At 31.2% G+C, this 144,179-nt stretch overlaps 11 protein-coding genes across 25 annotated transcripts; 9 read left to right on the forward strand and 2 right to left on the reverse strand.

The window, feature by feature from the left end:
• The first annotated feature begins 8,021 nt into the window (after positions 1–8,021).
• On the forward strand, positions 8,022–14,246 carry LOC118051864 (protein MALE DISCOVERER 2). Of its 3 annotated transcripts, XM_035062608.2 has the most exons (14): positions 8,022–8,390; positions 8,555–8,942; positions 9,054–9,186; positions 9,454–9,525; positions 9,983–10,126; positions 10,208–10,351; positions 10,968–11,069; positions 11,240–11,301; positions 11,395–11,862; positions 12,504–12,694; positions 12,815–12,947; positions 13,049–13,206; positions 13,306–13,488; positions 13,620–14,246. In XM_035062608.2, the coding sequence occupies exons 2-14, from the start codon at positions 8,843–8,845 to the stop codon at positions 13,878–13,880; spliced, it is 2,151 nt and encodes a 716-aa protein (XP_034918499.1). In that variant the 5' UTR covers positions 8,022–8,390; positions 8,555–8,842; the 3' UTR covers positions 13,881–14,246. The 3 variants fall into 3 exon arrangements, with proteins under 3 accessions (XP_034918499.1, XP_034918500.1, XP_034918498.1); XM_035062609.2 differs by lacking the exon at positions 10,968–11,069; XM_035062607.2 differs by lacking the exon at positions 8,022–8,390 and having other exon boundaries at positions 8,457–8,942.
• Positions 14,247–20,764: 6,518 nt separating this feature from the next.
• Positions 20,765–22,775, forward strand: LOC118051866 (CBL-interacting serine/threonine-protein kinase 20). The gene has a single exon (XM_035062614.2). It carries the CDS (start codon positions 21,332–21,334, stop codon positions 22,685–22,687), a length of 1,356 nt encoding a protein of 451 aa, XP_034918505.1. The 5' UTR covers positions 20,765–21,331; the 3' UTR covers positions 22,688–22,775.
• A 7,112-nt stretch (positions 22,776–29,887) lies between these two features.
• On the reverse strand, positions 29,888–31,977 carry LOC118051865 (CBL-interacting serine/threonine-protein kinase 12). Its single transcript, XM_035062613.2, has one exon. It carries the CDS (start codon positions 31,770–31,772, stop codon positions 30,123–30,125), a length of 1,650 nt encoding a protein of 549 aa, XP_034918504.1. The 5' UTR covers positions 31,773–31,977; the 3' UTR covers positions 29,888–30,122.
• An 8,118-nt stretch (positions 31,978–40,095) lies between these two features.
• LOC118051868 (anaphase-promoting complex subunit 13-like) lies at positions 40,096–41,514 on the forward strand. Its single transcript, XM_035062615.2, has 4 exons — positions 40,096–40,258; positions 40,536–40,638; positions 40,747–40,800; positions 41,292–41,514. Exons 2-4 carry the CDS (start codon positions 40,563–40,565, stop codon positions 41,351–41,353), a joined length of 192 nt encoding a protein of 63 aa, XP_034918506.1. The 5' UTR covers positions 40,096–40,258; positions 40,536–40,562; the 3' UTR covers positions 41,354–41,514.
• Positions 41,515–45,977: 4,463 nt separating this feature from the next.
• Positions 45,978–49,512, forward strand: LOC118051869 (calmodulin-binding receptor kinase CaMRLK). Its single transcript, XM_035062616.2, has 2 exons — positions 45,978–47,627; positions 48,618–49,512. The coding sequence occupies exons 1-2, from the start codon at positions 46,223–46,225 to the stop codon at positions 49,259–49,261; spliced, it is 2,049 nt and encodes a 682-aa protein (XP_034918507.1). The 5' UTR covers positions 45,978–46,222; the 3' UTR covers positions 49,262–49,512.
• Positions 49,513–57,206: 7,694 nt separating this feature from the next.
• Positions 57,207–61,541, forward strand: LOC118051870 (uncharacterized). 4 transcript variants are annotated; one of them, XM_035062617.2, is made up of 8 exons: positions 57,207–57,731; positions 57,838–57,874; positions 58,438–58,676; positions 59,188–59,389; positions 60,107–60,238; positions 60,358–60,449; positions 60,544–60,653; positions 61,273–61,541. In XM_035062617.2, the coding sequence occupies exons 1-8, from the start codon at positions 57,342–57,344 to the stop codon at positions 61,430–61,432; spliced, it is 1,362 nt and encodes a 453-aa protein (XP_034918508.1). In that variant the 5' UTR covers positions 57,207–57,341; the 3' UTR covers positions 61,433–61,541. The 4 variants fall into 4 exon arrangements, with proteins under 4 accessions (XP_034918508.1, XP_073268307.1, XP_073268306.1 ...); XM_073412206.1 differs by having other exon boundaries at positions 57,208–57,731; positions 61,250–61,381; XM_073412205.1 differs by having other exon boundaries at positions 57,208–57,731; positions 61,232–61,372.
• A 9,500-nt stretch (positions 61,542–71,041) lies between these two features.
• LOC118051871 (nucleobase-ascorbate transporter 2) lies at positions 71,042–74,930 on the forward strand. Its single transcript, XM_035062619.2, has 13 exons — positions 71,042–71,444; positions 71,547–71,644; positions 71,808–71,984; positions 72,349–72,449; positions 72,564–72,639; positions 72,804–72,863; positions 73,105–73,289; positions 73,375–73,471; positions 73,547–73,692; positions 73,773–73,864; positions 73,960–74,037; positions 74,130–74,290; positions 74,458–74,930. Exons 1-13 carry the CDS (start codon positions 71,351–71,353, stop codon positions 74,668–74,670), a joined length of 1,578 nt encoding a protein of 525 aa, XP_034918510.1. The 5' UTR covers positions 71,042–71,350; the 3' UTR covers positions 74,671–74,930.
• A 6,539-nt stretch (positions 74,931–81,469) lies between these two features.
• LOC118051872 (O-fucosyltransferase 8) lies at positions 81,470–87,066 on the reverse strand. 6 transcript variants are annotated; one of them, XM_035062620.2, is made up of 10 exons: positions 86,492–87,063; positions 85,810–85,899; positions 85,623–85,719; positions 85,406–85,476; positions 83,939–84,027; positions 83,503–83,623; positions 83,263–83,406; positions 82,544–82,878; positions 82,207–82,447; positions 81,470–82,091 (listed from the first exon to the last, which is right to left on the reverse strand). In XM_035062620.2, exons 1-10 carry the CDS (start codon positions 86,861–86,863, stop codon positions 81,783–81,785), a joined length of 1,869 nt encoding a protein of 622 aa, XP_034918511.1. In that variant the 5' UTR covers positions 86,864–87,063; the 3' UTR covers positions 81,470–81,782. The 6 variants fall into 6 exon arrangements, with proteins under 6 accessions (XP_034918511.1, XP_034918512.1, XP_034918515.1 ...); XM_035062621.2 differs by having other exon boundaries at positions 83,560–83,623; positions 86,492–87,054; XM_035062624.2 differs by having other exon boundaries at positions 86,237–86,623.
• Positions 87,067–99,056: 11,990 nt separating this feature from the next.
• On the forward strand, positions 99,057–103,468 carry LOC118051873 (uncharacterized). Its single transcript, XM_035062628.2, has 5 exons — positions 99,057–100,033; positions 100,304–100,375; positions 100,449–100,520; positions 100,702–102,702; positions 102,856–103,468. The coding sequence occupies exons 1-5, from the start codon at positions 99,127–99,129 to the stop codon at positions 103,221–103,223; spliced, it is 3,420 nt and encodes a 1,139-aa protein (XP_034918519.1). The 5' UTR covers positions 99,057–99,126; the 3' UTR covers positions 103,224–103,468.
• A 20,613-nt stretch (positions 103,469–124,081) lies between these two features.
• Positions 124,082–128,374, forward strand: LOC118051876 (shaggy-related protein kinase eta). The gene is made up of 12 exons (XM_035062634.2): positions 124,082–124,400; positions 124,952–125,044; positions 125,168–125,227; positions 125,305–125,577; positions 125,650–125,724; positions 125,799–125,855; positions 126,383–126,523; positions 126,621–126,671; positions 126,749–126,844; positions 127,030–127,113; positions 127,387–127,488; positions 127,704–128,374. Exons 1-12 carry the CDS (start codon positions 124,386–124,388, stop codon positions 127,797–127,799), a joined length of 1,143 nt encoding a protein of 380 aa, XP_034918525.1. The 5' UTR covers positions 124,082–124,385; the 3' UTR covers positions 127,800–128,374.
• A 6,940-nt stretch (positions 128,375–135,314) lies between these two features.
• Positions 135,315–142,052, forward strand: LOC118051874 (probable LRR receptor-like serine/threonine-protein kinase At5g45780). Of its 5 annotated transcripts, none has more exons than XM_073412309.1 (13): positions 135,315–135,840; positions 135,969–136,101; positions 136,189–136,260; positions 136,647–136,790; positions 136,897–136,968; positions 137,046–137,105; positions 137,398–137,448; positions 137,533–137,606; positions 137,693–137,839; positions 137,932–138,270; positions 139,112–139,503; positions 140,127–140,448; positions 140,800–142,052. In XM_073412309.1, exons 1-12 carry the CDS (start codon positions 135,741–135,743, stop codon positions 140,442–140,444), a joined length of 1,902 nt encoding a protein of 633 aa, XP_073268410.1. In that variant the 5' UTR covers positions 135,315–135,740; the 3' UTR covers positions 140,445–140,448; positions 140,800–142,052. The 5 variants fall into 5 exon arrangements, with proteins under 5 accessions (XP_073268410.1, XP_073268409.1, XP_073268408.1 ...); XM_073412308.1 differs by lacking the exon at positions 140,800–142,052 and adding an exon at positions 140,610–140,793; XM_073412307.1 differs by lacking the exon at positions 140,800–142,052 and having other exon boundaries at positions 135,318–135,840; positions 140,127–140,595.
• The last annotated feature ends 2,127 nt before the right edge of the window (positions 142,053–144,179 follow it).

Here is a 144,179-nt window from a genome sequence, read left to right on the forward strand (position 1 = left end):
AGGTTTACTAGAGGCATTTAAATTTGTTGTTAAATGAAGATATGAAGGGATAGATGAGGGGGTAAGAAGATTGATTCAATTTGGAATTTATTTTAGGGTTCCCTAAAGCCCCTGGATCATTTTTTTCCAACTAAATGAACCTGAAGCTTGTTATGGAAGTGGATATCATCCAACATCGGGTTGATTAAGAATTCAGATATATAATTTTTTTTATTTATTTTCTATGAGGTTATCACAATCTTATGACTTAAGTTGTAGGTTAGGCCAACTGCCTCGAGTTTTTTTCTTTCTTTTTTTAGTTGATTTTTTAAAAAATTTCATCATTCAATGTTATGTTGATTCAGAATTAGACTTCATAATTTATTTTGGTTTGCATTCTACAAGGTTATCTCAATCTCATGACCCGAGTCACGAGTTTGGTTGGTTGACTCAAATGGTTTTTTGTCTTTTTTTTAATGTCACCTTTCAATATTGGGTTAATTGAAAATTGAGTTTTCTAATTTGTTTTTATTTTCTTTCTATGGAATTATCACGGGTTTATAACTCATGTTTGATAGGTGAACCCTAGTTTAATCAACTTATTTTTTTAGTTGATTTTGTTTTTAATTTCATCATTCAACATTAGGTTGATTGAGAATTAATTTTAATAAAAAAATTATTATTTGTTTTCTATAGGGTTATCAATATCTCATGACTTGGGTAATAGATTTGTTAGGTTAACCCATGTTAATCTAAGTTTATCTAATATATTGTTATTTCAATATTTAAAAAAACAGATGTTGTTTATGATTTTTTTAAAAATCTAAATTATATTTTTATCGATCATTAAGGTTGTATTTGAATCTGTTAAATCGACCAAGTCACATCAGGTTAATTCCTATATAATGTTTTTTTTTGTTGTTGCTAAAAGTCACATTAACAACACCTGCATGTTTTTTCATGCTAAAAAAATTGATTTGACTTGCAACGTAGAGTGAGTAATAATCTAGTATATGACTACTACATCACCAATAAATATTATATGTGTTCTCTAAAAACTTTGTTTATTGAATACTTCAATAACTAAAATTGAAATGAGATTAGTTTTAAGAGAAATGATTTAATCTAATAGACAAGTTTTCAATATGTTTCTACGTTTTTTATTATGTTTATTATTTCCTTGTATAATATTCAATTCTTTATTATGTTGTTATTATTAAAGAATAATATAACTCATATCTTGGAATCTTACCTAAGAGTTTAAGTTATTGAGTTGAGATGGTTCTTTGACATAGTATCAAAGTCTTGATGACCAAGTGATCACGAGTTTGAATCTCATTATCCTCATTTATTTGAAAAAAATTAAGCACAAGGAAGTGTGACTCTATATAAGTTTCAAGCCCAAATAATTTTCATTTTAGGGGATGTGTTAGAGAATAATATAAATTATATATTTGGATCTCACCGAAAAGTTTAAACTATATATTGGGTTGAGATCTCAAAATGTGATTTATATTATTCTGTAAAAGTTATATCAAGTTTTTATATCCATATTGGAATAATTATATCTTTTATTCTAAAGTTTTCCTTAAAATATAAAAGAATATAATTTTAAATTTTAAATTAATGGTTGAGTAATTTCAAACCTTTTTTTTTAATATTTTGATCAATTTTGAGCTATTTTACTATTATATATATATATATATATATATATATATATATATATATATATAATGGTAGTTTTGGAATGAAGACTTGATTTTGTTAATTTGAATAGAAAACTTGACCGAAGAATATATTGGAATTGTGTATTCTACAAATTAAAAATATAGGGATATATTGAAGTCTTACTCATCAATTATATTAAAACAAATTGAGTTGCCTATGCTAACTTTCGCTTGGAAAAATAAAAATACGATTGTAAACATTCTAATATTTATTTTTTTAAAAAAATTGTTTTGATTATAGAAATTTAGTAAAATCTATAGTTGAGAACTCTCACAAAAGTTCAAGAGAGAAAAATTAATATATTATTGAATGTCACAAATTAATATTAATATTTTAATATTATGAAATCGCAATGTATATATTTTTCTACATAATTATTATTAAGTAATATTCTAAAATATATGGGGAAAACACCATATATTTCCTAACATGTTACTATTGATTGCTATAGTGCTTCCTTTTTTCTTTTTCTTTTTTTAGTTTTTTTGTTCCAATTTTTTTTTCACAAAATTATCTTTGTCAATTTTTTTTTAATATTGATTTATTTAAAAATTAACTTTGTAATTTTTTTAAATTTAAAACATTGTGAATTACTATAGTGTTTCTCCACTTAATTTTTTTAATTATGATTTCTTTCAAAATTGTTTGTCGATTTTGTTTTTGGTTTTTTTTATTTTTATTTTTTTTCCCCAATTTTTTTCTTTTTTTTCTTCATAAGATTGTCTATCGATTTTTTTTTAAAAAAATATTGAGCTGATTAGGAATTGTTTTGTAATTTTTTTTCTTTAAAACATTGTGAATTGCTACAGTTAGTTAAATAGTGTTTTCTCCAAAAACTTTTTTTTTAATTTTTTTTTCTTTAAAACAGTGTTTCTCCAAATAGTTTTTTTGTTATGATTTAAAAAAAATTATTTATCAATTTTGTTTTTTAATATTGAGTTAGTTAAAAATTACAGCTATAGCTTTTCTCACAAAACAATGTTGATTGCTACAGTGTTTCTCTACATGGTTTTTTTTTTTTATGATATTGTTTAAAATTTTATTTTTTTAATGTGGAGTTGGTCGCGAATTTAGCTTTGTAATTTTTTTTTAAAAACATTATGGATTACTACAGTGTTTCCAAACATAGTTTTTTTTTTTTTTTTTGCTGTTTTTGTTTTTTATGATTTTTTTCAAAATTATATTTGTCAATTTTATTTTTTAATATCAAGTTGATTGAAAATTATAATTACAATATATGGGGAAAGCACTGTAGCTGTCATCACAAATTATTGTGGATTGCTACAGTGTTTTCCCCACATGTTTTTTTTTTATGTTTTTTTTTCTAAAATTATCTTTGCCATTTTTTTTTTATATTGAGCTGGTTAAGAATTATAATTACAAGAAAGACTAAATTATGTGGGGTACGCAGTGTAGCTTTCCTCACAAAACACTATGGATTGCTATAATATTTCTCTACATGGTTTTTGTTTTTCCTTTTTTTGTGTTTTCTTTTTTGTTATGATTTTTTAAATTATATTTGTCAATTTTATTTTTTAATATTTATTCATAATTATAGCACCATCAAACAAATTTATTTCATAAGCCCGAGGCAACGCGCCAGCATGCCATTTAGTCATCATTATAACATATCAAAAATTCTTTTGTCTTAAGGAATCCTACATTCAAATATATAAAAACTATTTATTTATACTTGAGGTTCTATTAATTTTTAGTATATTAATAGAAGCATTGGCATTTTATTATTTTTAAGTCATTTTATTTTAAACAATTAATTGTATATGATGTGATAAATTAACAATACATACATTTTTATGACTTTTATGAATTCTTTTTCGTTTTTTTCTATATTAACAGAATATGTTCAGAAAACAGTACAAATGTCATGAATCATTTCATTCAAAAAAGAAAAGAAAAAAGAAGTAATTCTTGACAAATAAAAAATACCATATAGAAAAGGTTAGGATCCAATTTTAATGATATTAATTTTATTTTCTATATCAGTAGAGTTCGTTAAAAAAAAATATAGACGTTATTTCTATTCCTCCAACCCTTCTTCTTTCCTACCCAGCTTTCATTCCTTTCTCACAATAGGTATACGTGCAAGAAAGTAGAGAGGGTTTTGGCCAGATTGATATATTTAAAGAACTTAAGAAAAAGTAATGAAAAATTTGAAAAATACCTTTTAACACTTTGAAAATAGCGAAACTAACGAAAGGGTCAATTTATATTTAACAGGATGCTAAAAAGGAGATAATATGGAGAGTTTTAAAACATAAGAGACTAAGTTATAGCTATATAAGAACTTTTTGGGACTAAAAATAATTTACTAAAAACAAATGCAATACATAGTTGTCAAATTCGGATTAATTTTATATATATATATATATATATATATATAAAGATATGGTTAATGGTTTAGTATTTGTTTGGAAGTATGACACAAGTTGTGTTTTAAAGTATTTTTACTAAAAAAAAAAGTACATTAAAATAATATTTTATATAAAAATAATTAAAAAAAAATCAAAAAAATAATTTAAAACAAAAAACTATCAAAACTTTTAAAAACCACGGTTCCAGAATACTTTTTTACTATGATAACCTGATTAAATATTTTTATTAAAATATCATCATTTTAGTTTTATTTATTTTATGTTAACAAGTGGAGTTTAGTTTTGAGTTTCACTACATCAACCAAATTACTAATATATAATCAGATTAACCAAGTTTAGTTAGAGTTAATTAGATTTTAAATTCTAAGTTTGATGGATTAGTCTATTAAAAACCTATCTGTTTTTTTGTTTGAAAAAAATAATTTTTTTTTTGTACTTTAAATTAATTTTTTTATATATTTTTAGATTATTTTAATGTGTAAATATAAAAATATTTTTTTAAAAAAATATTAATTTAATATAATTTTAAATAAAAAATATTTTTTAAAAAACTATTGATTTTTATATTCCTAAAACCTGGTTTAGAAACTAATAGAAAAGGAGAGAAAAAAAGAAAGAGGGACGCACGCAGGGAGAGAAAGGGGCCCAGTCAATGAAACAAAAGCGCGTCCGAGTATACGGAAGTGAGGGCCCTCAAATCACCACTCTCTCTTTCCTAAACTAAATTAAACTCAACTAGTTGATATAATAATATTCCTCAAAACCTGACCGTTGGCAGTTACACTTCCTTCCTTCCCTCCACAAAAATTATAATAGTACTCACCTAATAAAATTATATAAAACTCTTTCTTTCAATAATTTTTCTAAACTTACTACCAACATTTATTAAAGAAAAACTAAAAACCAGGCTTGGGAATTGATAGAAAAGATTAAAAAAAAGAAAAAGAAAAAGAAAAGATAATTAAGGATACATTGAATTTATAAAGCCACTATTCATCATTATAAAAAGAAACCTTAACTATAATAATTTTAATGACACCAAGAAAAGCTATTGTAAGAGCTTTAAAGAAACCATAAGCGTTTTTTTAATGCAATGACCTTTATCGCATATTAATGCATGTGTCACAAACATTAAACATTTTTTACCCTTTTTGTTTAATTTAGTCTCTGATTTTTTAATAACTTTTCAATTTAGTCTCAAATTTCATCACATCCTAGTCCAATGAAGGTCCAATCAGGAAGAGAAAAAGAAAAAGAAAAGAAAGAGACAAATGAGCCAATTAGATTAACTCATTGTGGTCGTGTCCAGGATTTTGATTGTAAATTTAGCGAGTTAACCCTGGTTGATAACTCAATATGTCAATGTTTCAATATTTAATTAAAAAAAATGTCATTTTGAATATTTTTCAAGGTCAAACCAATTTGTTATTGATCGTTTTGGCTGTTTTTAAACCCACTAAGTCGACTAGGTCACATCAAGACAATACCCATATGTTTTATTTGAAGCTTGGTTTAAGAGATTTCAAGATTAACCCACTAGATCAGGTTTAATGACACACTGTTAAAGAGTTTCCCACAACCTAGAAATTCTTTTCTTGCATTTAGACTAACAAAGTCGTATACTTTTTTAAAAATGTTCGAACAACAATGTCTTAGATCTTTTTTAGTTAGAGTTTCAATCATATGTTATGAATTTACACCTTTTGCTTAAAACAATTATGCTCACAATAATGTCGCCAATATCTTGAATCCATACCCGCAGCATAATACAGGCAACAAGACTAATTCTATCTAAAAATGTTGATAATTAACTATTGATAAGTTCTATACATTACAACTTTAACGCATTATCTAAAAATATGACTACTCTTTGATCTTATAAACTATGTTTAAATTATAAATACATATTATAATTTGATATATTTGACAAAATCAACATTCATGTCTAATATATATAAAACCAACATCGTATATTTAACACACACACACACAAACCCTTTAAAATTAGAGAATGAATGTTATGCTTTGATTCGCAAGATAAAATCAACATATTAAAATTAAATTAAAACTAGAGAAATACTAAAACAAAACCTATTTTTATCATGGGTTCAATCTTGAAGCAATGTGGATGATTTTTTATTTATTTATAGTGCCTTCTCTTTTTCTTTTTCTTTTTCCTTTTCTTTTGTTCCTTGAAATCGATTTCTTTATTATTTCATCCTCACACTTGATGTTTACATTGATTTACATATTATTTTTCACTTTTATTTGCGTTCTATCATATGTGTGAGGTTTGTAGGGTGTTCCATCAATGAATCAAACATCAATTTTATATAAAAAAGAATTTTAATTTATTTCAAGGAAGAATTGAATGGACAATGCCCAAAGTTAAGAAAAAAATAGGCATTTTATTTTTATTGTTCAAGAGGCCAAGAAAACTATAGTTTGATCTCTAAAGTTTAAATTTTTAATATTTGATTCCTATTATTTGAGAAATTTATGTTTAGGCCATAAACTTGATTTTGTTTGTATTTTGATCCTTGTGTGTTAAGAAATAGAGAAAGTAGCTAGAAAAATGAGAGAAAAGAGAAAATCGACTATTTATATTTTAGTAATTAAAAAAAGTTAATCATGATGTTAAAGAGTTTGTCTAAAAGAGTGACTTCTATGAATATGGTTTGAGAATTTTATATTATAAAAAAAGGTAGATCCAAGCTTATAAAAAAGGTATTTTGAATCTGTGTAATTTTCTTATTGGATCAATTATAATATAGTGTTTTGAAGTAAAAAAATAAATTTACTTGGTTTTTAGATGTTTTAAGGTGAACCAAGTTGAAAATTAATTTGTTTTGAGTCCAAAAATCTAAACCTCCACCTTTGCTGGCTGAGATTTAAACAAGATGACGACAAATTATCTGTTTAAGTGGATGCTATGTTATTATTATTTTTTAACTTAACTATGTAATGACTTTTAATCCATCCATTACAAAAGAAAATAAAGGGCTAGGTGCAAAGACGAATGCTTGAACTTTTTTTTTTTTTTTTATATTACTCTTTAGTTTTTTTTTAACTGTGAATCAAATCCACTATGAATAAAAAAAAAAATGATATTTAAAATATTATATATGAATCTACTTATATAAAAAAATATGCTTATGAATATTAACTGAGAATAAAATATCTATTTTATTATTTTAAATGATTTTTCCATATTAATTATTTTTTTATTTTTTTATTCCTTTAATATTCTCGAGTCTTGCTTCTTCTTTTTATTTAACCTGAAAATAAACAATGATGCTCATAAAAAAAAAATATTTTTGTTAAAAAATAAATAAATGCACAATAACAGTGAAAGATTTCTATAAATATTTATTTAATGACCTTTAGTTTTATAATATAAAAAATGCTGCTAATAAAAAAGAAATATTTTTATAAAAAAAATTCATTTAATAAAACATATTATTTTTTTATAAACTAAATAATTATTTTCTCATAAATATATAAATTCATTAAATAAAAATTAATCTTAAAAACACCTTACAACATAAAACTACTTATACTCTATACAAATATGTGATTGACCACTAAACTATTAATTTATATGTATTTAGAAATATAGTAGTAATTGTTTTTTAAAGTGTTTTTTATTTTAAAATATATTAAAATAATATTTTTTTAAAAATAATTTTAATATTAATACAGTAAAAAAAAATCTAAAAAAAATATAATTTATATATAAAAAAAACTTAAATAGTTTTAAATATACTTTTAAAATATATAAGTTAGAGCAGGACCCATAATGGAGAAAAGGCAAAATATGTACTCATTAACGGGACCCTTTGGAAAATAAACCAAAAAAGGAAAGAAAAATAATGGCAATCAGAAACAGATAGGTCGCTGGGGTGGCTGGTGGAGGGGGCTAGCTAGAGAGAGAGAGAGAGAAAGAAAAAGAAAATAAGAGAGAGAAAAAACTGGGAAAACAGAAAAAACAGAAAGTTGTAAAAAACAAACAATGGTGGAGGAGATCCTCTAATATCATCTAGCAAAGGGCAGTCATTGAAAAGAAATATATCATTCTTTTGTTACTCTAGCAAATAATATTAATAAAAAGTCTCATTATCATTTTTTTGCTGCCTTTTCTTTTTTCTGTTCGAGTCTCTCCATCCATCCACCCAACCTCCTACCAGCCCTCATTGCATTTCATTCTCTTGAAGGATCTTTGGTATCAAAATTGCAATATTGCCCTTAACAACAGCAGCACTAAGGCATCCTTTCTTACCCTCTTGAATGGTAAATTCAATAACCCTTAAACTTTTTTCTTTTGGATTGCTTGTTCTTGAGGGTATTCCTTGATTCTTCATTGTCTGTTAAAAGCTTTCTCTCTCTCTCTCTTTTATTGTGCCATTCTGGTAACTTTTGTCTTATTTTCCTTCCTGCTGTTGTCTCATTTGCAGCTACATTTTATTGGTGTGGAGATTTAGAGGAAGATTATAGCCTGCTAAGCCAGGTTATGTGGTCTTTCATGAAAAGGGTGTAGAGAGTTTTTTAAAACACAAAGATGAGGGACACTGACATGATCAAATGTGAAGGCTTTTCACTTTTTCGTAGCATAGTTGTTAATAGTTTCTTGTAAATTAACGATTTTGCATCAGTTGTTGTTGTTAGTTGAAAGGGGTGGTTTTGTATAGGAAACCTGGCGATTATTGTTGCTACCTCCACTGCCAACTTTGGTTCATCAAGCAATGAGGGGCAGATGGAACTCAATTGGGTTCCGAATTTTGTTCTTTTTGGTTTTGACTCTTAGTCTTGAAAATCAATGCTCGTGGTCGCTTACTGATGAGGGTAATTCCTGTTTTATGCATCCTTGATTTCTGTGTACACGTATATTGGTAAAATGCACTTGCTGAATCCTGGTTATGGTAATTGAATGTAATGTGGGGGTACGAATTGCAGGATCGGTTTTGTTGAAATTCCGGGCAAGAGTGGATTTTGATCCTTTTGGTGCCCTTGCAAATTGGAATCCCAACGATATTGATCCTTGCTCATGGACTGGTGTTCATTGCGTCGCGGGAAAAGTGCAAATACTGTAAGTGGCTGATGCTTCCTTTAAAAGAGCTAATAAATACCATTCATCTTATGAAATAGAAAAAGTGAAATTTGCCACTTTATATAGTTGTTTTGTTTCCAATCTTAACTATGGTGGATTTTGCAGACCATTTCAATTAATTTTTTGTTGTTGGAATTGTGTGATATTGAGAAGTGTTTGCAGTTGCATTTCAGAGGTTTTGTTACAGAAAATTTTATGTGGATGCTGAATGATTGGACATATTAATGTTGTTCAGTGCACTTGTAGGGATCTGAGCGGACTTTCTTTGGAAGGGACATTGGCGCCAGAGCTTGGCAAACTTGTTAACTTAAGATCTCTGTAAGACTTCATAATTTTGCTGTATTTTCTCTGATGAAACTTGGGGTTTAGTAATTAAGCATTTCATTCTAGTATATGATTAAGCTGTTCAAGCCTCCAAGAATAGAAACGAGCACTGCATTTAGCCAATTTCTACTGATTGAATATGAATTTGGCCAAGACATATGGGGACTGTTTGGTTTTTATTGTTGATAGGCTATCATACATATTCTAACACATGTTAGTATGTAGTGAAGATATTAGATTCAATATCTCTTCCTAATCTCGATGTTTTAGGATTTATGGAAATAAATGATTTTGATATTCAGACTTGTTAACTATTGTTTTATGTTTATAGGGATCTACAGCTACAATGGAAATTGTATCTCTGATTCTGATGTATAGCTTTGTACTTGTAACCTCTGCTCGGTTCTGAAACTAATTGAACTTTCTGATCCTTCCATTACTTTCATGACAGTGTACTCTACCAAAACCATTTCACTGGTACCATTCCTAAAGAGATTGGAGAGCTCAAAAAGCTAGAGCTACTGGACCTAAGGAACAATAACTTCAGTGGAGCAATTCCAGAAGAAATAGGAAGATTACTATCATTAAAATACTTGTGTGTGAGCTATCCTTCTTTTTAATTGTTTTAATGGTTTATGCTGCGTGGTTATCTAGACTGAGACAATTTCTTCCTTAGGCTGCTTAGAGACAATAAATTTGAGGGAACCATTCCTCCAGAGATCAGGAGGCTTGACCTGCTTTATGAATTGCAATTTGATGGAAATCTCGCATCTGGTTCTACTACTGGAGTTACCTGTGTCAATAGAAAACTTGGACATGGGTAAGTGACATTTTCCATCTTTCCTCATCAACGCTCATCTGCAAGTACAAGAGATTCTGCGCATGATGAATTGATTGCCAAACATGTCTAAGTTGAGTTATGGTTTTGGTGTTTATTGTGAGAAGTAATCACGAAAGTGAAGCACCTTTAACTCACTACCAAATATGGAGAGAGAAAAAGCTATTAGTCACACCTGACCAGTACCACTCCAAGTGGTCATTGATTTTTCTGTCAATTTAGCAGACAAAAGTCTCTTGTTTTTTTCTGTTGTTTGCAGTTTGCACCCTGTCTAGCACAGGAAATACACATGAAAGCTATCTGACACAACAAATGTAGCATGAGGTGATTATAGACTTCATAGAACGTGTAGTTTAAGCACTCGTACATTCCAACTGTTGCTAGCTTAAATGGTTCGTTCTCTCCTATGTGTTGCATTAAGCATTATAAACTTATGCAGTAAACCACTAACATTTGGAAGAGCATTGTGCATCCCTTTTTTATTTGATGGTTCAAACCAATCACTAAGTATCACTTTGTGAACTGAAGTTATTGAAGTTGAAGAGGGTGGTTCAGTTTAGTAATCTGTTTTTCAGATCTAAGATGTTGTCTTGTGCAGCACGTGGTGGAGCAGCTTGAACCAATTGAATGGAGCGAATTCATTCATATTCCCAATAAAAGGAGCCTTTATGCATTACTTGAATTCCTTCATGCTGCAACCGTAAGGAAATTAAAATGCTTACACATGCGCATGCTCACACACACACACACATACAATTTTGATGTATATGGATGCAGATAGTGATGGGGATATCCCACTTTTGACATGTTCGCGTTGTAGTAGTGGTTGTTTGTGTGTTCTTTTTACTGACTTTTTACCTCCATTACAAGGTTCAAGCTTGGGAAGGATGCTCTGCATGGTTTTGGAGAAAATTGCTTCAATGAACCAGATAGTGAGTACAAAACATTCAGCAACCTTGATTTGTTTGATATTAATATTTATACTTGTGATGTGAGATAAATGTGATGCCTTTTGCACTGAGCAGGATCATCAGAGCAAGGCACAGTTCAAAATGTAGAGATTGTTGTCAATTTTGAACGTCGCAGACTACTTGAACAGTCCAGTAACCTCCAAGCTGCACCTGCTATTGGTGGGTCTTCCTCTCAACCAATTATTGCTCTTCCAACCACGCGAAGTAGTGGGTCTTTCCCTGCAATACCGAATGCAAAGAAGCATCAAGCTCAATCTCCTGTGTCATTGGATTCACCTGTCAATCCTCCGCCCAGAGGGACTGAGCATTCAAGTCATTCTTCTGAAAAACCATCTATAGAACAACCACCAACGAATGGAACTTCTGGAAATACATGGATGTATTTCCTAATAATTCCAATCGCAGGGATCGTGGGCATTGTTGCAGTAGGCTTGCTGTTAATGTGCAGGAAACAAGTAGTGACGACCATAGGTCCATGGAAGACTGGTCTAAGTGGACAGTTGCAGAAAGCATTTGTTACAGGTGAACTCTAGTATGTACAATTAAAAAAACGAAAAAAAAAGAAAAAAACCTGATGACTTTGTTATTGATCAGCAGGCTTATTTGATTAGGCTCTTTACTTGACAACATTAATAATAACTTAAGTTGTGTGATTTGGCCAACCTGATTGATTGAAGTGGTGGATCAACTGTGAATTTTTTTCTCACCCATAAGAATGTTATCTTAGGATGGTGGCACGTGTTTGGATGCCTGAGGGATAAGAGGTCTAGTATATTTAAGTTCTGCATCATGAAGGAGCCTTTAGTATCGGAGGCATTCCTAAAAAATGACCTAGGAATGTCGACTCATTTTATGAACATGTGAAATTATTTAATCAAATTGTTTATTTTGGTTGACATCTCATTCAACTTTATTATTTGATTGCTACATTTAGAGTGGACTGTATGAATTAAGTTCTCATTTTAATTGCTAGTTTAGCAAAATGAATTTCTGTCTTCATATGCATTTGATTGGTCCTGCCATTACGTTTTACCGAGCTCGATAAACATTATAAGTTGCCTCTGATTGTGTCTGGTCCGGTCTTAAAGCATTATTGTTTATTCCATGGCCTTATAGTTGTCCAATTTATTACAAACTTAACCAGCTAGTTATGTGAAATACAGGGGTTCCCAAGTTAAATCGATCAGAGCTGGAAACTGCCTGTGAGGATTTCAGCAATATCATTGATACGTTTAATGGTTTCACTGCGTACAAGGGAACACTGTCTAGTGGAGTTGAGATTTCTGTTGCATCAACTGCAGTGACTTCTTCCAAAGACTGGTCAAAGAGTGCAGAGATGGCATACCGAAAAAAGGTTTGCCCATTTCTGATTACTAGTTTGAAATTTAACAAATAACATTCAATGATTTTATCATGCATATCTCACTATGTTTTACCAAAATTTCATGACTACAAATCTTTTGGTCTGTTGTAGATTGAAACACTATCACGGATTAATCATAAGAACTTTGTAAACCTCATTGGCTACTGCGAGGAGGATGAACCGTTCAATAGGATGATGGTTTTTGAATATGCTCCAAATGGATCTCTCTTTGAGCATCTGCATGGTAAGGTTCTTAATGAACTTTTGATGGTGTGGATTTGGTCCATGTTGCTGGTGCAATGCTGGGAAAGCTAAGAGTCTCAAACATTTCTTCTGTGTTTTCAGTTGAAGAAATGGAACATCTTGACTGGAATACAAGGTTGAGGATTATTATGGGAGTTGCTTATTGCCTGCAATATATGCACCATGATCTGAATCCACCTATAGTACATTCTAAACTTTGTTCACGTGCTATCTTCTTAACAGATGACTATGCCGCTAAGGTACATCCTTTCTTCTGTTATGGATTAGCTTCCACTTGTCTCCTTTTCATTTTTCCTTTTTTAAAATTTAACCTCTCTATCTATATTATGCTTTCTCAGATTGCAGAGATCTGTTTCTTGCCTCAAGCTACGTCAAACTCAAAAATTTCTGGCGAAATGGAGGATTCACTGCCCCCCCATGTTGATTTAGAAACAAACGTCTACTGTTTTGGGGTTTTGTTGCTTGAAGTCATTTCCGGGAAGCTCTCATACTCGGAAGAACAAGGGCACCTTGAAAATTGGGTAAGTTTTGTATGATATCTCATAAACCGATCACAGTTTTTGCCTTTATCTCGAGGCTAAATATTTGTTTTTATCCACGTGCTGGATGGTTAATTCCTGCCTCCGATAACCATAAAATTTTAAACATGCAGGCTGCTGAATATTTGAATGACAAGCGGAGCATCGGCTACATGATTGATCCAAGCCTCAAGTCTTTCAAAAACAACGAGCTTGATGTCATCTGTGAGGTTATTCAACAATGTATCCAATCAGATCCAAGGTACAGACCAACAATGAAGGAGATCACCTCCAAATTGAAGGAAGTGATTTCTATCTCGCCTGATCAAGCAACCCCAAGACTTTCTCCCCTTTGGTGGGCTGAGCTTGAGATATTATCCGTGGAGGCAACTTAAGGCTCTCTGACTCTTGTCGAGCAGGAATCAAGTCTCTCTCATACTTTTATGTGAAAATACAAAAGTTAGCTTTTCGGTCGGTGCCACGCCAAAATCATCAAATACCACCTATCTTTGGCTTTCCCATCCCTTTGGTTTCTAGTCCCGTTATTGTATTCTTGTAATATGACTCATTGATTCGTTATATTTTCACCATTTCTCCCTGGTATTGCTCATTACTACAAGAGTGTGATGTACTGTTTCATTCGTGGGGTATTGAGCCCCAATTATATGTATTTCATGATTGGCTTTTGTGTTGTAAAACACTAACATAGCACTGGGATTTTAGTCCTTGTGAATATATTAAAAGTGAGTTTGTTTTATTAATAGCTAGGCTGTTTATACTCAGAACTTCTGGTGGCCCTTTGAACAATTACTTGCCATGGAATTTATGAATTCCAACCACTCCTGATGCAATGTTTTCAGCTAGAACCGTACAATTGTAGCAGATAGCTTCTCGTTGGAAAAAAGGACCTGTAATCTTCAGATTATGAAGCTATTCTGATTCTCAGGGTATATTTGAAGCATTGTTACTAGATGGTCAGCTAGCAGATGAAGAATTATTCACTGCACCAGTTGCATCGCATCACATGCATTTGGGGTTCGCCTTCCTCTTTGAATGCGAGCAGGAGTACTGCACTGGATGTATCTGATAATCTGTGCAACAGATATGTCTCGTTTTCACTTAGATCATAAGTTTCCCCTTCTCAAAAACAAAATTAAATTAGATCGTTTTGATTTTTAGCCAAGGAAAACTGAGGTTTTGCTCAGGAACAAAACCAGGAGGAAATTTCTCCCTTTGATTCTGTGGGGGGGAGGAGAAGCCACGAGCCAGAGTTTCTACCAAAGAATGACAGCAAGCAGCTCATCATGCCGCTATGCAAGGATAATCCATAAAATCCTAAATATAATTTTCTCAGGCAAAATGTATTCATTGTTCTTCGCTTGAAAGACTATAAATAAAAGATAAATTGCATGCAACAAACAAACAAAATCAGTTTCCTATCCCTGGCTTACTTGAATTTTCACACGCAAAAGAATGGCTAGCTTAGAGCCAGTGGGGCTATGTTCTAATTTTGGGTTCAGTGAATCCGGTTACGAATGATTACCCAAAAAAAAAAATTAAGGAATACAAAAATATTTTTGTATAAATTCTTTGCATATGATGAGAGAAAAACATAATAAAAAAAATTAAAATCAAAACCATCTGCCATTAGTTGATTATCGAAGAATGAATTTGCTTGAATGTCTATAGAGTAAGAGGATCCAAATAATTGAATTACTTGTGGAGGAATTAAACTAATCAAACATCAGTAATAGAGGGAAGTTGAATACAATTAACCTTTTTATTATGTTATTGAGATTGCATAATTATTCACTTTTTTCTCCCTCAAAACCATCACAAAACACCTTCTTCTTCTTTACCCATCAAAACTTTCAAAACCTCTACTTTTTCGGTCATCAAAACCATCATAAAACCCTTAACTTTTCCGGCCATCAACACCAAAAATACCATGCTGCCATTGTCCAACCCCTAACAATGCCTAAAATAGTGGCAATCACCAACCAAAACAACCCCAAATGATAGCAAAACAGTTGCAAAAAAATATATAGAAAACAATAGCATAAAAAAATAAAAGAAAGAAATTAAGATTAAAAAAGTTCAATCGCTTTCATTAGGTGGGGGCGGGCAACACCACCTTTATCAACGGGTAGAGAAGATCGAACTGGTGCCTATTTGAGGTTAGCCACATTCCAGCAATACCAGCTTGTGGCCCTATACACTAACAATAGCAATGACGCATAAGCTCACGCGCCAATTGTATTGTAGCTTATTCTATTGTTTCTTAGGGTCATCTTGATTTTCTATGTTAATTCATGATGTTGTTCAATACTGTTTTCTTGTTCACATTATTTGTAGGCACTTTTAGGGGTACAATGTTGCCGAGAGAGATTTAAGGTGAAATAAGGCTGGTTTTCAATATCCCATGATAGGGTTGGAAGGACAAGTTTGGGAATTGATGTGAAGGATTAATGGTTTGGTTTTGATGTATTTTTGTGATAAATATTCTATAACATTTTTATACTTGTTTTGAATGATGCGATGTCATATAGGCTCTTGTTTTTGCATAAAAATCATCTTTCACAAAATTATTGAAAATGTTATTATGGTTTTTTTTAGCAAAGATTATTCAAAAGATAATTTTTGTGACATTGTACAAAACTTGGAATGAAAGTTATTCTAAAATTTTGTTTTACTTTTTTTTTTTTGTGTTATTTCATAAAATAAGTCATTATAATTGCTTGTGAATCTGAAATTGTTTTCATGCTAAATGTTGTTTTCATTTCTTTTTATGTAAAGAGCAAGCTTTTGAGGTTGTGTGATTAAATATTTGTTAAACTCTTGCATGCATAAAACTTTTTAGAAATATGAATTTTGAATCTTATTTATTCTAATTAATTTTGTTTTTAATAAAAACTATCCCAAATTTTATTTTCTTTCACTTGTCATAATTTGCTTGATCATGTTTTGTTTTGGCTTCACTTGTTATTTTATTTAGAAGTGTTTTTTTATATATGTTTTTTCTTGTTTAATTTGCATATACATGGAGTATTATCAAATAAGTCCTCGTGGGTGGTGATGGATGATTATATTTTGGATGAGTTTTCGTCATGTTTTTCAATCCCATGTTTAATTTTTATGTTTGTATCATTGAGAACATGATTTATCTTTATATGTTTTTTTTTCCATAATAATAAACACACATGACTATTTAGGCAATATTAGCATATAAGCACAACTTATAACATGTATTTTTTTTAGAATAAACACTATGTAATTTATTTTAAATAGGATGTCTTAGAATGATTTTTATCTTTACTTTGACATAACTAATTGCTTTTTTTAGAATCTTTGTATGATTAATTTTAGAGCTTTCTAGTTATCTTTAAAATTGGGTGGAAATACATTGTTTATTTTTTTCAATTTTTCTTTTATAACACTACAAATACACCAAAGCAACATTGAGAGCATGTAGTCAACTTGGAATTAATTTATTCCTTTCGTAAATATGTTGCTTGACTTTAGATTTGATGTTTAATTATGCATTACTAACTTTTCAAAGCAACATTGAGAGCATGCAGTCAATTGCTCCATGTTCCTTGAAAATCCTAGTAACTAAAACCATTTCATTTTGTTTTAAGCAATGCCATCCATTGGTTGGATTTTTAATGGTCTTTTTTTATTTACTAATACAACAAAATCTTCTCATGTTCTTTCGAAATGTTTTATCTGTTAAAAAAAAAAACAATTAGCAAAAAAATTGTTTAAATCAAATGCATGACTTCATTATTAATTGAGTCTATAACCCTTATTATCATCAATTTTTTTAAAATGTAATATATATTCGACAACTTCATCTCTTCATTGTTAACTATATATATATATATATATATATATATATATATATATATATAGTTAAAAATTTTCTATCTAATTTGCACATGATTTTTATGTACTCATTAATTTATACAAAAATGGTCCAAATAAATGCTAGAAAACGTTAATATACAATCTTATCATCAAATTAACATGAATCTTTCCTCCATTTGAGAGTGTTTATTGAGTTAAAATTGTACGTTAGGTCTTATTGGAACTTTGTATGGGGACCTCTTTGGGATGAATTAATGAGAATGCAAAATACATTCAAACAACTTAAATTTAAATTACTAAATTCAAAATGAATAAAAATAATTTTAGTATATAGAAAAAATAGAGACAACCTAACTAATTAATATTTTCTTTCACCTAATATACATCACAGGATTCAAAATTTATAGTTGTATTTGGATTTTATTCCTATATATTAATATTGTATCAAGTTCACGAAACCTAAACTATAAATTAAGATTTTATTCCTATATGATTTTAATCATTCTCAAATTGATAATTACTTATAACAAAACTAAAAGGTAGCTGTTTGTATATTATTACATTATAAAATAACTAAAACTCCTTGTGACATTAATATGCACCTACTCACAAATTATTATTCATTGTAATAGTATAATGATGTATTTGCATTTCAATAATAAAACCTTTGAGCCACACATTAAGGGTAATTCGATCTTTTTAATAGGATGCAATTGTCATTTCCAAATTATACTAGGATGAATTAGTTTTTTTTTTTTTTTTTTTTCACAATAAAATAACTTTATTAACCTTAAAATAAAAATAAAAACTTGCATTGAGGAGCTTATTAGTCTTCACACTTTTTTTAGCGCTATAAAATAATTTAATTAATCTTAAAAGAAAAATCAGTTAAACTATCTTCAAGGGGCCTTTTTTGTCATTATATCCTAGATTTTGATTATTATCAAGTTGGCATAGAGACATTTTTTTTTATTTTAATAAATATTAAAAATTATTATAAAAAAAATTGCATGCGTTATGAAGTGGGCAAGCTCCATGCCTTTCGGAAGATGTATACAATGTTGTCAGTAACCGAACATCGCCTTCCACAAAGATATTTGAATTATCTTGATAGCCTTTTCATGATGCGGTGATTCATATGACCAAGAAACCTCTTGTTTAGCATCAATGACCTTTTATTTTTTTTTCTCTTTCCTCTTTTATTTTCACGTCTGAATTTTCAAAATTTCAAAGAAACCCTTTAGTTTATTTTCTCTTCTTTTCTATCTCCTCTAGTTTGTCCCTATTCTTTTTATTATTATTTATTTTATTTGGAATAATTTATAAAATAAGATGTTTTTCAATTTCACCCGCTTTAATTTATAAACTTGTTATTTTCCCCTTTTTTTCTCTCTCTCTCCTCTAATATGTCCTTATTCTTTTCATTCAATTAAATTTTATTTGTTTTATTTAAGTAATTTTTAAAATTAATTTGTTTTATAATTTCATCCTCTTGAAGTTTTTTCTCTTCTTAGATTTGATCCTCATTCTTTTGAATTCTATTTTTCTTACTTTGAGAAATTTTTTAAATTGGTATTTGTTTTATGTTTTTATTCTCTAACATTAAATTGGTTAGGAATTGAGCTTTTAAATTGATCATAGGTCTAGGATTTTACGAGTTCCTAGTTTTAGAAATTAACTCAAGTTTTTAAAGTTCGCTCATGTTTGTTTTTCCCTTTTTTAAAACTTATGTTTTTTAGTTTTATTCTTCTGTATTAATTCAATTGGAGATTGAGCTCCATTATTTTTATTTATTCCTGCATATTGTTTACTATTTTAAAACCCAACCTGACCTGATTTGACAAGTTGACCAATGACTCGGGGCATAGGTCGGATTGAGTTTTAACAAAAATAAAGAGAGTATTAACATAGTATGACCCGGTCAAAAATCCAGGTTGACCCTTGACCTAGTCAATTGTGATATAATGCAAACAAAAAACTTTGACTCTTTTCCTCTCTCTTTTTTTTTAAGTTTTTTTTCTCAATTTTTTTTAAAAAATTTTATCTCAAAATTATGTTGTTTTTACTATTTTATAAACCTTTGACCTGGGTTAACCCAGGTCAAGTTGCCTGACCTATGACCTAAGATTTGTCCCAGGTCAACCTTTATATACAGTTTAAAAGCTATGAAATTTTATACTAATTTTAAAAATGACTCGGGTTATCTCAAGTCTTTTTATTTTTTGTTATATGTTAAAAAAAATTTGGCTAATTTTCAAAATTGATGTTTTTTTTTTTTTGGATTTCTTTAACATTTAATTATTTTAGAAATTGAGCTTCTTAATTTTGCTCAGGTTTAGGATTTTATGGATTGCAAGTTTGTGAGATTAGCCTAGGTTTAGAAGATTCGTCCGAGTTTGATTTTTTTTTTTTTTTTAGGATTTCAATATTTTCTTTCATACATGAGTGTAACTATTTTGCTTTATTAATATTGTTTTAACATCATAATGAGCTTGTATTTAAAAACAAATGCTTATGATAAAAAAAAGTATTTTTCATCAAAACAAAAGGGAAATACATTACCAATGAAAGCAATTTTTTTTTATTAAAAAAGATACCTTTTTTTTTTATCTTTGATTCAAGTCATTATTTTTTTTATAAATATTTTTTTTATTGTCATCAGCTTTATTCAATTAACCATGTTATTATTAATGTTATTATCAAAAGTAAAAAAAAAAAAAAAAAACACACATGAATAAGAAAATACAATTTTAATTACAAGAAATATATTTTTTCTTGAAACTTTAATCATTGTCTTTCTTACATATATTTATTTTAATTATCATCTACTAAAATAAAAAAAATATTTTAAAAAAGTCTCATGGCAGCACATGATAGTTAGTAATTTTCTAAAATTAAAGAACATCCAAGGCTTGCGTCGATTCCTCCTTTGTTTTATGTGGAACACACTTCGTTTTGATTTGATTAGCACCTAATTGATCCCAACATATTGCGAGAAGAAAAGGGCTATAAATAATAATATAGCCTGATTTATTGATGGGAAAGAGGACCTGGATTGCTTGTCCTATGATGTGAAATGTCGAATCACGCACAACAACAACAATAATATAGCCCACTTAACTTGATCGAATCTGGTGGAATTCAAGAAGTGTAGAAAATATTAATTTATGTGGCCCAGCCATCACCAAAATTCGTTGAAGGTGTAGATTTTGGCCAAGACAGGCGATGAACCACCCTAGAGGCAAGGTCACACCGCCTGGAATCCCTCGATTCTGCATAAGTGATCAGTTGATCCGTGGGCCTCTTTTAACCAGGCACCACTTGTCTGCGGCTGCCTTATCTTGCTGCTATTCTCTCTCCATATTGAAGCATCACTCCATTTGTGGTCATTGTAGATCTTATGGGGCCAGTTGATCACAAAGCATCCACATGGCCGGCCCCTCGTGAATATGCCGCTGTGTGTGTGGTTTTTGTTTTTTAATTTGAAAGTTATTGTGTTCTTGAGAAATCCTACATCGAATTACAGCCATTACAGAACAAAATAAGAGGAGGTTGTGAAAGTATCATCAGCCTGTGTGTTAATATTAGTACACAGAAGTAGAAGACGACATAAAAAAAATAAAAAAAGTGTCCATGCCTTTGACATTGTCACTTTCAGCTTAGATTTCAGCCAAGTAAATATAGACCAGATCAGTTTTGCTATTTTTATGAATCTTTTAATTAGATTTCAGCTTGTCTGTTACTATACAATTGATGGAAGGGTATGATTTGTCTTTCTGGAACAGCCGCCTTCTTCTACCTAGCTCCTTAATAGGGGCAAGTTAAAGTTTTGAAATGGTAGCTTTCTCCCTTTCTCTCTTCTTTCCTTGAATACATCATAGACTCCTCAATTCTGCCGGAGGAGATATGATGATCAGAAGATGTATTAGAAGCAATGTACGACGGTGAAATGCAATAACCTCTGGTCAGTTTAATTAATATGGAGAAGATGGGTCCTATATTGATGAACAGATATGAGTTAGGGAGATTGCTCGGACAAGGGACTTTCGCCAAGGTTTACCATGCAAGAAATCTCCAATCTGGCCAGAGCGTTGCCATCAAGATTATTGACAAAGGAAAGGTATTAAGGAGTGGTTTGATAGATCAAATCAAGAGAGAAATCTCGGTCATGCGTCTTGTTAGGCACCCCAATATTGTTCAACTCAATGAGGTCATGGCAAGCAGGACCAAGATCTATTTCGTCATGGAGTTTGTGAAAGGAGGAGAGCTATTCAACTTGGTTTCCAAAGGGAAACTCAAGGAAGACGTTGCTCGCAAATATTTCCAGCAGCTGATTGGTGCGGTTGACTTCTGTCATAGCCGAGGGGTCTACCATCGAGATCTCAAGCCTGAAAATCTTCTCCTCGATGAAAATGGTGACCTAAAGATTACGGATTTCGGACTGAGTGCTTTATCGGAGTCGAGGAGGCAAGATGGTCTTCTCCACACAACCTGTGGAACTCCGGCATATGTTGCTCCGGAAGTCATTAACAAGAAAGGTTATGATGGACCCAAGGCTGATATATGGTCCTGTGGAGTTATTCTCTTCGTGCTTTTGGCGGGTTTTCTTCCTTTCCATGACCAAAACCTCATGGAATTGTATAGGAAGATTACCAAAGGAGAATTCAGGTGTCCTAACTGGTTCCATCCCGAGGCTAAAAAGCTTCTTTCGAGGATTCTTGACCCCCATCCAAGCTCAAGAACGAGCATAGAAAAGATAACGAAAAATTGTTGGTTTAGGAAGGGATATAAGCAGATTGAAACCCCGCCATCACCCCAAGGTCACGCCAGAAGAAACTTGATTAAGGATGTGCACTCTGCCTTCGATTCAGCATCGGATAACGAGAGCAATTCAACGGAAAATGCCATGGTGGCTCCAAGAAGTCCTCTGAGACCAACTTGCTACAATGCCTTCGACATCATATCTCTCTCGAAAGGATTTGATTTGTCTGGCCTCTTTGAGAAGGATAGGAATCAAAGACAGGAAGAGAGATTTACTACAACAAAATCGGCCTCGATGATCATGTCGAAATTCGAACAAATAGCAATGGCAGAGAGTTTCAGTTTTAAGAAGAAAGATGGAACCCTGATGTTGGAGGGCAGCAGGGAAGGAAGAAAAGGGTTGCTTGCTATAGATGCAGAAATCTGTGAGGTTACGCCGTCGTTTTATGTTGTAGAGATGAAGAAAAAATCAGGGGATTCGTTTGAATACAAGGATTTTTGCGATCATGAATTAAAGCCTTCTCTCAAGGATATAGTTTGGGCATGGCAGGGAAGTGAGCAGCCGCAAGTGTAGAAGAGGTGCTCTCTTCTATTGTTTCTTTCCATCGAAAAAATGTATTTGTTATATCTCCTACTTGAATTAATTCTTTGCCTTCATTTCAGTTCTTATTCTTTCTATCTTCTATTAATTTGTAATGGGAAATGTCATTTGTATATGTCAACTGAATTCATGAAGCGCGAAAACTCTTTTCTCTCTTTCACAATTAAAATGAGATCAACCAAATTAATTTTAACAAAAAAAAAAAAAAATCAATCATACAATCAACACAAGATCTCCAGTTCGAATTTAAATAAAGTATATTATAACTAAAAAAGCTTTATCTCTTAATAGGCTATCCCAGTTCGACCAGATTAATTAAGGTTTAATAAACTTTTAGATACCAGAATTTAGATTAATTCTTTTAATCTATAATCAATACAAATACTTTTTACTTAAAAAAATTTTAAATAAAAAGTTATAATTCTTTTGCTATATCAAATTATAGGAATACAAAGTTTGTTCTCTAATAAAGTATTATCATCAAGCCGCTAACTTGGATAATCACAACAACAAGAACATCATAACAAGGATGGATATTAACAATAACAACCATGGAAAAGATGAGTAAATCTCACCAAATTCAAGTTGAAGAGCATAAATTTTACCTTGATGACAAATCATCCTTGATCAAGGTAAGAGAAATAAAGTCTCTCTCTCTCTCTCTCTCTCTCTATGCGTGCACGCACGTCAACTCTCTATTCTTTCTTTTAAATTTCACTAACATCACTTGAATAAGGCTAAGACTTAATTATATTTATTTATTAATTCTAGACCAAGTTTATGTAGGAAATAAAAAAAAAAATTGCGTCCTTTAGGAGGGGCAATATATTAAATCTCAATAATAAACAAAGTAACCTATTTTTGTAACATAAATGTCATGAAATCGCTTCCTCTTCAAAACTCATCAAGTAACTTCATGTTAACTTCCTAGAAATAATGTCACTCATCATATCTAGCTACCAATGTTGTCAGGCTCGGCATAGAAATTTACTATTCATCTCTTTTTTTTCTTCATCGCTTCTTGTAGTGTGTGTGTGTATATATATATATATTAGAACTTAGATTAAAATGGATTATAAATGAAAAATAACAAGTTTGTACTTACTCATATTGAATATCTAATTAAGTATCTCTTTGGTATATATATTTTAAGATAACCAAGTTTTTCCAGTCTACTCTCATGATTAATCTTCATACCAAAAATTATTTTTAGATTAATTAATTAAATATAAGTATGAGATGTTTACTTCATAATATTTTATTATTTGCTTTTCAAGTCATTGCTTTGACAATGCGTGTGACTTCTTTCATTATCGTCGTGAGGCATTAGGCTTGGATCATTTGTTTTTGGTACTTTTTGTTATTTTATTTTTCTTCTCAAATTCATTATTCAACATTAAATTATTAGGTTTGTGATTTTTAAGAAAAAAAATTGTGGACTTAATTTTATCTCGGTCTCATAACCTAATACAGGGTAACCCGAGTTGTAAGTTTGACAAACTAATTTAGGTTGACTCAAATCCTTTTCCTTTTGTCCTTTTTATTTAAATTGAGTATTTTTTTTTTTTCAATTCTATCCTTCAACATTGGATTGGTGGGAAGTTGGGCTTCGTAATTTTTTTTCCAATTTGCTTTTCATGGGGTTATTTTATTCTCATGACTTAGGTTGCAGGTTTTGAAGGTTAATTCGAGTTGAATCGAATCATTTTTTATCTTTTTTTTTTTAACTTGAATGTTTTTTTTTATTTTATCTTTCAATATTTTATTAATTGGGAATTAGACTTCATGATATGTTTTAATTTTTTTTTATAGGGTTATGGTAATCTCATTATTTAGGTCATAGATTTTGCAGGTTATCCAAGGTTAGCAAGGGTCGGTCTAATTTGCCATTCGTCAAAACATTTAAAAAACATATTTTTTAATATATCACTGTCTTAATATTTATCAAAAAAAAATGTGTTGTTAAATATGCATCAAAATTTGAATTCATGGTAAAAAACAAAAAAAAAACAAAACAATTATGCTAAAAAACATATTAACAACATCTAGATATTAATTTTTTTTTTTACATTAAAAAATCTATTTTGACCTACAATAGAGTGCGCAAATCACTAATATAGTATTATAGCTAAGTGGAATTTAAAATTAGAAATTGGTTTTGGAAGGTTATAAGATGACTTTGAAGGTTATTGTGGAAAAATTTTGTCTTTTGATAACCTTATACAGTACGTCGCCTACCTTAGATGACATATCATCATTTGTTTTTTAAGGAAAAAAAAAAAGGTAAGGTTGCTAAGCTAAGATTCACTATTAGTGGAAGCTTTGGGAGAAACAAACCTCTCCACTAATGTCAAGTTGATTAATATTTGTATTTAATTAATAAAATATTTAAAGTTTTGGCGAAAAGTTTTTATTGCAAAATCAAGTTAAGAAAACGAATCTCCCACCTTAAAATATCGAATAATACTTTCTTATTTTTTTAATCAGGAGATACATGGGATCATCTATGGCTAAAAAAACTCAATTAAATGGAAGAGTAGGTAGATGTTTGCCGCTTCCTCCTTTTAAATTATTGTAGTAACTTATTTTAATTTATACAAAGGAGCCAATATATCTATCATTTTATTAGTCTGTGCACAGATAGCTAACCAACTTATTTATTATTATTTTTAATTAATATGGATGTTCGGACCAGATTGCACGCAACTCAACTAATCTCACGAGTCATAAAGTTAATGACCATATAAACCTCTAATAGCGCTAAAATTTATAAAACTCGAACTAATAATCTATAAAAAAACAAATTTAAAATCTAATCAATTGATACACTTCTCATAATTAAACCAACTTATTTATTTACAATTGCAAGCTGGGAGCCAAAATGTAAATTAAAGACAGCATGCTATGTTCTTTCTTTTCTTTTTTGTTTTTCCCCTAAGGGCCTAAAGTTAGACAGTATTTTTCAGCTCATAAAATGGTTGATTATAATATTAGTTTCTTTATTTAACCATTAAAGAGTATTTTTGAATCAATTTATGCATTAATCAAAACTATATTTTTTTCACAAACAATTTTAAAAACTCACCCTCATATAATTTACTTAAAACATTAAAATAAATTTCATTATTTTTATAAATGTTTTTCTCAAGACTTAAACTAAAAAATCAAGAAAATAAGCATACTTCTTTAAGCTTATTACTTTGTAATCACATAGGTACAAACGCCAATTGACGCATGCAAGTGGGTCCACTTAGACCCTAAAATCAAAATCATCAACTTGATTAATCCAATAAATAGATTAAGAAACAAAAAGAGGCACGCCTGGATTCCAAATTTCCTGATCTCGTGACGATACAATGATTCCCGCGGGGACCTTGCGCAAGAGAGACTTCGAGAAAAGATGAGCAATTAGATGGAAGATGACAAAGCTTTGGCTAGACAAACATTTTTTGTTTGTATTTTAAGCTTTCTAGACAAAACATTAATAATATTACCAAAGTGCTAACATGCTAGCTTTAATGTTGAATAAAAATATTGATTGTTGATTAAAGTGTGTCGTTTTGCTTAATGTATATGATAGATTCATACGGATATGAAGGATGCAGACTATTTTTTTATAATATTAACTTTAAAAAATCTTATAAAAAACTATGAAAATGTTATAAATAAAGACCATATAAGAACATCCAATAAAGAATTAAAATTCAATTAACCCACCCACCCCCCAAACAGCAAAAGAAAAAACAAATACACACACACATACACATATAAGGGCGGAGGCATGTTAAAGGCTTAGGTGGGCTATAGCCCAAGTTAAGATTTTATCAATATTTTTTTACTAGTTTTATGTAAAATTAAAATTTATAATTCTTTATTGAGATATCAAAAATTCTGAAAATTTATATGGAGCCTTTTTAATATGATGTTTTAGCTTGGGTTTTCAAAATTTTTGGAGATTCAAAAATTTGATGAAAAATCACAATTTAACAAGTTTTACGTTATTGGGTGTAATTTTCAATCCGACCATCAGATTGAACAGAAATTTTATAAGGGATCTTAAAATATATTGAATAAAATCTATTTAAAATTTTAGGATGAACGGAGCTTGGTAGTGCTAACAAAAAAAAAGACCGTCAAATAAAAGCAAAACGACTTATTAAGGGTAAAATGGTTATTTGCCATTAAAAAATAAAACAAATCAACTCTTCCTTCCTTTTATATGTTTCCAACTAGGCAGAAGTAGAAGAGGAAAAGAAAGAAAAGAAAAGAAAATGCGAGAGAGAAATAGAGAAAAATAAGGGGAGAACATAAAAAAAATTCAAGGAAAAGAATAAAAATAAAAAAAAAATGAAAGAATAACCTTGTAAACTTATAAAGTCCAGCTTATAAAATACTAATATAAAGAAGAATCAAGTGAAGGAAGGAGGAATTGAGAGAAGGAAAAAATTTAATTACTTTATTTTCTAGTTGACATGAGATTGTTATTTTATCCTGGTTGAGGGATTGTTACAATATCGATCCAGATTCGATTATAGATGAATTATATTCCACAAAAATATCGAATGATGTAACTTTAATAGTGGGTTTATTTTTACTTTCACTTTAATTTTATGTATTTTTAAATTTATTTTTTAATATTTTAGGTAGTGTATTTGAATTAAAATTTTACTGTTAACTTCAAAAACTCATGTATAAAAGTTAATAATAGATCTTAAAAAATATTATATATTTATTTAATAGCCTAGGACAAGAAAGATTCCTAGGTCCACCCTTGCACACACACCACTACTTCTACTAAAAAAAATCTTATATAACATTGAGAGGTGTACCTCAACTGGTCAAGTCTTTCTAGAGGTTACCAGTTCGAGTTCCATAAATCTCGGGGATATTGAAGACTTAAATGGTCGTTAATTTCAAGGTCTATAAACTAGTCTAGATACCAATATTAATAAAAAAAAAATCCTATCTAAATTCATTTCTTCAAAACATTTCAAGCATGATAATGAAAGGATTCACTAGCACGATCATGCCCTTCAGGAAAATCACAATACTTTTCTCATCTCATGATTCAAGATGGGATTCATGTATCTATCACATTCTCTATTCTTCACCCTTTACCCTTAAAAGAAAAGAAAAAACTACATGAAATAAGACAATGTAATTGACTTTAAAGGCCTCAGCCTCCAAGAGTTTGTGACTCTAGACGAATGACAAATGTTTCATTGGTCTGATTCTTCTTGCTGTCACAGAGTCGACAACTACCATTCTTGCCCTACTTAGCATTTTCCAACTAAATATAACAAACAGTCAATTACGGGTGCTGTTAACGCATAGAAATATACTTTTTTATGTCCTGTGAACTAATTAATCCCATTTCCTCAGATGGATAGTTAGTAAGCTGTTCAGTTTCATGGTAATCACCTTCATCTGCACCAGATTGAAGTGATTTCAGTTTACTTTTTCCCTGTTGGCCCAGTTTTTCTTGGAAAGAACATGCAAATTTCCATCTCGACACACTGTAAGCGGATACACTGTTCAGTTCCTTGTAAAATTCCACCGACGAACATGGCTACAGAATCATTGAGCTAAGAGATAATCAATATGAAGCATGGATGGTGCCATATGGACTTCACTGTAGCCAAAAAAAGGAACTAAGAAGAAGGACCCAGCACGCAATGCCCTGTGACCACAAGTGTGTGTTTGGATGAGAGATTTTTTTTTTGAGCAAAAAACATACTTTTTTAGTTTTTGAAAGTGTGGTTTGTATTTAAAGGATGTTATATTTTGAAGAAGAAAAAACATTATTTTTTAGCTTTGAAAAGTATATTTTGTGCTTAAAAGATGTTATTTCATTAAAAAAAAAAAAAAAAGCCACCGCAATCAAGCCTGGATAACTCCCTAATTTGTCCGTGCATGAGGTACTACACGTACCCTATACGCTAGCCAAAAAAAACGTGCCATGTCTTTATTCCTGGAGAGGGTATGGATTTAGAAACCCGTGATTACAAGACTTTTGACACGGCCCAATGCAACAACTAGGGACCTGTCTACCTTCAATAATTTGAGACGAAGCAAGCTGGAAGCAAGAGCTTGTATCATCCCCAGAAACACAGCCACTCAATTATCAAGTCAACTTGTACCTTCAGTTATGTCGTGAAAGAAATGAATCAATCCTTGGACTTTTGTAAATGTCGAAAATGCAAATTTGTCACTTCGAAGAGAAAAAACACGAAGCTTCGCGCCAGCACAAGTTTTATGACTCGTGATACACGACAAAAGTCAAAAAAGTAATAGAAGAGAAAGAGAGAAGAAAAACGAAGCTGGAGGTAAAACAGTCACTAAATTCTTTATTAGATTAATTGAACATTATTGAACTGTTCAATTGGGTATCACATCACTTCTCTCATTCTCAATGATTCAGCTGAAAAAAGACACCTTATAACTGAGATGAAAAGAGAGCCCAATTTTTCACTGGAACAAGCTCTGTGATAGCAGGCAAGCATTTTAGCAATATACAATTGACCGACAAATAAATGGATGCCCCTAGACAGTGTCCTCGCCCTTTCACCAATTTTAAAAGGCAAAACTGACTACTGACTTTTGTTTGTTCATTTACTAATTTGAGATAATCATAGCCTGCATTTCATATTGCCGAATTTGAGAGATCCTAACTCCATCTTCAACACATCTTTTCTCCAATGAAGAACAGCATTGACACAGAGGACCTAGCATCATTCGTTTAGTCTACAAATGAGGTTTTAACTATTATTCGTGATTTAAATATGGCCCCCATATAAATGAGAAATAGCTCTTGCCCTTCGGATGAATTATGCCAAGGAATCAACTGCTACACCAGAAGGGCTACATACTGCTGTTATTGAAATCCTACTATGAAGAGAGTTGCCAAATAACTTCACCAATCATTTTTGCAACTAATCAAGATCTAGGCTTTCTGCATACTTCAAAAACATCCAAGAGAAAGCTGTATAACCAGGGGCAGAGTGTATATTCCTACCCAGAGATAGGACCGGGCACAAGATACAATCAAGAAATTTTAAATGATTTTATCATCATAATCCAAATTATGAAACTTGTATTTGCAACACTCTGTACCACAACCAGCGGGAATGAACAGAGGAAAGCAACTTCAATCACATTTACAACATAAGTTAATTGAACACACAAGTCAACACTGAATTGCCAAAGATCAGCAGAAATAAGTATTCTTCGATTAATCTACTATCTCTCAGCAGAAGAAAAGAACATACAACATGTATTAGCATCTAATCCCCTAGCTGACACAACAGAACATCAAAGAAATCGAAAATACATATATGAATGTCATACAAAAGCTTATGCAAGTAGAAGTAAAGAGAAAAGCATACCCTTTTCTTTTCTCTCTCTTTCTCTAATATTCAGAATCCGATGGTAAATTTGAAGCATCGCTAGGAAAGGGATCTAGAGGAAAATGTGAGGTATCGGTAGGAAAAGGATCCGTAGGTAATTGTGTAGAATTGGTAGGAAAGGGGTCGAAAGGTAAATGTGAAGCATCGGTAGGAAAAGGATCCAGAGGTAATTGTGTAGAATTGGTAGGGAAAGGATCCATAGGTGATTGTGAAGAATCAGTAGGAAAAGGATCGATGGTGAATAGGGGGGATTCCGATGGAGCAAGAGCAGAAGCAGCCACAGAAGCAGCAGGTGCTGCCTCAGATTCCTCCTGCATCAACTTCTGCAATCCAGGTTTCAATTCCCTGTTACAAAACTCGTCGTACTCTCCTTTATCCCCTCCCTTCTTCTTAACCTCCACCACAACCAATTTCGGTGTCAACTCAAATATCTCAGCTGCAATTGTTAAAGGGCCTTTCACACCTTCTCTAGAACCTTCCAAACTCACTCTACAATCCTTTTTCCTAACTGTAAAGCTTACAACTTTAGCAATCTCCTCCAACTTAGATATAATCTTCGACACAGGAGCCCCAGAAACAAACCTTGCTCCCTCCCCACCGTCCTCAAACAACCCAGATAAATCAAACCCAGGCGAAAACGATATAATATCAAAAGCATTCAAACTTGCAGGTCTAGGCAAAGTGGTAACCCTTCTTCTAGTTTCGAATTCCGATTCCGATTCAGATAATGATTGATCAGAAGATGAATCCACATCATCCTCGTCTTGAACACTACAAACTTTATCATCTTCAATATAAAATTTAATATGTTTAAACCCCTTTTTGAACCACCTATTCTCCATAATCTCGGGGATTGTAATTCTTGTGACGGGGTTAGTATCAAGAAGTTTAGAAAGAAGCCTAACTAGCTCAGAAGAAAACCATCTAGGACATCTAAACTCACCCTTATAAATCTTTTTATACATAACCATAATATTTTGATCTTGAAATGGTAAATAACCAGCCATTAACACAAACAAAACAATCCCACAAGACCAAATATCAACCTTAGCAGCATCATACCCTTTTTTCGCAAGAACTTCAGGAGCAACGTAAGCAGGAGTCCCACAAAAAGTATGGAACAAACCATCTTGTCTAATCTGATCAGGCACTGCACTCAATCCGAAATCCGAAACTTTCAAGTTCCCATTCTCATCAAGCAACAAATTCTCTGGCTTCAAATCGCGATGAAACACACCTCTGGCATGACAGAAAGACACAGCAGATATCAATTGCTGGAAATATCTCCTGGCAACCTCTTCTTTTAACCTACCTTTGGCAACTTTATTGAACAATTCACCGCCTCGAACATATTCCATGACAAAGTAAATCTTGGCCTTTGTAGCCATGACTTCAAAAAGCTGGACAATATTGGGGTGGCGAACACGGCGAAGAATGGAGATTTCACGTTTGATATGAGCCATAAGACCAACCTTGAGGATCTTTTCTTTGTCAATAACCTTGATGGCAACACTTTCGTTGGTTTTAACGTTTCTAGCATGGTATACTTTAGCAAAAGTACCATGTCCAAGAAGTTTTCCGATCTCGTACCGACCGAGCAGAGGACTTTGGCTTTGGTTGCTATTGTTGTTTGGGGTTTTGTTGGCTGCCATGGAAATTGGAGAGATGAGATATGAGAGATATGAGATGGTCAGATTTTATTTTGTTTTTTAGGTTTGTTTTCTATTGTGTTTTTGGTGTTTTTGTTTTAAGAAAGGTAAAGAGAAGGACGAGGAGCTAAATGGAAGGGTGGATGAAATTGCATTCTGGCTTTCATGATTGGATACGTGTCAGCGTGTTTTTTTCTTTTTCTTTTGTTTTTTTTCAATTTGAAAAGGTGAGAAAAAGATAGGATTTTTTACAAGGAAAGGGTATATGCTCTTTACTTCTTGTGTTTTTTAAGTGAAAAGAAAACAGATCATTAGGATTGTCTGGACGTAGCTGGACGTATTACCATAGGTATCACGTCCGGTCTGGAGTTGACCCAGATAAGGAATCAGATCTTAAATTTTATATGTTAATTTAAATTAATTTAGGTTAATTTAAAATTTTTTAAAAAATATATTAAAAATTTTAATATTTTATATATAAAAAATTAAGAAAAAAAATTATATATTTTATAAATAATGAAATTTAAAATAATATTTTAAAAGATTTTTTATCTTACATTGAAAAATATACTATATTATGCTTTTAAATTGAAGTATTTAAATCAAAAATGTTTTTTATCTTACAATTGAAAAAACATAACTTTTTTCTTGTGAACATAAAATATATATATTAAAGGATTTCAAATCCTAAATTAAAAAAATAAAATATTTTTCTAATATTTATATAGTAAACTTTAAAAAGTGTTAATAACCAACTAAAAAACTATATATAAAAAAAAAAGAGGTATAGAAGAAAAACTATATTTGAAAAAAAAAATATTGAGTCTCGCCCGAGTCATAAGTTGACCTGCCGGGTCGACAGGATTTGGCCAGGTCGTTGCACCAACTGATTTTTTTGATAAACCTAGTTTGGTCCAGTCCACTGAGTCGACTGAGTTCTGGGTTGACCCGTAAGGTCGGTCCTGATTTAATAACTATGCTTACTACTTCTATTTATGTTATTTTTTTTCCTCGGAGATTGAATTATGTTATGTAATGAATACATTTCCCATTGATTATTTATGTATTATATTTAGTTGATGATAAATAAGATAAAATAAAATAAAAATATTTTATTTTTAATATGTATTATTATTAAAATTTAATATTTAAAAAAACCAGTTAGACATTTTTTTATTTTAGTGTATATTGATTGTTAAAATTAATAATAATATAATAATCCTAGTTATAAAACTCGATTCGGCCTGACGAATCGAACTTAAAACCTGACAAACCTAGAATCTAGTTCAATCCATGTTTAAGAGAAAATAGAGGAATGATTGATTCGATAAAAAACTTTGATTGACTTGTGACCTGGTTAACTACGGATCAAACTCGGGTCAAAACTTTTTTTTTTTTTTATCAAAACAACGTAGTTTTGATCTTTTAAGGAAAAGCTTTTTTAGGGTAAACCTGGGTTTACCCTCTCGATTCATAATTTGGATCTTGCTCTGGATTGATCTTTTGATCGAGTTTTAAAACTATAATAATAATCATTTCAATCCAAACATGTCTCATTTGAACAAGTTTGGAATTAAATGTTTTTTATAGTGATATTTTAAGAATAAAATTCTCTAGAGACATAAATTCATTTTAGTTCTTTATACATCTTATTTTAAAAGTACATAAATTCATTCCAAAATTGTTTAAAAAATATATTTATTTTTATGTTTATGTTTTTTCAACCAAACATATTTTTATCTCCATTATTTTATCATTTTTATCCCAAAACAATAACCAAATACAATCAAAGAGATTCATGCATTAGAATTTTTTTTTAGAAAATTTTAAGAATTTATTAGTATTTTTTTTTTAGTGTTCTTTCAGCACTTATTAAGAGTCATTCCATAATTTTAATCATTTCATGTTTTTTTTAGAGTTTATTATAAATACTTAAGAATATTACCATCTAAAATAATAATTATTTAATATATTTAATCAATATTGTTTTTTTCATTGTAATATTTTATTTTTACTATTTTTTAACAATAACTGAAATATTATAAAATATTTATATAATGCTTAATGCGTGTCTCCTTTCCTTAAAATGTAATTCTCTTGTTTCTTTTTAAATTGGTCTAAATATACACGATCATATTATTAAATAAAAAATTGCTCTAAATAGCATTCCCAATTATTTTATCTTGTCCAAGCTTTCTTTGTCTTGGAACCTTTGAGTTAAATAAGGAAATATTGTTGTTGTTTGACACAAGCGTTTCTCCAAGTAATTGACAATAAAGATAATAAATCTCAATCAAAATCTTAACCACAACAGAGATGGATGTATAAAGAAATAAATTAAAAGTAGTTTTTTTTTTTCAAAATAAAAATATTAAATCAACTTTTTAAATAATAAGCTCACTAATGAGTTCCACAAAAATCTAGCATCAAATGGTTGAGCTTTTTTCCTCTCTTTTTTTCAAAGAAAAAAAGAAAAAAAAAAAAGAAAATTCATCCAAATAATTAATGTTTTTTTTTAAAAAAAAAATAGTGGTAACTATCTAATTAAATGTATCAAGTGCGTGTAAAAACAGGGGAAATAGTGTGAATTTTTTTTTTTACCTTAAAATTAAGCTATCTGTAAATAAATATGGGAGTTTTTGAAAATTTTAAATCAATTATTTTTAAAAGTGTTTTTTTATTTAGAAATACAATAAAATATTAATTTTTTTATTTTAAAAAAAATAATTTTTAACATCAGCACATTAAAATAATTTCAAAACATAAAAAAATTCATTTTAAACAAAATATTTTTCAAAATTTTATAAAATGTTTTTTGAAACGGAATTCCAAACAACACATATATTGGATGAGGGTATTAACATGACTTGTAACTTTGAATCTCTATTATTTTGGTAATCTAGAGTAGAATAGAAGGAGAGTAGTTTTCAAGGCAAATACGCAATAACATATTTGCCTCCCACCTCACATTCACACCTTTGTGCCACCACGTGGAGTCCAGTCACTTGTTGCTTGCGTGTATTCATGGCTACGATTTTATGATCAACGGTTTCAAGGGATAGAGTACGTGGCAAGGAGAGGGATTTATGGTGTTGTGGTTTTATCTATGATGATAAGGCTGATGATAAGTCAACTCATCAACTTAATGTCGGTGATCGTTTCATCTCCTCCACATATCAAAATTTAAAAAAAGTTGACCTGGCTATTACTTAGATAATTGCCGAGGACTACGCCGCGAGGTGGAGGATGAAACAGCTGGATCAATTTTGATTATAAATTTAAAATCTATGATATATATATTATATAAAATAAATTGAGAATCATGAGCACTAATAATAATATAAAATGAATTCTTATTAATTTTATTAACTTATTATATGGTAGTAATCTTTTTATAAGAAAAATAATAATTAAAATTTCATTTGAAATAAAATAATTTGTTAATAAAAGTTTTTCTTTTCTCATTAATATCTTTAGATATTGTTTGGAAGCATGGTAGTATCATCTTTTTCTAAATTTTTTTAATTTTTATTTTTGAAAAAGCTTTAAATTTTTTTTTTTTTTAGTGTTTTGTTGTCGTTTTGATATACTAATGTCAAAAAAAAATTAAAAAATTATTTTAATGTATTTTCAAGTAAAAATACTTTGAAAATAATCTTTATCATAATATTAAACAGACATTTAATATAAACAAAAAACATCTCACATTTATTTATATGTCATTTATTTAATAAAAATAAAAAACATCAAGAATACATAAACAAAAATAAAAGAACTATTTAAAGTAAGAATAAAATAGATATCTTTCAAACCAAAACTTCTTTATTTAATTTCTCACTGGAATGTTTGCTTGAAGAGAACATTTTATCATTGTTTTATAACAAGTTTTAATTCTAAATAAAATAAAACATAGTAATTTTAATATGAGTCTTTCAAAAAAAAAACATAACAATAATACAATGCTTATTTGTTATCATGGTGAACTTATCATACCCAGCTTAGTTATTGAACCTTTAAACCTTTTCTAACTTGGGTGTCAAATTAAATTGTATGGGGATTAATCTAATGTGTCAAATTAAATATCTAAAATGCATTCTTAATTAATCTAAAAACATATAAAAATATATTATTCAAATAATCAATTCCTCAATTCAAAAAACACTCAATCTCAATTTAAAAACATATAAAATTCAATTGAAAAAAACTCTAGCAACCCCAATATATATTTTCTAGTAACATTGAAGCCCAAAAACATCTTAATAACATTTTTGTCATTAAGAAAGAATACTTTACACTAAATTTGATCATTTTTATCTACAGAATCAGAGCAACCAATATGTTTCTCTCTTTTTTATTATTTTTCAGTTGACTCTCTCTCCTCTCTCAAACTAAATTACTAAAATGTGAATAAAATAAAATTTTAAACTAAATAATATCATTTTCAAATTAAAGGGATCAAAAAAAGAAATTGGATAGAAACTTAAGCTAAATCTTAAAAAAAAAAAAAAAAAAAACAATGATAACATTTTTTCTAAAGGAATGTTATTTCACCAAAAAAAAAATTAATTTTGTTCCCTATTTTTTATTTTGTCTTGGTATTTCAAAAGGAGAAAAAAAAATTTGTGTTAGCATATTTTCAAAATTATTATTGCAAGTATTTTTAGACTTAAAACAATTTTATTAAGTCTATTAAAAACTTAACCCAAATTAAATGGCCCATTAGGCCTATATACCCAATAACATAAAACAAAACATAAATTAAGGAATTTTTTTAACGAATGGCCAGTTTATTTTCATCATTCTTGTGGGTCTAATGCTCATTTTATAGAAATAATAGTTATTAGGTCAATGTTAGGTCAAGTGAAGACATGAAACAAATGATTTTATTCAATGTGAGATAATTTGACACTCATCAATCCAGGTTGAATTGATAATGAGCAGAGATATATCAAGAAATTATATTTCAATGTTGTTTGACTTAGAGCAACATGTTTTCTAAGTTATCACCCCCATTAAATTGAGTGTTGAAATTGAATGATAGAACATGCACAAGTGGTAAATAATAGACATGTTAACATCCATGTTCACATATTCTTGCATGTTGTGTTGAGAATTACTTAGACTTCACACAATTTATTAATGATCATTATGTGGTTCAAAGTTACAGATTAACATATGACATGTCATTCCATCCATTACCAGATGAATTAGAATAGAATGATTACACAGAACCTCGAATTGAAGCAAACTCATCTTAATGAAAATTCAGGCTTAGTAGACAAATGTCTACTCGTTTTCACAACACGATGGATGCAAAACAGGTTCATGTATTATAGGAGTGACATATGCAATGAAATAATCTATAATATAAAAAAAATATCATAATTGACAATGTATGTATGGCAAAACAAATATTTAGTCAAATATATTATGACATTTTTGAAAGCATATTAAATTTATCTAATTTCACATCAAACATAGGTAGTTTTATATAGGATGTCACACACACGAGATAACAGGTCTTCTTCTCTTGTAGAGTGGCCATATTACAACAATGGTATTCTTGGAAAGCATGATAATGACATCCAAAAAAAGCATGATGATTTTCATGGAAAGTTTGAGTCACAATACATGTTTACCGAGCTCGATGACACTTTTGTCATACGGTTGTAAGATAGACATTGATCGAAGGATGTTTTCACCAGGATTGTAGGAATACTTAATTTAAATAATGTTTTTCATTACTTATCATTAAAGGTTTTATATATTTATGTAATTATATTTTAAATTATTATGTAGGATGAGACCATAATTTATTTTCGAACATATAAGTGGATGAAACTACATGAAAAAATTCAACCATAAGTGTTTTATGTTGGTTTTTTATACATAATTTATCTAAAGCACATCAAGCTTGATCATGGATTCATCCATGCACTAATTGAGGAATGTGCACATTTCATCTTAAGCACACAGAGATGCATCAACACTATAGGATGTGGCAATTTTTCTTGAACTTCTTATTGATAGACAAGAAGTCACATCTTCAAGTGTGCATAATCGAATTATGTTATGCAAGTGTGCATTTAGATTGACACCTTTTTATTCTGAATTAAAGGGAGGGTAGCATACGTCTTAAATGGAATGAGAAGATATTTACCACACTACCATATGATGCTAACAACGAGGTCTTGCAGAGGTATTAATTAAATTATGATTTGAATGTGTTTATTATTTGTTAAGTTGGCATGAGTTAGTATGATAATTTTCATGTATTATTTAGGTATGACAAAGCATATATATTGTATCTGTTTGATAGTGAATTCATAGACTTCACAGCGAGATATGTGCTATTAATTTATATAATGCTCCTATATGATTTTAACGTCATTCTCACTTATAGCTGGGGATCTGCTATCTTGGCATACCTGTATAGACATCTATGTCTTGAATGCATGAAGGGAGTCAAACAAGTTAAGGGATGTTAACTACTTTTACAAGTATGAATCGAAGAATTTAAAATAAATATTTACATTACAAATGTTTGTTGTTAACATGAAATTAAAAAAAATGTTTTTTATTTAATAAAAATTATGGTCTTGGGAGCATCTTCATATGGGTCGATCCCAAATAGCCAGATTACTATTTATGATTGTCCAGGCTATGAGGGTTACATTTTAGCTCCCACTGTGATGCAAGTCTTACAACATTATTTTGTAGTTATATGCATTTATATTGTGTAACTGTAACTTTAAAAATACAATTAAATTGATATATTTGTAATGTCAGATGGTGTGTTAGTAGATTATTTTATAATGATTTAACACATGTGTTACTAGTTTATCAGAGCAAGCTAGACAAGCATCATGTTATCCATGTATTTTTAAACCATTTGTTAAAAAAAAAAACTTAACCTCACCGAATTCTTATTTTATAATTTTAAAAAAACTTATCTTCTACAGTTTATGTGGACACCTTATTTGACTGAAAGAGTGATAGTTGCTCTAGCTATTTACACTAATGGGATGAATATATGAACACCAATGGTTCCACTAATATTTTTTTGAGATGATTAAGCTATATTGTCCAAATCAAGTAATACAATAGTTCAATTATATACAACACATTTCAGTCAATATCAAGATGATTGTTGCGTCGCAAGTCATAAAATGTTGGGATAAAGATGATGGTTACGATTGATTAAACCATCATGGAGCTTACCTATCACATTATGATGCATATAGAAATAAGATATTTATATATAAAAAAAATGCATCATGTGATTATAAAGAAGGAGTATTTGATTTGGTATATGAGTATCACATCGGATATTAAACAGGTTCCTCCATCTATATACATGCAATACAAGCAACATGCACAGCAAATTCAAAATATTATAAGTAATTACTTTATTTTAAATGTTGGGTTTTATTTATTGATCTTTAAATTTAATATTAATATTTTATTAATATTAGATTGACTTGTTGCTATGGGAGGCCAAGAGGTCGCATTTGTGCTTAGTAATATTGATGAAAAAAACAGAGGATACACCTATGTATCTCGATAGTTCAATGTTTGCTGCAATGGACTTGATACATTTAGAAAAAAGTTAACTCTTGATTATGTTATGATAAAGGATGAGGCTATTTAGGTAGGAGTAGAAGCAAGAAGCGGTAATGCTATTGATAAGCCTGGGTTATCTAGTAGACGGTGTAGATATAAATAGATAAATGAGTTATATTGATATATTTTGAGATTTTAATTATTAAAATATTATATTATTTAAGTATTTGAGATTCATTTTGTGTTTGTGTGTGTGTTTATTTATTTGCATTCTTGAAGCTATTTGTAATTATAAAATGTAAGAATTTGTTGTATTTGATTATTGTGATTTTTGACATATATTTTTAAGTGGGATAAAATTTTAAGTATAGTTCTTAAATATGAGAAATTATACCCAAATGTTGTTAAAATAAATAAAAAATTTACTCACTTAAATTATTAATTAAAGTAAATGTAAAATTAACAAATTAAATAATAAATATCATAATTTTATTTTTATTATTGGAATTTTCATGAAATGATTGAGATAACTAGTAAAATTTAATTTTAATTGATGGTATGATTTAAAATCATGAAATTTAATTCATATCGTGTTTTTCAATTTGGAGATTCGAAAGTGTTCTATTTCACCAAAAAAATTTTGGTGTAATGTTAATTCACTATTTGTTTTTAATTTGTATCCTAATTACTGAATTTGTCCCTTTCTTTCCTGATTAACGGTGTCCACAAAATTTGCCCAGGCCTAAAACAATGGCCAATGGGCTTGCTTCAAATCTGAACACGATCATCTGTGACCCTAAGCCCGAATCTTGATTTTAGGCAATTATACAGACAGGACACACACTGCTTGTCGTGTTTCAATACTTGGATTTTGGAGGGTTCGGATCTTGTTCCTCGTTTCGCCATCGCCGTCGCCGTCGGCAGAGGTACATATCCTTAAGTTTCTTTCTTTGATTTTGCTTTTATTTCTCCAATTTCACTGCTTTGGACAATTTTCTGGTATAGTGTTAATGTTAGCTTTAGTGTAATTTAGGACTTCAACCTACTCGATAAAATGCCTCAACCAAACTTTACTTCATTTTGGCTTTATTTTTTTCACTTAAGAGAAGTTTTTGTGCTTTTTTTTATTTCGAGGAGCGCTGATATCGAATGTTACTTAACCTTTGTTTTGTGTATAATGTTTGTGGTGTGTATTTTTGAAAGGGAATTTGATTGAAGTAAGAAGCAAATATGGCAGAACTAAACATGGGTATTCTTATAGATATTGTGGACGAGGAATGGATGAGAGACACTTTGCCTGATGATGGTATCGTCATTTTTATTCATGTGCTAATTATCCAATGCAGCTTTCTTGTTTTAAAAGTAAATTTAATTTCCCAAAGTTTGGAATTATGCTTGTGTTAACTGAATGCAGATCTTGCATTACCACCAGTGATGGTTGTGAGGACTGATGATGCTGAAGATTCAAGTATGTCTCACAAACTTTGTTTTTGTGTTTTTTAAACTTTGGAGAAATTTATCTCTTTCTCTTGCTCAATTGGATGCCCATCTTTATAATTCTTGTTTCTGAAATGTCACATGTCACTGGAGGTGAAACTCAGTCTGTTGTTTTTTTTTTAATACCATCTTTCAGTAATTTTAATATATGGTCAGTCTACAAAGACCATTTAGTTGGTTTGCTCAACATAGAGTGAGTTTCTGGAACAGTTTTTCCCTTTACATATTTTTGCTTGTTTATTAAGTGAAGGAGACCTGGCTGGAAATGATGAGAGCTGTTTGGTTGGGTGGTTCTAGTTAATCCTTCACTGTTTAAAAAAACACGGTTGATTTAAGGGCACTGGTGTTTCTTTAGATAAGAGCAGCTTAGGTCAATTTTTTTAGTTGTCATGTTGTGGTTTCAATCAACGCTGACTAGTCCGTTTGTAACAATGCCTTATTCGAGTTTGCTCTTGTTTTCAGATCAGGATACTCAACATGTTGATGCAGATGCTTGGCATGATTTGGCCTTAGGCAATCAGTAAAGTTTTCTGGTGCCCAGGGTTTTGTTTTTCTGTTGTGGATTCTGTCAATTATAGTTGGACCTTTGTTTTTGAGACTTTATTTTCCTAATGATCTGAAATCCAGACCTGCCCTACCCTGTCTGTGTGAAAAAATTCAGAAAAGCAATTACTCTTTTATGTAATTCAGTTGTGTAAAATGGTTCCCACCTGCTCATATCCTTCGAAATGTGTTTGAGGTTTTGCCCCATTTATCAGATGTCTCATAATTTCTCCCTGAGACTTTCTTCTCCTATCCTAAGGCGTCAAGTCCTTTTGCTTCTTTCTTTTTAGCCTCTTAATATAGGAAAATTAATACAGGATCAACATCCATTTCAAGCAAAATATCCTATGGAATTTGTATCATTAGTCTAAGTATGATCACATGTTATTTAAACACGAATCATACTCAATATCCATAGCCTAAATATACTTGAATTGCAATGTTCAATCCCTTTGACAGCATGCAAGGGTTTTTGGCTTTCCTTCCACTTGAATGCCAAATTCCTTGGAAGAACTCTATGAACCCTTTTCTTCTCTCTTTCTAGTTAGAGAACTCTCATAATGTTTTTTTTTTTTTTTTTGGACTCCTTTAATGTTAATTTTTTTTTACGGGAGATAACTTCCCTCCCCATGCTTCTATTACATGGGAATTGGGACCATGGCCCAAGTTGACCCATGGGTGAGACATGGATCTAGGATCCATTTCTTTTATCTTCCACTCACGCATGATGAAATTAACTCTCTTATTTACTCTACAATATTTATACTTGAAAAAATAAGTTGTGTAACTAAGCATGCTTTTTGAGAGCTCAATTGCTATATATCTTGATTCCTTTGACTTTTTAACTCGTTTTTCTAGTAGTGTCTCAATGGATCGAATCATCCATAATTTTTTGGTAATATACTGAGATAGCAAACATTTAATCCATGTCTTGAGAAAAAATCAGATTATATATATAAAAAAAAAATTAACCCAAAAATTACGTGAATCACAAAACTAAAAGTATTATAATTAATCTAGATCGTTAAATATATGAACAAAAAACCTCAAGTATAGAAAGAATGTTGCACAGTTGATTATACTTTGATAAATTTATTTATTTTTTATATAAATAAAAAAATAGATGTTGCTTTCAAGTAAACACACTAATTTTATTCAAAATAACAAGGCTGTAAAAATTTACAGCATACAAATATCCGCCTTCAATGTTGAACATGGCTCCAATATCAAAGTATAAAAACTAATATATGGATCAAAATAATATCCTATAAAACTTGTATAATTAATCTAAGCATGCTAACATGTTATTTGAACACAAACCATACAATATTCACAACCCAAATGTGCTCAGATTGCGTTTTTCAATCTTTTTGAGAGCATAAAAGAGTTTTTTTATTTTCCCTCCTCTTGAATACTAAATTCCTTTAAGAAAAACTCTATCAACCCTTTCGTCCTCTCTTTCGTTCTTAGTTACAAAACTCTCAAAATGCTTTCTCTTTTCCTGAGCTCCCCTAGTGTTCAACAAAAACTTTTGTTTTTCTCTTACAAGTAGGGAAGTTAACCGCACTTCTTAGAAACTTTTAGGTAGAGAATTATATACAATCTTAAATCTTAGGCTCCGTTTGTTTGCAGGAAAGTGAATTCCTTTTGGAAAGTGAATTCCGGGAAAGTGAATTCCTGGAAAGTGAATTCCGAGAAAGTATTTTCCGATGTTTGGTAGTGTTATGGAAAATGAACTGGAAAACACTTTCCAGTGTTTGGTTATGTCATGGAAACTGAGCTGGAAAATAACTTATTAATATTTTATTTTTCTCAAGTTTATTAAAATAATGAGGAACAAATCTTACAAATTAAAAAGTTGAATGAGAATGAAATTGAAAAAAATATATAATTTCATAAATTATCTCAAATAAAACAAATAATAATCAAAATAATAGGGATCAAATCTAAAAAATTAAAAAAAAAATGAAAAATGAAGAAATTAAAATAATAATAATCAGCATTTCATAAATTATTTCAAATAAAATAAGTAACAATCAAAAGAATGAGGATCAAATTTGATAAATAAAAAATTTCAATAAAAAAATGATAAGAAAAAAGCAAATAGCAATTATAAAAATAAAAACCAAAGTTAATATAAAAATAAAATTTTAAGAGATGAAATTGAAAAATAAATATTCAAAACAAAATATATATAGCAATCAAAAGTTTGAGGATTAAATTTGATATAATCAACAAATAATGACATTTCTAAAATTTTTCACCCCTCAAATTTTTCAGAAAACACTTTCCTGAAAACCAAGCCAAATTTTTCTTTTACTGGAAAGTGTTTTCCATTGACCAACTTTCCTACTGACAAACAAACACAAGAAAGTTTGGAAAGTGCTTTCCCGGAAACCACTTTCCGGAAAACAAACACAGCTAAAAAAAAACACTTTCCTGAAAACCAAGTCAATTTTTTTTTTTTTACTAAAATTGACTGGAAAGTGTTTTCCGCTGACCGAAAAGTGTTTTCCGGCTGACCGAAATTGTTTCGTTAAGACAAACAAACACAGGAAAGTTTGGAAAATGGTTTCCCAGAAACTACTTTCCGGGAAACAAATAAGGCCTTAGTTGTCATTCCGTTGGAATCTTGGTTTGGATTTATGCGGATTAGGTGATGCCATATCCACTTAACTGGAGCCTCAAAACTATTCAGAAATATTTTACTCTCGAAACGAGGAAGATGAAAGAAATGAACTAGAAGTCACGTGATGGAGCAGGTGAATTACTTGCCCACTAACAAACGGTGGAGCAAGTTTGCCGGCCACCTTCCAACCCCACGACGGAATTTGTTTTGGAGCTGCAAGGGGAAGCATCATTGACCTGCGAAAGAGGCCTTGTTGACCAAGGTGAAGGGTTTGATGCTTAGTCAAGCTTGTTGAACCTAGATATGACATTAGTGCCAAATTATGCTTGAATCATCCACGAAAGAACTTTGATTATCAAATTCTGATTCGGTATAGTTTAATTAACCAAATTTTAAATTTATTTTTTAGATATTATTAATTCGAGTGTTACAAATATTAAAATAAATATAGGATAACATGGTTGTTAACTTCAAGATTTCAAAGAATTAATCGAGATATGTATAAACTGATCCGAATACCTATAATTAACCCAAACATAAAAAAAAAAAAAAGTCCACTACCTATATTTTCACATGGCCGGTTTCGTCAAAAAGAGCACAAAAACTTGACTGTGGCAGCCTTGAACAGAAATATAATCAATTTCCTCACGGTTTGATTTAATCCATTGATTCGAGGTGGGTATATTATATATATCTCCCCTTAATAAAAAAAAATGGGTAATTTTGTGTGGTGGTCTGGGGATTTATTGTGGAAAGAGCCGTAGCTTTTGAAGGTACAGGCACCTTTTTGCCACCAGCATTATTTTGAGGACAAACAGAAGTGGAACTGAGATTTTTCGTCAGTGAAAGGCGATGAGTTTTTAATAAAATATACTTTCGAAGTTGTAATTTCAACTTCTAGCAACTGCAAATGCAACTTCAATACTTCAGTTCACATCTCTCTCTCTCCTCCTTTTGCAAAAAGCTGAATGTTAGAGTCAGTTGAGTCTTAATATTTCCACCTTCGTAATTTTATTTAATTCATAGTGCGCTTTTAGATTCCGGGTATACAAGAAAATTAATTTTTAAAAAAATATATTATTTTAATATATTTAAAAAATAATCTATCAATATAATATTAAGATACACCTGATGCGATTGGCTCAAGATCATATATGGATAGGACCGAGCCTATAAAATTTTTCATATAGTTGCATGCCATGCTATCAATTAGACCTGTATTTTTATAAAAAAAAATTATTAATATGAATATTTGATTTAATTTATGTGTATTTTAATTTATTTTATGAATTTTAAAATTAATAATCATGTAAATTTTTAATAATTTTAAAATTTATAAAATTTAAATTAATAATTTTAAAAAAATAAATTTAAAATCTTATCAGTTAAATTAGATCCCTTAAATTTTATCATATTTTTATAATTTATTATTGGAGGTGAAGGACATTTATGGTGCTGAAGAAGTTAGGGAAAAGAGTCAACCATACCACAACGTTGCTGCCTACCACAAATCTACCTTTTTTATTATTATTTTTTATAGCTATCCCAGCTGATGTCTGATGTAATAATAAAACAATAGCAGAGAAACAAAGGTAAAAAAAAAACAATAAAAGATCAAAACTTTCAACCTCGTAAATCTTAGTCATTATGACTGTAAAAATACATTTCTTCAGCAATCACCGCAGCACTAATCGGGTAATTTTTAGACTTCTTTTTATAGTCATGAATCACTGTTGACATATCAACCATTAATTAAATTATAACTGCTGACCAAAATCCAATTTATTTTCTGGATATTAGTTTAAAAATATTTTTCATTTAAAAATATATTAAAATAATATTTTTTATATTTTAAAAAATATTTTTAAAATATAAAACCTCTTAGCATAGCCTTCTGTCTTCTCAAGTTTCAAAAATATTTTTAAAACATAAAAAAAATAAAAATAAAATAAAATAACAGTTGCTCTTTGTCTTCTCTAGTTTCAACACGCTGTTAACTGTCCCGTTACCAACTTAACGCCGTTACTTCCTACTTCGCTTACAAAAAAAACTACCTACCTTTTCTCTTACTCCATTAACAAAATCGGTAGAAACCAAGACAGAAGGGCCTTAGCATTGCCTGCTTTCTTTACTTATCATCCTCTCCAGATCTTTTCTGCCCTCTCCATGTATGGGAAACAGGAGTGATAGGGGTTGGTGCTTGATGCTTTGAAGCGAGAAAATGGAAGTGTTTTGCAGGTTTTTGCTTGTTCTTTCGCTGCTTGTGTTTGTAGAATCTACATGCAACAGTACGGACCAAGAACTAGTCTCAAAGGCTTTTGGCTCTGTCTCTGGCTTCAATCTTTCTTGGTTTCAACATGCTGGCTCGACTTCAAACTGTTCTCATCCTTCTGTGACAGAAATAAGGCTTCCTTCGAGAAACTTGAGTGGCAGCATTTCTTGGCATTATCTCAAGAACATGTCTCAGCTGCACATAATCGATCTCTCCAGCAATTCTCTTCGAGGTCAGGTGCCATCCTGGTTTTGGTCTATAAAGAGCTTGAGTGATGTCAATCTGTCCAGGAATAGGCTTGGAGGGAGCGTTGGGTTTGGAATTAATAGTTCATCTTCGTCAATGATTAAAGTTCTCAATCTCTCAACCAACAGGTTCACCAACTTGGTTAAACTCTCTGGTTTTGCAAATTTAGAGGTTCTTGATATCTCTCATAATGAAATAGGTTCTCTGCCTTCTGGTTTTCCTAACTTGACCAAGCTAGAGTCGCTTAACATATCAAGCTGCAACATTTCAGGCAACATAAGAGTCATTTCAGGTCTCCGATCATTGAAGTATCTAGATGTCTCGAACAACACCATGAGTGGTAAATTCCCTTCTGATTTCCCTCCTCTAGATGGCCTCATGTTCCTGAATGTTTCACTGAACAACTTCTCTGGACTCGTCAGCTTAGACAAGTACAGCAAATTTGGAAAATCTGCTTTTAGTCATGGTGGTGGTTTGATTTTCAATACCTCAAAAACCCCAAATAATCCCGTCAAGAAGCCACGTTTAAATCAAACCCAACTTCACAAGAAAACCATGAAAAAATACCCACCAATTTACTTGCACGCCAAAAAAACCAAGCCCAAATCAAAAACCAAAACCCTGGTTATCTGTGTCTCAGCAACATCATCACTTGTTTTAGTTTCAATTGCCATTTGCGTCTTTTGCATGCACAGAAGACGAAAGATTGCAACGAGAAACAAATGGGCAATCTCTAAACCTGCCCACCTCACTTTCAAGATGGAAAAATCAGGGCCGTTCAGCTTTGAAACGGAGTCAGGTTCATCATGGGTGGCAGACATTAAAGAGCCAACATCAGCACCAGTGATCATGTCATCTAAGCCATTGATGAATTTGACTTTCAAGGACTTGATTGTTTCCACCTCCCACTTTGGCACCGACTCTCTCCTAGCAGAGGGCAGGTGTGGACCCCTCTACAGAGCTGTCCTGCCTGGAGATCTCCACGTGGCAATCAAGGTTTTGGAGAATGCAAGAGACCTTGATCATGATGATGCTGCGGCTCTTTTTGAAGATATTTCCAGACTTAAACACCCCAACCTCCTCCCGCTATGTGGGTACTGCATTGCAGGTAGTAACTGCTCTTTCTTTCTTTTTTTTTAATGTTTTTTATCTTTGATTTTAGCAGTGGCTATTTATTGTTCTCACGGGTTGTCATTAAGTTCTAGGGTTCTGAGTTTTAGGTGTCGTACTGTGTCGTTTCTATTGTAGGCCCCAGCCACTTCAAATCTAAAAACATAGAAAGGAATAAAAAAAAAATCGAATTTAAGCCCATCTACCCAAACAGAGGCGTAGAGGTTCGTCATTATTGTTTTGGAGTTCCCTCATTACACATTTACAACGAATGTCTGGTTGTTGCTTGTTTCAACGTGTTTTTTATTTTTTCAAAAAAATAATAATTTTAACATGTTAATATTAAAATAAAAAAATATATTATTTATTTTAGCATTTAAAAAAAAACACTGCACCAGGCATGCCATTTTCTCTATCTCTGTTAAGGATGGAGTGATTATGACCATTGGGGAGTCTTTTCCTGCTGCTGAGATTGTGTACTAGATTACGGTAAAAATTGTTTTTGTTATATTTTTGGAATTATATAAAAATAATATATTTTTTTTAATTTTTAAGATTTATTTTTAATCTAAAATATATATAAAAAAAAATTTAAAGAAAAGATAACACTAAAACTGTAAACCAATGGTTTATCATTATTTAAATACATTATTTATAATTTGTGTTGCGATTATTTTTTAAAATATTTTTTATATTGAATGTATTAAATAGATATTTTTTTATTTTTAAAAAATTATTTTTAAAATTAATATATCAAATTAATTCAAAACACATAAAAAATTAATTTTTAATAAAAATAAAATTTTTAGGATATCTAAGATTACATATCAGTTTTCGTCCAATGGAATAGGATATTCTTGATGGAAACACACTCCAGTCGTCACCATTTTCTTGTGTCCAGTGTTTTTTCTTTTCATAACTAATCTTAACGTTGTACTTTATTTATTTATTTATTTATTAAATTTTCAATTCGTAATTTTAATACCAGGTAAAGAGAAGCTCGTATTGTACGAGTTCATGTTCAACGGGGATCTCCACCGTTGGCTCCACGAGCTTCCCACTCTCAAAACCAACGTAGAGGACTGGAGCACTGACACGTGGGAGAATCAAAACGTCCATGGGTTCCACGCTGCTTCCCCCGAAGAAAAAACTAACTGGCTCACGCGCCACCGAATCGCAGTCGGAGTGGCTCGTGGAGTTGCCTATCTCCACCATGCGGGATCTACTCACGGCCAGCTCGTCGCGTCCAACATCCTCCTCTCCGATTCTCTCGAACCTCGAGTTGCCGATTTTGGACTTAGAAATGTCGGCTCAAAGAACAAGAGTGTCGGTTTGGAAAAACAAGATTGTGGGTTTGAGCTTGACGTGTATTGTTTTGGTGTTGTGTTGATAGAGTTAATGACGGGTAAGCAAGGGAGTGAAGGGAATGTGGAGTGGGTTAGGCGGCTGGTGAGAGAGGGGCGTGGTGGTGATGCGCTTGACTCGAGACTGAGACTCGGTGGCGACTCGGTGAGCGAGATGGTCGAGTGTCTGCGAGTTGGATACCTTTGTACGGCTGAGCTGCCTGAGAAGAGACCCACCATGCAGCAAGTCTTGGGTTTGCTCAAAGACATACATCCCGTGTTGAGTTGAAGCACCGACTCTGGTTGAAGTGTTACCTCACGCGCTGAGGATAACTATGACCATGAGGCCAGACGAAACCTTAGCGATCATAGCGTTTTGTTGATTGAAAAATCAAGTGATGTGCACGCGCTATGAAGTGAAATGGGGTTGGAATTTAAGCGAATTTGGGCAGACCTTCTTGCTTGTTGCTATCTCTCTCAAGAATTATAGCTTTTTATGTTTTATTACTAATTCTTTTACACGTGTTGAATTAATTTTTATGAACATGAAAAAAATATATTCCAAGTATTAATAATGTTTTTCTATTAAAAAAATTATTTTAAATATGGCTTAATTAATTTGCTAATTGATTGATTTAATGAGTCCAAAAATAATCTAAATAATACTCAAAAAATTTTAAAAAAACATTCTTTAAAAAATATATATATTTAACTAGCAATGTTGTGTCATGAGCGTGCAGCATGCCGAGATGTCAAGATCAAATTTTTCTAAGTATATTAATTTTATTAGAACTTCTAAGAATAATGGACTAAATATGGTAAGGAAAAGTATTAGCATTTTAAAGTCTCTCGTTTTTTAATTATTTGATCTTTAATATTGAATTTTTTTAATTAAATTTTTAATTAACTATCAAACTTTAATTTTTTTACAATTAAGCCTCCGATTTGACCAGTTAAACTTTTCAAGGTTCAATTTTAGTCTCTAAACTTTGATTTTTTTCAATTAACACCTAAATTGACTCTAAAAAAATGATTTTTCTTGCAAGTAAGTCCTCAATAAAATTAATTAAGCCTTCCAAAATCCTCATTGAGTTCTTACTCATTCAAATTTGTATATTTTTTTATGCCAAATAAAAATATTTTCACCAAATGGATCTTTTATCAATCAGAATTGGGTCACTAAATTTGTCAATCTTGTACATTGTGGTCCTCTAACTTTTTCACTTGTCATTTTGATCCTTCAACACCAACTTGGACATTCTTTTAGGCTTTCTTCATGTGTATCTTCTTGTATTTTTGGATTTTATTTATTATTTATTTTTCTTGATTTTTTTATGAGGTAAAAAATAAGTAACAACAAGTAATATATTAGATCAATTTAGGTTAACTTGTCATATTCATAACTCGGATCATGAGACTATGATAACCCTAAATAAAACAAATTAAAATAAATTATAAAGCTCAATTCTTAATCAACCAAATATAAATTCATAGAAAGTAAACAAAAAAATAATTCGATTAAACTCGGGTTAACCTGTCAAAACTGCGACCTAGGTCATGAAACTATGATAATCTCATAGAAAACAAATCGAAATAAATTATAAAGCCTAATTTTCAATAAACTCATTGCTGAATAATGAAATTAAAAAAAAATTAATCTACAAATAGGACATGATAAAATGACTTGAGTTTAATTAGGTTAACCTACACACGTGACTCAAGTTATTAAATCGGGATAATTTTATAGAAAACAAACCGAAACAAATCATAGAGTCAAATTCATAATCAACCAGCTGTTGAAGGATGAAATTAAAAAAATTTCAATTAAAAAAGACAAAAAAAACTCTAGTCAATTTGGGTTAACCCGCCAAACTTGCGATCCAAATCATGAGACCGAGATAACTTCATAGAAAGAAACTCAAAATAAATCATGAAATCTAATTTCTAATCAACTCAATATTGAAGAATGAAATTGAAGAAAAATACCAATTAAAAAAAGATACAAAAAACTTGAGTCAATCGAGTTAATTCACGACACTGGTTGTGAGATTGAACTAATCATATAGAAAACAAACTATAATAAATCATGAAATTCAATCTCTAATAAATCAAATATTAAAGAATAAAATTATAGGAAAAAACATAAATTTTGAAAGGAAAAAAAAACTATTAAAATAAATAGTGTTTTATAAGGTGATGAGCAATAAAAGTACCATTATTTTTAGTTTTTTTTTTCTTGTTAATTTTTGTCGTGTATAGACAAGAATTTAAAGAAAAAATAAAGTCTCTAAAGAGAACAGGAAGGAAAAAGAAAAAGAAAAAGAAAAAAGATGTGGGGTTAAGGTAAAGGAAAGGCAATGGTGGGAGAGATTTATTATTATTATTATTATTATTATTATTATTATTTCTTTTTGGTTGAAGATGTTGATCTTGTTGAGTTGAACACTAATCGATTGTCTGTTCAGTCAACGCCCACTTGATAGAAGCCAAAATACCATTGATTTTTCCGATCACAATCATAATATTGAACTGCCGATATATTCTTGATGAAGTATTCAGTGCGCCTGAGTGGAGCAGTTCTAGTTTTCAATCCCCAGATTGTTTCAATCACCATGAACGCTTCGGAGGAAAGATGGCAAGTTTCAGTCTGGGGTTAGATAATTAGAAAAAGGTGATTTAGAGTTCATAGCTAGAACTAAAATGATTCCATATAACTTCAAGATTAAAAACGATTCTTCATTTATTTTAGGTAAGAATAAAGCATCCGCAGGGATGCTTCCAAGGCTAAAGTCACAATGTCGCAAGATATATAGAGAAGATGCAAACAAAGTAAGAGAGCGCGTTTGGTACAATTTTCTTTGTTTTTTAGTGTTTTTTCAATGCTTGTAGAGTCAAAGAATCCAATGCGATCACGAGATACCGCCCTAACATATTTTAGGAATAATATGTGAGAATTATCAGAACAATACAAGGATTAAGGTGTCGATAAAGACTTTAAACATATCTTAACTGATAATTAAAGTTATTGAATTAAAATAAGTTTTTGATATAGTATTAGAATTTTAATGATTGAATAGTCACGAGTTCGAATCTCATTATTTTTATTTATTTAATAAAAAAATATTGAATTAAAATAATTTTTTAATATAGTATTAAAGTCTTGATGATTAAACAGTTACGAATTTGAATTTCATTATTTTTATTTATTTGATAAAAAATAAATACAAAATAATATAAATCTGTATAAATTTTAAAATTAAATAATTTTTATTTGAAGAGATATATTTAAAAAATAATATAATTAAGATCATGAACCTAGAAATCCAGATGGTTTTTTTTTTTTTCAGAAAAAAAGGAAAAAATTATGAGTGGCTACTTTTGATGAAGTAGCATGAACCCAGAGTCAAAAGAGATAGAGAGATCCATGACGTGGTCGTTCTAAGAGAAAATGAAGAGAATCCAGTGCTAATGCACATGCTAAGCGACATGTCGTCGTCATCAAAGACATGGAAAGCTAAAGCGAAAGCAACCTCACCCTGGGAGTCTGAGACTCTGAGGGTCCATCACCAAATTGTAAAAAAAAAAAAATTACTCAATATCTATAGCAAGGTCGGTTGGTAACGTTCTTACTTTCCAACCGATTTTCAACGGTTGATGGGCCATGTAAAATTTTACCATTCAAAAAAAGTTACTCAATATCTATAGCAAGATCGGTTGGTAACGTTCTTACTTTCCAACCGATTTTCAACGGTCGATGGGCCATGTAAAATTTTACCATTCAAAAAAACGGTTGGTAAAAATTTACCAATCACCGCCGTTAGTTGCTGTATAGTTATTTGACTTTGCTAAATAACACTGTTTTACCCGTGTTTCATTGCATTGCAGTTTGAATGTTTTTTTAGTAAGAAAGACTAAATATACTGCTTTCTCCATCGTGTTTTTTTTTTTAACAACAAAATCCTAATCATAAATTGAAAAATTTATAAATTAAGAATCATTTGTATTTATAGATATATATAAAAAAATTAATATGTATATTCAACTCAAATCAAATAATTTGTTTCTAACGTAAAAGATTGAGCATGCAAGTATTGTAAACATATTTTTTTGACACCAAGAAAAAATACAACTATAAATAAAAAAATTAATATTCACATACAGTAAAATATAGTGAGAATCACATGCTCATACTTTGTTGCAATCTAAGTTATGAAATCATAATAATCTTGTAAAAAGTAAATTAGAATAAATTAATCATATAAAAACAAACACAAAAACATATAATGAAGATCAATTCAAAATAAATTAAATATTTTTAAAAAATGACAAGACACCTTTAAAAACAAAAACAATATGGAAACAATAACATATTGATTGACATGGGCTTTACAGTTTAACCCGCTAAATATATAACTCGACTTAAGGACTCCACTGGATTTAATAAGATTGTTATTTGTTTTTTTTTTGCTAAATATATAACAACAATTTTTAAAAATATAATAATAATAAGGAAAAATTAAGAAAAAATAAAAAAAGCAAGCCTATCACACTCTGGCCTTTAAAAACCCATCTGTGTGTTTGGATTTGTTTAATTTTTTAAAATGTATAAGGGATGAATAATCTATTGTCCGCTACTTTTCAAAAAAAAAAATTAAGGTAAATAACATGTTGTTTACCAGCCTAAAAATAAAAAATTAGCCCATAAAATTATTTCCTCTAAAAACTCATTGTTCAATTTATTTTCACTTAGAAACACTTAATAAACATTTATAGAACATGAAGAAAAATCTCATCTATTATCCCAAGAAAACAGAAAAATAGCTCAAAACACCAAATCAAGTTGGGTAAGAATTTTCTTTCTTGAGCTATATTTGGTTTTTTGGGCATTATTGAGACTTAAAACAATCATTATCATACTCTTTTGATCAAATAAAACTCGTTAATACCATGCTTGATATTTTTCATGGTCTCAAATAGTGTCAATTATTTTTTTATTCTATCAAAATCCATAACTTTCTCTTTTTTTTTTAACACATGAAATGAAAACAAGAAAAATAAAATTTTATACCGAAAGAGAATTTTAAAAAATAAAAAGGTAACACTGAGAAAGTAAAATGACAAATGTTAACTTTTTCACACTTTCTAATCACTATTCATTTTGATTTTGGTCTTTTATCTTTTATTTTGTTCACCCTTAATAATTTGACTTAAATTGACTTTTAATTAAGTTTAGAAAGGGTGAAATAAAAAAAAAATTATTAAGACAAAAAATATATATAAATAATAAGTCTATAATATTTTGTAAGAGGATTCACAATATAATTTTGTATAATGAATCTTCCATGTATACTTAGGGTATTGTTAATATTTAGCAATAGCCTCCAAGAAAATGGCAATACCATCAACCATAGGGGAAACAGTTGGTAATAATTCCAGCTGCATACGCGTGTTTATATATATGGGTTAATTTATATATTTTTTGATTAATTTTATAAATTTTAAAATTAATAATTATGTAAATCTTTAATAGTTTTAAAATTTATAAAACTCAAACTAATAATTCTTAAAAAGCAAACGTAAAACCTAACCAGTTAAATTATACATTTTAAAGATTTACATACGCATTTTTAATTGCAAATTTCTTGGAATATTAGTTTTTTAGGAAAACTATTTTAATTTTAAGTGGCTCTAAATTTTTTCAACTGAAGTTTTTGTTTTATTTTGGTATATTTAAGATAATTAATTAATTGTTTCAGTATAAATAGTAAACTACATAGAAAAGCAACGATTTTTATCTAGAGGTAAGTAAAATAATGTTAATTGATTTAATATGTTATTAATTTTGTGGTCAAAATATTATTTGATAAAAAATTAATTTTTATTTAAATTAATTTTTTAATGGTTTTAAAATTTTTTTAATACGTGTATATTAAGAATTTATTATAAAAAATAAAAAAAAATATTATTTTAACATATTTTCAAATAAAAAATTTAAAAGTACTATTATAATGCTAAACATGTATTATATATCTTGCAAATTACATCTTCGAAACAACAAATTATTTTTTATTACTTACATTGAGCAAATGAAAAATTAAATTGAGACGCATTTATAACAAAAAAAGAGTATTAAATTAAGATGGAGTACAAACTCAAACTGCTACATATTACATAAGAAAGAAAAGGCCGGTAAAGTGGCGGGAACATTCCTAATGATATCATCGGTGGATGTTGACTGCAGTTAGTAGAAAATTGAACGGAAAGAATTAGGTGAACAAATCTAACCAAGAATTTTTTTTTTTTTAAATCAGCTACTAAAAATAATAATATAAATAATTAGAACTAAAAAATACATGAAAAAGAATAAGGGTTTAGAAAAAACTTAAGATTGTAATATATGATAGCACTATCTATAAAGAAAAAAAAAATACTTTCTTTGCACAGACAAATTTAAATATAATATGATTTCTTTTCCAAAACATAACAATTTTTCAGATGCAATAAAAAAAATTTCAAACCTTTTAGTTACCATTTTCACTTACTTGAGTTAATAAAGTATAAAAAAAAGTGTAGTGAAACTTGATGAATATATAAAAAAGAAAAGTTTTTAAATACGTGTAGAGATGTTATGGTAACATCTCGGCGATTTTATTATGTGAAAGGAATAATAATAAAAATAACATGGATATTTTTTAGTTAGGGGCTAGTTATATATAAAAAAAAAAGATGAAAATCACGATAAAATGTTGATTGATTTTTTATAATAAAAATACATATAATGCATACATGCTTATATTTCTTCTAAACTAAATATATTTATTAGAGGTAAAATTCCTAGGATGGTGATTTGGGGTTTGGACTAGTAATAAAACCTAATCCTCACTTTTATTTTATAGTGATTTATAATAATAATTAACTAAGAGTCAAGTTTCGAATTGTTTCCTTTAATTACCCAATTTTTATTAACCTGCCATAAAGTAAGTATTTTACCAAGTATATTTATTATAAATAACCACAAATATCTCATCTAACTTAATTGATAAATAGGCATTGTCATAACTTATTTTTGAATTATTCCTTATATTCACTTTCTTTCTTTCCAATAAATAAATAAATAAAATAAAAATTAGTATTTTAGCAAAAGCAAGCTGGGAGGATTTCACATGTTGAAAAAAATCAAGCTGTAATTTTAGATGGAATTAAAAGCCTAATTGTACCATCGTTTTACCCAAAACTAGATAAACAATATAGACTCAATGTCAAATCATATAATTATTGGATGAATTAGAATAAAAATTAAATCTAAAGACATAATTAGATTTTTAATAAGCTAATTTGATTTAATCATGAGTCAAATAAAAGTTTAATTATGTTTAAGAATTAATTTGGGTCCAATTAAAGAATTTAATCAGGTACAAGGATTTAATTATACTTTAAATATGTAAAATTAATTTTATTAGGGGGGTTAATATGTGAAAACTTAAGTTTGAGAGCGTAATTTAGGTTTATTTAAGAAGATTAAAATTTTAAAAGATCAAATTTAATATTTTTTTAAAGGTAATTGGTTCAGATCATGGATAAAATCACAATTAAAAGCTAAATTAAAAAAAAGTTTGCAGCCAGGGATCATTTAAAAAAAAACACCAAACTCTAGAGATAAAATTTTGAAATTGATCGATGCGATCTTACCAGCTTCCTTTTCCTATAATAATCAGTAAGAGAAATGTAAAATAAATAATTAAAAATTAGGGTATTTTTATTTTTAAACATATCATTTGATGTTTATAAGATGTAAATAGCACCGACCCTCTCGTGTGATTACTTGTTATACGAGTTCTTCAATTTTAGATTCTATTGTGAATCTCTTGTTGAATTTTGGAGTTCTCCGATACTCCAAAAAAATAATCTATTTTCTTTTTGAATGGATTTCCATCCAAGCAATTCATAAAATATGGATAGTGTTTCTATCTTTCAACGCCTCCTTCTCCCCTCGTTGGCCTAAAATCGAATCAAGCATATTGCTGTGTATTGGAGTAGAAAAATACATAACAAAATGGTTGGAAAAACACTCTAGCTTGGTATCAGATACACCAGGTCCACTTAAAAGAACATCCGGAAGATCCAATCGTCTGATGGGTCTCAAAGAAATAAACACTTAATCGATTGGGCTTTAGCTACACTTGAGACCCAAAATCTAACCTCCAAAGTTCAAAATCCCAAGCCCGCCGGTCCGGTTAATCAAATGCTCTGTTACTCCTTCATTATTCACGGTCACCGTCTCAGATTAAAAAAAAGAGAAGAAAAATCTCTTAACATCATCTTCCTCTTTCGACCAATTTGAAGAAAACCCTAACCCTAAAAGTTCAATCATGGCGTCAAGAAAGAAACATTTAGAAGGAATCGCATTACTCTCAATGTACAACGACGATGAAGAAGACGATGATGAAGAAATGGAAGATCTCGAACACCAACCAAACCAATCTAACGACATGGAGCAAGATACTCTGCACGATGATAACGCTATGCTTACCGATGAATTCCAGAATACAGAAGAAGCAGAAGCAGAAGCAGAAGCAGCTACCGCTAGTCGGAATTCAACTCCCGAAGGAAGTCTTTTAAGGCCTTTGACGCCGCTGCAGCAGCAGCTGCAACAAGGAGGGACTATTAATTTGGAGACGAAGATTAGTAGTAGTAGGAGAGGGAGACTTGCTATTGTTGATTATGGTCACGATGAAGTTGCCATGTCCCCTGAACCTGAGGTAATTCCTTTGGCTTTTAAGATTGTCAGTCCTTGCACTGGTTTTCTGCTACTTTTCTTGCTATCCTGTTTCTGATTTGGGATTGATTGGTTTCTTGCTTTTGCAGGAAGGGGAGTTCGAAGAGGAGCTTCAAAGTGCCAATGGTATGCATTGCTCGTATTTTGGCTATTTATGGATCAATCTTTAACCGTTTTGTTCGTAATAAGCCATTATAATTTATTCCCCTGTTGAACGCGTGCAGTTATGCAGTTTGTTTTAAGTGTGATTTTGCTTGTTGCAAATGTGAATTTGTATTGTCTGTGTTCAACAATTTTGATGCTAAAGTGGGATTGAGATCAATATTGTTGAAATATGGTTGTGATTGTTCTGAAGGAGGAAGCTAGGGCTGTTATTATTGTATAAAGACTTGATAGGACAATTAATGTCGTGGCTTATGTCTTTAAGTTAGTGATTTTTCTCTTCTGTTGCATATGATTTGATGGCATTTTACTTTGGAAACAAGTGTTGTTGAGTGTTCTCAGAAATTGATGTAAAGAGGAATGAGTGCATCTACAGGCAATATAAAGCTCCTGCTCATATTGCATTTTTTTGGACTACTGTTTTGTAATTTTCGTGCAATTACAATGAAATAAGGCAAATTCAAAGTTCTTATTGTTTCATAGTAAAAATGCTCAAGCTGATTATTGGTTAAATATCCATGTAACAGGTGCTATCCAAGAAAAATCTTCTCCAGCAACTGCTCAGATTTTATCTCCTAGTGTTCGAGCAACTCCGCAGTCATCTGAACATCTAGAACCATCACAACCTGGTGAAATAAATGATAGCACTAAGGAATCAGAAGCTGTCAATGCTGAAGGTGCTAATGAGGTTCCTGCAGAGGGTGTTGATCTGTTGGATAAATTTCTTCCCCCGCCACCTAAAGAGAAGTGCCCAGAGGACCTGCAAGTGAGTTTCTTTTATATTTGTTGTCAATAAGTGCTTTATAAATTTGCTATGTCCGGTGCTTCTGTCAACGTTTTTTACAAAGGACCCCTGTTATAAAATATACTACTTTCTGTGTTTCAAGAGATCTTTTTTTTTTTTTTTTTGAGCAAGTGTGAGTTGGGGACATCCTGATTAGGGTTCTATTATTACTTGTTGCTCCTGCCTATCTTGTTTGTTTTAAGTATTTTGGATCTCATTTTACAGTTTGGCTAGTATGTGTAATCTTGGATGATCCTTAGTTGATCTCTTTGTTGGTTTGCTACTGTGAATTATGTTAAAAAAATGCGTTGGTTGATCCCTCCTATGTTGTTTGAATTATGGTTAAGAATGCATAATACCTTTTGGAACATAAAATGAACTGTGTGTTTCTTATATTCAGATGATGTAGCTTTAAATGATTGATTTATGATCACAATACAGCACATTTTACATGCTCTGACATATTTCCCCTCTTCATGCTTGTTATTTGCAGAAAAAAATTGATAAATTTCTTGCTTTGAAAAAAATTGGGAGAAGCTTCAATGCAGAAGTCCGCAATAGGAAGGATTATAGGAACCCGGACTTCTTACTGCATGCTGTGAGGTATCAAGATATTGATCAGATAGGGTCTTGCTTCAGTAAAGATGTATTTGACCCTCATGGATACGACCAAAGCGACTACTATCTTGAGATAGGTTATTACCAGTTCTTTCCACAGTTGCATTGCTGTCTTTGACTTGTTTTTTCTAATATGGGTTTGGTGTTCCTTTAACTGTGCTTGTAGTTTGGCTAATTATGTAAATTGTATGTTTTAACTGAAGAAAACTACTGAAGCTTATGTTCTAAAACTCTAAATCTGCAATATTTTGATATGAGTGCTGTCATTTCTTGGTAATGGGAATGAACTAGTGGCTTCTTCTATCTCTTGCTTCAAAAATAGAAAATCATGTATACCTAGTGAATTGTTAAATACCAGTTACACGGCCTCTAATTCTTTCTTGCTGTTCATCACATCCTACATAAATTTTTTCATGTACATGAGATTGCATTTTAATAGGTTCCATGCTTGCCATAACATTTTCATACATCAACCACAAGTCATATCATGAAACGTAACTTTTCATGGAATTTAAATATATTTTTTTGCTTACATTCATTGGATGTTTAAGTTTGTTTGTTTCCCTAATAAACAAATAGACTTGCATTTCTGGCTTGGTAGAAGAATTACTCTGTAAGGGCCTGTGGGTATGCCTTTATTTGTAATTGAAAAGCTTTCTTTGCTGAATCAATTTTTCTAGTGGCCGGCTGTTTTTCAAAGCTATCTTTTGAAGCCCTAATGTTTTTGCAATTAAGGTCGTCTTTTTGTTGAACATAATTTCCTGGCAATGACCTTTAGTATTTTTGTAAAGCAGAGGCTGATATGAGGCGTGAAAGGGAGAGGAAGGAGCAAGAGCTGAAGAGAAGTCCAAAGGTTGAATTTGTTTCAGGGGGGACTCAGCCTGGAGTGGCTGTACCTCCAACAAAGTTCAGTTTGCCTATTCCAGGTTTAAAAAAGATTTTGACTGTAGACATTGATTTTATGAGATAATTTTTCTTTGTGGCATCTCACTGTTGTATTTTGTAAGTGTCTCCTTAACTTGAGACTATCTTTCTGGTGTTTCAGTTGTCACTGCTAGTGGGACACATTCATCTGCAAATGCAGCCGATGCAGCTCCCCGTGAGGGTAGACAGAACAAGAAGTCAAAATGGGATAAGGTTAATCTCTGCATGCATCTCATATATGTAAACTTATGGTTGTGCTGATGTCAAGGAACTGGCATTTTTGTTGGACTACTCTATTTGCTTTCAGGTGGATGGTGATGGAAGGAATCCTTTATCAGCTGGTGGACATGATTCTTTAGCTGCAGCAGCAGCTCTGTTATCTGCAGCTAATGTTGGTTCTGGATACACGGGTTTTGCGTAAGTTCCATTAGATCCTTTAAACAATTTATTCATGTTCATATTTCTTTCAGCACCTTTCCCCTCACCTCTATGTTCTTGAGTTTCTGTTTAAGTGCTTTGATTTGATCACAGTATTGAGGTGATTAGGATTGATTTGATTATTGTACATAGATAGTAATTGGACTAGAAGAACAACCAGGCCTTGCAGGGGAGTGAGTTTTCTGGTGTTTTTAGTATTAAGAATAAAAGTTTGGAATGAACTCTGTAGATTTATGGTGAGAAATTTATAATGTTCTATTTGGTTACTTTGAGCAAGATTTATTATTTAAAGCTTTCAGGAAAACAAAAAATTAAGAAAAAATTAATTACTTAAACCTCTTAAGAATATGGGTATTCTTAGATAGCTATTGGCGATCATGACAAGATTCCATATGCTACTAAACAGCCACTGAATACTCCAGCTATGTGATTTGGGGAGCAGAATGCTGTTTGTCCATTCAATATCCTCACTAGGGTCCCACAGATATCTCATTGCATACATTAATACAGAAATGGCTATAATGTGCAAATTCACAGACTGACTAGAACTTTCTTAGCTGTGTCCAACCTCTAAGTTAAAGATATTGATGCTGCATAGTGGTCCATTTTCATCCTGGATGGCAGGCAGCAGAAACGGCGAGAGGCAGAAGAAAAAAGATCTGGAGAAAGGAAGTTGGAAAGAAGATCTTGAGCACTCCCACAGAGAATTCACTACCATACCATTCTTGGGATGGACAAAATTGCTCGAGGCAACATAGCTTTGTTCTTGTTCACATGCTAATCTTTATAAAAGAAAACTGTGGTCAGTTAAAGATAATTTTTGTAATTTTCAGCTTGAAGTTGAAATGTAATATATAGCTTATAGCATGAGTTCGAGTTTCTTTTGTTTGCTGCGCACGTGCTGAAATCTCAGTTTTGACTGCTTTTTGCAAAGAGCAACTGGAGGTATATAGCATGCATGGTTACTCACCTATGGCAGGAATGGCTTTTCCTATATTTGGCTGATTTCTTTAGCAATCCAAATCGACTGTCTACAGGTGTGGTCTCGAATGTGATGTAATTGAGCTGTGCTGTGAATGTGTAGAAAGGGTAGGTTTTTGCTCATTATCTTTCCTCCACTTTAGTCTCAATTAAAGCCAAAGTGGCAGAAAGCAAACACTCAACAAGAAAACTGGTTATTAAAAAGTGATTCTTTTGGAATGAGCAGGAATATGCCCTCATGATGAAACCCTTTATTTCAAGTCCTTTCCATTCACACTCCGAAGTTCAAGCCGCCGAAATGAATCCCTAGGTGAAATGGCTCAAAAGCAGGCATCGCATGACCGTTATCCCAATCAATTTAAAAAAATTTTAAAGAACAAAAAAAAAAAAAAAATCCAGGTAATTAGAATTAACTCACAAAATCTGAGTTAGAAAATCAGGATAACTCCTAGAAAATGAATCGAAAAAATTATAAAGTTTGATTTTCTATTAATTCAATATTGAATGATAAAATTTAAAAAATAAAAATAAAAAATAAACAAAATAATGATCCGAGTTAATGCAACTAACTTGCAAAACTTGTGACCCTAATTAAAAGACCGGGATAACTATATGAAAAACAAATTAAAATAAATTATGAAGCTCTATACCCAACGAATCCAATATTAGAGAATAAAATTTAAAAAAAAAAGTCCTAAAAATCTATAAGGACCAAAAAGAAAAAAATTCTTGGTTTTTCACTGTTCATATAATTCCTACATTGAAAGGCAAAGCTCTTTTAGAATTACATCAATACCATGATTCCTTTCAAGTCAAACAGGTGTGCGTGAAAGTGAAACACATCTCGTTTACATGGGATCTTGATCCTTTTTTGCAAGAAGAATTCTTAGCATCTTTGCCTTCCATTAAAATGTACAGTGAATCTGAATCCAAGGAACAGCTTTTATGTTTTTGAGCATCGATTTTGTCCAGGAAAATTTCTTTAGAATGTGTTTTTGCTTTTATAGCAGAAAACTACTGTAGCAGTGAATTAAAATGCACAGTAATGACCGACAGTTGAGCATGTATTAGAAGCTAGAAATATAACAGTGTCACACTCCACCAAACAATGGAGAGATTCAAAGAGCATGCACTGACTGTCCAGATAGAATATTCTACATTACCTTTCAAATTTTGAACGTGATCTTATTCCACCAAGTTTTGAGTTTGAAATTGAAAAACAACGAATAAAAAAAAAAAAAAAAACTTTTAACTTGACTTTTTACCTAATCTAAATTTAAAATTAAACCATGAAAAATATAATATAGTCAATATGGTTGATCTAAAAATAACCCGAATAATTATTAAAAAAAATTAAGGATGAATTGAGGAAAAAAAATTAAAAGAAAAGAAAAGGAAAAATGAAAATGAAAAACAAATATGAGGGCATCTGCCTTATTTTTAGTAGTTATTTGACCCGTGTTTCGCCTCGAGCCATGCTTTTTTTATATATAAAAAACTTGGATATACATTCTATTTGATATTTCTTTTATATAAAAAAAATCAAAGTATGAATAGAAAAAAAACTATGCAAGAATCTAATCAAATAAATCAACAATCATTTATGTAAAAGAGAAATTGAAAAAACTAAGAGATGAGTGTAGATCAAGTTTTTTGATCATGCTAAAATGAGATATTTACCTGTTTGTTTCTAATAAATTTCTTTATTAAAGTCAATAAAATATAATATAAATAGAAACACATACGAAACTGATTGACTAAAATAAAAGAAAAAAAAATATTATACAAGGTCAAACATATTAGAAATATTATTTTAGAATAAATATTATTTTATAAAATAAATCTATGTATAAAATTAAAAAATTATTTAAAAGTTAAATACAAACAAAAAAATTAAAAAAACAATTAAAAAAAGGCTTCCAAAACCTATGGCCTAAGCTATAAGAAAAAACTATAGAGAAAACAAATTGAAGATAACCACAAAACCAATCTTAAAAATATAATGTAGAATGATAAAATCATAAAAAATAATAATAAAAAAAAAAAAGATTCTAGGCTGCATTAACTTTTCAAACTTATTTTTCGTGTCATTAGATTAGAAGCATCACAAATAAAAAAAACACGAAGCCTAATCCCCAATAAATCAATCACTGAAGGATGAAGAATTGGAGGGTTAATTGAAAAGGAAGAAAACGGTAACAAAAGGGAAAAAAAATCAAAAGAATGAAGGCTCAAATGAAAAATAAAATAAAACAACATAAACTTTAATTAAATAATGAAATTGAAAACCAATAAAAGTTTAACAAAAGAGCCAAGGAGAAAAACAAGAAATCAAAAGAATAAGGACTGAATTGAAAAAATATATATGATAAATTATAATTAATGACTAAATTGAAAACATAAAATCAAGACAAAAATAAGAAATAAAAAAACATAAAGACTGAAATTGAGAAATCAAAAGAAAAAAGATTCTAGGCTGCATTAACTTTTCAAACTTATTTTTCGTGTCATTAGATTAGAAGCATCACAAATAAAAAAAACACGAAGCCTAATCCCAATAAATCAATCACTGAAGGATGAAGAATTGGAGGTTAATTGAAAAGGAAGAAAACGGTAACAAAAGGAAAAAAAATCAAAAGAATGAAGGCTCAAATGAAAAATAAAATAAAACAACATAAACTTTAATTAAATAATGAAATTGAAAACCAATAAAAGTTTAACAAAAGAGCCAAGGAGAAAAACAAGAAATAAAAAAGAATAAGGACTGAATTGAAAAAATATATATGATAAATTATAATTTAATGACTAAATTGAAAACATAAAAAACTTTTATAAAAGGGTCAAGACAAAAATAAGAAATAAAAAAACATAAAGACTGAAATTGAGAAATCAAAAGAAAAAAAAGGATAGTTGTGCACTTTCTTTGAAAGAAAAAGAAAAGAAGGAAGGAAAAAACAACCCATCATCCGTCGTCACATGCCACATCATCAGAAAAAGAACTCAATGGTGCTTCTAAAAACATGGCAGAAGGGCAGGTTTGTCTACACACCATCCAAATGGTGTGGACACCACCCATATGTTGGTGTGTAACAAGTACGCATTGACAACTTTATCAAATAAAAAAACATTTTTCCAATTTAAAAATAATATAATACCTTTCATGATCCTAAGAGTTACAAAAATAAAAAACAGTGTGAAATGGCACAAATGCCCCTAGAAGCATGCCATGTTTTTTCTAAGGGTAAAATATATTTTTACTGTACCATAAGAAGTGAAAAACAAAAAAAGCTCTTGTTCAACAACTTTATTAATTTTTCTATTTTAGGGTAAATAAATATTTTTACTATTTAAAAGATTTTGAAAATAGCTAATAACCCTTGGTCATCGGTTATAGGTTTTGTTGCTCTAGGGATAAATTCATTATTTCTCTGTACAAATTTTTTTAGAAAAAGGATTAACATAATTTCGAACAATTTCTTAAAAACAAATAGACAATAAACCTCTAGAAAAGACCAAATTATCTCTACACTTGAAGCTTTTATTTTTCCACTCAAGAATAAAATAATAATTTTAATATAGCAATTTACAATAAATTATATCTTGCACTCCAGTGAAAAACTCACATAAAAGTATGATTTTATAAGACTAATGATGTATATGTGATATTAAGGAAGTGACAAAGAAAAAAAAAAAAGAGCAAATTGCAGCTAAAGATGTGACCATGAAGATATATATATAAAAAAATCTAACATTACTTGTTTGTTTGAAACCCAAAACAAAAAAATTATACAAAAAATTTAGAAACTATTAGCAGTGCTGCTGTTGGTTGGAGGGCCTTCCTAGAAAAAAGGCTAAAAAGAAATTTATTTCCATTACTTTGAATTGAAAATTGGCTAAGGTTAGATGTTGGTGGATTATTTGATAGTTTAGAGTATAGTTTTGAAACTTGATCTGTTGGTCAACTTGATCTAATGATCGAATCATGGATTAGATTAATTGATCCAAGTTGACCCGAATCAATAAAAAATAAATTATTATAGTAAATTTGTTATCCATCTTCTTCACTCTACCAATAATATTACCCATCTTCTTCACTCTACCATCTTGTTTTCATTGCCTTCACTCTATTTATCTTATTCCTTTTACTTCTTTTTTTTTTTTGACAGATCTACTAAAATCCTTTCTCTATTTATCCTCTCTTTGCTTGCATTTCCTCCTCTTCTTTTTAGGGTTGCTTTTAAACCCTAAATTTTCTCCTAATAGATTATTAGGTTAATGGGTCTCCCTCATTGACTATTTTTTAGCTCTTCTATCTATCAGTTCGAAGGAGAGGATAACTTTAATGGAAATGGTAATTTAATCTCTACTATCAATTTTGAAATATCGTATTGTTTAGCATTAGGGTTTTTGGAATAACTTGATATTTCGAAAGTAATTGTTGGAAATTCTTAATGAAATGGTAAGTTTGTGTTTGCGGTTGTTGAATATTGTTAATTTTTTAGTAATTGTTAATGGAAATTCTTAAAGGAATGGAATGATAAATTTTTTTTTTTAATTAGGTTTTCTCTCTGTTTTTTCTGTCTTCAATTCTAGATTGTTCGTCGTTTTATATCTATGTATATATATATATGAAAAAAAAGATCGGATCTCAGCCGGGTTGACTGGGTTTCACTGGGCCAACTCCCTAACAGGTTTTTACTTAGACCTAGACCAGTCCCAGGCCCGGGTTAGTCGGGTCTCGGGTCGACCCGCCGGATCAGTCCGGGTTTCAAAACTATGGTTTGGGGTGTTGGTTTTTTTATTTTAAAAAATGTTTTTGAAAGTATTTAAATTTTTTAAATTTTAATATCATTTTAATATGATAATATCAAAAATATTTTTTTAAAAAATAAAAAAATATTTTAATATATTTTTAAATAAAAAATATTTTAAAAAATAATTATTACCAAACTTTTACCCCATTGTAAAAGAAGTAAATATGAAAGAGCAGTGAAAAAAGTATTTACCTGGAAACAGAAAGAAAGAAGGAAAAAAGGGCACTCCCATTTCTAAGAATATATATATATATATATATTTGTCTTTGCATAGAAATAGAGACGTTACAGATTCGTACCCTGCAGACTCTGTTTATTATAAATCACTAGTTTAACTGTTTCAGGTACAAGAGCTCCCAGCAGATAATAATAAATAATAATTGTTTTTTGTCATATCTTATCTCCTGGGTAAAATTGGAAAGAGATGAGTGTAATTTTGTTGTCTTGTATGGTTTTTTTTTTTTTTCCTCTCTCGATTGAATTACAATGCAGTCTCTATAGTATTACAAAACTAATTAATTAATCCACATGCTCTTAAGAACTATTTATTTAATCCCTTTATTTTTAAATATGCTAATGACTCAGTATTTTCATCATTTTTTTTACTTTTCTAATTTATTTTGGTATCTCCCATCTTAAGAAATAAAAAATGGAAAGAATTATTATAACTTGGTCCCTATAGTTTAGTAAAAATCAATTAACAAGTCCTTAGGATTTTAGAAACTACATATTTAATATATTTATTTTTAAATACATTTTTAAATTAATTATTTTCATTATTTTAAGTCCTTTTCAATTTATTTTTATTTTTAATTTTAAGAAATAGGAAGAAGAGAAAAAAGAAAAAAGAAAAAAGAAAAAAAGAAAAAAGAAAAAAAGAAGTAGATAGGATGATAAGATTGATGAGAAATAACAAATTGGAACAAAATACTACTAAATTAAGTATAGTTAACCCCGGCCAAATGACTATTTAATTACTTTTTATATTACATGAATTAATTATTTTATTTGATAAATTACAAAGACTAAGTTGTTATTAACTTAAAAGGAAACAGAATTAGTTGATTAAAGCTGGTCAAAGAATTATTTAATTATTTTGTCACCATAGAGATTAATTGATTAGTTTTCTTAAACAAGAAGGATAAATTTATAAACATTAATTGTATTTTTCTATGATTTTCTTTACTTCAAATTAATAAATCAATGTAGAATCATGAATTCAATGTTCACCAAAACATAGTTCATGGTAGACATGAACAATAAATTTACCATCTTACCCTTACAAAAAACAAATGGAGGCTAATGACTGAGAGTGAGATTGTCTTTACAAATGGATGATTTTACCACTTTAAAATTGGTCACGGATAAGACATAAATTTTCCTCTCTTTTTACATAGTTAAATTACATAGATGCCAATGAAAGAGAGAATTTATTTGTTTTCTATGAAAAGATATGTATGTCTTTTCATTTATTATATACAATTAAATTATTATATTACCCTTGGAGTTAAGAAAACATTTAACTAACAGTGGGGGGTTTCTGTCTTTTCATGTTTATAAATATAGTTAAAAGACCAACTTACCCTTTGAGCTTATTTTCTTAAGCCTAGGGTCAAATGGTATTTTAGTTATTTCATAATTGGTTCTTTTATTAATTTTGGGGTGGGATAGGGGCATTCTGGTCTTTTAAAAAAATGACAAGAAATTAAAAAAAAAATATATGATGATGTATGTTGAGAACACGCCAGCTACTTCATTATCTTTGGACAACGCCTGCAATCGATTCCAATGGCAAAAAAAATCATTTCAGGGTTGATTCAGTTTTATCTTGGCGTCTCCTTCATGAATATATGGTGTGTGCACCGATAAGAACTCTAACTTGTCACTAGCATAGACTTTTTTTCTTTTTTTTTTCTTTCTCTCTCTTCCTTGATCTTTGCACTCTACCATTAGAGTTTTCAAGTCAACCCCTAAACTTCTATTTCTTTTTTATTCTTTTGGCTATGATTTTTTTTTGAAATATTTCATTGAATTAGATTTTTGTTGCAATTTCATCACCATTCAATTTTGCTTTGTTAAATTTAGTTCTCATTCGTTTAAATGCTATTTTTATTGTAATCTAAGATACTCTTTGGAGTTGCATTTTTTCTCCTGCAATTCTATCATCTGTAAAAAAAAAAATTCCTAATAGATTCCATCCTTATTGTTTTGATTTTTTTTTTTTGCTTTGCAAAATTTTCAATGCTTTCTATGACCTTGATTTTATCATTTTATTTATTTATTTATGTTAGCTCAGGTCTTTTTACTTGTTATTTTTTTTGTTAAATTTATGTTTTTTTCTTCTACTTTTCTTTCTTATCCCCAAAAAAGTACACATTGTTCCTCTTTGTTTTTAGTATTTAAGTTTCAGTCTTTATTCTTTTAATTACTAATTTGTATTCTAGACCCTTTTATAAAAGTTTTGTTTTCTTTTGAATTTATTCATTCAATTACAATTTGAAATATTTTTTTTTCAATTCGGTCCTTATTATTTTGATTTTTATTTTTTTTCTTGGTTCTTTTGTTGAAGTTTTATTGGTTTTCAATTTCATCCTTCAATCAAAGTTTATGGTGTATTATTATTTTCAATTTGGTCCTCATTCTTTTATTATTATTTTTTCTTTTGTTAAAGTTATTTTTTCTTTTCAATTTAATCATCCAATCACAAACTTTTGGTTTCCTTCAAAATTTATTTTTTTATTTTGATTTTCACCCTCATTCTTTTAATTGTAATTTTTTGTTTTAGGTCTTTTGTGCAATTGATTTTTTTTTTTAATGATTTTATCCTTTAACGTTCGATTTGTTGGGTTTTGAACTTCATAATTGTTCTATTTATGGTGTTTTCGGTCTAATTACCTGGGTCACAAGTTTAAAAAGTTAACATGGGTCAAAATCTTTTTTTAGCTCATTTTCTTTTCTGATTTCATCGTTCATCAGTATTTTTTTTTTTAAAAAAGATTGACTTTATTGTTTTCTTTAATTTCTTTCTATTAGGTTATCTTAGTCTTATTACTTCGACTACAAATTTTGTAAGTTAAGTCGAGTTGGTTTGCTTCTTATTAATAAGGTTACATGTTTATCACATTAGCTCAAGTTGACTCGATTTTTTTTGTTTCTTTTTTTTATCCAATTTTGTACTTTAAAGATTTTCTTTTCAAGTTATTATGATCTTTTTTATATAAATTTTTTGTCCATTTACTATCATTGTCTTTTTTTTTATCATCTAATCAAAATATCCCTCCTCTATGATTTATTATTTTGCTAATTTAACCTTTTTTAATAGAGTTTTTTTGTTTTAATTTTTTATGTATTTAATTTTCAAAACTATTATTGTAATTCATAAATAAATTTTTTTATACCTAAAGTTTATTTTTAAAAATATTTTTTGTCTATTCTAATTCATTTCTATTATTGTTCACTTAAATAAAAGATTAATTTTAATAAATAAATTCATTAAATACAATCGGATAAATATCTCATATTGTGGGATTAAATATTTTGATTTGCATTTATCTTTTGAATTTTCTAGTTTCATTTTTAGTTATCATTAATGATTTTTTTTCCATCAATTTGCACATATGATTATTGATTGATTTAATTAGATGTTTGTATAAGTTTTTTTATTTATTTACATTTAAACTTTTTATATATAAAAAAATGCAACAAAAAATCTTGCATATCTATTGTTTTTTCAAAAAATTTTTATGATTAGTGGTTAAACAGGTGTAAAATAGCTAGTGATTTATAAAAACTGTATTTTGGATTCAAATAAAATAAATATAGCTATGACTTTACTGTAAAGAAGGGTCCACCCACCAACATGCCATATATAATTCTTAATCTTGGGTTGCGTATGGGTTGATAAAAGGCATTTGATGGAAATAAAAAAAGGTTTTGCTTTTTGGTTGATATTATCTGTCTTGAAAATAAATTCACCACTAAATACTAAATAGTGTAAATAAAGGATTAAAATAGTATTTATGATTATAGTAGTAGTTGCTTTTTAAAATATATTAAAATAATATATTTTATTTTTAATATTAATATATCAAAACCATCCAGAATTATAAAAATAAATTCAAAAAATAAAATTTAAAACGTTAAAAAGAAACAAGAAACCAAAAGTTTAAAACAAACAACACATGCTAGCATGTCATTTGACCATAATTAACTGAGAGAAAAAGAAAAAAAAATACCAATCTAACTTCTTACTTTAAAGTATAAAGCAGACAAAGCAACCAAATCATAAAAAAATGGAGTGAGTCCAAAAACATTATGGCGTTACACTTCACATGACAAGAAGAGCCTACACTTTTATTTGTTTAAGGTAATAAATCTGCATGCACGAACACTCTCTCCTTTCAATTTATTAGGAACAGAGAGGCAGACGGGCAACGGTAATATTCAGTTCGGCACTTCTTAAAGGGCACTTTAGGAAATATGAAAGAGGTTAACGGAAACTATTGGTTTTACCCCCAAAAAAATATTTGCAAAGCAAAGCATATAAATTATAAAGGCATAAAACATGTAGAAAGTAAGAAAGCAAGAAAGGCAGGATCAGTGGGCGGCAAGTGCCATTTTTCTCTCTCGTTTTTGTACTCTTTCTTACCTTTCTATCTCTCTCTCTCTCTCTCTCTCTGCCCCTTTTTTGCTTCATCTTGCTTTTCCGTTCTTATTCAGTCAATCAAATTGCATTTCCTTCACTTTGCTTACACTAGCTTGCTGTGCGAAGACTCTTGTGATCACTTGGGGGGCTCTTGCTTTCTCCCTAGCTAATCGTCTGTCATCAATTATTTAATTCATTTTTTGAGTTTTGAGGATTTTGAGGGTTGTAATTAAGCAATGGCAGCTGATCCAAAACCAGAAGAGATAAGTCACCCTCCAATGGACCAACTTCAAGGCTTAGAGTATTGTATTGATTCTAACCCATCTTGGGGTATGTCCATTTCTCTCTTTCTTTTTCTTCTTTTTTTCGAAACGTCAAGTCTTTTTAGTTCGTTTCAGTCCCTTTTTCCTAACTTGGTGTTTATGGAAGCAGGGGAGGCTATAGCTTTGGGTTTTCAGCATTATATTTTGGCTTTAGGAACTGCTGTTATGATCCCTTCATTTCTTGTTCCTTTGATGGGTGGTAATCATGTGAGTCCATTTACACTACCACTTCCTCCTGATTTCTATATATCCAGTGATAATGCTTTGGCCATATGACCTGAAAGAAGATGCAAATTCTTTGTCCTTCAAGTAGACTAGGCCAGTGAAGGTAAATTCTTATTTGTTTTGGGGCTAATATGATGTGTTTCAGGGTGATAAAGTGAGGGTGGTACAGACTCTACTTTTTGTTGAAGGGATCAACACACTTCTTCAAACACTGTTCGGGACCCGCTTACCGACCGTAATCGGAGGATCTTATGCATTCATGGTCCCCATTATATCAATAATTCATGACCCTTCTTTGATGAGCATTCATGATGATCATTTGGTTAGTCTAATTTAATTTTCTAGTCTTCTTTTACAGTTCTCAATTTTTTACCTTACAAGTTGAAAGTCCTGTGAGAGCTGAGAAGATCGAGAGGCCCTTGCAATTGGCTTTCTTATCTATAAGGCTAAATGCTGTGGACTATCCAAATTTTCCAAATCTAAGTCAATCAAATCAGTGATATAAATTCAAATGTTACTCCTGTAGTAGTTTGGAGGGAAGGAATTCTAACATGATCGATCACTCCAAGTCATGTGTAACCAAAAGAAGTGCTGGGTTGAGATGCGCCAATTACTCCTTGTTAAATGATTTATCATCATTATAATTATAGCAAAAACTAATGGACTTAAATTCTGTGTTTGTCTAGAGATTTCTTAGCACAATGAGAGCAGTCCAAGGTGCTCTAATAGTATCATCAAGCATACAAATAATTCTGGGATACAGTCAGTTATGGGCTATTTGTTCCAGGTACTACTGCTATATGAAAAGGGAATCTCAGACTCAATAATCATGGAAACAAGCTTTAGCATTGCTTCTTCTTTCTTTTTTTTTTGGATTTATTGGTCTTATTTTTCCTTTCAGATTCTTCAGTCCACTTGGAATGGTTCCAGTCATTGCATTAGTAGGTTTTGGCCTGTTTGATAGAGGCTTCCCCGTGGTACAGTCACTACTTAAATTGCAATGACATTATTTTTTTCTTCAGCAGCGGATTTTGTGCATTTTTTCCTGGAGTAATTCTTAGTTGCTTTCTACATTATGAACATCAGGAGTATCTTTCTGACTGTTATGCAATTCGTTTGTTCCTTTGTGAATCCATTTCAGGCTGGACAGTGTGTAGAAATTGGCTTTCCCATGCTTATCCTATTCGTAATCTGCTCCCAGGTGTTACAGCTAATCCTAATGTCAAAAACTTTTGTTATAGTTTGAACCTGTTGGCTTCACAGACCAATACACATCACATGGTATAAAGAGACTAAAATCAATCACTCTTGGTGTTATGTATGCAAAATTATGGTATAAAGAGACAATCATTAGTACTTAGCTCAGGAACCGACCACCTTGTTCAGCGACTTGGAAAGAAAACACTAAATGTTTTTGGTTTTATTTTGCTGTGCTCGTGCAGTACTTGAAAAATTTTCAGACAAAACAAGTGCCGATACTGGAGCGGTTTGCTCTCCTTTTATCAATCACAGTGATATGGGCATATGCTCACCTCCTGACAGCCAGTGGTGCATACAAACATCGTCCAGAAATTACCCAACTAAACTGTCGAACTGATCAAGCGTACCTCATTTCTTCTGCTCCATGGTTGGTAACTCTGCTCTCTTCTTTGGATACATGTCAATTTGAAAATGTGATTCAAAACAATTTAATACGAGAACGAACTATGTAGGATAAAAATCCCATATCCTCTTCAATGGGGTGCTCCCACCTTTGATGCCGGCCATTGTTTCGGAATGATGGCTGCTGCTTTTGTCTCGCTGATTGAGGTAAAGGGTACAAACTAGTTCGTCAATCTTATTCTATTTAGTTGGAGAAAGAGAGACTAATGCCTTCTCTAACAGTCAACTGGAGCATACAAAGCTGCATCACGTCTAGCAAGCGCCACCCCACCTCCAGCTCATGTTCTTAGCCGTGGTATTGGCTGGCAGGGCATTGGGATCCTATTGGATGGATTATTTGGAACAATGACAGGCTCAACGGTCTCTGTGTAAGTAGCATAATTTCATCATCACTCTCTTAAAGTTCTCACTTCTATGCAACTGGACTAATGTATGACAAAAACAACAGAGAAAACATCGGGCTGCTTGGAAGCACTCGTGTTGGAAGCCGCAGGGTTATTCAAATCTCAGCTGGTTTTATGATATTCTTCTCTATATTAGGTAAGAAATACAGCCGAGTATGAAGTATATTTGTATATTTGTAAAAAAACAACCCTGTCGGATAACTTTTATTAATCTTTTCCACCTTCTGGCAGGAAAATTTGGAGCTTTATTTGCGTCAATACCCTTCCCTATATTTGCTGCTGTCTACTGTGTGTTGTTTGGTCTTGTTGGTGAGTAATGGGGCTTCTCATTTGTGACCATTGTCATTTTATCAAGTTCTCATGATTTGTATCTTATTGTTACAATATTGCTCTTCTTATAGCTTCCGTGGGGCTGTCCTTTTTGCAATTCACAAACATGAACTCAATGAGAAACCTTTTCATCACTGGCGTTGCCTTCTTTCTGGGCTTGTCTGTCCCTGAATACTTCAGAGAATATACCATCAAGGCCTATCATGGTCCCGCTCATACTAGAGCTGGATGGGTAAGTTCTATTATCCAGTATGAAAACAACTTCTTAGAACTCGTAATATTCCATGAAAAGTTAAAGCAGATGAATGCTAGTTCTTATAGAGTGCAGCCGGGGCAATGCATTCCCTGACAATTACAGGGAAATCAACAACTTACCATAAGTTCTACTTTGATGTGCAGTTCAACGATTTCCTCAACACTATCTTCTTCTCATCCCCAACTGTTGCACTGATAGTCGCTGTCTTCTTAGACAACACGCTTGACTACAAGGAAAGTGCCAGAGATAGAGGAATGCCATGGTGGGTTAAGTTTCGGACATTTAAAGGAGACAGCAGGAATGAGGAATTCTACACCCTTCCTTTCAACCTTGATCGTTTCTTCCCTCCATCTTGAGCTAACCTCAATTCCAAAGAGAGATGTTAGAGGAAAAACATCATTTCCAGTTCGGGGGGGGACCGGGGATAACACCAGCTATAGCGAAGAAGAGTGAAACAAATTATCCATGTGGTTTTGCTGGCAGAGAATGACTCTGCTTACTCTTCTCTCGTTATCATTTATTTTATGTGTATGACTTGGGCAGGTCAGGTTTATTACAATAAAACTAATTCATTGTCCCTTGCATTCATCAGTTCAATTCATTATTTTATGATCCATATAGTATTGTGCTTTGAGAGAAAGGAATCACTTACCCTAATGAATCCAACATTCAACCAAATTTCGTTTGGAAAGGAGATGCTGTTTAATTTCGTTTCTTGAGAAGAAAAGTTTGTAGCAGAGGTCTGTATTTTTGAGAAGAAGAGAAGAAGAAGAGCTTGTATTTTTTTCTTTTTTTTATTCTGATACAGGAATCCTGCTTTTATACACGTTACATAATCAGTTCATCTCAACCATTCATCAATTGATGACTAAGATTTGTACACATGCAGGAATTAGTTGTAACAGAATTTAAAACAGAAATAACAACTTTTAACTGCTTTAACTGTTTCAACTGTTTTAACTGACTTTAACATAATCTTCTTCCCTTACTTCCTTCTTCACGTTATAGCTTCAGGATTACCATCTGAAGCTTTAAAACCACGTAACCAGCTTAACTTTCAACAGCCTCTCCTAAGTTGCTTACTGGTTTAACTCCTAGATTCAATCTTAGTTGTTTGAATCTGTCCTTAGGCAATGCTTTCGTGAAGATGTCTGCAAGCTGTTCTTCACTTCTGCAGAATCTCACATCTATTACTCCCTCTTGCAGAGCCTCTCTTATGAAATGATACTTCCTGTTTATATGTCTAGTTCTTTGATGAAAAACAGGATTTTTGGCCATTGAAATTGCTGACGTATTATCACAGAACAAGGGTGTTGCCTCAGCTTGCATTTCACCAAAATCATCAAGAACAAACCGTAACCAAATGGCTTGAGCAGTTGCTTCAGATGCTGAGACATATTCAGCTTCTGCAGTTGATAATGCAACTGTGTTCTGCTTTACAGATGCCCAGGAGAATGCTCCACTTCCAAAACTGAATGCATACCCAGAGGTGCTCCTGCTGTCATCTTCACTTCCTACCCAATCTGCATCACAGAATCCAATAAGTGTTGCTGACTGATTTCTAACATATTCGATGCCATAGCTCAGAGTTCCTTGCACATATCTTAGAACTCTTTTTGCAGCTCCCATATGAATTTTAGTAGGTCCATTCATGAACCGTGATAACAAACTGGTTGCATACATCAAATCAGGTCTTGTTGCAGTTAAATATAGTAAACTGCCTACTATTTTCCTGTAAAGACCTTCATCAGCCAATTTACTTCCATCTGCCTTCTTCAGTTTCTCACCAGTGGCCAAAGGTATAGTTACTGGTTTGCAGTCCTCAAGACCAAACTTGCTAAGCAAGGATTTGGCATACTTGCTTTGATGAATGAATACTCCTTGATCAGTTTGTAATATTCCCATGCCAAGAAAATGATGAAGCATTCCAAGATCAGTCATCTTATATCTCTGCATCATTTCCCTTTTGAACTCATACAACATCTTCTCACTACTGCCAGTGTATATAATGTCATCAACATAAATTGAGACAATGATCAAATTACCTTCACGATCTGACCTTGTATATAGAGTAGCTTCACTTGTACTCCTTTTGAATTTACACATGGAGAGATACGCATCAATCTCACTGTACCAGGCCCTTGGTGCATGCTTTAACCCATATAAAGCCTTCCTGAGTTTGTAGATTTTGTGACCTGCATTCTTCACTTCAAATCCCTCAGGCTGTTCTACATATACATCTTCTTCAAGCACACCATTTAGGAATGCTGATTTAACATCCAACTGGAACAACTTCCATCCTTTTTGTGCTGCAAGTGCAATGAGAGTTTGAATTGTGTCTAACCTTGCTACTGGTGCAAAGGTTTCATTGTAATCAATTCCAGATTTCTGTGCATAACCCTTTGCTACAAGTCGAGCCTTGTGTTTCTGAACTGATCCATCAAGATGAAGCTTGGTTTTGTACACCCATTTCACTCCTATAACAGGTTTGTTAGTTGGTCTCTCCACCAATTCCCAGGTGTTGTTCTTCTCTATCATTTCCAGTTCTTCCTTCATAGCCTCCTGCCAAGCTTTATCACCAGCTGCTTCTAGATAATTCTCAGGTTCTATGATGCACATATGGCGCCTTGCATATATCTCTTCCAAGGATTTCAACTTTACTGGAGTAGAACTAGGTGTTGATTGTTGATTGTGATCATTATGAGTATATTGTTGAATTTCAGCAGAATGTCCTTCAGGATTTTCATCTTCAGCTTCATCTCCCTCAAGATTGAGAGGCATTTGCATTTGATTCATCTGACTTCTTCCCCAATCCCATGACTCATTCTCACTGAAAATCACACTTCTTGAAAGTATAATCTTCTTAGATTTCAGATCATACACTCTATATCCCTTTTCACAACTTCCATATCCAACAAATACTCCTTTTGCAGCTTTGCTATCCCATTTCTGCCTTAGAGATGATGAGATATGTGTGTAGCATAAACACCCGAACACTTTCAGGTGCTTGACTCCTAGCTTTCTCCCTGTAAAGGCTTCAAATGGTGTTTTTCCCATAACTGATGTTGTATAGCATCTGTTCTGAAGATAAACAGCTGTACTTACAGCTTCTGCCCAGAATCTCACTGGTATTTCTTTCTCCATCAACATGGACCTTGCCATCTCACAGATTGTCCTGTTTTTCCTCTCTGCAACTCCATTTTGTTGAGGAGAATGTGCAATTGTCAGCTGCCTCTCCATTCCTTGTTTTACACAGAATTCTTGAAACTCGGTTGAAGTATATTCACCACCCTGTCACTTCTCAACTTTTTTTAATTTGTATCCACTTTTGCAGCTCAACAAATGCTTTGAATTTTGTGAATATATTGAGTGCATTTGATTTGTTTCTGAGAAAGTATACCCAGCACATTCTTGAATAATCATCAATGAATGTGATGAAGTATCTGTTTCCTCCCACAGAATCATTCTGCATTGGTCCACACAGATCAGTGTGGATCAATTCCAGTGGATAGCTTGCTCTCCACGTTTGTTCTTTGTTAAATTTCTCCCTGTGATGCTTTCCTGAAGCACAGCCTGCACACACACTTTCCACTTCTGTCAATACTGGAAGTCCACAAACCATCTCCTTTTGTTGCATCCTTTTCATGCTAGCAAAGTTCAAATGTCCCAGTCTTCTATACCAGATCCAGGAATCTTCAATCACTGATGCTTTCCTTGCTGCAGGTGTCATGGACTCAAGTGAAAGGGGAAAGCAACGATTTCCTCCCATGATCACTTTTGCTACAATATTGTTGAGGTTTTCATCATCAAATATCACTGCTTTGTTTCCTCCAAACAGGATATAATAGCCATGCTCCATCATCTGACCCACACTCAAGAGGTTTTCATCCAATCCTGGAACAAGCAGCACCTCTTGTATGTATCTTTTTTCATGCTGAGTCTTCACAACCAATGTGCCTTTTCCAGTAGCTTGCACAGGGTCTCCTGAGCCCATCTTGACTTTGCATGTTACTGATCTATCAATGTTGATCAGTTCAGACTCTTGAGATGTCATATGGTTGCTGCATGCACTGTCCACGAACCATATATTACTATCTTGCAGACTTGCAGAATGACAAGCATAGAACATGGTTCCTATGGTTACTCCTTCTTCCTTTGCATAGTTGGCTAATTATTTGTTACTGTAACTATCACAATCTTTTGCAATATGGCCAAAACGATTGCATTTTCCACATCTTGGTTTTCCTTTGTGCCTGTACAATCCAAAATGATGTTTCTGACAGACTTGACACTGTGGTTTTTCTCCAGCTTGACTGCTCCCTCCAACAGTGTTATTCCAGCTTGAATTGCTGTAGCTATTCAGAGTTCTGTTTGGAGTCCAATTTGATCCCCTCCTGTCTTGTGGTTGCCACTTTTGAGTAGGTCTGCCTTGGAAACTCTTGTGAGAATTGTATCCTTGATTGTTTCCAACTTTTAAACTGCTAAAGGCTTTTTCTGTTCCTCTTAGCTTATCCCTTTCATCATGCAGATCCTCCCTCTTATCATATACCTTAACAGAAGCAATGACTTCTTCTGCTCTTAGAACTTCAAGATCTCGTGTCTCTTCAATGATTGACACAATGGACTTATATCTTCTGCTTAGACTCATTAATAGCTTCTGCACAATTCTGTTTTCTGAAACATCTTCACCTAATGACTTTAGGTTGTTTATAGTTGCAAAGAATTTAGCTAAATAACCATCTAAGCTTTCACTTTCTGACATTCTCAAATATTCAAAGTCTGCTCTCACTCCTTGAAGTTTCACTGCTCTAACCTTTTTATCCCCTATGAATTCTCTGCTTAAAATCTCCAAGCTCCTTTTACAGTCTTCTCGTTTCTTATTCGTGGAAAAAGATCGTCTGTTAATGCTCCTTGTATGAGGCTTAATGCCTTAGCATTCTTGATTTTGTTTTCTCTGGAGATAGTGGATGTTTGCAGTGAAGAAATCTCAGCTTCACTCTCTTCATCGCCTGATCCAGTTGCAATCTCAGATGATTGATGAGATTTTGCTTCAACTTCTATTACGTCCCATAGATCAAATGCTATGAGGATTGTCTCCATTTTTACAGCCCAAAAATCGTAATTTGTGCCATTGAACTGTGGAGTTCTTAGATCTCCTCCACCAGAGCTTGATCCAACCATTGTTAAGAATAAACAGTTTTAATCAATCTGTTTTCACAGTTTACGCCCCTCTCATGAATCAAAGAAGCTCTGATACCATGTTTAATTTCGTTTCTTGAGAAGAAAAGTTTGTAGCAGAGGTCTGTATTTTTGAGAAGAAGAGAAGAAGAAGAGCTTGTATTTTTTTTCTTTTTTTTATTCTGATACAGGAATCCTGCTTTTATACACGTTACATAATCAGTTCATCTCAACCATTCATCAATTGATGACTAAGATTTGTACACATGCAGGAATTAGTTGTAACAGAATTTAAAACAGAAATAACAACTTTTAACTACTTTAACTGTTTCAACTGTTTTAACTGACTTCAACAAAATCTTCTTCCCTTACTTCCTTCTTCACGTTATAGCTTCAGGATTACCATCTGAAGCTTTAAAACCACGTAACCAGCTTAACTTTCAACAGATGCTACCTCTTATCAGTCAGTTGCCAGAAAACCTAAGCTAGTGTTTGGTATGCGGGGTAATGATAAATAGGGTATGATAATGTTTTTCGTGAAGTTGTTTGATATATCTTTAGATATTACAAAAATTAATTTTTATGGTGTCTAAAGTTGTTATGGTGGTGAAATTTTTGTACTAAAAAGGGCATGAGAAGCTTGTCCAATGCTAACAAAGGTTAATCTAGTTAATTTAAGTTAATATAAAAATAAAAAATTATAGTTTTAAAATCTGACTTGAGGTTGAACGACTTGAGTCCAAACCTGGATTCCGGGTTGAATTGACCATTGACTCGAGTCAACATAAAAATAAAAATAATTATTATTATAGTTTTCAAACTTGACTTATCAGGGGTTGACCCGAGACAAGGCTCAAGTCATAAGTTGGGTTAACCAGTGACCTGGGTTAACCTTAGGATAAAAATAGTTATTATTATAGTTTTAAAACCTGACTCAAGAGTCGACTTGGAATTAGGCTTGATCCATCAAGCCCCGGTCATAGGTTGAGTTAACCATTGACTCAATGTAATAATAAAAATAGTTATTATCATAGTTTTAAAGCTTGATTCGGGGGTTGACCTGAGACTAAGCCTGAGTTACGAATCAGGTTGACCATTAACCTATGTTAATCTTAAGATAAAAATGATGATTATTATTATTATTTTAAAACTTGACTCAAGGGTCGACTTGGGGCTAGCTAGGCTTTATCAACCAGGTCCGGGTTGACTATTGATTTAGGTTAATGTAAGGATATAAATGGTTATTATCATAATTTTATAACTTAAGTAAGGGGTCGACCCGTGGCAAAACCCATATAATAGGCCAAGATGGTTAACCTAGGTTGACCCAAAACAATATAAAAATAAGAATGATTATTATCATAGTTTCAAACTTAACTTAAGGGTCAACTCGAGATAAGGCCCGAGTCATGAGTTGGGAGAGACAACTCGGATTGACCTAAATTAAAAAATAATAATCAAAACAATTTCATTTTGACCCCCCTCCACACACACACACATATATATATAAGTCGATAAATATTTTACTCATGTTTTATCTCTGTTTGACCAAGTAATAGATTGAACTGAGGTTTTGACTAAATCAGGTTGGATCAATCTTTTTTTTTTGGTTTTATAAGACCTTAACTAGTTCAAATCTTATTTCTACCGAGTCTCGTCTAATGTCTATCAGATATAAAATAAAATAAATTATTTAGTTCCACCCAAAACACATCAATTATAAAATAAAACAATTATTTATCCAGTACAATCAATACTTACCGGTATACCTAAGACTACCTAAGGGATTCGCTATTGTGTAGTCGCTGGTTTTTCATTTGTGACCACTTTACGTTGATTGTTTTTTCACAGCAGTATTGCGCTCACGAGGAACGGGGGAGGGAGGGGTGGAGCAGCTGCTGCAAGTTGTGCTGTTTCAAAAACGACATAGAAACCTTCCAATTCATATAGCAAAAAGAAAACACAAGACCCCTATCATAATATTAATATCACGAATGCATATTATTGAATTGAACGTATGTATTTTTATATACAAATGGAAAGAATCAAAGGAATTAGAGCCAGAGGGAAGAAAATTTACAACTACAACTACAATTGTATAAAGATTTGAACAAATGAATAATGATACAGCAGCCTATCAAGCATTGTCATTTTCAGTCCTGATGACATATGATCAAAAATTGAGGAGCCACGCCTAGACTGGGATGTCTTCAGGGAATGCTTTTCTGGGCATATGCAAATCAGTTTCAAAACAGTAGAACGTTGAGAAATTCTTGCACCTGGGAGCATGCTAGTTGGTTTTACACATGCACTCTGGACACCTCGGTTGTCTATAAATACTTCGACCAAAACCCCGTATCAAAACACTCTGACCTTCCTCGATCATCTTTCTTGCTCTATCTTCAAAACTTTTCCAGCCTATGGTGCTATTCTCTGACAAAATTGCTGCTAGCATTTTCTTGTTAGGCCGCAGGGTAGGGGCATGGCCACCACCATAGTAAGTGCGGAATCCAGATACTAGGGATGAGAGTTGGCTCCCAGAATCAGTCATGGCAAAGACATCTGCAGTTGCACAGGCGATAAAATCCAATGCTGCTAGCTGCAACCAAAGCAGTTCTCTAAAATTTCAATGCATAAATAGTTCCAGAACACTTGTCACGCAGAAATTTGCTGAGTATTTTCAAGTTGAACATGCCCAAAGAATAGTTGGATACCTGTGAAGAGAAATTCCGAAAAGGTGCAAGCTCACTAGGTGTCAGGAGAGTTTCCTTTGTGACTAAGTTGGGATAGAGGCTCGTAAATGAATGCATCCTAGATTTGCCCCCATATATACGAGAACTAGCAAGATAAATGTAAGTTCCACGTTTGAATCCAAGACCAGCAAGTACAAGTGCGGCTTCTTCAGGTGTTAATGGGCATCTCCCCAAGTTTCTCAACTCTGATGAAGAGACGGGCCTGCAAACATAAGTGATGTGAAAGAGATGGATTCCAGATTAAGATTATCTATTTAGAGGGAGTACGTATGAGTAAAAAAGCTGAAGAAATTCGTACTTGGAATGTTTCAAGCGTTCAATGAGCAGAGGGAAATGACTTTCTCTGTAGGCTTGGAGTTCCCTTTTCTCCTTCTCCCCTCCTCCAAAATCACACAAGGAGTAGGCAATCATATCCACTTCAAACCTCAAGTGTAAAGCAAGATATTTGGATGGACCTCTTTCTGAATCATGTTTTTTTGAGGGACTGCCTGGCAGAAACTCTCCAGCAAGTTGTTTATCCAACATCCTCTGTGCAGTATCATACTTCCTTATCCTCCTGATCAACAGTGAACCAGCTTCTTGGATTTTTGGCACAAACTTCAATGCATGGAAGTTACATTTGCACCTTAATTTCTGGAGAAGATTCCAATCATCACAAAGGCAATATAATAAGGTATAAATGCTGCTGCTTTCATATAATGCAATAATGAAACTATAAATAATGCTACTTTCATATAAAATAAATTACGATTGCTTTCATATAAATGAACACTTCCGTAGTAAGTGACTATGCGAGTAACTATCTGTCATATTCTTTGAATGATTGCAGAATTTGTCTCTGAACTCCAGTATCATTTTCATTCATGATGTAATCTATTTTCGACTGTTATAGATAGGTTACAACCAAGCAACATACTTCAGAAAAAAAGACCTTGCGAGGGGATTCTTGTTAGCATCGAGCTCTTTATGTCTAACATCTCTCATGTAATATTTGAATCTCTAAGTAATGTTCTTTACCTGAAGTCTAGAAGGTAATGGATCAAATCCAAGCCGGTTTCCGAATCCAAGAAGGTGGACAACTCCATTCTGCAGCAGGAGAGGAAGTACCTTTGTAAGGTAATCAATGGGCTTTGCCTCCTTCACAATGACCGCATCAGTTATCTAACAAAAAGCAAGATAAAAAAGAGATATAAGGTAATGATCAGAAATAGCCGCTGCCTTCAGAGTAAGCATGTAGAAACCAAGACGATCACACACTAGGCTACCGATTGCTTCAATATCTAGCGACTTCAAATGAGAAGGAAGATCCTTTACGAGATTCACTTCATCCTTCATGACATTCACAAAATATTCCTCTTGATAGATATCACCGAATTGGCTGCGTTTCCATAAAGTGAAAGAGGTGAGATTTTTGCAGATATATACTGAATTGCCATGCTCAGTTCATGAAGAAGATAGGGATATAGATGTTTAAATATCATTGAATAACAACTTAGCTTCCCTTTAAAAATAATATAAGCTAGCTTTTTATGAAAGAAAAGGTAGTTCATGAAGCAAACTGCATTTCAAACACAGAATAGACTAACAATCATCTTTTGAACGGATTATATGAACAGTGACCACATTCAGATATAACATGGAAAGAAGTCAGTAATACAGATTAGATGAAGCAATTTGTATGATAATATCAGACCTCGGATCTTTCCATACGTTGCTGTAAAGAAATCTGGGAAGAACTAGGGTTGCATTAAGTAAAGATGCCAGGGCAACGGCATTGCATATCTGCAAGGAGTAACAATAGTGTCACTGAAATATGTAATGGCAATTCTGATATCAAGGATGGTCAGTTTGGGATTGTGACGACGGTTACGGTTTAAAGTGCTTTTTTATTTAAAAATATATTAAAATGATGTTTTTTTTTTTTTCAAAATCATGTTTAAGATCAGCATATTAAAACGATCTGAAAAACATTTAAAAATAAAATAAAATTTAAAAAACACAATTTTAACTTCAAAAAAATCAAAGATAATAACTATATTTAGCTAAGGTTATCAAGATTCAAATATTAAAAATTCCTTCTAAAAAACTTGAATGCAGTGCTACAACTTGTACTCAATTTAGAAAAAAGGCTATATGCAGTGTCCAGATTTTGAAAACTAATTTACAAGGATTAAGAACAACAACTATGTAAGATTTAAAACATCATATCTTAATGATTGCTCATTCCAGACAATCTGTTATGGTATTTCCTCTTCATGGATGACTCAAACACCAGACATAATTCATCAGTTCCCTCTTAACTACTGGAGAATTTGAAGGTAAATCCGACATCATACGTTACCCATACACGCTTAAGTTCCACATCATTTCAAAGGCATGCTTTAGGTTCTTCCATGAACACTTTCCAACCTTTAGCCATCTACAAATTCCGCTCTTCTAATATGTGAAAGTCTAAGAGAAAAAAAAGTTAAATCCCCTTATGGAACTTATAACTCATTTTCCGAGTACTAAATCCAATTTACAAGACCTTTTATATGTTTCAAAAATGGAAACAGATAAAAAAAAAAAAAAAAAAAAAAGCGAGCTATTTTATCCTCATAAATCATATTCATTTAACCAAACTTCACGTGGATATAGACATGATGTGAACTATCACCAAAATGAGATTTTTCACTGGATAAGTAAGAACCATAAACTGAAACACCCAACTATTTCAACATATATATGCCTATCTGATCTATGATTTTTGATTCATTGATTTTTGTTTGTCTGCTTGTTTCACCAATTTGTCATAACAACCGCAAGTGTATTTGCCTTACATAATGACTGATTGATATTGATTTTGTGGAAGATCGTGTGATGTTTACATGAAAATACAACTCCAGGATCAGAGAAGCTCAGTACAAACCTTATTGGTCATTTTATCAAGAAGAATGTAAGCAGTACTTCATAAGCAAATACATAATGCTAAATGATTAAGAATCCTGCCATAAATAACAGTAATCCATGCAGGACTCTACAGTGAGATAAAAGACATCATGGACATGAATCTTAAGTCTGAAAACAAATTGAGATGCGTCAACCAATGAAATAAGACACTTCACAAAGTAAATTATTAAAACAACATGAACCTAGGTGTGTGAAAGGTTTAGAAACTTACAGCTACTCTTTGTTGATTGAGACCACCATTTGCACTGACCATTATGTATCCATTGCTTTTGTCAGGTTGCCCTGTCTCCACAAATTATACTTAATTATGGTACTTCTGGTCATTTAATTTCCCAGATTTTATACTGTCAGTCTGTCACTCTCTGTCATCATACACCAAACATTACTTTCACACACACATGAACACAAAAAAGAAAAGATTTTAATACCTGATTTCTCTGATTCTTTTCTATCTGCACATGGTTTCCATAAAGATGCCTTCCATGGTTCCTCCCAGAAATTTGAGGGCTCTTGCTTTAACTCTTTCTAAAGCAGAGGACGTTTCAGGTTTATGACATTATATTTCAAAAACTCATCTAACATGAATTTGTTGAATATAAAAATTTGGAAGCGAACCTCTGCTAGGGCACTGTAAGCCAAGTTTTGGAGACGACCATACATCTGGACTGGTGGTTCTTCTTCATTGGCATAGGCAGTTCTACCTCCCTTTACATTCAAGAATTACCAATTAATTAGCATCATTTAGGTAACTGTCTCAAACACTTGACCCCTTAACTTACGGAAATTTTCATGTTGGGAGCTAGAAAAGAAAATTTGTGCCGGATCGTATGCGATACATGCAGAGAACTAACTAAAAATACATGGATCTTTCAGATTTAATGATAGACTACGAGATTTTTTCCTTCTAAGAAATGTCCAAAAAGAAAAGGGAAAATACAAGGTTCATGGTCGATTATGTGATGGAAGAAGCCATGGCGATGGGTGCACTTACATAATCATGAAAAAAAAAAAAAAAAAAAAACTTGCATGGCTTGAACATTACCACTAGTCCCAGGCTCCCCAGCTATGTTAGCTGATAGCAGAATTGGAATGTCAATGCAATGAATTGTATGCTGTAAACTGTGAATGATCATGAGTAGAGTTGTATAGACCACATTAAGTGAAGTTAATTAGTGCTGTAAATGATGAAAACAACTCGTAAGAACAGATTTCCAACACCGTCATTGTTCCAATCCTCATGTTACTTGAAAATGCAGTGTGTTAGTCACCACAGTGCTATAAGAACACAGCATCATACCTTAAGATCACTTGATGTCCTTGAGGGTGAACTATTTTGAAGATTTATCGAATCAAAAAGTGACACCATGAAAGAATCAAGCAGAAAAAGAGACCCCATCAATGTAAACATAAAAACAATTGACTTAACATGCTTACGGAACCACAAATGCCTTTTCCCAACATAAACTGCCTTGCAAGAACCAAGCTTTCCATACTCATGTTTCAAATCATGAAGCAAGGCAACTTTTGTTTTCCAATTATTGTCCCCTCCTGACAATCTCCTCCCAAGGATAGGATCACTACCAGGCAAGCATTCTGAGCTTCTTGTGTGATAATCTTTCACATTCACCACGTCGGGACGTGGACTTCTAGGGGATCCTTGCTTCCCCATTATAGCATCACCTCTCTCAAATCTCAATAAAGCTTAACCAGTTAGAGTAATAACAAGATGCCACCACAATCTCTAACACGCACAGCACGACTAAGAAATCTTATTTTCTTGATAATTGACGAATTAATAGAAAATCACTTTCTCAAGCAACCATTACAAGAAACCTGAGCAATCTACGTTCACATCAATATCAATGTTGAAAAATATAAAATTCTATTTTCAAGAAACTGCAAAATATAAATTGCTTTCAAGACGACAACTACAAGAAACCCTCTCCACGCCTGCATCCCTCTATCTCTTAACAATGACCCACCAACGCATTAGATGAAATAAACAAAGTTCAAGTTCGGTGACGCATTGAAATCGTGAATTAGAAAATTTGTGATCGATGAAACAAGAACATCCAGAAATAAATTAAAAGCGAAGCCAAGGAGTTGGTGACAGTGGTTGTATGTATCCATGGATGAGTGAGATATAAGAGCTGAAAACTCAGCACCACTTTCCAAACTAATTACCTTGTAAACGAAGATTCATATCTGCAACAGCTACTTGCCACCAAACCCAACTACAGCAGCAGCAACACATTCTCTTGGAGCTTTTTCTTCTGTCGTGTGCAGATACAAAGAAGAAGAAGAAGAAGAAGAAGAAGAAGAAGAGATAGAATCATATGTGGCGGTGCAAAATGAAAGTTGCAAGGTTTGGTCAATTTGGCGGACGCTATATCAAATTCATAACTAACGGTGGAGGGAACCGTCGGGAAACACTGTTTATAATTAAAATTATAACTAACTTTTAAAAAAATATTGACTCTACTGTAAGAAAAATCTGATTCTACGTTAACTTGATAAATACTTTAGTTGTTAAGTTAATTTACATTATCATCACTTTTATAAAATTGTCAGGTGTACTACGGGGAGTATAATTTTATTTATTTATTTCCATGCCATAAATCCATTGGGTTAATTGTTTTTGCAAAGAGAAATGTAAAAAAAAAAAAAAAAAACGAATAAAGATTTTCTATCTGTCTTTTCAGTGTTCAAAAATACTCAATAAATTTTTAGAGTAATGAATATTAAATTAACATAGACAACTAATTTAATAGCCTAATAAAACTTGGTCATTTGCATTTAAGGCACTATTATAATAATAATAATAAATGATTAAGAATATTTTGTAAATCACAAACGCTACATTGATTAATGTTTAATTTCTGGATCTTCAATATTATGATCTATTTTAAATTATCACATGTAAATTATAATATTAATGTTGATAAATAATTAATAAATAAGAAATTATTGTTCATTATAAATCTTAACTTTTTTTGTAAAAAATAAAATGTTGAAATTCAATCCCAAAAAAAAAACAAATCAAAGTGACAAAACCGTTGTTTTATCTTCATAAGCCCGACGAAGGTTCCATGAAAGAAACCACTCATCCTTAGTGAAAACATCCATTTAAACCATAGTTTTAAAAATCAATCCAGTTTGGTGAGTAGACCCGGAACTCGGTAGATTTAGGGCTAAAACTGAGCCAAATTAAAAAAAAATAGGGGATGAAACACCCGGTATGACCCAGCTGCTTGGCGGGTTGACCCAGCGAGCTAGCAAGATCTGGTTAAAAACCCGGTTGTAACCCACTGGCTTTTGTTTTTTTATTAAAACGATATCGTTTTGATTTTTTTTAAAAAAAATTTAACACGAACTACCCGATAATCTGGTTAAAAACCCGAAATCTAGATCTTGAACCGTGCTAGCCACCAGACCGGATCTAAAAACTATGATGTAAACCTTTTTATAGAAAACAAACACATTGCACGTGTACTATTGTATAAAAATTATCTCGTGTAAAAACGAATAATGTGAGGTTTATATTCATTTTTTTCTTTCGTTTGGATAATTCGAAAACAATATTCTAAAGTTTTTCTTTGTAAGCTAGACAAAGGTTGTATCAGAGAAAATATTCATGGAGGTTTTTTATTATTATTATTTTATTTAATATTGAATTTGTATTTAATTATTTTTATTTTTATTAATTTTATTTTTCAATATTTGTTTAATTTTTTTAAAAAATATATAATTTATTTTAATTTATTATCTATGAAATCATTACAATTTCAAAAAAATTCATAATATTTGATTTTTATTTAATTTTATGAATATTTATTTTTATTTTTATTATTATATAATTAAATAAAAAATATTTCTTAAAAATAAAGTTATTAAACTTAATACAGTCCATGATCTAAATTGCAAATTTGACATGTTAAGTTGTAAAGCTCAAACTCATCCAATATATTATTATTTTAATATTAAAAAATATCATCTTGATTTTTTTTTAAAAAAAAAATTATAGTTTTTTTTTGTTGTTTAAGTTGTTTTTAAATCTATAAAGCAAACTAAATTATATTAAAACAACTTTCATGTGGTTTAATTTTAAATCTCTATTAAACAAAAAAAAAAAGGCTTATAGATTTTAAAATTAACTCAATAAATTAATAATAATATTAAATAATTTTTTATTTAGAAAAAAATATATGTTGAATTTTGTTTTTTTAATCCTAAGCTTAGCACAGCCCGAGAAATCAAACTGAAAAGAGTAAAGACGCAAGAAGAGCTTTACTAGTACAAACCAATATCATAAGAAAATACATTTATACCTTAATGGATGCAGAGAGATTGAAAATGACTTCTTCTTTCAAGAGCAGAAAAAGATAACAAATTGGATTATTTTGTTTTTTCTCATTTACCAGGGAAGAAAATATTAAAAGATTTTAAATTGTTTAATTATCATACTAATAGAATTAAGGTTTGTAAACTTAAATCTCATATAATAGTTGACCTATGGGTTCTGTCAGTCCAACCCAAAAGCTTCCTAATATTTTAATTCCGGATCATATTGGATTTTGGACTGCAAACACTATAATCACACTTCCGGCAAGGACAACATCAGAAGCACTTCCGGCTGCATTTGCAACGCAGGTCCATTAACGACTACCTCTAGAGCAGGGGACGCCATTAACACCATTCCATATGCGAGCTTACTCATCAGCAGCCTGGTAACAATTCCATGTTTGTATTCCGTTGAAACTAAAACAAAACAAGAGATGTTTAGACGAGGAAACATCAAGGAAAACAAATGGATTCTGAAGAACAGTAATTCAACAATCTCTTACTTATTCTCAACACCACTTGTGACCATGACTTCTACAGAAGAACAAATAATGAGATGAAAATGCTTGAGCGCCATGATATGGACAAGAACACAGAGCTGGTGCATTTTAAAAGTAACATCAGAGAGTAGATTCAACTCATCTGCAGGGGTGGCTGCTCCGTTGGAAGCTTCTTTGTCTTGGCCGAGCAGTGCAGAGGAAGGTGCGTGTGTGTTCTCTTTCCAGTCTCTTGCCAGTTAGCTTGGCAATTACGAGAGCTGATATCTTGGACACTGAAACAATGAAATAATAAATCTTACGACAAGAAATTACTCAAACAAAACCTCATTTGTTTTGCTTGAGAGCCAGTTCCTGATCATCAACCGGAGAGCCGGTTGGTTTCCTGATCATCAACAGGTCGATTGATAGGGCAGAACAACCATCAATGTGTATATATCATCTAGATCATATGCTGCAAAACATGGTCGAGCTTATGCTTCAACAAGCTTGTCCTTGACATGGAAGAGCGAATCGAGCACACTGTCAACTTGATGTTAGGGATAGTGCTGCAGTCAGCGGCCCCTCAAGATGCTCTCTAGAAACTTGTCCTTGATCTTCTTCATTCTTTGAAGGGCATCTTGAATGTTGATCGTCATGTCAGGTGAGTCTTCACAGCAGTCGGGGGCCAACCTCATGACAGAGGATATACAAGGTTCTTTGGATTCAATATTTCTAGGTTCTGTGTTTATCAAATTGGAATTTCTGAGGCAGGGTGCGTAACAAAAATCCTAGCGTATGAAGAAGTCTAGAAGTGTCAAAAAAACTTTTTAATTAAATACATGGCTTAATTTTTTATTCAATCGAGCTGCAAGTGTGTTAAACCATTCTATCAACCTTGTTCCCGTAAAGATTAAGAAAACAACTCCATCCAAGTCCCTGACCATGGCTAAATGAGGGCTGGAAGTTACATTTTTTTTTTATTTTTCTTTACTGTATCCGGATTCTTTTTGCTATTTAAATTATAACTTTTAATTTAATGAATAATTTACTAATTAGAATGTTTATATATATATATATATACAATCTATAGGCTACTTTTCTTGAATGATAAACTTTTCAGAAAATATCATAATTTTCTTTTTATTTCTCTATTATTTTGGGATGTAACCTTAGAGTTTGAGAACCCTACTTTTATTCACATTGCATGTCACACCATTGGTATCAGAGTAAATTGGCTTTTTGATGGAAGAAGACGGTAACAATAACTCATTACACGATGCAAGAGGCAGCACACAAGGAACCCAATCGTGGAAGCTAGGTGTTTTAGAGTAAATAATGGCAATGATATTGAATAGCTTGGAATATCTAATTTAACTAATAGGAGGCACAAACAAAAATCATGACGAGAAGAGAGATGTACTCAAAGACTTATCTTTCGGTAAACTAAACCCTAAATCTATTCCTACAAACTCATACATGCATCATGTTTATATAGACAATGGTGTTTACGATAGATGAAGTATTTGAGACTTAACTCACAATCAACCTTTTAATAGATGCATTTTTTAGTTCGATGAGATTCATTTCTATGAAATAAAATTTTCTAAAAATAAATTTATTAATTGATTGTCAGAGTTGGAAACTTACTTTTATGTCAATAAGATTCTTTGTTATTAGAAAGTAGAAATTTCCATACACAAACTTTCTTACAATGCCAAACAATAATAGTTTGAAGTTCTAGAACATACAACTCACACTAGTAAGCTTTTAATTTCATCATAGCAAGCTTTAAGACAACCATTAATTTTAGAGTTTGTGTAATATAATTATGAAAAGATTTTGTAATGAGTAGATAAACAATTAGATTATAATTATTTATCTTTTGTTCAACCTTTTCAAAATTCAAATAATGAGGAGGAAAATCATAGAAAATGTATCCTCTCTTCAAAGTAGAAGGTTTCAATGTCACAATAATTATAACAACAACACTATTAGAAATATTGGGCTACTTGTAGATAATTCATCTACTAATAGTGAAGAAGAAGTCAAGGAAACTCCTAAATTAATATCATATACTAATTCTCAAAGTCTTGAAATACTATAAGAAAATGAGGATCTATTAAGTTGGACGATCTCGAAAAAAAAAATAGAACAATCAAACGCCATCATCTACATTGCTCTCCAAAGAAAAGGGCCGTGGGACTGAAATCATGATTCAAAGTATTGAAGAGTACATTTAAAAAGTAGAAATACTAACATATCTACAAAATTATTCATTACCAAAGATAATAAAAGATACATGATTGCATAGAGAACTTGCAAATGAGCTGGGAAGTCTGAAATAAGCCTTAGAGAATTAATATGTAGGTCTTGAGTTTAGTGATGACCCAATCAGAATTTTAAAGGTGAAATAAAATATTGAAGATGTTGATAACGTAATGAGAGAACTTTTAGATGTTTTTCAGCATGCAGTGGACTTGCTATATTCAAAGTACATATTTCTGTAGGATGGTCAGGTTCAATTTATAATAGTTAACTCGAGGTCAAGTTTTCATAAGTAAAAGGAAATGACACGGGACACGTAATAAAAATTCTAGCACACGAAGAAGTCCAGAAGTGTCAAGTGAGTTTTCAATTAACAATTAGGCTAAAAATTTTGATCCAACGTTGAATCGAGCTAAAAATTTTCTACATCGTTCTAAAATCCATGTTCCTTATAAGAATAAGAAACAAACTTCACCCATATATGGTAACATGCCAAAATTAAACCTAGAAGTTATTGCTCAAGATTTTTTTTTTATTTTTCTTGTAGTATTTGGATTATTTTTTCTATTTAGATTAGTAGTTTTAATTTAATTAGAATTTTACTTATTAGTATGTTTTTCTTGTATTAAAATAGCCTTGTAGGCTATTTTTTTTTTATTGAAGATTATTGAATAACAAACTTTTCAGAAAATATCATAGTTTTCTCTAATTTTTTTAATAGTTTGGCTATAATCTTTGGGGATAAAAAACCATAGTTTTTATTCATGCTTATACACTGCATCAACTATAGTTATTCTAGTTGAAATTGAATTATAAACCCAATACTTTAAGCTCATTTCTCAATTGAACATTTCATTAGTGGCTTGAAAATATTTCCATCAACATAATTTTATAACAAAAGACATCCCGTTTAGGGGACATTATTCCTTATGATTCGTACTCTGCATATGTCAAGACATGTATAATCCCATCCTCAATTAGTTATTCAAATTAATAAAAGTATCTAATATTTCAAAGAATATGAAAAATCAAATAAAATACAAAGCATTATATAAGGAAAATCACTTGGTGTCATGTATCCAATTGTAACTAGTGTTGTTGTTTGTTTTCTTGATACATTATCACTCAAGAGCTTTGCAATGCCAAAGTCACCTAAATGTATAACCATCTTATCATCAATTTGGATATTGTTAATCCATGGTATAGATATTTCACAGAAAGTACAGTATCTTATAAGATGTTCAATCACTATAGGATATCTATGCAACACTTGTGAGAGTACAACAACATTTTAAGGCTTCAATTAGGCATGTACTTTGTTAAGGCTTTGAAATCAATGTCGGTGAAGTTGCTGATAATATTAATGATATTTGTGACAAATACTCCATTTGCTTCACATTCTAAATCAAAACTTTTAAATGCTTCTTATACTTGCAGGTTGAAAGCCTTTATGGTCATAACCATGCCATTAGCAGGGTTTCCTTTATATATGGAACCAAAACTAACTTCATCATGCAAGTTATTTTTGTCACATCCACCGGTTGTGCAATTTCATGATATGAAATCAAACTATATACTAGTAATTTAAGTAATAATCTAGCTTAAGTGGGATGTCTCATCTTTCCATCGCCACCTTATTATTAGTGTTTTGTCTTATAGTTAATCGATTAGTTACACATATTTATTATTAATAAAAACATTTTTATTTTTAATATTAATTTATATTTGATTAATGAATCAAATATTTCATTAATGAATCTAAAGTATACCCAATATTTTTCTGTTAGCTACATTTGATTAGGACAATATCCAGTCAGGATCAAAACATGATATTTTCTATATAAGATAACTTATTAATAGTTAAAGGATCATTTACTCAACTATCATGTGAGCCTTTCCATAAATACATGTGATCTATCCATATAAAATACTCATATGGGTCGGTTCAGTGTACATATAATCTAACAAGCTCATAAATATTAGTTCCAAGTATTCCTCATACCTCAGCTTATGAGAACAATTGCTCTTTTTCAAAAAGAAAAGAACATAATATGTATCAATCTCAACAACTCTAATTAATATATAACCTTAATAAATCATCGACCAAGAACATTTAGGATTAATGCTTTGATACAATAAGATTAACTCTTATTAAGGTAATTACATTATCAAGAGATGATTCATCACCCTATATGAATTAAAAAATATATTGCACATGTTCTCAAGTAGTATTGATTATGAAATTCTTATGCGATGTGAAATAAGATTTGAAAAGAGTTTCAAATTTTATTCAAATAATCAATGACTATAGTATTGAAAACAAACATAATTTGACAGAGCAGATACATTATATGTCATAATGTCTAAATTAAAAAATTCTTAATGAAGAGATAATAATTACATTGAGAAATTTCTCATTTAAAGGTTATTAAGTAAAATCACTTATGACTTTCCTAATATTTTAGAGATCATGACACGTTGCTAAACAATGCACTTAATCTTCAAATATAGATCAATCAATTGTTAAATTGATAATAAATTAAATTATTTAATTTATTTAATTTAAAATTATGATTTATGTTTGGGAAACTTATTAAGAACCTAATAGGCCATGCATATTAAGAACCGTTAATTAGAAATTAAACTCAGATAATTAATCAAGTGTGACTTAATTATAAATAAGTTTTTAGAAATTAATGAGTATAATGTAATTTATAAAGGGAATTACAATTCTAAACCTAAAAAAATCAAGTAGGGACTTGATTGCATAAATTTTTAAAATTTTCCTAAAACAATACATGTAATATTATTCAATGGGAAAATTGATTTTTTATCATTTATTAAGATATTAGTTTTTCTCTATAAATAGAATGTTATGCTTTATATTTGTAGTGAGAATTGTACAGATGTTACAGAACATACATATAGAGAAACACTCAAAATAGAAAATAGAAAAAGCTAGCACTCAAAGGCATAACAATGTATTTCTCATAAAAAAAAAAAAACTTTTAGGAGATTTATCACTAGTGGTTCTTGTGTTTACTATTAAAGGCTAGACACTTGAATGACTTGTGGTTTGTGATAATTCAGTCTTAAAAAAGCTAATTAAACCTAAAAAAAAGATTTAATCTTCAAATAATCTTTGTTAAAATCATAAATGATCCTAGATTGTCTAACGAGATTCTTAGGGCTCCTGGAAAAATTTAAATTTATCATTTATATTGTGTCTATGTGCTTTAGAAAACCCAACATTATCAACACAAATACAAATGCTCAAAGAAATTTTACCCAAGAAATTGATGGCAAATATACATTTACTAATTACCCAAAACAATAGAAAATAAAGGAGCATTTAAGTCAAGAAAACACTCCCACATTCATATGGTAGGGCTTATAAGATTATCCTTTGGAATTTTTTTTTTACTTTTCATATGCAACCATGCTTGACACTCTCAATTTACTTTCCTTCAAGAAATCTTATTTACATACTAGTTCTATCCACCTCTTCTATATTCATAAAATTTATTCCACCAATTTCATCCTTCTGATTTAACCTTGGATGATAATACAACTTATAAGAAGTATATCCATTAATCACTTCAATCAAACCTCTAAGATTTTTTTATTATTATTCTCTTGAGAACAATAAATAATTTCATATTTGAGTCATGCATTTGACTTGTATGAATGGAGAAGTTTATATGCATTTAAGATTTACCAAGCTCAACCAAATAATAATAATAATAATAATCATCACTGCATAATTATTTCACTTGTTTGCACTAAATTTCACTATTAGCAAAAGAAAACGATAGTAATATTTTTCTTTTTTTTTAATTAGAAAAGGATAGCCTACTTTTTCATCCATCAAGTTTCTAATTGTTTTCCTAATAATGGTTGGAACGAAATACATTATTCATTCAGCAGCTTTTGTCTTAATTTAATGTGGTCTCAGTGGCATGTATCATAATTTCAAAGCTCACAAAAAAATCAATGACAATCTTGTTTTGTTCTTTGTTTGTTAAGGAATAATTTGGTAACACTTTGCAAATATTAATCAGTAATACAAGTGTGAAAAAGTTAAATAAACAAGTTATTTGGTTACGAAAAGAAAATACTGATCAAAAAAAATAATCATGTTTTTTTTTAACAGATCTAAATGCAATGGACTTACCTTTCTTTTTATGAGATAATATAGATTCATAAGTTTGTAAGCAATCTACTGATTATTCAACATGTATAATGTCTAAATCCTTGCTTTCTTTTATGAACGTTACCTTTTGCTAAAATCTTTCAGGCATAGATAATAAAATCTTTCTTATAATTCACAAGTTCTTTATTGTTTTCTCCAATATTAAACCTCAGATTTACAATATTGTTTAGCATTGCATAAAACTCATTAAAAGATTCATAATCTAGCATTCTTATCTCCTCAAAAGATTTGATGGAGACAATAAAAAATATATCGTATTTGCTATGTGAAAATAGGGATAAAAATTATTTTTGTCCCTATATTAAAAAAAATAAGTTAACTTTTGTCAATAACCCATCTTATTATTGGAATTTTGTATATCATTCCAAACTCAATTTGATTTTTATTCTTCAAATTTTTTTTTCTCGGCATTCTTCATTTAATTTGATGTTCTAGATGATTTTCGGTAAGTATGGACATGCAAATTTTTTTTTTATTTTTTTTTAACTTCTTAGACCAAAAGAATATACTGACTCTAGAAACTCTTGATTCTTCCTTCCTCTCTCTCATATTATTCTCAAGAAGTTTTTTCCATGTCTTACATATTTATGTTCAATATAATTAAATATGAATATTCCATTGAGAATATCCAGTTATATATATATAGACACACATATGCGCGCAACCACAAATGCTCACTATTTCATACAAATGGGTGTATGTAATTATAAAATATTTTATAACTTGATTTTATAGTTTTCAAAATAAATTAATTAATCACTATAGTATATAAGAAATTAAAATAGTTCTCTGATAATGTTGACTGTGCTTAATTTAATAGTATTTTCCCTAAAAGAAACTTTCTTTTCTCATTAAACTTTCCATCCTATCTATTTTTTTTATTTCTTAAAATAAAAAATTCAAATGAAAGTTATAAATACAAGAACTAAATAATAATTTATAAAATCACGAGGACTAATTAATTATAATTTTCATAAATTATAATATGACCAGAGTGTGCAGTATTTTATTATTTTTATATCTGAATGTTTAGTTTTTTTAATTTTATCTACTTAAATTATTGACCTTTCAATAGTTTTTTTATAATTTTTTCTGTCGTTAATTTAATATGTTAAGTGTCATGTGTGTGTGTGTGTGTGTGTGTGTTTGTGTGTGAAGTTGACTGAGGGTGGAGTAGGCTTGTCGTTTCGCCACCTAATTAGTCATCCTCCCTTGTTTCCTTTTTCATCGATTTCGGCGCTATTAATTCATACCGCATGGCATGGATGGACGTATAATTGTTGATTTTTAAAAAATATATATTTTATTTAAAAATATATTAGAGTAATATTTTTTTTATTCTTAAAAATTTATTTTTAATATTAACATAATAAAATAATTTAAAAACATTAAAAATATTAATTTAAAAAAATAAAAATTAATTTTTTTTAAAAAAACTTTTAAAATAAAAAAATAAATAAGCTCTTAGGATCAAAATATTAAATGCAATATGATAATGTTTGTTTTTTTAAAAAATAAAATTAAAAATTTTATGTTTTTTATTTTAAATTATTTTTTGTATTTTTAGATTATTTTTATATGTTAATATAAAAATAAATTTTTAAAAATTAACAAATATATATTTTTAAATAAAAAAATTAAAAAAAAATAACTTTTTCAAAATTCAAACTCGATCTTAAGTCAAGTCATCGGTCACGCTACTGTATACATTTGCGTGTTGGATGGAACGAAACCTAATCGTTCCATTGTCTCTCTCTCTAGTAAGAGACTAAATTTTAAAATAATACTTTGACGATCGCTTCTTCTTGCATGAAAAAATTGTTCTCATTACATGTGGCTGCGGGGCTCACTCTATCATATGCATTTACTACTGAATATTCTTCAAATCATTTTTAAGACCATATGCATGTATAGAGATCAAATCAGAAACTTAAATAACTTGTAATAACTCAATCTTAAAATAATTATTCAAGTCAAAAAATATATTTAATCTTCATATATTACGTGTATATGTTTTGAGAAACCAAAAATTACCTCCATGACATATTTTAAATAACATGTGCTAATCAATGATACTGATTAGAAGGGAAAATAAGTGCAGTTTGGTGAAAAACAGAGGAGGAATCCATTCCTCCATTGTTGACAATGGTGAAAACATCTATTTCAATCCTCAACTACGAGCTATTACATGGGAAAGTCGAACGATACTAATCCATTCCTCCATTGTTGACTGCCATCGTTTCTTGTCTCGCTCTATGGTTTTTCCTTGGTCGACCGTGAGAGAAGAAACATTTCGTCAACTGTCAAGAAAGAAACACAAGAGTACAAGGTTTCTCTTGTAGGTGGTTTGGTGAAAAATCCCAATTAGCTCTTTCTTTTCCGCATTCAAACAACACTTGTGTTGACGTATTGCCATGAGCCCTCCTTTTCTTTTTCTCTGCGTTATTTTTTATTTTTTTATTTTGTGGAGGGACTGTGCTTTAGCTTATTTTAAGGTTTCATGGAGCCCGATCTCCTAGTATAAAGGAACGCCATTAATTTGCTCTTGCTTTTATACACCAAATTCAGCTACCTACAGCTTGAAACACACAAACTGTCACTGCTAAACATAACATCATCATCATCATCATCATCATGAGTTGTGTGGAGGCATTTCTATTACTGATAAGTTGCTTCATTGTTTGTTTGGCAATTCCCCATACCAACTCAACTGATGAATTAGCACTCATGTCCTTGAAAAAACACATCACATTTGATCCTGGTAACATCTTGGCAGATAACTGGTCCACCGCTACGTCTTTCTGCAGTTGGATTGGAGTCACTTGCAGTGCTGGCCACCAGAGAGTCACAAGCTTAAATCTTTATAGCATGAGGCTTGAGGGCACCCTCCCTCCTCAGGTGGGAAATCTCTCATTTCTAGTCTCCATAAACCTGAGCAACAACAGCTTCCATGGTTACCTGCCCCGTGAGCTAACACACTTGCATCGCTTGAAAGACATGAATTTGGCATACAACAACTTTGGTGGAGACATTCCTTCCAGCTGGTTTGCAATGCTGCCACAACTTCAACACTTGTTTCTCACCAATAACTCTCTCGCAGGTTCCATTCCATCGTCTCTCTTTAACGTCACTTCACTGGAGACACTGAACCTGGAAGGCAATTTCATTGAAGGAAATATTTCGGAGGAAATCAGGAATCTCTCTAACCTGAAGATTTTAGACCTGGGACACAACCACTTTTCTGGTGTCATTTCTCCCATACTTTTCAGCATGCCTTCTCTACAGTTAATTAATCTCCGAGCTAACAGTTTATCTGGCATTCTTCAAGTGGACATGATCATGAGCAACATCCCTTCCACCCTGGAAGTGCTTAATCTGGGTTACAACCAGTTACATGGAAGAATTCCATCTAATCTGCATAAATGCACAGAACTTCGTGTATTAGACCTTGAAAGCAACAGATTCACAGGAAGCATTCCAAAAGAAATCTGTACTCTTACAAAGCTCAAGGAGCTATATCTTGGTAAAAATAACTTGACCGGTACGTACCGTTCCACTACATTCCTTACGCGCGTTCAGTTCTTGTTAAATTACAAGTGTTTCTCTTGCTACAAGAATTCAAATACTTTGGTAGCGTTCTAGTACTGTAGTTTCCTTTTCTAGACTGTATAAAATAAAGAGAGGGATGAACTTTTTCATCATCTCGCCGGTCAGATTTCCGTTATTTTGTATGTTAGTTAGGCCAGTAATTTTCCCTCAGACCGTTTTCTAATTAGATCAAGTGTCACTGATGCTAACACTGACATTGCAGGTCAAATTCCTCGTGAGATTGCGCGTCTTGTTAGCCTGGAAAAGTTGGGCTTGGAAGTCAACAGTTTAAATGGTATCTTCCACATCTTTGTTTTGACATTCTAACACTAGAGAAATCACTGTACTAATTGATAGTGAAAGTACAGGAAACATACCGCGGGAGATTGGCAATTGCACTTATCTCATGGAAATACACATGGAAAATAACAATTTAACAGGTACCATACTATGCGTTTTTACTTGTAGCGTAAGATCCTTGTTACTCATCTTTATCTCCACGAGTGTATCTTGTTGCGGCCAGAGGCATACTTTTCCTGCACTGCATCTTTTTTGAAGCTCTCTAAATGAATTATGTTGATGTTATAGGGGTCTGATAGGGAAGAGTTGTTCTTATGGCAGGTGTAATACCGAATGAAATGGGTAACTTGCATACACTACAAGAACTGGACTTGGGCTTTAACAATATCACTGGCTCCATTCCATCTACTTTCTTCAACTTCTCAATATTGAGAAGAGTCAACATGGCTTACAACTACCTTTCAGGCCATCTTCCATCAAACACAGGTTTCGGGCTTCCAAATCTTGAGGAGCTCTACCTAGAGAAAAATGAACTTAGCGGACCAATCCCAGATTCTATCAGCAATGCTTCAAAACTGATAGTCGTAGACTTGTCCTACAATTCATTCTCAGGCATAATTCCTGATTTGCTTGGAAATTTAAGAAATCTGCAGAAACTCAATTTGGCTGAAAACATCTTGACCAGCAAGTCTTTACATTCAGAATTAAGCTTTCTCTCGTCTTTGTCAAATTGCAGGAGTTTAGCTTATTTAAGGTTCAATGGAAATCCATTGAGGGGTAGGCTTCCGGTTTCCATTGGGAATTTTTCTGCTTCTCTTGAAGAATTGTATGCTTTTGATTGCAGAATTACAGGCAATATTCCTAGAGGAATCGGCAACTTAAGCAATTTGATAGGCTTAATCCTCCAACAGAATGAACTGACCGGAGCAATTCCGAGCGAAATTGGAAGACTAAAACATCTGCAAGATTTCTCTCTGGCAAGCAACAAATTGCAAGGACATATTCCCAATGAGATATGTCATTTGGAGAGATTGAGTTACTTGTATCTCTTAAAAAATGGGTTTTCTGGATCACTGCCTGCATGCCTGAGTAACATTACATCTCTTAGAGAACTCTATTTAGGCTCCAATAGATTCACATCAATACCTACTACCTTTTGGAGCCTAAAGGATTTGCTACAGATAAACTTGTCTTTCAATTCTCTAACTGGTACTCTCCCATTAGAGATTGGAAATTTGAAGGTTGTGACAGTTATCGATTTCTCAAGCAATCAACTGTCAGGTGATATCCCGACCAGCATCACGGGCCTTCAAAATCTAGCTCACTTGTCCTTATCTGATAATAGAATGCAGGGTCCTATTCCTTCATCATTTGGTGACCTGGTAAGTTTAGAATTCCTTGACCTATCAAGAAACAGTCTCTCTGGAGCTATCCCCAAGTCCTTAGAGAAACTTGTACATCTTAAAACTTTCAATGTGTCGTTCAATCGATTGCAAGGAGAAATTCTTGAAGGGGGACCATTTGCAAACTTCTCCTACCGATCATTTATGGACAATGAAGCATTGTGTGGTCCGATTAGAATGCAAGTCCCGCCATGCAAAAGCATCAATATTCATCGACAATCTAAGAAGGCTCGTGAATTTGGAATAAGGTACATTGTACCGGAAATTGCGTTCATAATACTGGTACTTGCCCTCGCAGTTATCATCTTCAGAAGAAGCCATAAAAGGAAAGTGAGTACTCAAGAAGATCCGTTACCTCCTGCAACATGGAGAAAAATTTCGTACCATGAGCTTTATAGAGCAACAGAAGGATTTAACGAAACCAACTTGCTAGGCACTGGGAGCTGTGGATCAGTATACAAAGGGACTCTTTCAGATGGATTGTGCATTGCAGTAAAGGTTTTCCATTTGCAGCTTGAAGGGGAGCTCATGAGATTTGACTCTGAGTGTGAGGTGTTGCGCATGCTTCGCCATCGAAATCTTGTCAAAATCATTAGCAGCTGCTGTAATCTTGATTTTAAAGCCTTAATACTGGAGTTCATACCTCATGGGAACCTTGAGAAATGGTTGTACTCTCACAACTATTATCTTGATATCTTACAGAGGCTGAATATTATGATAGATGTGGCATCAGCATTGGAATATCTTCATCATGGCTGTACCAGACCTGTAGTCCACTGTGACCTAAAGCCCAGTAATGTCCTGATAAATGAAGACATGGTTGCACACGTGAGTGATTTTGGAATTTCAAGACTTCTAGGAGAAGGGGATGCTGTGACACAAACATTGACTCTAGCCACTATTGGTTATATGGCACCAGGTGATCTTTCTATTTTGTTTTTCAGAACTTACCTTTTTTACATAGACAATTACATGTTCAATGATTCTATATTTTCTTTTGAACTTCAAGCATATCTTATATTTTCAAGCAATATTAAGATGGTTGAATTAATTACCCCAAATCGGAATGCAGAGTATGGATTGGAAGGGATTGTGTCTGTGAAAGGTGATGTTTACAGCTATGGTATTTTCATGATGGAAACATTTACAAGAAAGAAGCCTACAGATGATATGTTTGTAGGAGAAATGAGCTTGAAGAATTGGGTCAAACAATCCTTACCCGAAGCAATCACTGAAGTTATTGATGCCAATTTGCTGAGTGAGGAAGAACATTTTGTAGCTAAAAAGGATTGTATAACATCCATTTTGAATTTGGCCCTAGAATGCTCTGCAGATCTGCCAGGAGAGAGGATATGTATGCGAGATGTTCTTCCTGCTCTGGAGAAGATCAAGCTAAAGTACAAGAAAGATGTTGAGTGGCCCTGTTCCAGCTATGTTTGATCTTTTCTTCTATCATCTTTTTAGAACATGTAATCATGCAACCCTCACAAGCAATGTCCAGAAAGCATGCATTAAAGTGTCGAGGGATTTGCAAGTTTTTTGTTACAAATAATAATGACGATTACTGCATGCTGTCTGAGTGGATTGCCGAGAGCTTCTACCATTCAGAATCAGATTTGTGAGAGGTTAACATTCATAGCATGGCAATCACTGTATGATTCAAATGAATGATATAAATGGAAAAAGTTTATGATTCCTTCTTTGCAATAACATGCACACATCTTTTCCAGGTAAAAGCTATGTCTTTGATGAAGCCTTGCAGATATACTCTGCCTTGTCGCCTTGCAGAGAAAGGTGCTGTATCAAATTTAGATACTGATGCAGTAAATATAGGATTTATAGAAAATATAGGTCGGGTCAGCACCAGGACACCAACATACATACCCTTCTCCTGAGAATATCCTAGAGGTATATTCTCCTACAATAGCTTAAAACTCTAATCATTGTTTTAAGACCTGAACCTGGTTCAAAACTCGAGTTTCATGTGTTTTAACTAGATCACCAAGTCAGCTAAGGTTAAAAATTGGTAGGATAATAAAAAGTAGCTAAAAGGTATAATTAACTCGTTTTTTTATGTGTATTATCAAAACACATTAAATCTTGTGTTTTTTAATTTTTTATAAATAATATTCATTAATAATTATTATAGGTTTTTCATATCAGTTTTTTACGAGAAAACAGTTATTTTTTTAAGATTTTTCTCTAGGAGCAACTTCAACACTAGAGCTAACAGGATAGCTAAAATAAAAAAAATTATACTTTATTTTTGCGTTTCAAAAATATTTTAAAAAAATTAAAATTTTTTTATTTTTTTACTAATTTTAAAGTAATATGTTTTTAATGTTTTTCAAAATCATTTTGATGTGCTGATATCAAAATAATTTTAAAAAAATATTATTATGCATTTTGACATGAAACTCAAAATAATTTTAAAAAAATAAAAAATATCATTTTGGACATGAAAAACTATTTAAAAAGCAAATGCAACCACACCGCCAAAACAGCTCTTCTTTTCTTACTTTGAAATGTTATTTCTCAGTAGAATAGCCAAAAGCAAATAAAATACATATATAATGTTCGTCAACGTCTCTTTCCTTTGTTTCTCTTTTTAAAAACAGAATTTAAAAAAAAATCTATAAATTTCAAAGTGCCTTGTGTCTCAAGAAGCAATTGTCCTCATTCAATTAGTTAATAACATCAGTTATATATCCCTATTAAAAAATTTTGAATTTAAACTTAAAATTATATCTTTTAACTTTTATATTACTTCATTAATTTTATATTTAATTTTATAAATTACTAATATTAATTATATAATAATAACATCATGATTATATTATATAAAAATAATAATTAAATTAGTTCTATAATTATATTAAAATTAGTTTAATATAAAATATATTAAAATATAATTGATTTTTCTAAATAGTTTTTTTACCATTAAAATATATATAAACAAAAAAAAACTATATTTTTATACTATTTAAAAAATTTATTTTATCAATCTGACTATTTAATATAGAAGATGCTCTCATGATGCTATCATGCTAACGATTTTTTATTTCCTTTTTTTGCTTTTCATTGACAACATTTACTGAACTCGTTTTGTTGAATGTTTCTTTTTAAACCATTTTTATGAAACATCCACAACAAAGCAGAAATAGAGTCTAAGCCCTCTTTATATATATATATATATATATATATATATTATATCACTTTCCTTGTGCACTCATGCATGGCCTCCTTCATTTTCACGCATTTCCTGCTCACTTCCTTGCACTTCTTGATCGTTATTCCACTTTTTGGTTAAATTGATTTGTTTTTTCTTTGTGCATCACCATTAATTTTCTTGCATAGTTTCGTAGAGAGGGCTAAACAATTCTGCTTTATTGGTAAGTTCTTTGTTTTTCAATTAACATTATGCCCTTTTAACCCTTTTATATATATATATATATATATATATATATATATATATATATATATATATATTCTTGTGCATATTTCATGGATACACGGACTATTTTTAAAAATCAAATGCCTAGAAAGAGCTCGACAACTCAAGATTCTATAATTGATTACACACTTACATGTGAGTTGAAAATAAAAATAATAAAATTCAAACTAAAAATATTCTCTTCTCGTGATTAACTCTTATCACTTGACTATTTTTAATGTACTAGCTCACTTGCTATTTGATTTTACTATTTTTAATGTACCTCACAAAAAAAAATTCTTCAAATTTTGAAAATTGCAAATGCCGTATAAAAGTTATTCTAATAAAATCCCCATGAAAATTTCTCAAAAGGATAGACAGAACAAATCCTCAATTGTTTTTAAGGACATAGTCTCTATACAGTGTATAAAAAATTTTAAAATAAATTTTTATATTAATATATCAAAATAATCTAAAAATATAAAAAAAAATATTTAAATTTTACTTAATCTTCAATTAGAAACGTAATACCAAACAGGTGTCTTGAAGAAGCATTGAATTTGCAGAAAAAACAACTTTTGAGTTTAAATGAAACAAAACGAATGGAACAAGAAATTAATAAAGAGAACCGGTTTGTGGATTACACACTGGTTGCCATGTAATAAACTACTTGTTCTATAATATTTATTGCTTTTCCAAATAGATTTTGGAATATTTTTTTTATTAGCAAGCATTGTGCCATCTCATTTATATGATTATACTTTCATGACTATACTGCCTCTTATTTCAAAGTAAAATTTCAACCATTTAATATGTGCCTCAATTATAAGAAGTTTGAGATTAAAAGTTTTGTTTTTTTTTATAGTCTTAAATTCAAGCTATGGTTATTAATATGATAGCAATTAAAGACTTATATTATTATTAATTTCAAGATTTATTAAATTAATCAAGATATATACACAAATTAGTTTAAATATCTATATCCAATAAAAAAAAAACTTCAACTCTGGTTATATGCAGGACTTCGTAAAGAATGATGTATCTTTCTTTCCAAGTAGGTTTAAGAGATGAAATTGTCATTATTTATACACTAATCCCATATTTAAATAGCCTCTTTCTTCTAGTTTTTTTATTAAATTTCCTTTCACAAATTTTTTTTTTTTAAGACAACCTTTCCTCTTTCTTTTTTTATAATCTTTTTTTTATGATTATCTTACAATTTATTTTTACAGCTATTTTTTAATTCAGCAAAGACTCTCGTAGTGATTTAACTTTTAACTTTTGTATCCTTCAGTACTTTGGAAGTAAAGTTCTATTTATGATCATTATTAAAAAAAATCCAATAAAAAATAAATATTTATAGTTATACCTCTTTCCTCGTGACCCAATAATCGTAGAGCCTGGCTGAAGCCTTGTGTCTTGGCCCAAGTTATTCATAGCATGATCAATTCAAGAACCGAGCTCAAGTCAATTTATATCTAATGTGATGTCGCTATATATTCTCAGCTTCTCAATTCATCATAAATTATTTGTTTTATGGGTTTTATCCTTGTTATATAATACATTGGTCAATTTAATCCTTCTGTCTAAAACCCTCACAAGTTTTCAACAAAAAAAATTCAAATCATCTTCAAAATTGAAACATTTTATCTCTTGAAATAATGGACAGCATACATGGATGGAGACTCCACTGAAATAATGGAAAACATAAATGACTCGATTGGCAAATGTTGATACTTTAGGGACGCAATTGAGAAAACTCTTACTTTACGAACTAATTGAAAATTGGTTGATGCTAAAATTAATTAATTGATTGATTATTTTTACATACAACTCCTCGGGGTGCACGCAACTCCTTCATTATTGTTCATATTTAAGAAATTTTAAAGGGTTTGGTCATTTTTACGTAGTTGTAGGCATAAATTATTGGAGATTGTTAGAGTAAAATTACTATTTTCTCTATTCATTTGCAAAAAATTACACTTGGTTTGACGGGTGAGATTGTTTTTCAATAGGGATTCAGTTGTTATTGTTGATTTTTGTTAGTCAGATTAGGCTTTTCAAATAAAAAATAACAGTGCAAAAATTATAATATTCTTTAAAAAAAAAGCAAAAAAATAACTTGCACTGAAGAGTTTTTGGTTATTTTAAATATTTTGGTTACACAATACCTACTACCTAACCCTTATAGCCAAAAGTTGTTTAGGCTGGAAGGGTTTTTTTTATAAATTTATTTTTAATATAGTATAATTATTTCCATTCCCTTATATCCAGAATTTTTATAAGTTGTCATCTAAGGTTTTTTTTTGGACTTTTTATCCTAGGTTTTTTGTTAAACACAATGTAAATGAGGGTTAGTTTAGTCTTTTTAGAAGGTATAAAATCTCAAAAAAAAAATATCAAATGTCAAATGTCTTTAGATAATGCATATCAGGTGACGATACACCTTCAAGTGTCGTGTGCCGCGTGACGTGATACGACGGCAAAAACACACTATGCCATCATTTCATCCAGCTTCAACGAGTAGCAGGTGTTTCCATTAGGTTGGTGTGTGCAATGGTGATTCTTAACGATTTGGGCAACAGTCGGTTTTTTTTTTCTCCCTTACTTTTCTCTCTTATGACCTTGGAATGTGCATGACCAGGAAAAAAAAAAATTGCATCCTCTAATTTTATTTTCATTTAAGTTGCAATCCTCTTTCTTTTGATTAATCTTTGATTGTTTGAGATCTTGTTTTTTATTAATTTTTCATTTAAATTCATCCATTTATATTAAGTGTTCTTTGATTTTTATATTAAATTTAGCCCTCATTCTTTTAGTTATTCTTTTCTTTTTAATTCCAGCCCTTGAAATTTAATTTGGTTTGGTTTTTATATCAAATGTGGTCTTTATTTTTTTTAATTAGTATTTTTTTTTTGCAATTTCATTCCCCTAAATTTTATTTAGTTTGATTTTTATATCATATTTTGTCTTTATTTTTTTTAATTGTTATTTTTTATATATTTTTTCTTAATTGATTTTCATTTGCAATTTCATTCTTCATCATTTTATCCTTTAAAAAAATTATATTTCATGATTTTTTTTCATTTTCCTTTTATTATAGGGTAATTTTAATTTCAGACCTATTGGATTGAAAAATTAACTTGGGTGGGTTTAAGCTTTTTTAGGTTATAATTGTTATTTTTCTAATCCTCTACGTCTTATGAATTCAATACTCTATATTGATTTTAAAAAAAAATTAGATTTTGTTATCTTCTTTTTTTTAAAAAAATTGAAAGTGTTTTTCTTTAATAAACAAACAAAAAAAATGCTAAAGCAACTGACATTACCAGTTCAATGCAAACTTTGCTGGCCGATTGCAATCAAAAGAAAAACTTGAAAGAACCTTACCCAATCTAGGCAAGTGGCTGAATCATGACGGTGATGTTAACCTACTGTACGAGCATCACAGTGGAGGACCTGGCAGCAGAGCTTTAAGACCGATGATCATACTAGCCGGATTTTACTTTGACCGTGATAACGACAAGGGTGTTTGGGAATATGGTAGCGTTGCTAAATAGTTTTTCATGCCGAAAAGCATGTCAACACAGCACATCAAAACGATTCAAAAAGTATAAACCGCACTCAATTTTAGCAAAAAATAAAAATTCAAAACTTTTATTAAAAAACAGGTTGAACTCAACCCCAAACGGGCAGCGTCCACCAACACTAACACCATAACGGCAGAACCCATAGCCATTCATTTTAGTTAGGGGTTTTTTTTACATTGAATTTTAAAAAATAATAATATTTTTTTATTTTTTTTAAAGTTTTAATATGTTGATGTTAAAAATAAATTTTTAAAAATAAAAAATAAATTATTTTAATATATTTTCAAATAAAAAATATTTTAAAAAATAACATCTAACATAAAATCAAGTCGAAAAATTTTTTCTTCTCGAACCCGATCTATATTTTTAAGTAATATAAAAGGTAAAAAACACATTAATAGAATTTATTTCATTAAATAAAATTTTTAACACGAATAATAAGTTGTTTTTGTTACATTGAATGTGAAAAAAACCATTGACTTTCTCTCTAATAATTAAAATTCCACGCCATCACTCTTATTTTTCGATAACTTTCTCTAACTTATCCCAAAAGTAATGACTTAAATACAAAAAAAAAAAAAAAAAGATTTGGACCAAAATTTATAATTATCTGAAGGTATATTTTGCCAAAATGCACTGGACAAACAATGCTTGGACCAAGAAAGTATTGCATTTTTCATCAATTTTTATTCCTGATCTTCTCATCTCTGATTTTTTTAATAATAAAATTAAATTTATTTTTATAAAAAAAAAATCAACTCACATCAGTATTTTTAACACAATAATAACTAAATAAAAAATAAATAAAAACAAATCACCTAACTCAATTCCTAGAAAATAAATCAGCAATATTGAAATCCACTACTTTTCTTAATGCATTGCACAATAAAAAACCTAGACCATTGAGTTTTTTCTCTATGCCTTGTTTGTTTTTAAGGAACTGAGGAATTCAGTTTCCCATTTTCTAATGTTTGGCAACCATAAAGTTAGTCAAAGGAAAGTTAATTCTTAACTTTAACAAGGAAATTAGTTTCACTCGCAGGAAAGTGTTTTCCTTTGCTTATTAAAAGGAAAACACTTTCCTTTGTTGATAAAACACATCTTTTCCTGGTCTCAACACTCTAAACATCTCCTGCAAGGCCTTCCGCTTATCCACCACATTTTCGAAACCCATAACCTATGGGAATAGCATCAAAGCAACAATCTTGGAAGGGCAAATCAGTCGCCTCGTCCTCAACGCACCAGTGATCAATCAATGCAATGTAAATCAGGTTATCCAAAATGTTAAAATCACTAGGTGCGAAAAAAATCTGATCCTTTGAAGCCATAAACAACTGATCCTTTGAGAAATCAAGATTTCCCACCTGCAAATTTTGACAAGAAATTACTTCCCATTGCTACAGATAATTCAAGCACAACTAAGGATTCAGAAAGGAACCTTGCCGCCATTGGAGTCAACTTTTTCAGACAGGAGAAATGCCAAATCCCCACTTCCACAACACAGGTCCAGCACGCAGTCTTCCATTTTCGGTGTGCGCACACAGTCTCCCATAATATCATTCTCTGAAAAAAACGAAAGAAAGAAAACACGTTAATTTCGAAGATACGGCCATAGGTTTCCAGATACGATGCTGACCCAAACTCAACAAATCATTCAACTGTGCAGAACAAAAAGGGGGGGGATGCGGTTGAAGAGCAGCTTTCGTTAGCTCAACGATTGGATGGGTATGGAAGGTGTCGTCGACAGGATGAAGATTTGTAACCAAAACTTAGCTGCAGCTGAAGTGATGCTATGACACCGTAGCTTTGTTTTTATCTTCTCAAACTTTGTAGTCAATAAAGAGACAAAGACTAATAAATAAATTATGAATGAATATAAGTTATAATAAAAAAAAATTCATCATTATGATTAAATATTTATATTAAATATTATATATATATTAGATAAATTTGAAAAAAAAAATTAATTTATTTAAAATTATTTTCCAGTTTATTTTTCATAATACAAACAAACATTGGAAAGTGTTTTCCAGTTTATTTTCTATAACACTACCAAATATCGGAAAATACTTCCCGGAATTCACTTTCCCCGAAATTCACTTTCCAAAAAAAAATTCACTTTACTGCAAACGGAGCCTTAATAGTGGTAAAACTGTAACAGTAAAAAAAAATCCAAAACTAGGCTGGAGCTAGAGCCTTTTCCATGTGACAGGTGTCTTATTAAAAAGGTTTTCAAAGCTAAACATGAGAAAAGAAAGTGACCGAAAGCTGGGAGGTAAAAATACGGCCCATAAATTTATTTTCTTAAAAAAAAAAAAAAAAAGGTTAAAGAGGCCTTTTAAAGGACACCACTTTTTGGAGGGATGCGGATTTACGTGTAATATGCAAGACTCTTTCATGGATTAGATAGTGAAGTGATATTTACCCTCCGAGGAAAAAAGAAGAAGAAACAGCTAATGTCTAAGCACCATCGTGTGTTTCCAATATATCATGGCGACATCTAATGTCTAGTGCTAGCAAATTCAAGCTCCCAAAGTTGCCTTCTCTAACCTCCTCGAAGTTCAAAAACAATTCAACCAGCGTGAGATAAGATTTTTATTATAGATAATCGGTTTATTTTTTAATTTTGTAATTTAATTCATTTTTTCTAGCTAAAATAGCTAAAGATAAATGTTTGATACCTACAAAAAAATCTTTTCAAATGAATATAAGGATTCTCTGATGATTAAATTAGTAATTTGTGTCATAATCTAATTTTAACTCTTTTATTTTAATTTTATTTACTAAAAATGATAAAAATAAAATGATAAAAAAAAATAATGATGATAAAAAAAACAAGTAAAAATAAAATAATGAAGAATGAATTAAAATTTGGTTAGGGGCAACATGATTGGAAGTTTAAAGATTTAATTAAATTTTTTATTAGTTTAATTAATCAAGTCAAGGGTTTAATTGGAGAATTAAGCTTGGAATTAATTTAATTAATCTAATCAAGGGTTTAATTGAAGAATTAATAAGTTTTGAGACTTAATTAAGCTTGAAATTAATTTAATTCATCCAGTCAAGGGTTTAATTGGAAAATTGATAAGTTTTTAGACTTAATTGAGCTTGAAATTAATTTAATTAATCAAATCAAGGGTTTAATTGGAGAATCGATAAGTTTTATACTTAATTGGACTTGGATTTAATTAAATCAGGGACTTAATTGAAGAAATAACAAAGTTTGGGGTTAATTGGGGGCGCGATTGCAACATATTAAAATCTAAGGACTACATTGAAAATGGTGCGTAAATGCAGGGGCCAATTACAGTTTAAAATAGGGGCTTAATTACAAAACTTTTACAACTTCAAGGGACAAAACGCAAATAATCATTAAACATCAAAACGGCGCCGTCTATGGATGCGTTGTTCATCTTCTTCAACGGACGCCCACCGCCACCATCACACCTGCAATCAATGGTTGGAAGAAACAGACTGTTCTCTGGCTTTATAAGCCAGAGAAGGCCACATAAGAGGAATCACATAACCAAGGGGCCAAAGGAGAGCAGAGAGAACATGAAGAAAAGCCAGGGGAAGGAGACTAGACAGAGAAAGAAGAAACAGGCCGCGAGAGAGTAAAGAGGTGTTCTGGAAAATAGAGCAAAGAAAAAAACAAGCCGAAACAGAGAAACAGGAGGGAAATAAAATGTGAGAGACAAGCAGATGGAGCAAGAGGAAATTTGAAAGTAGGAGCGTCGCCCTCAGCATTCTCACACGAAATTTCTGCAAAAGAACCAGGTAAGTCTTTTGCTTTGTTCTCCTCGCTTTTCGTTAATTAATTATCACCTTCTGTTTTTAAAATTAGCTGCTCATGCACGCGTGAGTTGGTTCACGCGTGCTTCATGTGGCCCAGCCAGGTCACTGGCTTGGGCCAGTGACTGGGCTGAGCTGTGGCTGAGCTAACCTAAAAAAATAAAAAATAAAAAACATAAAAATAAAAAAGTAGAAAAAATAAAAATAATAACAAATATGTATGCATAAATAAAAATAATATAAATGTATTGGTTTATTCACCAATGTCATAATCGAGAATAAAATACTGGTTTAAATTTATATTATTTTTATTCGTTATATTTTATTTTATTTAGCAAGAAAAATTAAAAAAATATGTGAATGCGTAATAAAATGAATTTATTTTATTTGTTTATTCACTATCGTTAGAGTTAGAAATAAAAAAAAAATTGATCTAAATTTATTTTATAGCTACGTAATATTTATCGATGCTAGAGTTGGAATTATCCGTAGTTGAATATTCACTGGCGTCAGAGTCAGGAATATTATAAACAAATTATCATAGCATAAACTAATAAACATTTAGCAATTTAAGACAAAACCAGCAATGCAGTCTGCCTCAGGCAGAACGTTTAAAGGGTGATAATATCTTTCCTTTTACGTAACCAATCCCGAGCCATAGAATCTCTATTGATTGGTTAGGGTTCATAGTGACGGTAATACTAGGTGGCAACTCCTTAAACAAGATATTTTCCCCTAAAAGAACAAGATGCTAAAAATCTGTTCTTTTTCCATAATCAAAAGTTATTTTTAAGGCCGCCATGATGTCGGGTGCGACAATTTGTTTTAAAAAATATATAATAATATTACAAAGAGATACTCTGGAGATAAATATGTAGTATAGAATGGAGATCCCAAATTTTTTTTGGTTGAAGGATTCATGGTCTATTTTATAGCATAAATCTATTTATGGAGAGAAGAGGCTAAAACATAATATTGCCCTAATAGTTTTAATGAGAAAAAATATACGTGACATGTGTATTAATATTAATGAAAGAATGATGAGCTCTTAGATGACTTTTACATATTCTCTTACATAACATTAATATCAATATAAATATCGTGGACCTTTAAAAAACTTTTATACACCCAATGATATAAAAAGAGTAGAATCCAAAATATAGTTATGTTGATAGAACTAGACTCTTTTCCTAGACTAAATCGAAAAGAATTAGGTCATTTTCTTGGTCAAGCTTAAGAGAAAAAGGTTATGTCATTTCTTTAACTAAACCCAACGAAAATGGTTTTTGAAACCGTTAAATCCAGGTTTATCAAATAATTACTTTTTTTATCTTTAGTATAGTGATTCTTTTTATTTATCATTATATTTCTAATTTAGTAAATTTTGTCATTGTATAAAGTTTGAGAGTCTTTACATGTTTTTGTCCTGAGTTTTTTCAAGCAATTGATTTGGATTAGTCACGTTGACTTGTACATGATTTTTTTTTTTCTTAGGAAAACACCCTTAAAAATAAATGGCTAAACATGTTCTTATATATTTGTACAGTCTTCAATTTATCCTTAAAAAATTGGGTTTGAAAGATTTGAAAACTTAAACCTGATTTTTCAAAATAAAAAATGATGGGCAGTGGACAACAAGTTATTTCTGTAGATGGATAATGTGCCATCCGTTCTATTAATAAAAAAACACTTTTGTCTTCCCATTTATATATAAAAAAAACTTGACGCGAGCTTAAGCTTTTTTTATTTTAGGCCAAAAGCACGAACCCCTTTCTTCTAGTCCTAAGCGCACCTAGCTTTTTTAAAATGTCAATGCACCTTTGTTTTTTCTTTATATATATATATATATAATGTCAAACTTTAAAATTTGATTAGATTTTTTTCTAGTAATATTACAATTATTTTATAAGTAATTATATATTAAACTCAAATTAGTTATCCTTTTGTTTTTCAATATCTTCGCATAAAAATAATTGAAGATATTATTTTTAGTTTCTTGATTGAAAATTTATTTTTATGCGACGATACATAAAAATTATTTTTATTTTTATTTTTTGTGTGATGATATAGAAAATAAAAATAATAAATAATTTAAGTTTCATATATAATTATTCATAATTAATTATTAATATGAATACATTTCTAGTCCCTTTAGTTTTTAAAATTTTAGTTTTTATCTAAAATTTTATTTAATTTATTTTTCAGTTCCTCGGTTTGAGAAAGAGAGAGATCTTGGTTGAAAATCTATTTTTATGCAATGATACATAAAAATGATTTATTATTTTTTTTTTTTTTACAATGATATAGAAAAATAAAAGGATAACTAATTTGAGTTTCATATATAATTATTAATACGAATACACTTTTAGTCCATTTAGTTGTTTAAATTTTAATTTTTATCTAAAACTTCATTTATTTTATTTTTCAATTTCAAAGAGGGAGGGAGTCATTGGATTCCATGAAAAAATAAAAAATTACTGATTGACATAGATTTTGAAAAGTTAATATGGGTGTCAATGAGTTTCATTCGATGAAAAAAATTTTATTTGGGTGTTCTTTGTCCTTCATCCTACATGAGAGAGTCAAATTTGGCTAAGTTTTTTAAATCTAGGTTGATTTTCGGTTTTTGACCAATTTAGCTCTTTAAGATGCTTTTTACATGCTTTTAGATAAAAAAAAAAACAAAATGGTTGGAAATAGATTTTTTTTTTTTAACCAAGAATTTAGAGACTCAATTTTATGATAATTTTAGGTGACATGTCACAACCCAATTTTGAATTTATAAACAATAATAATATAAAAAATTAAAATAAATTAAGAATTTTGTTAAAGACAGCACAAATAGAGAGTCCGGGGGCTAATGAGAATGAAATTATAAAGTTGCAAGTTAATTTGGCTAAAAATAGAAAGAATTGATAAGTTTAGGGACTTAATTAAACTTTGAATTAGTTTAATTAATGCAATCAGGGGTTTAATTGGAAAAAATATCAAAGTTCATGGTCAAATTGGGTCAAAATTAGAAGAAATGAAATTACAGGGACTGAAGTGAATATGCAATGATACTATAAGGGGTAAATTGATTTTACCAGGGGTAATTTTAAAAAAATTAAAAGTTTAACCAGTTAATTAAGGACTAAATTAATTAAATTTAAAATCAAGGACTATTTTGTAAATGACACAGAAATCTAGGGGTACAATTGCATTGATCCAATGGAGAAATTAAAAAAAGATTTTCAAAAGTAAGGACTTGATTGCAAAATATCAAAAATTCAGGGTGCAAATCGAAGATGCCCATTTCAGCAGAAGAAATAATGTCGTTCCAAGGAGGACTCTTCCTCCTCTGAAACATAAGAACCCGCCTGAAAAAGAAAAAAATGTTGGCCTTTATTAGACCCATCAACACAACCAAATTCAATCCACATTGTAAACCAGGTTGTCTGTTGCACCCGACATCACGGCGACCCTAAAAATATATTCTCGTAAATTGGAAAAAGAATGGATTTTTGACATCCTGTTCTTTTAGAAAAAAATGTAGACCCAGCTAATTCGGTTGGGTCACTGGTCTAGACCAGTGACCCGGCTGGGTATTACAATTCACTTGCTACAGTAGCAAGTGAATTATAATTCACTGCTACTGTAGCAGTGAATTAAAATGCACGGGAGAGAAGAGAAGACTTACCAATGATTTGCTTCTCCTGAAGACGCTGCTCCTGAAGGTGAAGACGAAGTTGAGGGCGGTCGGTGCTATTCCTCTTTTTATGTTCCCCTCTTGGTGTTCCTGTAGTCTTCCTTCTCTCTGCTCTCTTTTCTTTACCTTTACAGGCTCCTTCGTCTTCTCTGATCTCTCTCTCTCTTTACTATGTTTGCTCTCTCCTCGTCTGTGCTCTCCGTTTTTCTTTGTGTTCGTCTGCTCAAGAGGTGGTGTAACCCGAGACAAGGCTGGTGCTCGTGCGTTGGCTGGCCAACGCTTCTCTATGTTTTCGTCTTCTCAAGGTCTCCTGCTTTTTTTTTTCTGCGTTCTTCCTCTGTTTGGGTTCTTTCACCTCTCTGTTTCTTTGAGAAGAAACCAAGGGAACGAACATCTGCTCCTTTTCTTTTCCTTTAGTCTCCCCGGTTCTGTGGTTCCTCCCCCCTGGGTTTGGTTTCTGCCGTTTGTGGTTTTTTCTTTCGGTTCTGCCCTGTTTTCTCCCCAGTTTTTCTCCCCGGTTTCAGTCCAAAAATCCCTAGTTTTGTTTCTCTCCCCTCAGCCCCTTCATTTTTTTTTCCTCCCCCTGGCGCTCAGTCGTTCCATGGCTTTTATAGCTAGAGAAAACAATGTCGTTTTCTTCCAACCATAAAGTGTGATAATTGCAAGAGTAATGGTTGTGCGGCGGTGGGTGTGATAATTGCAGGAGTAATGGTTGTGCAGTGGTGGGCGTGATAATTGCAGGAGTAATGGTTGTGCGACGGTGGGCGTCCGTTTCGGTCGGGTGAGGAAGATGAACAGTAACGGGAAACGGTGTCGTTTTGGTATTCACAACTATATGTATTTCGGCCCTTGAAGTTTGGAAATTTTTGTAATTAAGCCCCTGGATACATTGTAATTGGACCCCTGCATTTCGGCGCCTTTTACAATTTAGTCCTTATACTTTAATCTGTTGTAATTGTGCCCCCAATTAACCCCAAACTTTGCTATTTTTTCAATTAAGTCCCTGATTTCATTAATTTAATTAAATCCAAGTCCAATTAAGTCTCAAAACTTATCAATTCTCCAATCAAACCCTTAATTGGATTAATTAAATCAATTCCAAGCTCAATTAAGTCTCAAAACTTATTAATTCTCCAATTAAATCCTTGATTGAATGAATTAAATTAATTTCAAGCTTAATTAAGTCTAAAAATTTATCAATTCTTTAATTAAACCCTTAATTGGATTAAATAAATTAATTTCAAAGTTTAATTAAACCCCAAAACTTCCAATCATATTGCCTTTAACCCAAATTTTAATTCATTCTTTATTTATTTCATTTTACTTGTTTTTTCATCATCATTATTATTATTTTTCATCAATTTTTTTATCCTTTTCAGTAAATAAAATAATATAAAAATAAAATGGTCAAAAATTGGGTTATGACATTGTCTACAACAATTCCCATTTTGTCCCCATGATGCGTCATTAACGTTAAGAAAACTCATTACCAACAGTCTAACAATGGCAGGACTATTGATGTTCTTATCCCACCAAACATAGAACAAAAAAAAAATTATCAACATACATTACTATGCCAGGAAGATAAGGATCGAATTTTTCTTAAGGTTTGGCCTTATAAAAGCAAAGGGAACGAATGGAGAAAGAGGACACAAAACCAGAAAAACAGAAAAGGAGGGAACCTAGAGACCAAAGAAAGGGAAAACCCAAAAACCAGAGAAGGGAAGAACAAGAAACAACAAGAAAAGGAGAGAGGGGATCGTGGTTCCATCCACCAGGATCCAACCAAAACAAATAAACACGCATCTTTCACAAAAAAGCCATTGTTGATTAATCTCTGCTTTCTTAAGAACCCGTGCTTTCCAGGAAGAAGACACGGCAAGACAAAAGTCTCATAGCGTCCAATTTATTTCTTTTATATTTCAAAAGTATTTTTTTAAAAAAAAATTAAATTATTTTTATTTTTTTTCTTTAACCTTATATTAAATTTAATTTTTTATATATATTTTAGATTGTTTTAATATATTAATATTAAAAAAATTATTTTAATATATTTTTAAATAAAATAATATTTTAAAAAATAACTATTATAACACATGTTAGTTTGGTTAGAGCGAAAGGTTTGCTCCCAATTTTTGAAATATAATTAACTTGTTTTTTTTTATTATTTAAAAAGATATTTGAAAGTTAGTTTGGTTAGGTCAAAAGGTTTGCTCCTAGTTTTTGAAATATAATTAACTTGTTTATTTAAAAAGATAGGTGGAATTGTGATAATAATTACTTTTAAAGTATTTTTTATTTTAAAATATATTAAAATAATATATTTTTTATTTTTAAAAATTATTTTTAGCATCAATACATCATTTATTATATGAAAATATCAAAAAAATATTTGTTTTTAAAAAAGAATTACATTTTTTTAAAACCAATTTTAAAATGTAATGACAAACACTATATAAAATAATGCATGGTTTAAGCTTATAGGTCGGGTATCAAATTAATGGGCTGGGCTGGAATAAAAGCATGCAGGTTGGGGGCTACATTTGTACACTTTTATTTATTTATATATTACTATTACTATTATTATATTATGCATTAATTCATGCATACAAAAAATAAAAAATAAAAAAGATATTTTTATTTTGATCAAACAATATATATATTTTAAAAAATATACTAATAATTTTTTTGTTTGCATGTTGTAAAGTATTAGAAACGATCATTGTGGTATACATGGCATAAAAAAAGAACTTTTGCTTTTCATGGAAAAATCTAGAAAATTATGCTAGAAAAGAATATACAAAAAAATATTTTGCTTCCTTTTCTTTTAAACTTTGTAACAAATTTATAAATTCTATTAGTACTTTGCCAAAATTAAAAGGTTCAATGGTCAATATCTAAACACACACACACATATATTATATATTCAAATAAATTTATTTAACTGGTGTCAGAGTTAAGAATATTAGTATTCATTAATGTCAGAATTGAAAATGCCCTCGATGTTCACTAATGTCAGAATTATGAATATGGACACTAAAAAATTGAAATTATTTTTAACCATAATATTTACTAATGCCAGAGTTGAAAGTACTTGTAGTTGAATATTCGATGGCGTCAGAGTCAAGAATATTATAGGCAGACCATCAAAAACTTAATACAACAAGTCCTTAGCAATTTAAAACAAAACTAATAATGCATGCTACCTTAGGTATGACGCTTAAGAGGTGAAAATATCTTTCCTTTTGTGTAATCAATCTCATACTATAGAATCATTGTTGAACGGTTAGGATTTTTAGTAACCATAATACCAGGTGTCAACTCCTTAAACTAGACATTTTTCTTCTAAGAACAAGATGCCAAATATCTATTTTTTTTTTCATTAATCTTTAAAGGTCGCCGCAATACCGGGTGCGATATAACTAATGGCAGGACTAAAGACGATGCGTCGTGTTCTAATGTACACAACGTAATGTCTAATTGTTTTAAAAATTTAGGCACGTAACACGTTGTCTATAAAACCAAGTCCACGCATGCCTACCTTTATTGTTTGGGCCAGGAGTAGGTTCATCAGGCCCAGACTTTGGCTCTTCTACAAAGACACTTGTTTTTTTTAGTTTTTTTTTTGGATCATTTAAATAAAACAACTCAAACTATTTCTTATAAGATTGTTCCATTAAATAACATTCGACTCTATATTTGTTTTCGAATGAGATTATGAATTTTTGTTTTATATTAGTAGGTGCTTTTTTTGTACATCCCTTCATGATTTGTTTTCTTCAAGTTTAATCAAAGTTAGTTATAATTGAATAAATAAAATTATGTTTGAGACATTATTTCATTGGATATTAATCTATTCAATATTTATTTTTGGACGAGATTTTTATCTTTGTTTTTTTTGTCGAAAGAGTTGAAATAATGGCTTTTCTTGAAATAAAAAAATTTATTATTATATAATAAAATAAAAACAATTTGTTGAGCTCTCTTGTGCGGTTTAAATTGCATCTTTGTCTTGTTTACCAACTCAATCTTTGGTTAGTGTCATAAATGTTTTAACATTTATTATTGCTAATAATTCTTGATTTATTTTATTAAATGCACACATTATTTTTTTAATTTACAATTAAAATTTTTTAAATAGTGTAAAACACGTTGCCAATGCCTATATTGTTTTAGTGTTGATAACAATCTTTTGAGCCCAACATGTACTGGAAAATGACTAAAATAAACATGTTTTTATGAGATTATCGTGATCTTAAACAAACATCTCAACATTTGGTTAGTGCTTAATTTTTACAAGTGTCTATTTTTTGTTATCATAACATTAAATAAAAAATATTTTTAAGAAATAAAGCTTTTAAACCTCTTAAAGATCATGATCTAGGTCGCAAGTTTTGCAATTTAAGCCGCTATATTCAGGCTAATTCATTATTTTATTGTCTCAATACATATATAAAAAAAGATGTCATATTGATTTTTTTTAAAGCCAAACCATACTTTTATTGGTCATTCGGGTTGTCTTAGAACCTGTCACGTCAACTGAATCACAAAGAGTCAACTCTCTTATGATTTAACTTTAAACCCGGGTTAGGCAAGTAGTCGAGTCAAAAGGTTTCAAGATTCACCCGTTGGGTTGAGTTTAATAATAATGTAACAATTTCCTTTTAAAAAAATCCATATTTCAGTTTTTTTTTAATTGAATCATTTTTGGTTTTTTTATATTAATTCCATTCTTCAATATTTGGTTGATTTTGAATTGGTATTCATAATTTGTTTTCTATAAGTTTATCGCAATATAAAATATAAGTTTTGACATTTGATTGGTGCTCAATCTTATAAATGTCTATTTTTGTTATTACATTATTAAGTAAAAAATAGTTTAAAAAAACAAAGTTGTTAAACCTAGTGGAATTTATGTTTTGGGTTCTAGGTTTGATGGATTAAGCCGTAAAGCGCGGGTAGATCTAATATGTTGTTATCTTAATACTTTTTTTAAAAAGATGCAATCTTAAATATTTTTTTAAAGCTAAAGCACTTTTTTACCAATCATTTGAGTTGTCTTTGGACCTGTTAAGTTAATTAAGTTATGTCGAGACAACTCTCACACAATATAATTTGAAACTCGGGCTAGGTAAGGAGTTGAGTTAGGAGTTTTTATAATTGAATCGTTGGGTTGGGTTCAATAATAATACCAAGATAACCCTTGTGACCTTGATAATTTTTTTTTATCCAACCCACAATGTAACGTAAGAAACTAGTAAACAAAATATAAATCGCCTTGAAAAAACATTGTTCATTGTGAGTGAAGACACTATTTATTGTAACAATGTAATGATGATTTTGCCCTTTCCATAAAAAAATATTGAAGTGACTATTTCAGTACAATATTTTTACAAGGTTAATTAGTCATTCTCAGATTAATTGGGAACAACTTAGTTTTTTCATGTTTATTAACATAGTAAAATAATTAAATTACTCTTCAAATCAAAATTTATAAATCTAGAATTCGGGGGCTTTTTTGTATTTTTCCCATTAGTTTTTTGTTATAATAAACTTGACTAGGGGTTAATTTGATATTTTAATAGATATAAAATATATTTTAAAAGTGGTTGGCATGTGTGTGGAAGTTGCTCGCACTCTTTGGGCGGTGAGTTCGACACCTCCCACAGACCGAAAATTCCCTTCTACCACGTTGTTGGAATCATCACAACATCTTTTTTCTATTGGGGCAGTGCGTGGTGACTTTGGTGTAGTAGTTTATTACGACCGTGCTTTCTCCCCCCCTTTAAAATTCGTGCTAGCCATTAAAAATTTTAGAGTTGTCTCTTATTTTTTAATATGTTAACCTGATTCTTATTCTTTTGATTTTTAATTTTTTTTGTTGACCCTTTTGTAAAATTTTGATTTTTTTTTAATTTAATCCTTTAATCTCAATTTGTGATATGTTGTTATTTCTAATTTGGTCTTCATTCTTATAATTGTGTTTTTTGCTTTTTTTAAATTGATTATTATATTCAATTTCACCTTTTGATTAAAAAAATTAGTTGTCCTCTAATTTGTTTTTTATTTCAATTTTGACCCTCATTTTTTTAATTGCTATTTTTTTAATCCTTTTGTATAATTGATTTTTTTTTCAATTTTATCATTTAATATTTGATTGGCTGAAAATGAGGCTTTATGGTTTTCCAGATATGATACTTGTAATCTAATGATTCAGGTCATGAATTTGAAAAATTAACGTGATTGCTATTTTTTTTGTTTTGACTTATTTTCTTTTTCGATTTCATCATACGATTTTTTTTAAAATAGGTTTTGTGATTTTCTTTGGTCTCTTTTTTATCAGGCCATCCCGATTGTGACTTGAATCACGGATTTGATGAGTTAACTTGGGTTGGCTCAACCGTTATCACCTGGGTTACAAGTTTGTCATAATCCAGGTTGACTTTGGCGGGGTTTTTGTTGTTCTTTTTTTACCCCATTTTGTCATTTCGTATTTAATTGGTTGAGTATTGAGCTACAACTTTTTTTTTCTAGGTTATCATGGTCATTTTTTTTTATTTGGTGTATTTATTGTTGTTGCCTAATTTTTATCATCTAATTAAAATAAAACCAACTTATTTGACCCTCTTGAGTCTATGACTTAAGCCATATTTTTTTTATTCTTTAAAACATGTTTATAGAACATGAACATTGTTTTTTATGCAAAAAGAAAATCTGCCCCATGGTGTAGTGCGAGTTCACTTCTAGAAGAAAATAATCATTGATAATTTACTTTTCAAAGTGTTTTTCACTTGAAAATGCATCAAGTAATATTTTATTATTATTTTTTAAAATATATTTTTGATATCAGCATATCAAAATAATTTAAAAATATATAAAAATTTAAATTTTAAGCAAAAAAATTTTCAAAATTTGTCTAACCCTCATTTGAAACACAATACCAAACAGGGGCTAGGTATTGTTATTTTTGCATTGTGTTCAACCACAGAAGAAAAAAAGAAGAAGCAAAATAGCTTATGTTTTGCATTTCATTCATGGAGACATGCTTTTTATTTATTTTGCATATAAAAATACATCTTACAATAATTTTAAACAAACACATATTTTTTAAAACCTATTTTTTAAGAATAAAACACAATTAAAAGAGTTTTTTTTCTAAACCTATTTTTTTTTAAAAAAAATTAAATTGGAACCCAAAAACTACTACAATACCAAGTACTAATATTAAACACTAGTAAACAAATGAACTAATATTAAACACTAGTAAACAAATGAACTACATAGCTAAAAACAAAAGTAAAGTATGTGTTTGGTATTTTAGTACAAGATACTTTTTATAAATATTTTTTATTTTAAAAATAAATAAAAAATAATTTGTTTGATGACATTTTTTTTTCAACATGAACACATCAATTAAAAAAATAACTAATTTAATATATTTTTTAAACAAAAATATTGTTTAAACAGATAAAAAATAAATACTATACCGCACATGATTATGTTATTTTTCCTCTCGCAAGGTTGATGGGTGAACAACAGGAGAGGTTGGGAATTTTTCCTTTTTAACGGGCAAAAGAAAAGAATAGATGGTCCTGTTATTTTTCCCTTAGGATCTAACGGTAACGGTAACGGGAAGGAGGAGAAGAAACAGGGGGCGGACAAATGAGGTCCAGGCAGAAGTCCAATAATTGTGACGTTTGTCAACAAAACAAAATTCAAGTCCCATCATCGTAATTCTCTCAAAACCAGAGGTTAGTTAATAAGAGCAGGAAAAAAAGAGAGGGGGGGCAGAGAACGGAAAGTAGATAGAGAGAGACCAAAACGAAAGAAAAAGGAGAGAGGAAAAGAATTGACAAAAAGAGAGAGAGAGAGAGATAGAGGGAGGAAGAAGCTGGAATCACATGGGCTTGTTGTAGTTGTTGTCTCTCTCTCTCTCTCTCTAACTTGTCACTCTCTCTCTCTCTCTTGTTCTCTTTGGTTTGCTGAGTCTTTCTTTCTGTCTTTCCTTCCTTTTGCCTTATCTATTATCGCCCCAACATCAAAATGATCTCTCAGCCTAATTTCTGAAACAAAAAACACACTTGACCTTTTCTCCATCCATGGCCGAAGATAAGGTATGTTCTATCTCTGTTTTTTTATTTTTTTTTTTTTTTTCTTTTTTTTTTTTCGGGAAATTATTACATTATCCCAGGAAAAAAATCAGACATTCGAGTGTTGGCTTTGTCTTATGTTTTTGTTTATCTAATGTTGGGTTTTAGAAGGTACGAGGTGGTTCTAAGAAGCTCTGTGCTTTTTTTTTTTTTTTTTTTTTAATTCTCAGCTTCCAAGCAGGTTTTCTCTTGCATTATTGTATGGATTTTTTAAGATCTGGGTTTTCTTTATTTTCCTGCGTTTTCTCAACTATCATCTTTTTTTTTTTGTTTTTAACAAAAAAATATCTTTTAGCTTCTTTGATGAGTGGAAATAGTTCTGTTAGAATAGATCTAGATGGTGAGCTCATACCATATAATTTGTATTTTTCTTATCATTTCTCCTTCTTCGTCATGCTCCAGGATCACTGTTTCCTCTAGCTATGCAATTGTTTTTTGTTTTTTCCCTTTTATAAAGCTTAATTATAGTTTTCATATAGATCCAAGATCTCTGATGTCCATATTTTCTTTTGTAGGAAATGAATGCCCGTGTTGCTGATGGGAACGATCCAGTCACCGGTCATATAATTTCGACAACAATTGGCGGTAAAAACGGAGAGCCAAAGCAGGTAATCATTCTTGGTGATACCTTTTTATTTCCGTTTCTGTTTTTTATGGTTGTTCTCTCATATACCGTGTTTATGATATGGTGTTGAAGAATCAACATATGATTAATGTTTTTGTTTGTGCAGACCATCAGTTACATGGCGGAGCGGGTTGTGGGAACAGGGTCGTTTGGTATAGTCTTCCAGGTATCCAAATGTGTTTATCTGCTGGAGGTATTGGCGATTATGTACGCATCCACAAATTGATCTATCTCTTGTTGTAGGCAAAATGTTTGGAATCTGGGGAGACGGTGGCGATAAAAAAAGTTTTGCAAGACAGAAGATATAAGAACCGAGAATTGCAGTTAATGCGAGTGATGGATCATCCTAATGTTATTTCGTTGAAGCACTGTTTCTTTTCTACAACAGATAACAATGAGCTTTTTCTTAACTTGGTTATGGAGTATGTTCCCGAGAGCATGTATAGGGTTTTGAAGCATTACAGCAATGCAAAACAAGCAATGCCACTTATCTATGTGAAACTTTACATGTACCAGGTAATTGCATCAGAAGTTGATTTGTTGCCTGTAATCCTTATGATATTAATGACTGGACCTTTTTTTGTCCAGATTTTTAGGGGACTGGCTTATATCCACACTGTTCCTAGAGTTTGCCATCGGGATTTAAAGCCCCAAAATCTCTTGGTATGCTTCTATACTGTTAAATGAATGTTAAAAGATGTTAGCTGTTATCTGAAGTCATTCTTGGCTGTCTACAGGTTGATCCTCTTACTCACCAGGTTAAGCTTTGTGATTTTGGAAGTGCAAAAGTGCTGGTATGCTGACTTTCTTCTAGTTTGCATTTCCTCATCTTTGCTTTGTGTGACTGCAACTCTTAAGCTCAAGGCAGTCTGTAGTGTTTTTTTTTTTTTTTTTGGGATATCAGCCTGGTTCTTAACCAAAAGAGAAATCAATGCAGTCACTGCTAATTCATGTTCCTTCTGTCTCCAAGAAATTATAAAATTCTGAAAATGAAAATTACCTGCAACATTGATGGAATGCTTGATGCATCCTTGTTTAATTAGTTTGTTGGTAATCACAGTGCATAACATAATTTGGTTTGATATCTGCATTGCTTTAATGGCTGAGATGAGGAACTTTTTTGTTTTGGTGGACTAAATACCATTTTAGCTGCCCATCTAGTTCTGCAAGTACATGGTTGTAGCTGCTTATAATAATTGAGTGACTACTAAAGTTGAAGCTCTGTTTTTACTAAAAAGCTTCAGTGCTATTGTGATAAGATCTGATTATTTTGCTTCTTATTCTTTTTCAATACATTGACAATCAAGGTTCCTGTGTATAGGTCAAAGGTGAAGCTAATATATCATACATATGTTCCCGATTTTATCGGGCTCCAGAACTTATATTTGGTGCCACTGAATACACGACATCAATTGATATATGGTCTGCTGGTTGTGTCCTTGCTGAGCTGCTTCTTGGCCAAGTAAGCAGTTTCTCCTTGCATTTTAAAATTGCTCTGTTTGACAATATTCCAAATTATAATTTTTACTTGACTGCTGGCCATTTGAATGCTTTTGCAGCCACTGTTTTCAGGAGAAAATGCTGTGGACCAACTTGTAGAAATTATCAAGGTATGTTTTGCTTATGGGTGCTTTAACTAATGCAATTCATATGATCACGAGCCAACTTCTTACATACTGCTTTACAGGTTCTTGGCACTCCAACAAGAGAAGAAATTCGCTGTATGAACCCAAATTATACTGATTTTCGGTTTCCACAGATAAAGGCACACCCATGGCACAAGGTATTCTTTCAGTTACTTTTTGTGAACAACTTTGAGGTGTTTTTTTTTTGTATTTCCTTTTCTCATACAGCTAAAATATTAGGTATTCTCTTGCAATGAAAAAGTTGGTGATCATTGAAGCACCATAATTTTCCTTGTATAATTTGATTTATAGCAGATTTTCAATCAGTTTTTCATTGCTTTAGGTTTTCCACAAGAGAATGCCTCCAGAAGCAATTGATCTTGCATCACGGCTGCTGCAATACTCACCAAGTCTCCGTTGTACAGCGGTGAGTTAAATTTCTTGCCCTTTCCTTGTATTTTTTTGCTCTCGACCTTTCTTTTTTGCTCTTGACCTTTCTTCTTCCCTTGCATAGATGTGTAAGATTCATGTTGAATATGGCAACTCCATGACAAATTTATCTTGTTAATAGCCGCCTGCAGTAAATTTTTAGCCATTAGTTTTTCTTTTAAAGAATCACAAATTTTGATGGCACTTTCTTTGTTCTGCTTGAGATGTAAGTTTGTCCACTGAAATTTGACAATTTACTTTTGAATCACAGTTAGAAGCATGTGCACATCCCTTCTTTGATGAACTCCGAGAACCGAATGCTCGCCTACCAAATGGCCGCCCTTTACCAGCACTCTTCAACTTTAAACAGGAGGTATGTCTACGCTCGGAATTTTTTTTCCTCATCTTTGCCTAATTAGAAAAGTAATATGCGAGGATTTCATGTGTAAGATGGAGTATGTTGGTAGTTGTGTGATTGGTTGTTTCTCTTTTTATTTGCAATTATTGTATTTTGTTATCTAATTCTTGTGCATGCAACTAGCTGTGGTAATTCTAATTGTTCACTCAATTTTATTGTTTCTGTTACAGTTAAATGGGGCTTCTCCTGAGCTTGTTAACAAGTTGATACCGGATCATGTGAAACGACAAATGGGTTTAAATTTAATGCACCTGGCTGGGACATGAGCAGTGAAGTGGTATGGGATTTGATATCTGGCAGTTATTTCTGTGATACAAAAGGGGGGAGTGCTATTTGTGTTTTGATCATCATGAGGTCTGACCAGCAACAATTCTCTCTACCAGGATATACCTAAAGGATCAGGCGGCTTGATAGCTGTACTTTCTTCATGTTTTCTTCTCCCACATTGTTTCTCCCATATCCCATCCCCTATTGTCAAATTCCTTTTTGTTAATGTACATGTTTGATAGTAAAGATAGCCTGAGGTGCACTTACCAGATAGCTACTAGCAAGAGGTAAAAGGTGAAGTGTTCATCCATATAGCTAGGAAGAAGGCCCCCAAATAGGAAGAAGGCAGAAAAGGGGTGGTGGGTGTTGGATGCGGTGGTGGATTGTTTTTTACTTGCCTGTGTTGTTTCCAATTAGCTTTTGGTGATTTGTGGTGGCTGACTTAAATTAATCTCAGACAATTGTCATCACTCCCTGTTTGTGCAGAAGTAATGCTATTGCGTTCTCTTGTAGCAACTGTACTTGCTCCAACCTTGTACTTCGACTTCAGATTTAATATTGGCATGTTTGTGTACATCACATGTTTCTGTTTGTTTGAACCAGAGTTCAGTTCTCTAGTTTTGCAAATCTGAATCTCAACATGTTTTAATCGCAGACAATTATCATCACATGTTCTAGCTTTATGATGTTCCAGCTGCAAGAATTTATCTGAGTCGATGCAGAAAATCATATGGGTTAGATGATTTGTGAAGAAGATTGCTGGTGATGTTTGGAGAGGTGGGTTGCTGATTATCAACAAACAAATGATTTCTGTAGCCTGTAATTCTTACGAAAGCATTAGTCAAGCCTGGGTGCTATGCACGTATGGTAACCATCCTTGCTGTCGGCTCGAAACACTTTCCTTTCTGAAGCAGAAATGTTGTATGTGGTAAAAATATCCGCACAAAGCGACAAGGCGTGGGAGAGCCGAACTTTGGATTCTTTAACTAACGGAGAGTTGATATATATATATATATATATTAAAAAATTTTTTTGTATTTTTATATATAAAAAACCTTTGAAGTGTAAATTGAAAAATTCATGGATTCATGAAATAAATCAAAAATGTATGTAATAAATAAAACAATATTAATGATAATTAAAAGTAAAATTTGAAAAATCAAAAGACATTATAAAAATTTTTTTTTTAAAATGGAATATTTACTTAGTTGGGTTTACTAAATTTATTTATTAATTTTTTTATTCAATTAAATGATATTAAAAATTAATATATATTAAATTGATTAAATAAAATAAATATTATGATAGATTGCACATATAAAAAAAAATTTATTGTAAAAAATAAAGTAATCTTTTAAAAATTTAAACATGAAAAACACCTTCATGAAACAATATCAATATAAAAAAAGTTAAATAAACTAAAACAATCTACAATCTCAATTTTAAAAAAGTTAAATAAGTTAAAAAAATTTTTTACAGATAAGTGATATTAATTAAAACATAAATTTAAAATTTATTTAAAAAAAGATATATCAAAAATTTATTTAAAAAAAGATATATCAACAAAGATATCAGTAGAAAAAGCAATATTATAAAAACAATTAATAGCTCAGTTGTTGTGGCTTAACTCGACAAACCCGTGATTCAGATCATAAACTCAACTTGATTCAATATTTTTTTCCTTTAAATTTATATTCAACATAAAAAAAAAGCAAAAAAAAAAACACAAATCAGCAGGGCCTACGACCAAACACATCTGGGACACTACAATAAAAAGCTTAGGATCACTGCGCACACACATGCGCTTTAAAAAAAGAGAGAAAAGGGCAAAAAAGAGCATAGATTGGCGAGCCTATGGCCCAGCACGCCTAGGACACTACAATGAAGAGCCTGGGGCACTATAATGAAGAGCCTAGGATCATTGGCGGGCCTTCAAGCCTAGGTGCATTGACGAGCCTAGGCTTATTTGTATTTTTTAAAAATTTTCTTAAAGGGATGAATAACAAGTTTTTTGAAAAAAAAAAAAAAAAAAGATGGTGACATGTCACCTGACAAGGCAGATAGATGACTTGTCGTTTATAAGCCCAAATTTTAGCAACAACTATGGTGGCTGAAAAATCAGAGCAGCTAGTTTTTTGGCCAAAAAACCCAATTTTCAAGCTATTGCAACCTAAAAATACCTTACAAACACTCTTATAACATCCACAAACCATTCCATCAACTTTAAACACTTAAAAAAATGGTATAAGAACCCAAAATCAAATCGATTTAGTTTTGGCTTTCTCGGCTCAAATTTAGTTTTTCATGCAACATCAAGGCTCTATACAACCACCATGAAGCCTCTCTCATTTCATCAAACTCATGGACACTAAGAAAATCTATTTTGGTATCTGGAAATTGAGTGAACGACGACTTTCTTTCTCATCGTTAGAATCTGGCAACCCTTTTTTCTCTCATCTCTCCAGCCAAGGACTTAAATATAATGCAAATGAACTTGTGTATCAAAATTGATTTTTTAAAATTTAAAGGGATCTAAATTGTATAAATTGCATTATTTTTAAAGATCGAGGACCTAAATGTATTTTCATTTAATCTTTGGCATGCTACCCAGTTTGAAACTTTTTTCATTTTGGTCCCTCTTATTTCAATTTCACTATTGACTAAGAATTCAGAAGCAATTGACATTTAATTAAGATTAAATTGTACAAAATAAAACTTTAAGGACCAAAATGAATTATTAGAAAATGAATAATAAGTTCACAATGTTGTGTGTGTGTGTGTGTGTGTGTGTGAACAATGATTAGTTATAGGAAAAACCTCATGCCTTTTAGTTTATAGTTAATGTTAAGGCTTGGCTTAAAAAGTGAGTAAAGAAGATCAAAGAAAAAGAAAGTATTAGAAGAATAAGGAAAGAGAAACTGGAAATGAGTTTTTATGTTATTGCTTCAAAATCATGAGATTACAATGGTATTTATACACTGTTATTGATTAGCTAACTAACCTTTTTACCATGTATTCATTGTAACTAACTCCTCCTAACTATTTCTAATTGACTACTAACATATTATCCACGTGGCAATTAGAATTCTAGTTATGCTTCTTTCTCTTTCTAGAACAATAACCTATTATCTTCTTTATTCAACATGTTTTCTTTATGCTTCATGTCAAAATTGTAACAATATTATTCCTTTGAATTGATTCTTGTCCTCGAGAATCTGTATTGGACTCAGGGATTTTGACATTAATTTCTTTCAAATGTTTTCACGTTGTATCTTTTAGAAATAAGTTTGACCATTAAATCATATCAAGTATTGCTGCTTTGTTTCATTTTTTTCATTATCTTTCTATCCAATACTACAAAATAAAAAACATTCACTCTTCCATCTTCATCAATTACTAGTAATCTAGCAGACACTACATCTCTCTCTCATTTTTTTCTTAAATGGAGAAACATGAAATACATGATGTATTAAGCTTCCCTTAAGCAATTTCAGTTTGTAGGCTACTGCTCTTACCTTTTTAATGATTGGATAAGGTTTGTAGTACTGTGAATTGAGTTTGAAGTTCTTCCTTAAAGCCACATTACCTTGCTTGTATGGCTGTAACTTCAAAAACACCTAATCACCTTATATGAACTCTTTTTCAATCCTACCTTTATCAATCTTCTATTTTATCATGTGCTTGGTTATTTCCAACTATTTTTTTCAACATTTTATCCATGTTAACTTGTCTTTCCATTAACTCTTCCACAATAGCTACTGAGGTAGATTCTTGATTAACCATTGCTCTGTTTAGAATATAGTAACCATATAGAGTTTGAAAAGGACTCATTCCTATGGCTGAATGACAACTATTGTTGTACCATCAATGCCTAAAAATACCATCTCTTAAGATTATGCGTAGTCATGCACCTAAGATAGATCTCTAAGAATTGATACACCCTCTCAAATTGCTCATATGTTTAAGGGTGATACAATGCGCTCATTAATAATTGAAATCCTAGCTTTTTAAATAGTTCTTTCTAGAAATATACTGGTGAGAATTTTGTCTCTATCAGTAACAACTATTGCAAACAATCCATGAATCTTATAGAAGTGGTCTAAGAACAATTAAGCCACATCCTATGATTTGAAGGGATAAGTTAAAGCTATAAAATGTTCATACTTAGTAAACTTTCAACTTTTACCATAATAGTATTCTTTCCTTTAGACTTGGGCAATCCTTCTATAAAGCCTATGTTTATAGTTTTCCATGTACCATTGGGAATTAACAATGATTGAAATAACCTTGGATAAACTACTTTTTTAACCTTAGTTTGTTTCCACATATTATATTCCTCTACAAACTATTTCACCATCTTTTTCATTGTAGGCTAGTAAAAATTAGCCTCTAGTCTCTTATATGAATTAGAATTCTAGCATGTCCACCCATATAGGAATCATACATGGCCTTAACTAGTTTTTCCTTTAATTCTCCCTTTTGTCCCATAACTATTATGAATTTATACCTTAAAACTTCATCTTCGTAAATGTACTTATGCATTTATTAGCATCAGTCATTTTACTAACAATGATCTCATACAACAATGGAACACCTTTATATACCTTATAGACCTCCTCATACCAAACTGGCAAAACTTCGATTAGTGCACTAAAATTGCTAACTTTTTTAATATGAACTTGATTACAGCTTCTTCTAGAAAGAGCATCTGTATCAATATTTGCCTTGCCCTTTAAGTTTAAAATCTAATATCTTAATCCCAACAACCTATACTTTATTATTATTATTATTATTATTATTATGAAGTATGAAATTTTTAATCCAAAAAATACTTAAGGTTTTTATGAATTTATCTTGCTCTAAATAATTCCTTCATTTCTCCATTACCATTAAGATTCCCAAGTATTCTTTTTCATAAACGGATATCTCTATATACTTAGGACTCAATGCCTTATTAAAGAAGGCTAAAAGGCATACTCTTCTGGCTCAACACTACTCCTAGTCTAAAATCACAAACATTAATTTTTAAGATAAAAGCCTTATTGAAGTGAGTCAAAACATCAGAGCTTTATAGAGTGCCTTTTTAAGTTGGTCAAAAGCTTTTTGAGCCTTTTCATTCCATCCAAAATGATTTTTCATTAGCAAATTTGTTAATGGCCTTTTAATAATCCTAAATTGTCTGATAAACTTCTTATAGTAGCAATAAGACTTAGGAATCCTCTAAGCTCTTTTTAAGAAATGTGGCATAATCCAATCCTTCACTAATTTTATCTTTTTACTATTAGTTGCAACAACTCCTTCTACTAAAATCGCATGCCTCAAATACTCCATCTAATGTTCACTTGCACATTTGGACTTCTTTTCATATAATTTGTTAGCATTTAAAGGTTCTAATACATGTCTCAAATGATTAACATGTAATTTATAAGTAGATTTATAAATCAATATGTCATAAAAAAAATAACAAGATAAACTTCCTAAAAAATGGTTCTAATATGTTATTCATTAGTGCTTGAAAAGTAGCATAAGCATTTATCATCCCAAATGGCATTACTTTGAACTTGTAATGCCATAAAGAGTTTTGAATGCAGTCTTCTCAATATCTTCTTTATTCATTCTTATTTGATGATATCTATATCTTAAATGTAGTTTGGAGAAGAACCTAAAACCATGCAATTCATCCAAAAGATCATTCATGAGAGGGATTAAAAACTTGTTCTTGGTAGTTATGTCATTGAGTTGCCTATAGTCCATGTAAGATTTTCATGTATTGTCTTTCTTCTTCACAAGCAACATTGGTGAAGCAAATGGATTGGTATTGTGTTGAATTATTCCATTTGTGAGCATCAATTTCACCAATTTCTCCATCTTTTTTTTTTTTTTGTGTATAAAGGAAATTTTGTAAGGTTTGATGTTCTTAGGTTGTGATCTTGGCTTTAAAGGAATCTTATAATCAAGCTTCGTAGGAAGGGGCAAAGTCCTTTGATCCTTAAATACTACTTTAAGCTCCTCTTATAGTGTTTTAATATTTGCAGTTTCTATTGATTTTCTTGATTATTCAATTACTTCTAAGGAAAAAGAATTGTCTAACAAATCCAAACAAGTTATCTTTGCAGTTTTTTATACCCTTTCTATTGTTTTTCACTTGCAATCCTGTTTCTTTAGTAATGTCCTTCAATTTTATTATTTTGCCTTCCTTTTTAAAAGATAACTTCATCTTAATAAAATCAAAAGGTATTGGAAAATATACTTTTAATCATTGTACTCCCAGTACTAAATAACATCTGCCTAGTTTGAGTATCCTTAAGTATACATTGAATTCATAACCATGCATAAACCAAGTGAATAAATGATTTTATGCATCGCATAACATGATATTTCCATTTGCCACTATGACTGCCAATAAAATGGTCTTTCTAATAACAACTTCCTATCATTTAATTACATATTCACTGATGAAACTATGAGTACTTCTAACATCAATTACGATTATAAGATCTTTTTCTCTACAACTACCTCTAATACTAACTGTATCATAAGCATAACTCTCAACTAGAACATTTAATGATAACCCAAACTTATTAAATTAATAAATCTAAATATTTTATATGATTAATACTACCTATTCAAAAAACTTTAATTGATTGATATAGATTAATTTTTTGTTATGATAAATTGATGAAATTATAGCTGACTCGATAGCTGCTTCAGCAACTGCGATAGATATAACAAAAATTAATAAAATATCTCATATCCTTTAATTCAATTTTGTTGTTTTCCTTATCATCATTCCCCATTTCTTCTTCAACTTCCTTAGATTCATCTTTTCCATTCTTCATTCCTTCGATCATTTGTAGTCTTTTATTATTATATTGATGTCCTGACACAATTTATCTCCATCTTAAAGCATTGTTTAAAATCTTTTTCTTTGCTCATACAAGTTATTATAAGGATGGTTTCCAAGATTCATTCTTGAAATTATATATACATATTTTTTTTTTCAATTAGATGAATTTCTTATTTTGTTAGATTAAATATCTTGATTTATATTTATTTTTTATTCTCTTTTGGTTATTCTTAACTATTTTTTTTGTTTATTTATATAAATAATTATTAATTTATTTAATTCGATATTTGCATAGGCTTTTTAATTTATACTTTAATTTTTTATATAAAAAAATATATTAAAACAACCTATATATCAGGCATTTTTTTTAAAAAAACTTACAACATGCAAGAACATGAGTTTGATGGCTAATGTGTAGTTGTAGTTGCTAATCATCCTTTGTTACGAAACGATGGCGTTTCAAATTTGCCCCCGACATACTCCCAAGTACATGTATTTTCGCGTCAGAGCGAGGGCTCCTAGGTCACAAACTCAAAAACAAATATATATATATATATATATATATATATATATATATATATATATAAAGGACAGCTGGTGTAGATTCAACTGAGTCGATGAAACAGGTCTCAACGGCCATGACTTATTGTATTATATATTTATTATTATTAATAAAGAAAAATATCGAAGGACAGTTCATGTAGATTAATCAATTTAATGATTAGCTCTAGTATAAGAGGGAAAGGAGGGAGACAAGGGGAGCGCCCCTGTTTTGTCCGAATCTCGAGGTTGTCCAAACCATATCGGAGCCATTCTTCTTGTCTTTCACGATCTTCCATCACGCCAATAAAAGAAATCGCGTTTCTTTTTTTATTGTATTGTATATTTATCATTTCCCTTCTTACGTGTAGAAATTAGAAAGATTAAATAAAATATAGAGGGGTAGTAAGCAGCTAGCAGGTAGGCGTTTGACTCCAGGACATGAAGACAACACCCGAATCCACTTAGTCGTTTTATCGGCCCCTTTCCTTTACTCCTGTCAGAAAAAGAAGGGCAGTGTTTGGTTGGCTTCCTCATCGGGACAGAAAGTAACATGGCGGCCATTTTGTTCCGTGCCTTTTTAGTAATATTTTGGGTGCGTTTAACTCAAGCAACCGATGCTCTTCTTTCTCCAAAAGGTGTTAATTATGAAGGTATGACCTTCGAACTCCATTTTCAATTCAAAATGATCCAGCATTGCACTTCCATGGAAGTTTGTTACTATTAGTTTGTGTTTCATTTCTGTCCTTGTTTTTTTTACTTTGTGGGTTTCTGAATTCAGTGGCAGCATTGATGGCTGTGAAGAGGGAAATGAGAGATGAGACAGGTGCAATGAATGGTTGGGATTTGAACTCTGTTGATCCTTGCACTTGGAATATGATTAGTTGCTCTATTGAAGGCTTCGTCATCTCCCTGTAAGTGAGGAACCTTTTTTTTTTTTTGGTTTAGTAATAAAATTTTTGTATTTTTAATATTTTTATTCTGGATATTGTTGTTGCTAGTGAAATGGTTAGTGTGGGATTATCAGGAACTCTTTCGTCTGGAATTGGGAATTTGATTCACCTAAGGACAATGTGAGCTGCTACTTCTTTCTTTCTCAGAGTTCTTCACTCGATTGGTACATGGATGTTTCTGCTATTAATTGTTTGTTTCTGGGTATAAGCTAATAATTGGATAGTCTTATGGCTATTAAAAAATTGCTGTTATGACGATTACTATTAACTGGTCTGACTCAATTTGTCAGGTAGGAAATCCAAATAGGAAATTTGAAAATCTTTTCTGTGTGTAATAATTTATGAGCCTTGGTATTGCAAAACCATGCTATTCGTTTGAGTTCGTTGATAGTTTATCCAGAATGATGTTCTTTTTTGTTCCGGTTACTTGACATAAATGCAACCGATTGAAGTCTTGATATTGTATTTTGCATTAGCTATCTAATGTTCATGATCTGTACTTGCAGGCTATTGCAGAACAATCATTTATCTGGTCCCATTCCAGAAGAGATAGGAAAGCTTTCAGAGCTTCAAACGCTTGACCTCTCAGGTAACCAGTTCGGTGGTGGTATTCCGAGCTCTTTGGGCTTTCTGACCCATCTAAGTTACTTGTGAGTTTTGCTTGACCTCAACACATGGCATTTATATTCCTGTTGGTTTCCTGTCATGTTTCTTCTGGTAGTTCGTGTGTGTTATTTAACATGCGAACTTTTCCAGGCGACTCAGCAAAAACAATTTATCTGGACAGATTCCAAGGCTGGTGGCCAATCTTACTGGACTTTCATTCTTGTATGTGGACCCACTTGTCAACTATATTTCCTCATACAGTTTATGTAAATCTAACTTTTCTTCCAAATTCTTGGCAGGGATTTATCATTTAACAATCTTAGTGGTCCAACTCCAAAAATATTAGCTAAAGGTTACAGGTGAGATCTTGCTTAGAACTGTATTTATGGAAAAATGTTATTTTGTTGATTCTTAAATGCCTCTTTTTTTTCCTGTGATTTTTCTTAGAAGTTTTGACTGAAAATTGTGCATTTATTGCTCATTTAGGAACCTTAGGTGGTTCTGGGCTAGCATTGATCCAGTATAATGGATCTTTGCAGAGACTAAGATTTATTATCTGATATAGTTGAGCTTGCTAAATGCTTGCAATTAGCAAGTAAATTGTTTGAAATGCTGGTTTCATTTTCTACTGCTGTTTCCTTTTCATCACAGTGTTAGAAACTTCTCGTGGAAGGAAAAACAATTCAATATCTGCTTGCAATGGTTGGATGGGAGTTGATAACTTTGAGTCTCAATAATGTTTACCTTCTGTTTGCAGCCATTTGATAGTGTGCATGTTTATTGCAGTATTACAGGGAATAGCTATCTTTGCACTTCCTCACATGCACAAAATTGCATTGGTATCTTGAAGCCAGTGAACGGTAATGCACTCTAACCAGTTAAATAGTTCTGTTAAAGAGATGGACTTTAAAAATGTGACTACAAATTCTTGATGTCCTGCTTGCAGAGACAGTTTCATCTGAGCAAGCCAGCAGTCATCATCGGTGGGTGCTCTCTGTTGCCATAGGTGCCAGCTCCACCTTTGTGATTTCTGTAATGCTGCTTGTCTGTTGGGTGCATTGTTATAGATCTCGTCTACTCTTCACATCATATGGTACTTCCAAACTGAGATGCCTTTGTAAATTTCCTAAATGAAAATAGATCATGAAAAACAATGTGATTAATTGTGATCATTGCATTTTGCAGTGCAGCAAGATTATGAATTTGATATTGGTCATTTGAAGAGGTTTTCGTTCCGTGAACTACAAATTGCTACAAGCAACTTTAGTCCAAAAAATATCTTAGGGCAAGGTGGATATGGAGTGGTTTACAAAGGATGTCTCCCAAATAAAACCTTCATTGCAGTTAAAAGGCTGAAGGATCCAAATTTTGCTGGAGAAGTGCAGTTTCAAACTGAAGTGGAAATGATTGGCTTGGCTCTACATCGAAACCTCTTAAATCTATATGGATTCTGTATGACACCTGATGAGAGGTTGCTTGTTTATCCTTATATGCCAAATGGCAGTGTCGCTGACCGCCTGAGAGGTTTGTCTCATTTTACTTGTTCAAACTCTACTATTAGTTCATTTGGGCAAGTAAGATTTATATTATCCTCCGGTTCTAATGGAAATGAAGGTAGTTTCTCATTAAAATTTACAGCAATAAACAGTTGGTGAAAATTTAGCATTTAAGTCCATGCTCCACAATAGTTCTTTGAAGAAACTGTTCTCTTTCTTTTTTGCAGCTCAAAATGATCTTCTTATCCCTCATCCAATGTATCTCAGATTGTGATCATGACCTCAAATGGTCATGTTTTGGTTCTTCAACTAGAAAATCATGCCAAGTCTTTCTCTAGTTATATTCTTGTTAAATAATAATATAAATCATATTTTGGGACTTCGCTTAATAGCTTAAGTTTTTAGGTTGAGATGATTTTTTGACATAGTATCATAGCTTTAATTACCAAGTGGTCATGAGTTCGAATTTCACCATCCCTATTTATTTGATAAAAATCAAGCATATGATAATATGAGCCTAAACAAATTTCAAGTTTAAAGGGCTTTCACTTAAGAGAGTGTGTAAGATAATATTATAAATTATTCTTGGGATCTCACCTAATAGCTTAAGCTATTGGGTTGGGATAGTTCTTTGACAATTCTAAACTTTTTTTAATACCATTTCTATAAGATTTTAGTAAATTTTGTGGCTGCATCTTTATATTGAATGTTGAATAGTGTTGGTGATTGGTCAATAAACAAGCTCTTATTCACTGTTGTTGTTCAAACTGTTTTTATATTTCTCTTTGTTACTTCAACCAAAATGAAACCAATTAGAGGTGGTGAATTTGGTTCTATTACTTTATTATTTGTACAATTTTCCTTTGCAGAGACTTGTCGAGAAAAACCGTCTTTGGATTGGAACAGACGGATACACATTGCCCTTGGGGCTGCTCGCGGACTTCTATACTTGCATGAACAATGCAATCCAAAGATAATTCACAGGGATGTTAAAGCTGCAAACATTTTGCTTGATGAAGGTTTTGAAGCTGTAGTTGGGGATTTCGGTCTTGCTAAGTTGTTGGATCTTAGAGATTCACATGTCACTACTGCAGTGCGAGGGACTGTAGGACACATTGCACCTGAGTATCTTTCAACTGGGCAATCATCTGAGAAAACTGATGTTTTTGGATTTGGCATACTACTTTTGGAACTCATAACAGGGCAAAAGGCATTAGATGCTGGAAATGGTCAAGTTCAGAAGAGAATGATTCTTGACTGGGTAAGTTATTTCTCTGCATTGTACTCTATCACTGAATTTACAATTTACAAGCATCTCGCTCTTCCTGTATTGAGGTAATGGGAGCCTGTATTCCAGTTGATCTATGATTGTGGCTGTAATTGTACTTAATCATAATATCCATAACTCAAATGTTTGATTGCTGTGATAGGTAGCATCAAACTGTAGAAGGTGTCTGAAATTGAAATCAAAGAATGATTGCCAAAAACCTGAATATTCTAAAATCAAATGTGCAAATTGTGTAGAGATATCTAGTCATGCCTCATTCTCTAGGCATTTACTGGAAATTATACTACTTGCTTGTTTTGGGCTGCTTTGCCTTTAATTGCTAGTGTCATGTTGAGGAATGGGTCTTTTATACCCGCTTAATAAATTCTCAAGGATGGAGGATTACCTTGGCTATCAACTGATTTAAGTCACTTGTAAATTACCTGTAACATACATCGTCTAGCTATATGATTACTTTCTGGTGACTGGAAACTATAAATTATTTTCATCTTAACTGCTATTTCAAGATAACCACAACACTGAATTATAATCCACCATATGTTCTCGTAATGTGCTGCATTAAATATAAATTTGTAAATGGTGGTTGAATTATACAGGTTAGAACTTTGAATGAGGAGAAGAGGTTGGAAGTGCTAGTGGATAGGGATCTGAAGGGATGTTTTGATGCGTTGGAGCTGGAAAAAGCTGTGGAGCTGGCTCTGAAGTGTACTCAGTCACATCCTAACCTTCGGCCAAAGATGTCAGAAGTCTTGAAGGTCCTGGAAGGTCTTGTTGGGCAGTCAGCTATGGAAGAATCACAAGGAGCACCTAATATTGGTGAGGTAAGGGCATGCAGTTTCTCGAGGCATGATAGAGATGTTCATGAGGATTCTTCTTTCATCATTGAAGCAATGGAGCTTTCAGGACCACGGTGACCAAGTATAGTTTTCCTTTCCTGACATCAGCGCAAACTATTTTTTTCGTTTAGTATGAATTAGTATAATTTTCCCTTTCTGAATTCAACTGTAAATGAGTTTTGCATTTAGTAGGATGCCATTTTACATATAAAAGTATGTTCTTTTATTCTCTGCATTTTGCAGTGGGGATTGGGTTGGTCAGAAGGGAGCCAAAATGTTCTTAAATTTGGTTTGTGGATATTGAGATAAACCTGGGTCGGTGATAGGTCCCTCAGTTGAAAACAATTAGCAGAACCAGTCACAAACTGAGCACTTCCTTGTAACTGAGATTTACTCACTTCCTTCTACTGAAATGTTTCGTTTTGCATGGTAGGATATGCTCATGTCCAATTCGAAAGTTTATACATAGGTGGGTTCATCCTCGTACTTGATTCTCTACACAAGATGTGAAAGTCTTATGTTTATCCTATCATGGAAATACTGCACCTCGTGATTATAATAGACAGAAACTTCAAACAATACACTCCAAATTGTCTTCAGAGCCATTAATTTTCATGAAGAGCACGCCTCCAGCTTACATGGTTAGGCTAGAAATGACAAAATTAAGTGACATCCACTCTTGCTGATGATCCTTCACCCTCCTTCACCCATCAGACGACTTGATTAATGACTAGCTGTCAATGCACATGCCATCTCTACAATTTGCTGCTAGGCCATTGGCTTGTCCTCATAATTGAAGGCCGCTACGTGGACAACCTGGCTGGCACCTATCAGTAGGCCCTACTGTCCTTTGCTTATGATGAAGGGAATCTGGTCATCTTCGTGCACAAGCAGGGAGGGGTTCATATGCACTTGTGATGATGCCCTATTGCCCTGGGTCCAAATGCCACCAGTTGTCGCATTGAAAGGATACATGGTAATTATATAGATTTTGACCTCGAACGCCCCAAGTATCACTCAAGTTTTGTCCTGGTTCTGCACTCTTCTTTAATCATGGCGATGGTTGGTACCCACCGCTATCTCCATGGTTTCACCATCGGACTTTCAAGCAATGGTTGGTCCTTCAATCGCGCAGATGGGACAACAGAGGGTCCAGAACCTTAAATGTTCGAAGCTAATTGGGTGGTAACTTCCAGAACTCAAGTATACCTACCCTAGGTGAACATCAACTCATTAATTTATTTATTTAAACAGCAGTAGCAAATGAAAGAGGACTTTTGTTCTTGATTCGTTTCCAGCATCCAGTTCTTTATTAAAGTAAAAGAAAAGAACAAAAGAAAGGGTGGCAGATGGCATGCACGTAAAGAATATTTCGATGCTCTCCGTGGAAGAAACCTGGGAGGGAGTGTGATACTGATACCAACTCCTGTAAGCAGGACAGCATCTATGGAAAACGATGGCAAGCTTTTCATCACCTGAGCATCCCGGGCCTCCTCAGTTTTTGGTTCTTGGATTGCTCGAGACAGCAGCTTCCCCGCTTTGCCCCTTCAAAACGTTACGTTTGGATTCATACGCTCAGAACATAACATTAATTAATTCTTTGCGTGTCTTCTGTTGTTTCCATTCTTTGTCATTTATTTTTGCTAAATTCAAATTACATGAAAGATTATATCATTTACGTTTCAGTTTCCTCTTTTTCCACACTTTTAGCAATTTGAGGCATTTTATTTTACGTAATTTTGTACGTCAAAGATACTTCTTACTATTTTTATGTGAGTAACTGTTGATATAAATAAAAAAAATTACAAAAACAGAAAACTAAATTAAATGAGTTTTTTACCGTGACCCTAGATAAAAAAAAAACATTGTGGATTGAAATAGTACAAATATAATTTTTTCTTGTTGAAAAAATGATTAAGTCTAAGATACATTTGTTATTGCAAAATTGATGAGGTACAAAATAATCTGAACATGTTTTTGTTAATGTATAATGACTCTTTTTGTCCTGAAAAGCAAAAAAAATCTTTGGGTGAGGGGCTCTTTTGTCTTTTTTTTTTTTAATTTAAATGAACGATAGTTATGATCATGCTTTGGAAGAGAAAAAAAAAATGCATAAAAAGGCTTTTTCATCTTTTTTTTAACTGTAAAATGAGGGAATTAACCTTTCCAATTTGAAAAAAAAGAGGTTATTTGTCAGAGTGTTTTGATTTTTTTTTGTTTGGTTTGTTGTTATTTTAAGGTTTTGTTAGGGGCAACTTGATGATTTTAAGTTTTAAATATTATTTAAAAAAGTTAGTGATGCATGTGTTTCACACCTTAGCGTGTCATGGCCTCCGTGCCATTCAAGTGGCGTGTGAGGGACCGTGTGGTGGCCGAAGTCTTGCTCCTATCACAATGCTGAGAGTGGCGCGTCAATCTCTTTCTGGCAGTGTGGCATGTCCTCAAGGAGAAGGTTTGGTTGGGCTGCGGTGGAGGTTTTTTCTTTCTTCTCTTTTTTTTCTCTCATTCCTAGAAAAACACACTCGAATGAAAAAAATAATTGTGTCCTCTGGTTTGTAGTCTTATTAATTTTAGTCATCTTTCTTTTAATTACTATTTAATTTATTTGGCTTTGGATACTTTTTGAAGTTTAGATTTTTTTTCAATTTCATCCTTAAGCATTTTATTCAATTTGATTTTTTTATTCGATTTGATCCATCTACTTTTAATTACTCTGTTTTTGTGCCTTATACTTTTCTTGATTATGTTTTTTTTGCTTGTAATTTCTTCCTTTTTGATTTTATTGCATTTGTTTTTTTAATTTATTTTTTGTTATCATACTTTTTATTGCTATATTCTTATCATTTTTTTTATTTATCTTTTTATTAATTTTGTCCCTCAATATTGAATTGCATTTGGTTTTTTATCCAGTTCGGGTCTTCATTCTTTCAATAACTTTTTTTTATCCTTTTCTTAGTTCTTTTTTTCCCCAATTTATCCCCTAATTATTTTCTTTCATTTTTTTATATCATGTTTGGTTTGCATTATTTGGGTTTTAAATTATTTTACGGTTGGATATTTTACTTTATTATTTTTTTATGATCGCCTTCCAATTGGGCATTTCTTTATCGAAAATTAATTTTTTTTTTTAAATTCATCATTTAACATTTGGTTATTAAGCCCTTAGCTTTATTTTTTTTGTGCCTTTTTTTTATTGAGCTATCACGATCACATATTCCAGATAATAGGTTAATCAAGTTAACCATGGTTGCCTTAGGTTTTTTTTTTTCTAGGTTTTTATTTATGAAATTGATTTGTTTTTTTGAATAATCTCATACTTTGACATTAAATTATTGACCTTTGAGCTATATGATTTTTTTTTATTTTTTTTTGTTAGGTTATCTCGAGTGCGAGCTAATCAAGTTAACCTGAATTAGCTTGTATTTTCTTACTCAATATCTTTTTATTTAACTTCGATCCTTTTTGCTAGGTTTTTCTTTTGGAAGTCTATTTTTGTTTATCCCCATCTCAAGTTGTGAGTGGCAAGTCAATCGAGTTAACATGGGTTGACTTGGATTTTTTTTCTTATTTTTTTATGATTTTTTTTTAATTTCATCATTTTGTTTAAATCATTTACCTTTGAGCTTTGTCATTTTTTGCTTCTCCTTTTGTTTTGTTATTCTGAGAGCGAGTTGGTCAGGTTAACCCAGGTTAGATTGCATTTTCATTCAAAATGTTTTTTTTAATTAACTTGGATTTTTTTTGTTAGGCCTTTTTTTTAGGTCTAATTTTCTTTTTATCTCGATCACATGTCGTGTGTGGTGAGTGAGTCAA

The sequence above is a fragment of the Populus alba genome, chromosome 11, assembly GCF_005239225.2.
Source record: "Populus alba chromosome 11, ASM523922v2, whole genome shotgun sequence".
In the NCBI taxonomy this organism is placed as follows: Eukaryota; Viridiplantae; Streptophyta; class Magnoliopsida; order Malpighiales; family Salicaceae; genus Populus; species Populus alba.

Coding starts and splice junctions, on each gene's coding strand:
- LOC118051870 (XM_035062617.2), top strand. CDS start 57,342: ATGGCGTCAAGAAAGAAACATTTAGAAGGAATCGCATTACTCTCAATG. Junction 58,677..59,187: donor AGTGCCCAGAGGACCTGCAA/GTGAGTTTCTTT, acceptor TGTTATTTGCAG/AAAAAAATTGATAAATTTCT. Junction 59,390..60,106: donor CGACTACTATCTTGAGATAG/GTTATTACCAGT, acceptor TTTGTAAAGCAG/AGGCTGATATGAGGCGTGAA.
- LOC118051865 (XM_035062613.2), bottom strand. CDS start 31,772: ATGGCAGCCAACAAAACCCCAAACAACAATAGCAACCAAAGCCAAAGT.
- LOC118051868 (XM_035062615.2), top strand. CDS start 40,563: ATGGCAGAACTAAACATGGGTATTCTTATAGATATTGTGGACGAGGAA. Junction 40,639..40,746: donor AGACACTTTGCCTGATGATG/GTATCGTCATTT, acceptor AACTGAATGCAG/ATCTTGCATTACCACCAGTG. Junction 40,801..41,291: donor TGATGATGCTGAAGATTCAA/GTATGTCTCACA, acceptor TCTTGTTTTCAG/ATCAGGATACTCAACATGTT.
- LOC118051872 (XM_035062620.2), bottom strand. CDS start 86,863: ATGGGGAAGCAAGGATCCCCTAGAAGTCCACGTCCCGACGTGGTGAAT. Junction 85,900..86,491: donor GGACATCAAGTGATCTTAAG/GTATGATGCTGT, acceptor TTGAATGTAAAG/GGAGGTAGAACTGCCTATGC. Junction 82,448..82,543: donor GAACGCTTGAAACATTCCAA/GTACGAATTTCT, acceptor TTATGTTTGCAG/GCCCGTCTCTTCATCAGAGT.
- LOC118051873 (XM_035062628.2), top strand. CDS start 99,127: ATGAGTTGTGTGGAGGCATTTCTATTACTGATAAGTTGCTTCATTGTT. Junction 100,034..100,303: donor TGGTAAAAATAACTTGACCG/GTACGTACCGTT, acceptor CTGACATTGCAG/GTCAAATTCCTCGTGAGATT. Junction 102,703..102,855: donor TATTGGTTATATGGCACCAG/GTGATCTTTCTA, acceptor ATCGGAATGCAG/AGTATGGATTGGAAGGGATT.
- LOC118051866 (XM_035062614.2), top strand. CDS start 21,332: ATGGAGAAGATGGGTCCTATATTGATGAACAGATATGAGTTAGGGAGA.
- LOC118051864 (XM_035062608.2), top strand. CDS start 8,843: ATGAGGGGCAGATGGAACTCAATTGGGTTCCGAATTTTGTTCTTTTTG. Junction 10,127..10,207: donor TTACTATCATTAAAATACTT/GTGTGTGAGCTA, acceptor TTTCTTCCTTAG/GCTGCTTAGAGACAATAAAT. Junction 11,070..11,239: donor AATTCCTTCATGCTGCAACC/GTAAGGAAATTA, acceptor CTCCATTACAAG/GTTCAAGCTTGGGAAGGATG.
- LOC118051869 (XM_035062616.2), top strand. CDS start 46,223: ATGGAAGTGTTTTGCAGGTTTTTGCTTGTTCTTTCGCTGCTTGTGTTT. Junction 47,628..48,617: donor ATGTGGGTACTGCATTGCAG/GTAGTAACTGCT, acceptor TTTTAATACCAG/GTAAAGAGAAGCTCGTATTG.
- LOC118051874 (XM_073412309.1), top strand. CDS start 135,741: ATGGCGGCCATTTTGTTCCGTGCCTTTTTAGTAATATTTTGGGTGCGT. Junction 136,102..136,188: donor GAAGGCTTCGTCATCTCCCT/GTAAGTGAGGAA, acceptor TGTTGTTGCTAG/TGAAATGGTTAGTGTGGGAT. Junction 137,840..137,931: donor TCTACTCTTCACATCATATG/GTACTTCCAAAC, acceptor TGCATTTTGCAG/TGCAGCAAGATTATGAATTT.
- LOC118051876 (XM_035062634.2), top strand. Junction 125,725..125,798: donor TAAAGCCCCAAAATCTCTTG/GTATGCTTCTAT, acceptor GGCTGTCTACAG/GTTGATCCTCTTACTCACCA. Junction 126,524..126,620: donor CTGAGCTGCTTCTTGGCCAA/GTAAGCAGTTTC, acceptor ATGCTTTTGCAG/CCACTGTTTTCAGGAGAAAA.
- LOC118051871 (XM_035062619.2), top strand. CDS start 71,351: ATGGCAGCTGATCCAAAACCAGAAGAGATAAGTCACCCTCCAATGGAC. Junction 73,290..73,374: donor CTCATTTCTTCTGCTCCATG/GTTGGTAACTCT, acceptor CGAACTATGTAG/GATAAAAATCCCATATCCTC. Junction 74,291..74,457: donor CTCATACTAGAGCTGGATGG/GTAAGTTCTATT, acceptor TTTGATGTGCAG/TTCAACGATTTCCTCAACAC.